The sequence below is a fragment of the Marmota flaviventris genome, chromosome 2 (genome assembly GCF_047511675.1).
Source record: "Marmota flaviventris isolate mMarFla1 chromosome 2, mMarFla1.hap1, whole genome shotgun sequence".
Taxonomy (NCBI): Eukaryota; Metazoa; Chordata; class Mammalia; order Rodentia; family Sciuridae; genus Marmota; species Marmota flaviventris.
The window spans coordinates 11714975-11852407 of record NC_092499.1 but is presented as its reverse complement, the minus strand read 5'-3'; the positions used below and the strand labels follow the sequence as shown (position 1 = coordinate 11852407).

General features: G+C 54.3%; 6 protein-coding genes and 2 long non-coding RNA genes across 20 annotated transcripts in view; 3 read left to right on the top strand and 5 right to left on the bottom strand.

The window, feature by feature from the left end:
• Nucleotides 1–28860, bottom strand: part of Asb2 (ankyrin repeat and SOCS box containing 2) — a 36102-nt gene extending 7242 nt beyond the window's left edge. Inside the window, exons 1-7 of one of the 3 annotated variants that reach the window (XM_027931699.3) lie at nucleotides 28569–28860; nucleotides 17264–17540; nucleotides 10543–10641; nucleotides 8454–8620; nucleotides 7631–7786; nucleotides 5765–6010; nucleotides 2113–2284 (exon numbers count right to left, since the gene is read on the bottom strand). In XM_027931699.3, the coding sequence (XP_027787500.3) occupies nucleotides 2113–2284; nucleotides 5765–6010; nucleotides 7631–7786; nucleotides 8454–8620; nucleotides 10543–10641; nucleotides 17264–17469 (1046 nt within the window). In that variant the 5' untranslated portion in view covers nucleotides 17470–17540; nucleotides 28569–28860. Of the gene's footprint in view, nucleotides 1–2112; nucleotides 2285–5764; nucleotides 6011–7630; nucleotides 7787–8453; nucleotides 8621–8969; nucleotides 9107–10542; nucleotides 10642–17263; nucleotides 17541–23279; nucleotides 23370–28568 lie in introns of those variants that run through there. The other 2 variants (XM_071607579.1, XM_071607580.1) reach the window with 2 other exon arrangements.
• A 3357-nt stretch (nucleotides 28861–32217) lies between these two features.
• Nucleotides 32218–43047, bottom strand: LOC139704663 (uncharacterized). Of its 5 annotated transcripts, XR_011706533.1 has the most exons (5): nucleotides 42650–43047; nucleotides 40375–42216; nucleotides 40141–40250; nucleotides 39479–39651; nucleotides 32218–33230 (listed from the first exon to the last, which is right to left on the bottom strand). It is a non-coding gene; the product is annotated as an uncharacterized lncRNA (long non-coding RNA). The 5 variants fall into 5 exon arrangements; XR_011706531.1 differs by having other exon boundaries at nucleotides 39479–40250; XR_011706534.1 differs by having other exon boundaries at nucleotides 32218–32933; nucleotides 39479–40250.
• A 6685-nt stretch (nucleotides 43048–49732) lies between these two features.
• Nucleotides 49733–59373, top strand: Ccdc197 (coiled-coil domain containing 197). The gene is made up of 7 exons (XM_071606273.1): nucleotides 49733–49827; nucleotides 50891–50973; nucleotides 52232–52410; nucleotides 53531–53659; nucleotides 54677–54793; nucleotides 57810–58100; nucleotides 59311–59373. The coding sequence occupies exons 1-7, from the start codon at nucleotides 49733–49735 to the stop codon at nucleotides 59371–59373; spliced, it is 957 nt and encodes a 318-aa protein (XP_071462374.1).
• Nucleotides 59374–65605: 6232 nt separating this feature from the next.
• Nucleotides 65606–66297, bottom strand: LOC114089703 (uncharacterized). The gene is made up of 2 exons (XR_011705691.1): nucleotides 66208–66297; nucleotides 65606–66129 (listed from the first exon to the last, which is right to left on the bottom strand). It is a non-coding gene; the product is annotated as an uncharacterized lncRNA (long non-coding RNA).
• A 4322-nt stretch (nucleotides 66298–70619) lies between these two features.
• Nucleotides 70620–88620, top strand: Otub2 (OTU deubiquitinase, ubiquitin aldehyde binding 2). The gene is made up of 6 exons (XM_027931691.3): nucleotides 70620–70808; nucleotides 79067–79162; nucleotides 80482–80600; nucleotides 84087–84171; nucleotides 84656–84850; nucleotides 85726–88620. The coding sequence occupies exons 1-6, from the start codon at nucleotides 70806–70808 to the stop codon at nucleotides 85930–85932; spliced, it is 705 nt and encodes a 234-aa protein (XP_027787492.3). The 5' UTR covers nucleotides 70620–70805; the 3' UTR covers nucleotides 85933–88620.
• A 1370-nt stretch (nucleotides 88621–89990) lies between these two features.
• Ddx24 (DEAD-box helicase 24) lies at nucleotides 89991–108583 on the bottom strand. The gene is made up of 9 exons (XM_027931524.3): nucleotides 108484–108583; nucleotides 106301–107026; nucleotides 99322–99840; nucleotides 98180–98333; nucleotides 97380–97895; nucleotides 96196–96271; nucleotides 93568–93756; nucleotides 91971–92100; nucleotides 89991–90533 (listed from the first exon to the last, which is right to left on the bottom strand). Exons 2-9 carry the CDS (start codon nucleotides 107019–107021, stop codon nucleotides 90265–90267), a joined length of 2574 nt encoding a protein of 857 aa, XP_027787325.3. The 5' UTR covers nucleotides 107022–107026; nucleotides 108484–108583; the 3' UTR covers nucleotides 89991–90264.
• A 109-nt stretch (nucleotides 108584–108692) lies between these two features.
• LOC114089654 (interferon alpha-inducible protein 27, mitochondrial-like) lies at nucleotides 108693–128161 on the top strand. 7 transcript variants are annotated; one of them, XM_071607576.1, is made up of 9 exons: nucleotides 108693–109370; nucleotides 114358–114454; nucleotides 115562–115703; nucleotides 118002–118566; nucleotides 123435–123591; nucleotides 125055–125159; nucleotides 125954–126040; nucleotides 126973–127002; nucleotides 127325–127798. In XM_071607576.1, exons 4-9 carry the CDS (start codon nucleotides 118549–118551, stop codon nucleotides 127618–127620), a joined length of 693 nt encoding a protein of 230 aa, XP_071463677.1. In that variant the 5' UTR covers nucleotides 108693–109370; nucleotides 114358–114454; nucleotides 115562–115703; nucleotides 118002–118548; the 3' UTR covers nucleotides 127621–127798. The 7 variants fall into 7 exon arrangements, with proteins under 7 accessions (XP_071463677.1, XP_071463679.1, XP_027787359.2 ...); XM_071607578.1 differs by lacking the exon at nucleotides 118002–118566 and having other exon boundaries at nucleotides 108696–109370; XM_071607577.1 differs by lacking the exons at nucleotides 108693–109370; nucleotides 114358–114454; nucleotides 115562–115703; nucleotides 118002–118566 and adding an exon at nucleotides 118608–121798 and having other exon boundaries at nucleotides 127325–127486; nucleotides 127705–128161.
• Nucleotides 128162–133481: 5320 nt separating this feature from the next.
• LOC114089651 (interferon alpha-inducible protein 27-like protein 2) lies at nucleotides 133482–135118 on the bottom strand. Its single transcript, XM_027931544.2, has 4 exons — nucleotides 135032–135118; nucleotides 134880–134909; nucleotides 134227–134388; nucleotides 133482–133695 (listed from the first exon to the last, which is right to left on the bottom strand). The coding sequence occupies exons 1-4, from the start codon at nucleotides 135036–135038 to the stop codon at nucleotides 133496–133498; spliced, it is 399 nt and encodes a 132-aa protein (XP_027787345.1). The 5' UTR covers nucleotides 135039–135118; the 3' UTR covers nucleotides 133482–133495.
• Nucleotides 135119–137433: the final 2315 nt, after the last annotated feature.

Sequence of the window (137433 nt, the reverse complement as noted above, 5' to 3'; positions counted from 1 at the left end):
AAGGAAACTGGGGGTCCCAGAAATAGGTGGCCCTGGGTGACCAACCAGCTCTGCCTCTCAGCAGTGGGCCATCCCAGCCATGTCACTTAACCTCCCTGAACCATGCTTATACAGAGGGGCACTTAATCATAATAATGGTGATGGTGGTGACAAGGCTGATGGCTTCAGCTACCTTTCCTTGAGCCCCTACGGCTGTGAATACTTCCCTCTCCCAATAACTGTGATCATCATATTGCTGAGCATTCCCTCTGACTGCTTTATACATCTACCTTGCTGAACCCTCAAATGACCCCGTGAGATAAGTATGAATTCTTCCTGACAACCCAGCAAGGCGGGGTGGCCATGCCCCGATTACAGGACACAATTTAATCATCTCTTCCACCAAGGCCCCTATCTAGGGGGGCAAAATGAGATCTCCCCCTCTGTGGGATGAGTGCACACACAGGTGGTGGGCTGGGCTGGGGCTCAGTGGTGGAGCACTTGCCTAGCACGTATGAGGCACTGGGTTCAGTTCTCAGCACCGCATTACAAATAAGTGAATAAAATAAAGGTTCATCAACATCTTTAAAAAGGAAGAAGAAGAAGTAGTGGCTGCCAGTATGCCGACAGTCCCAGCCCTCTGCACCCAATATGACAAGCTCTGGGTCACCAGGATATGTGGTCTGACCTTCGTCAGCATTTGCTGTCAGTGTGACAGGTGAACTTGACTTTCATGTGGGAAGCAGCTGCCCCACCGGTACAGCTGAGCTGCTCAGACAACCAGCCCCAGGTTTGTGTGTATGAAAGAAAGAATGTTTGAAAACAAGAGATCAGAGGGAAGCCTCAAATGCAAGTTTACATTTTCTACTGGCCATAAATGCAAAGATCCTGGTTCTCCCCACCCCCACCCCCTCACCAGCTGCAGAGTTAGCCAGGCAGCTTTAGAAACCCTGAAGTCCCAACCAAAGCCCAGATGGCTACACCAGAGCCTCTGAGAACGGGCTGGGGCATGGGGTTTGCAGAAACGCAGGGTCCCCTGAGCAGCTACGCCCGAGAATCGCCTCTGTCTGGGGGGATCTTGCGGGGTCTGCTCTTGTCTAACTCACACACTTTCTGTCTTTGGTGTTGCTCTCTGATTCCACAAGCTGTCTTTGCCAAACTAGAAGTGAAAACAGGAAAAAGTGCCCCTTGGAGGTGACTAAGACATTGGGGTCTTAAGGACTTCTGTCTCAGCCATGCCCGAATGTCACGCCCTCGTGTTCAGTGTGTGCTGAAGAGCAGGCGCATCTGGCGGACGGCCCCAGCCTCCTGGCCCCACTCCAGGTGGTGGTAGGGGGCAGGGAGTTTTGGCAGGTGGCTGGCTGTGGAATGCCTATGGAATGTCACACCAGATCCCCAAGCAGCCTATGGGAGGTGGCCGTGGAGAGGGCCTTTAACGCCACATGCCTGGGTGGAGTGAGAAGCCCGGGCTTGCTGGCCACGGCCCTGCCAGGTGGCAGAAGCTGCTGGGCACCCAGCTTTAACCCTTTGCTGGGCAGCCTTCAAAACATGGGTCGGTGTGCGGGGAAGGAGCAGGGCTCCGAGGTCAGCACCCTCCTGGCGTCTTTGCTTCTGTCTCTGGGGTGCCCATCCCCTTACTCCCGTGCCCCTCCGCCCAGTGAAGACGGCCGACACCCCTACACACAGCCTGTTCTCCTCTTCTCCCTGCCTAGAGGACCCGGGGTGTGGCCCAAAGCCCCTGGGCCCCGAGATGGGACTTCAGGTGGGAATTTTTTTGTCGTTGTAAACTGACCAGTACGATAAATGTTGGCTTTTAAAATAAATTCACAAAAGTTAACAATTCAATTAAAGAAAGACATTTAGCTATGAGAACACGTCTGAAGTCGAGGAGAAAGGCCATGCGGGACCTCAGCTGAGGACACGCTGGCCACGGAAGGTGCCTGGCCCGGTGGGATTGAGTCCCAGCCTGGCTGTGGCTCACCGTGGGGCAAGTGCGCTCTTATTGCCGTGGCCGCTGCACCAGGTGGCCGCTGCCTGCTTGCTAACAGTGGGGGCGTCCCTCCTGTGGGAAGGGTGCCCTCCCGCGGCCCTCCCCGTGGCCCTCTGGGGGTGAGCGGGGTTGGCCGGGCTGACCTGTAGTTGCCCTTCCTGGAGGCGATGTGCAGGGGCAGCAAGCCGTCCTTGTTGGTCTTGTTGGCGTCGGCGCCCTGGGACAGCAGGAAGGCCACCACGTCCTCGTGCTCGTTCTTGCAGGCCTCATACAGGGCCGAGGCGCTGTCGCTGGCCTGCGTGTTGATGTCAGCGCCTGGAGAGAGCGCAGGTCCGGAGTGATCAGGGCGGCCCCTGCTCGACGTGGCGGCCACGACCACGCGGAGAGGAGGGGTGGGCTCTGGACCCGGCTCCCCTGGGCAGCTCCCCAGCCGTCCGCCTGGTGGGCCCGGCCGAGCCGACTGTGCCTGAGGTGCCCTGACCGAGCACCTGGGTGCCGGGCACCGGTAGCAGCCGCGCCCTCCCTCTGAGTCCCCACGGGTGGGAGCTTGGCGCTGTCCCTGGTTTCCCACCCTGGGGGGAGCGCTAGCCCAGGGCAGCGAGGCAGTCTCCGCAGGCCACCTGGCTCCGACGTGCGGAGCTGAACTTGAAACTTGGTGGTCCGATGGCAGAGGCCACGCTCTTGACCCTCACTCCATCTGAGAGGCCCGGCTCTGCCCTGAGAGAGGCCTCACGATCCTGGCTGAGCAGAGCTTCTCAGAGAGGGGACCCTAATAACCATATGGCATTTGTTTTTATTTTTTATTTTTATTTTTTAAATTCTTTATTGTTGGCTGTTCAAAACATTACATAGTTCTTGATATATCATATTTCACACTTTGCTTCAAGTGGGTTATGAGCTCCCATTTTTACCCCGTATACAGATTGCAGAATCACATCAGTTACACATCCATTGATTTACATATTGCCATACTAGTGTCTGTTGTGTTCTGCTGCCTTTCCTATCCTCTACTATCCCCCCTCCCCTCCCCTCCCCTCCCCTCTTCTCTCTCTGCCCCCTCTACTGTCATTCATTTCTCCCCCTTGTATTATTTTTCCCTTTCCCCTCACTTCCTCTTGTATGTACTTTTGTATAACCCTGAGGGTCTCCTTCCATTTCCATGCAATTTCCCTTCTCTCTCCCTTTCCCTCCCACCTCTCATCCCTGTTTAATGTTAATCTTCTTCTCATGCTCTTCGACCCTACTCTGTTCTTAGTTACTCTCCTTATATCAAAGAAGACATTTGGCATTTGTTTTTTAGGGATTGGCTAGCTTCACTTAGCATAATCTGCTCTAATGCCATCCATTTCCCTGCAAATTCTATGATTTTGTCATTTTTTAATGCAGAGTAATACTCCATTGTGTATAAATGCCACATTTTTTTTATCCATTCGTCTATTGAAGGGCATCTAGGTTGGTTCCACAGTCTTGCTATTGTGAATTGAGCTGCTATGAACATTGATGTAGCAGTGTCCCTGTAGCATGCTCTTTTTAGGTCTTTAGGGAATAGACCGAGAAGGGGAATAGCTGGGTCAAATGGTGGCTCCATTCCCAGCTTTCCAAGAAATCTCCATACTGCTTTCCAAATTGGCTGCACCAATTTGCAGTCCCACCAGCAATGTACAAGTGTACCCTTTTCCCCACATCCTCGCCAGCACTTGTTGTTGTTTGACTTCATAATGGCTGCCAATCTAACTGGAGTGAGATGGTATCTTAGGGTGGTTTTGATTTGCATTTCTCTGACTGCTAGAGATGGTGAGCGTTTTTTCATGTACTTGTTGATTGACTGTATGTCCTCCTCTGAGAAGTGTCTGTTCAGGTCCTTGGCCCATTTGTTGATTGGGTTGTTTGTTCTCTTATTGTCTAATTTTTTTTATTTCTGGCATTTGTTTTTAATCTGCCAGAAATAAAGATAAGTGACTTTCTCTCTCCTCCTAAGAAGTCCCTGAGCCACGCCGACAGGAGGGACAGGGGCAATGGATTCAGCTCAACCTCCCACACCCTCTGCATCTCCTGGGGTGAGGGACAGAACGCCGTGTACATGATTTTTCTGATTTCTCGGCAAAAAGAGGATTTGTCAGTCTTTCCTTGTTCCGGAAGGAGATGGCCCTGCAAGAGCCTGACGAGTCCCTGAGGGCTGAGATCAAAGGCTGCGGGAACCGCAGCTGCCTTCCTGCACGGGCTGCTTATCTCAGGCTTTCTGGTGACTTTGTTTTCAACTATGTGGGGTCCTTCTCTGGTCCAGTGGAAAGAGGGAGGCTTTGGTGACAGACGAGGACCAGCTCACGTTTCTGTGTCATGGTTTCTGAGCCCCATGGCCGCAGGCAGCCCTTAGGAGCCTCAGTTTACCATCTGTGGACCAGAATATCAGTCCTACCTCTCTGGTCACCGCAGGAAGTGAGGCATTTTATGTAAGTGCGGCTCTTGGCACACAGGACCCGAGAAGGCGCCCATCAACGCCACCTGTCCAGGACAAGGGTCCTGAGCAGAGGCTGCCCTGCCCTCCCTGCCAAGGGAGAGGCCCCGGGCCCTCAAAGCCAGGCTCCCTGGAAGGCCTGCGCCCCGCCAGCCAGCCTCCTGCTCACACAGAAAAATATTTGGAATGAGACATGGACTCAGCCCACCAAGGGGACAGCCCCTGCCCGCTGTGTCCGCAGGACACCTGGGCAGATGTTTGCAGTTAGCGGGCTCGCCCTTCCCCGCCGAGCACCCTGCCCTCTGCCCGGCCTCCTGGCCTGGGCTTCAAGGACCCTGCCTGTGTCCCTTTGTTCTCACGCTGGTCTGTCCAGATCGTCCCTGGCTGCGGGGAGGTGGCTCGTGTCTGTTTTCCCAACTGCTCAGGCACGTGCTGAGGACAGGGACCTCCTCTGGACTCAGGCCGCCATGCTGTGGCAAGTCTAAGCGGAGGGTCAGATGGACACGGGTCAGAATCCAGGCTCTGACGGGGACCTGTTGTTTAACCCCTTCACGCCCCAGTCTCCTGCGTATTAGATGTGGACACTGCTGAGCTCCCAGGGCTCTCGGGAAGAAACCCAAGACCTAATCTTCCGCTGAGCAGAGTGTCTGGCACCCAGCAGGGGCGCAGCAAAGGACTCCAGGCCAGCCCCAGGGAATGCAGAACCTCTGGCCTCTGTGTCGACCTGGGGGGCAGAACCCTTCCCATGGAGAGGAGAAAGAACTGCCCTGGTCTCAGGGACTTCATAATGTAGGCAGAAATGCTTTAGTTTCTCCCATGAAGAGTTTTCTTAGGCAAAGAAGGCAGAGAACCTGGGTTCAAATCCCAGCTCTGCCACTAATTTGCTGTGTGACCTAAGAAAAAAAATCACTTTCCCATCCTGGTCCTTGGCTACATCTGCAAAGTAAAGAGGTGACCTCAGTGTTGTCTAAAGTTCTTTTCTGACCTCGAAGTGCGGCTACGTGGTGGAAAAAGGAGGGGGCGGGGTGTCAGGAGTCCAGGAATCCGGCTAGTTCTACAGCTAAGTCTGCTATTGACTATAGATAGGTCACCTCCCCTTTCTAGGCCACAGAGAAAAATGGGGATGTTGGGCTGGGGAGACGGCAGATGTCACCCCCACAGTGCCCGGGCCTAAATGCAGATATCACCAGTGGCCCCCGCAGGACTTGGACACGGCCTCGGAGTCCTTCTTAACACCGCCCTCCACAGAGACACCGTGGGTGACAAGCGGATGACACCTCCACTGTCCCCCGCCGGCTCGTCCCTGAGGTCCTTCCCAGCAGGGGCCCTTGGCCACTCACCGTGCTTGGCCAGGAACCTCAGGGCCTCCAGCTGCCCACTCTGCGCGGCCACGAACAAGGGGGTGATGCCGTAGGCGTTCTTGGCCTCCACCTTGGCGCCCCCGCCCACCAGGATCTCCATGACCTCCAGGTCGTTGCGGGACACCGACTCGTGCAGCGCCGTCCAGCCCCGGTTGCAGCGGTGGTTGGTGTCCGCCCTGTGCTGCACCAGGATCCGCACGGCCTCCGCGTTCTTGCGCTCGCAGGCTGTGCCCGGGGACAAGCAAGACGGTCAGGGGCCCTGGCAGGACCCGGCCAGGCGGCTCCGTCTGTCCGCTCACTCACTCACCGGCCAGTCACTCAACCAAGAGCCACTGGATCTGCCAAACCCCAGCCCCTGTGCCGAACCCAGGATGTGCAGTGAACAGGGGTACGGAGCCGGCGCTTAGGTCACGCAGACAGGAAGTGGCAGAATTAGAACCAGGCAGTCAGGTCTGGAATCTGTCCCCCTGAATATTTCAGGACGTCCCTCCCTCGTCGCCCCTTCCAGGGTCACCTGCTCCAGTCCTCCACATCACCGAGGCGAGGCGGACCTTTCCAGATGGGGAGTGGCTGTTCCTGCTCAAAGCCCGCCCTCAAAGCCTCCTACCTCTGAGGCCAGCTCCTCTCCTCAACCTGTTCCACCTGCCCCTTAAGCCACACCCGTCTTTGGACTCCAAATGCACCCCGGGGCTCTGGCCAGATTCTCACCATGGAGCCGTAGGTTCAAGCTGGGGTCACCCCGTGATTGTCCACATTGACCCCCCGGGGCCCCCCTGGGTCAGAGGTGGAGAGGGGCACAGGGGCTGCCGGTGCCGTGTCCAAGCAGGACCACGCTGCCCACCTCTCCAAGCCTCAGTGTCCTGCAGAGGGTCGAGGTTCCCTGGGAGGATGGGGGGGGGGCACTTGAGGCACTAGCAAGGGGCGTGGCCTATGGCAGGACGGGGCCAGGAAACTGCCTGGCTGGGAGCTCTGCCTGGGACAGCTGTGGAGCCCACCCGGGCCCCCCAGGCTCTAGGGCAGACACACCCACCGCAGGTCCTCGCCCACCCAGTTACCTGCCACCCAGTTCCTGCCACCCACAGAATGTCCCCAGTGTTGGGAACGAGCGCAGGGGAAGTCAGGGATCAGTACTCCTCAACGCACAGAGGCCTGTGGTTTTCAAGACGCCGCTGGCTGTGAGTGGGTCCCTGTGAGCTAGACACTCCAGAGTGCAGCACCTGCTGGCACCCAGCTCCCAGGTCCACCCCTCGCTCGCTGGCTGTGTGATCCTGGGCAACTTGCCTCACCACTCTGTGCCTTAGATCCTCATCTGCAAAGTGGGGGTGTGGCAGTGCCCCTCTTGAACATGGATGGACACGAGGGCTGGGGAAAGCAGAGCAGTGCCAGGCACACGGTGAGCCCTTGGCAAATGTCAGCTATTAAACTTCTGGGATTTTGACTCTGGGTGCTGCTAGGGCAGCCAGCGAATGTCCTCGGGTGATGATGGACTGAGCAAGCCCAGAGGGTTTATTTTCCTTGAACACACCTCCCCTGCCCTCCCCCGCCCTCCCCCACTGCCCTCCCCCACCCTCCCTCCTCTCCCTCCCCCTCCCCCCTCCCCTCCCCCCTCCCCCCTCCCCTGGGGGTCTTCATTGCCCCTGCTTGGGTTGTAGCCCTACCTGGGCCAGCGCACAGGCATGGCCCATGTCTTCTCAACTCTGAGACTCGAACGGCATAAACGATGCAGCCCAGAGAGGCCTGCCCCCGTCAGAGTGGCCACGGAGGGGCCGCGCCCTGGGGGAAGCAGGCTACTCCGTTGCCCACCCAGCTCCGGGGCTCTGCCTCAGAGAAGCCCGCCCGGCTCACCTTTGTAGAGCGGAGTCTCTCGGGACTTGTTGGAAATGTCAGGCTCGGCCCCGGCCTGGAGCAGCGAGAGGACGCAGTCCAAGTGTGACCTGCATGTGGCCAGGTACAGGGCCGTTTCCTCCTGCAGGGTGCGCTGGTCCAGGGCCCCCGGGTACGCTGGGGAGGGCAGACCAGGAGCTCATGAGAGGGAACCATCCCGGTCTCCTCCCCATTCCAAGGCCCAGCTGCATGGCCTCCTCTGAAATTTGCCAACCCCAGAAGACCTCTGTCTCGCCTATCTCAGGGCTGCTCCTGCTTCCTGGTGGTGCAGATGCAGCTCAGACGCCACCTCCTCCTGGAAGCCTTCCCTGGTTGAATGGCCCCCTCACCCCCAGCAGTGGGCCTGTCCTGCCTGTGCACTCCCACCGGCCATTACTGGAGACCCAGCTTCCCCTGCAGCGTTTCTGAGTGTGGTGGGCTTTCAGGGGTCTGGGCTGCTTGAGGGCAGAGGTGACTCCTGCCTGCAGGTGTCACCCCCTGTGAGTCTGGCTCTGAGGAAGATGGGGCTCGGAGAGGAGGCGAGAGTGGCCGAGGGTCGCACAGCTGGTGAGAGGCAGCCTTGGCAGAGCAGAGGCACAGCTGTGGGGTTTTATACCAAATCAGCCCCTGGAACATTCTGGAACAAGCTGGCAGCGGTCTGCCCCAAAGTCAGCCCTCCCTCATTCCTTTTCTAGGAATCAGGCTCCCGGGTCTTGGGAGCCCTGGTGGGCGGGCAGCCGGGGGTGACTTGGGGACTTCAGCCTGCCCCTGCCCCGCCCACCTCTGCCCCCCGGGAGCCCCTCACCTCGCTGCAGGACCTGCAGGCAGCCCAGCTGGCCGTAGTAGGCGGCCTCGTGCAGGGGAAGCCAGCCCTCCCCGTTGGGCTCCGCCAGGTTCTTCCCGTCCTTGATCATGGCCTCCAGGCCCTCCTTGTCACCCTCCTTGATGGCCTTCAGCACGGGGTCCACGGCCCTGAGAGAGCAGGAAGCAGCCAGGCCTCAGGTGCGGCCAGAGGCAGGGCCCAGTGAGGAGTCCCTCAGTCCTGGGTCCCAGCTGGTTCTGGGACAGGGCTGAGCCCCCTGCAGCCCAGTGCTACAGGAGACTCAGGGGACCTCTCACCCCTGTGCATTCTACGGCTGACGCTAGTTCACACCAAGGGCCTTCTACCAAGAGGATGCAGCAGAGCACCGGCCTGGGATATCCACCCCCACCCACACATCTAGCCACTGAGAAACTCAATACCCCCAGGATCAGCAAACTGGAAGTCCTCACGAGGCAAAACTGAGGACCACAGAGACTCCAGGGGTAACGGGAAGAGCACCTCTGCTTGGCTTTCTCAGGTCCCCCGTTCACTCATCCATTCATTCCCTGAGTGAGGACCACCACGGCTGAGACCCCCAGATCCTCTTCTGGGTCGGGTTCTGCATACATAGCCCCATTCCCCAGATGGAGCAGGTGAGGCCGGAGGCCAGCCTTGTGCCTAGGTGCCTTCCGCTTCGGATGGGCTCTGAGGGTCTCCAGCACCAGCTCTGCCCCCTCCCGGAGCTTCCTGCCGTGTGAGCTGCACTTCCTCCTGACTCTCAGCCTCTGCGTTATTAATAGCACGAGGGCACTGGCTGAGATAGAGACCCAGCAAGGACGGTGGGAAACTGACCAGATAAGTCCTGGAGTCCCCATCAACACTGTCACTGCCACCTGATGAGTCCACTTAGGCAAGGACAGAGCAGCCCCCCTTTGACCTCAGGAAAAGTCCCAGTTGGGTATGTGGCTCTGCTGAATTAAAAGGGATGGGGAGGGGGCCGGCTGGTCTCATGGGAGGGGGCGCAGCGAGCCCCCAGGACCTGCCGCCCAGCACTGGTCTCATGTGTCTCTCTACTTGCAGTCATGGACCTTGGAGCCCTCAGTGCCAGACATGGACGGCTCCTCGGTGAGCTCAGACAAGGTCCCTGCCCGAGTGGGGCAGCTGCTGGGGTGTCAGGTCACCAGAGACTAGCGAGCTGCACAGGACCCTAGAGGTCACCTTGACTTCGTCACTTTGACTTCTCCAACCCAGTCCTCCAGAGAGGGAGCCTCCGAGGGACAGCCCCTCTCTGGCAGTCACGCAGGAAGTAGCAATCTGCTGGAGAACGGAGCTGGGCTTCTCCTCCCCAAACTGCCAGACCCTCCCGGGGCACCGGGGGGCAGCGGGTGCCGGGTCTGGAGAGGCTGGGAAGGAGAGCGGGAGGCGCCGGCTGCCTCTTCCCCTCCCGGCAACACCACTGAGCACAGAAGTGCGGGTACCAGGGGCGGCGCCCCTCTTTTGCTTTGAGCGGCTTCTACCAGGGGGAGCAGGGGGAAGGAGACAAGCTCTCTCTCTCCTCCTGTGGCTCCAACGATTTCTGGGGTTTAGCACCTGGCACTCGGAGGAAGACAGCAAGGCAAAACGGAGGCTGCAGGTCTGGGTGCTTTGGATGTGCTCAGAGGACCCCAGAGGTGGCGGCGGAACGTGAGACAGAGTGACAAACAGAAGGTGCAGCTGGCTCCTGGGCTCCCCCTCCCTGCTCCTCTGGGACTCTGGGGTTCTGAGGCCATCTCCCCAGCCCCCTCTGGCTGGGGCCCCAGATTCAGAGCCCTACCGGCCCCTCCAGCACACACACCTCATTCTGGGGGCGTCTCCAAAGGATCCATCCCAAGCACAGTCAGGGGGCCAGTTCCTGCAGGACAGCAGCCTGCGGCCACCAAGCCCAGCTCAGAAGGAGCAGCTGGGGGCCACACCTAGGTGGGTTTGCCTGCAAGGTGCCCCATGGTGCCGTGTCTTCCTGGGGGCTTCAAACCTGCTCCCCTCCCCACCTTCCCTGACACCCCGGCTGGGGTGTGGGCGTGGCACTGGTCTGGGGCCGGGCAGGGGCACTTACGCCAGCTGGGAGGTCTTGAGGCTGTTGTATTTCTGCATGACCCCTTGGAACAAGCCCATGGGGGGCCGGGCCGGGGGGTTCTCGGGCGGCGCTGAGGACCTGGAGGGAGCAGAGCAGGAATGAAAGAGCGAAAAGTATTCTGCATAGGAGAAGCGGGTCATGGCCGGAGGCAGGACGGGACGGAGGGAGAGGCTGAGTGACAGACACAGGGCTCTGAACCAAAGCAGATGGCCGGGTCCTCTCTGTGTGCTGGACACAGCTGCTGTGTCTCTGGATTATTTTTGGCCCTTGGAGGAAGCCCTGGGAGATTTAAATGACCATATAAGACAACAATGAGGTTAACCTCACCCACTCCCGCCACCCCCTCCCCAGCCAACCAGCGGCAGATATGAAGCAAGGTGACGTTCTTCACCAGGAGGAGGTGACAAGTGGTCAGTGCAAGTCCTAGGTTGAAAGGGGCTCAGGGAGCAGGCCAGGCGGATCCCCATGGAGCTGGACAAGAGATTCACGGGCAAACAAGGGGGCAGGGAGCCCACGCTGAGAATCAGACCAGGTGTGCCCCTCACCCCGACCTTGTGGGCTCATCCGGCAAAGACCATGCCCAGGGTCAGGAGCTAGACGTCCAGAGGCTACAGGAGGAAGGTGCACACAGGGGAAGGTCATTGGGGCTGGGCCGGGAGGCAGATGAACAGGTTCAACCCCGGGCACCGTAGCCACAGAAGCTGGGACTGGATCATCTTCTCTGTGCCTTATTTCCCCTCTAATAAAGTAGCGCAAGAGTAACCCCTGTCTGGAGGACTGGCGAGGCCTGCCCTGGTGACCTGTGTGAAGCACAGGGGACGGGGCTCCCCTGGACAGCCATTCACTTGACCATTATGTCACCTCTCAGAGCCTCGGTTCCCCACCACACTGGGCTGTCACAAGGGCAGGAAGGAGGTGTGGCAGCCACTCCATGACCCGGGTTGGCCTGGGATTGTGAGAAGAGGGTAGGGGGTCCCTGATCACCCCTCCTGGGGGTCAGCCCTGACACCCTGGGTACCCAGCAGGGACACCTTCCTGTCTGAACACCTGGGGAAAGGGCTGTCTATGGGACTGGGGAGGACATCACTCCATGAATGGCTCCCCATGGGCCACAGTGATGGTGACCTCCGGAAGGGCCCATGCTCCCCGAGGCCAGGCCAGAACCTGCAGATTCCCTGGGCCTCGGAGCAGGGACAGGCCTTGGTGCCAGGGAGGCGGCCTGCTGGGGGTCTGCAGACCCTCCTCGTCCCGTCATTCCTCTACCTCCTCCTCTGCCTCCTCCCATCACTCCCACCCCCGCACAGGCTGGGCAGGACACATGCCGGGTTCACTCACTAACCCCAAAGGTGGGTACCGAGCGGCTGCTTCCACAGACAAGGGAGCCGAGGCTCTGAGAGTGTGGGTTACTGGCTGGGGTCACGCACAGCAGGTAGGTGGGCTCTAGGGCAGCCCCTCCTCCAAGCGCCTGCCCTTCCCTGCCTCCCCTCCCCCGCTCCGTGGCTGCACTGACAGGCCTGGGCTGTGAATGGGGCTCCACGGCTCTCTGTGCCTCAGTGGCAGAATGCAGGGTGGGGCTGAAGCGCCAGATGGAGGCTTCCTGTGCCCGCAGGACAGCAGAGAAGCTCGGTGTGTCACGCAAACCCAGAGCCACCATCCCAGGCCAGGACCTGCAAGTTCTGGCCTGGTCCTCCCCCCACAGGGCCCTGGGGCTGCTGGCCTGGAGTCGCCTGAACTTGCTGCAGACCTAGGCAGGTGACAGAGCCCTGACCCAGGCCACTTCTGCATTCAGCAGCCCTGTGGTCTTGACAAAGCCCTGGGCTCCCTGGGTGTGCTTTTGATTACTCAAATGTTCTCAGCAGGATGAGAAGCACTGATACAACCCTGCCTCGCTATCCTAACACTGGGACCTCTGTCTCCCTATAACAACAGCGAGGAGAGTGGCAGCAGCGGGGAGTTGGGGTGATGGAGGTTCTGCCTCACGGTCTCTGATGGAGGCAGAGGTGCCTTGTTCCCGTTCTGCAGACAGGAAACCATAAACTGAGTCCAATTCAACAACGGCTTCCCAGCTCTGGCTTGGTCCCAAGCCTTGTGCCTGGGCTAAGTAGACAGATCACTAAGTCACATCTTTCTGTGGATCCTCAAGACGATCAGAGGCCAGCGGGGTGGAGACCAGGACAGACACAGCCACAGCACCGCAGGAGGGATCAAGACCGGAAGGCTTGTTTGGGAAGTACTAAAACTGGGGTGCATGAGCTGGTTTGGGGGGCCAGGCAGGATGGCTACCCAGAGCCCACAGACCTGTGAATCTCAGACTGGATGGGAGTCCAGGCCCCCAGTCGAGTTTCGTGCTCTTTTGGGGCCAGGACGGGAGGCCCCGCTTCCCCCCCAGGGCAGGGGAATTCCCAGCAGAGCGAACCGCAGGCTGAGTCATCAAGGGTGAGAGGAGCCTGGCCCACCGGGCGGGATGTGGCTGCAGGTCGTGCCCTGGAAGAGGCCCAGGTGGGACCCTGTCTCCCTCCGACCCTGAGCAAGCAGCATGGCTGCAGTCTCCCTGCTGGGTCCCCATGTGCCCCTGGGTCTTTACCCTCCAGGCCTCGGGCAGGGACCACTCAGGTGCGGGGCAGACCCGGCCCATCGCTAGCACACAGCAAGGCAGTGGTTTGGCTGGAGTGGTTGGCGGCTGTGCACGTATCAGCCCAAGCAAGTTCCTGCTTCAGATTTTCCTCCTTTTTCTTAGAAATGTAGCCTTAAATAAAATGAAGAAGTTTAAAGACCGCAAAGACCCAGCTTCCTGGGCCCTCTGAGTGGTCTCTTCATGGACTTGCTTCCTGGAACGTGGACCCTGCTCACCCTGCATGTTGGGAGCGAGGTCGGCCTCTCCGGGAGCCCTGGCGACCCGAGTTTGACAAGTGACTCCTGCGCATGTTTCAAACCTTGTCCCGCCACACTGTGGTAGGGCAGAAGCCACCTGGGAAATGACTTTAAAAGGGAGCATCTATCTTGGGAGGGGGTGCTGACCCGACTTTCTTTTCTAGGATCCCAGAGACTCCGTTCCTATAATTATCACAAGATGATAACTACAGGCCTAAGAATCCTTATTGGCTTCAAGGTGCTTTTATTTCCAAAGAACATCCATTAGGTGTGTATAATGAGGCTAAGCACCGAGGACAAAAGGGTACAGTATCTGCTCGCTGTCTCCAAGAGGGTCACAGGTAGTTGGGGACACTCTCAGGAGACCTTCCCAGGGTGACAGGGGAGTTGGCCTCTGAAGCAGAGGCAGTGTGGGCTGGTGCCCCAGGTACTCACAGAGGAGGCAGGGGAAGGTCAAACCAAGCTGTCCCCATATTTGGTGCTCCTAAGAGTCCTGCACTGTACCTGGGGCTGTAGCTCAGCACTTGCCTCTGTGTGGGGCCCTGGGTTTGATGCCCAGCACCACGAAACAAATTAATAATAATAATAATAATAATAAATAAATAAAAGAAAAGAAAGGGGAAAAAAGAATACTGCAAGCATTCTTGAACAGGAAAAAATAGGTATCGCCATTTTAGGCATAAGTCCACTGGGGCTCAGAAAGCGGAAGCAGGACCTGAACCTCGAACTCAGTCCTCTCTCCACGGCCGCCTCCTCCCTTCCTTAATCCTCCATTCACTCGCTCTCAGACAGCTGCCTGGCACTTGCCATGGGTCAGGCCTGGGCTCATGGAGAAGGGGACGCGAGGTCCCTGCTCTGGAGGAGTCACATGGAAGAACCGACACTGTGCTTGTAGCCAGAGCCACTCAGGAAACCCCAGAGAGGGCGCGGGGGCGGGATCCACTTGACCTGGAGGTGTCCTGGGCAGGACTTGCTGAGGAGGTGACATTTCATCAGAGACCTGAAGGATGAGAGGGGCCCCTGAGGCCCTGGTGACATCCTCTTTCTGAACTTGCTCGGGACCACCTGACGGAGCCTGCCCTTCCGGGTGGAGGTGTGGGGGGCGCTCGGTCCTCCACCTCCGCCAGGCCGAGGGGGACTCCTGAGCACAGCGTGGGTGAATCACGTGTCTTCGGGGACCCTGAACCCTTGTGGGTGGGAGGCGGATGTGATGAGGCTGAGCCCCACTCCGGGGGCTGGGGAGGAAGCCGAATCGGCAGCACCTGGTGGAGCCAGAGCTCGGGGCCCGACCGGCTGCCTTTCAGCCCTGGCCTCTGCTGCGAGCGCGTCTTGTCCTCTGTTAAGTGGACACAGGGGTGCGCCCTTGCATGGGTTCTGGAGCAGCCAGTGCACGGGTGTGACCGGCCAGGCGTGCCCTGGGGTGCAGAGGAGTGGGGGGACTAAACACAGTACTACAAGGCTTTTCCTTCCCAGCCGACCCCGGCCCACCCTTCCAGGGTCAAGGGGGCAGAACTGACGTTCCCAGTCCCTGCAAGAGTGAGAAGATGGCTGGGGACGTGGCTCAGTGCATAGAGCACTTGCCTAGCACGTGGGAGGCCCAGTTCAACCCCCAGCACTGGGAGGAAAAGTGAGAAAACCCCACTAACCCTGCTCCACGCGCCACTTGGCCGGGATCTTAGATGACCTTGGATAGTGGTCTGGCCTCTGGGAGACTCTTTTCCCAGGAGGCTGGGCGAATGCCCCTGTGGGTCTCTGCTTCCTCACTCTTCCCATGGAAGACCCTCTCAGCACCCCCAGGACCCCCAGGAGGAGCCCCTGTGCTGGGGAGAAGGCGGCAGCTACCCTGGGGGACGTGTGGCTTCGTGCAGCTGAGGCTCTGGGCAGCAGGCCCTTCACTATCTGATCCCCTCCCGAGAAAGAGGAACCTGTGGGCTGACTTCAGCTGAACTGGCCAGAACAGGAACCAGGGGCCTCCTTGAACCCCGCCACGGTGAACCATGTCCTGGCCCCGGGTTTCTGTTCTCCGGTCAGGGCCCGCTGGTGGCCTGCTCCTAGCCTCCTGCAGCTCCCCAGAGGGCTGCACACCTTCCTCTCTAGAAGGGGCCCCTCCGCAGCAGCATCCTGGGCTTGGGCCCAGCCAGTCTGGGGGAGGGGGGCCAGCCTCGCCAGGGCCAGAGCTACGTGGGGAGCCCCGGGGAGTGTCTGGGGGGACAGGGCTGAGATAGACCTTCTCCACCGTAGCCCCTGTCACCTGGGACCTGACATTGGGCAAAGGCTCTTTGTTGCCGCTGCTGTTAGGAGAGAAGGCAGCAGAGGTTCTGAGAGGCAGAGTGACTTGCTCAGGGTCCCACAGGACTTGGCTGCTGGAGACAGGGAGCTTGGACCCTCCCATTAATGCCAGCGTGGCTGTCACAGCACCTCCTGTCCCCCACCACCCTCCTCCAGGTACACACTCGGACTTGACTTTGAGGAGAAAAATATTTTTACAGTGTATGTATTTCTTTTCTAAAAGCTTTTGAAGGTCACGTGCTGATTACCTCTCTGGCTCCTGCCTTCTACAAAGAGGGAGACGTGCACTGTCCAGTCAGCGGCCACTGGCTATGTGTGGCTAGTGAGCGCTGGACGCGCCACTGGCCTGAACTGAGAGGTGCCATGAGGATAAAACCACACACTGGATTTTTCAGGGGGAAAAAATAAAGTTTAGGTAAAAACCTCATTCATAATTTTTATATTAGTTACATGTGGGAATGATGGTATTCTAGACATAAAAAACATTAATTTTGCTTTTTTTATCTTTACTTTTTTAAAAAAAATATATACTAGGAATTGAACCCAGGGGTGCTTACTCACTAAGCCACATCCCCAGTTCATTTAAAAATTTTTATTTAGAGACAGGGTCTCACTAAGTTGCTTGGGGCTTCGCTAAGTGGCTGAGGCTGGCTTTGAACTCATGATCCTCCTGCCTCAGCTTCCCGAGCTGCTGGGATCACAGGCATGTGCCACTGCACCTGGCTCACTTTACTTTTTTAATAAAGCTGTTTGAATATTTAATGGCGCCTGTGGAGCGTGGTGGTGGCTCATGCAGCCCTTAGAAGGTGCAGAGCCAGGACGGTGAGCAGTGCCTAGACGGGGGAGCTGAGGAGGGGCAGCACGGCTCTGTGGGTGGACGTCCTGGGCTACCCGGATGGGCTTCCCAGGGGAGATGGCTGAGCAGCCTGAAGTGCCGGCCACACTGAGCACCGTGGTCCTGCCTCACTGGAGTGGGAAGCCCGGGGTACGGGGCACAGCCGGGGCGCTGCAGCCAGACAGTCCCGTCCCCACACCCCGCTCCTCCCTGTGTGACCTGGGCTACCCTGAGCTTCAGTTTCCTCATTGGCGAAATGGGACCGTGTCATGGGGATGGCCAGGAGGGTCCTTGGGAGGATTATCACCCGAGGCCGAGCTTGTGCGGCTGGACTTTGATCTCTGTAGGTTCTGCATTCCTTCAGATAAAAAAAGTATTTGGAAAGAAGTGTACCGAACACGCACCAGTTTTTTCCTGTCGTTACTCCCTGAACAATACAGTATGACAAAGATTTCCGCAGCCCTGACATTATTTGTGCAGACCTGGATATTCGTGGGGGTCCCGGAAACAGCCCCTCTAGGATACCTGGGGACAACTGCACAGCACACATTGCAGCACTTGGCACTGTAGAGCTCAATACTCTTAGATGACAGACGTAAATCATTAAGGCGTAAAAGCGTGCTGGAGAGCAGGGTGACTTGGTTTGGAATGAGCTGACAGAGGCCCGGGCGGGACCAGCTCCTTAGCCAGTGTCACCTCGCTTACCTGGTCCATGGGTAGAAATGGGCAGGCTGGTGGTTGGCACGCGAGGACACCGTGGCCTCGGCAGTGGCCGGGCCCCGTGTCTTGTCCGCCAGACTCTGCTCGATGGCCATCTGGACCAGCTCCTCCTCGCTCAGGCTGCCGTACAGGCTGTACTCCTCGTTGCCGATGGCCCGCTGTGGGCCAGGAGCGCTGATCTCCATCGCCATCCCCACCGCCAACCCTGGCCTCCAGAGGAGACACTCCACAGGGTGGGGGGGCTATGGCAAGTCCAGGAACCCTGCAAGGAGACCGAGGCCATCTTGTCACACAGGATCTTGCAAGATAGTTCGCCCCCAGGGAAGGCCAGGCTTTTCCCTGAAGATCACACGTTCATTTTCTATTCATTCACTAGCAATATGGTCTTCCAAAGCACCCTCCACCTACACGCTCGCCACCCTTCCGACTTCGACTCACCAGGTCACCCGTCCATCCACACCTCCATCCCTTCACTCACCACCCGTGCATTTCTCCACCCACCCACTTATATATCCGTCCATCCTTCATCCACCCATGTACCCAAGCATTAGCCATTGACCCACCTGTCTGTCGTCTGTCCGTCCGTCCGTCCATCCATCCATCCATCCTTCCTCCCTCCTGCTCATTCCCCTGTTCATCCACCCATTTACCCTTCTACCCTCCCATCCATCACCATTCACCTATCTATCCAAACTTCCAACCATCCACCATCCAGCCAGCCATCAATCCACCCACTCACCCCTCTCTCCATTATCCATCCTCTGTCTGTCCACCCACTCACCCATCTACCCACAGGCCTTCCCTCCGTCCACCCTGCCTATATCTATCGGGGCATCCATCCACCCGACCCGTTGCTTTTTCTTATTTCAGGCAGCCTATCTCAACATGGATGCACGCATAGATTGACTGAAAGGTCACGTGCTGTGCCACTTCTCTGTGCCAGGCACTCTTCTGGGGACGCAATACTGGATACACAACCATGACCCAGCAGACCGATCCCAGCCTCACAGAGCTCACCCAGCACGTGTACCCTCCTCCCTTCCAAGCACCCACGCCTCCTCTCCTGGCCTCCTGCACTCCTCCTCCCCGGGGAGGGCTGGGAGGGCCAGAGACGGATCAGACCCAGGCTGGCTGCTGCGGCTTTCCCGGCCTGGCTAAAATCAACCATTAAAAGGGTTTGCCGTGTTCGTTACAGGGACCCTCTTCTAGAACAAAAATACCTCAAAGAGATGGGAGCTGGTTGAATCAACTACTTTTAGGAAATGAAATAGAACCAGCTGAGCCTGATTTTGCCTCGACGGGCTGGCTTCCGTGTGACTGTGGGTCACGGTTCTTACCCTGGCCGAGCACTGGAGTCACATGAGGCCTTAAAAAGACACCCCAGATCCCGGGGCTGTGCTTGGACTCCATCAGCAAATATGCACGTCCCTCCCCTCAGCAGAGGCCCCCTCCCTTCAGCGTGGATATCAGTCTACGTCCACCTGGCTGGCTCTGCCCCTGAGGACACAACACGAGCCAGCAGGTGAGGAGAGCTCTGCCAGTGCCCTCTGTCACCATCACCAGGAGAAGGAGGAGACTCCCCTGGAGCTGCCGCCGGGGCCCCTGAGAGAACCTGCTGGGGGGCCTGAGTGCAACCTGCCCGGGGAGCCTGCCCAGCAGGGCCTGCCGCCTGCAGCGTCCCCAGGCCCCAGCTGCCCTGGATCCACAGCTGGCAGCGTGCCAACTCAGCTCCAAGAAAACGAGAAAATGCCAAGTGCCGGGGAGGACCCGGTACACGTCCTGGGAGGAGAGTAACATGGTAAAACCGCTTTGGAAAATGGATGGTGCTTGGACCACACACCCACCATGTCACCTGGATGTTCCCCTCCTGGTGGTACAGCCAAGTGCTCCCCAAAGACAAGGTCAGGAGTACTCACACAGCACTATTCACAATAGCCCCAGTGGAAAGGACCCACACGTCCGCCAGCCTTTGAATGGCTTTACACCTGGCGGTGCGCTCACGGGACGGACGGAGGGCACGCACCCGCGACGACAGAGAAACTCCCTCTACACACAAGGGTGGACCTCTCCACATCGGCCTAACATTGACCAGATAAGCCAGGTAAGAATGAAGGCACATGTGACCCCGTATATACAAGGCTCTGGGACAAGCACAACTACCTACAGCCATGGACGTCAGGAAAAATGGTTCTCCTTGGGAGGAGCTGAGTGGCAGGGACATTGGGAGACCCCAGGGACCAGGTACTGCACCTTCCTCCATCGGGGAGGTCACATGTGGTGTAGGTGGCTGTAGGACCCCTGAATGCGCGTGGTTTGTGCATTTCTGTGGACGTGCATCAGAAGCCCAGCCCAGCTACTTAAAAAGCAGACAGAACTAAAAAGCAGCTTGGGACCCGCCTCAGACCAAGTCAGAGTCCCCGAGCTGCCCAGGTGACTGGAACCACCTCTTGAAGAATGGCAGCCAGCAGGCAGAGGCAGAGGCAGGGGACACTGAGAGAAGGGGGCTGGAGTGGGGGACCCTCCCGGGGGAGGGCACTCACATGGACTCCTGCTGAGCCCCTTAGAGAATTCTTTTGATTTATCCTTGTCACAGCCTTAAGAGTGACAGTCCTCTGCTGTGGCCTGCCGGGCCCTGGCCTCCAGCCTCAGGCAGACCTCACAGAGACCCCCCTCTGCACAGCACAGTAGAGCTGAGCTTCCTTCCCTTCAAAATCTGGTCCCCGTGCCCCTCCACCCCCCCCTGCACCCCTGGCCTTCAGAACTGCCGGGCTCCTCACTTCTCCAGGCCGAGGCTGCGCCCCTCTTCTGGGAAGCCTACTAGAATCTTCTGCAAAGCAGACATTTTCTCCTTGTGAGCTTAAGTGTGGCTTGAGCCTGGACGCTCTTAAAGCCAGCACCTTAGGTGAGGAGCTTAAAGTCCATGATTCATCTCAGCAAAGGCCTCCACTACCAGAGGGTGTGGCAGAGCCCATCAATGGCCATTTCCCCTGAGAGCAGAACCTGGCTCTGTGCAGGTAGCAGTGTCCCCAGTCCCATGGATGAATCACGATTGTTCCAAGACAGTTGGGACAATCCCACCCTCTTGGTCAGTGACTCTTCTAGCAGCGGGATCGTAGCCTAGTTTTGTTCAAGGAGCTGTGCGGAAATTCTGCTGGGATGTTCCCAGGAAGGACTTTCTTCCCTAACAAAACAAGAGAGGTAGGGAAGAAAATGACTCCTAGGCCCAGTCCCTATATTTCACCTGGAGGACTTGATTCTTGGAGCAGTGGTAGCCTTCTTGTGACCACGAGTTTGACAGAGAATGATAAAATGAGTTTGACAGTCTTCTGGGTTCTTGACAGCTTCTGGGTTCTTCACAGTCATTGAGCTACGGAACCAATTCTGGGTATGCCCACCCCAGCCTATTTGTTAGATAAAGATTGAAAGTTCTGGAGGTTTAGCCAGTATTAGTTGAGTTTTCTGTTATGTGCTGTTGAAATCGTCTTAGCAGATGGTTCTTAGGCCTGACTGAGAGACTCTCAAGAGTTTTAGCCAAGGCTCTGGTCTCACCCCAGACCAATGAGCTCAGGCCTTGGGAACTGGAGCCAGGCCCAGCAGGGTTTGGGGTCTGTGGGGGTCTAGCCTGCGGCCGGGGCTGGGAGCCACTGCTCTAGGTCAACGTCAGGAGGCCGCTCTGCATCCCACATGGGGACAGCCAGGGGCAGCGAGACCTCAGAGTCACCTTATACCTGGTGCTTGGTCTTGATTAGTTTTTAAAGCGATTTCAGCAGCCGTTTTTGTTTATTGTGAAGAAGTCCAGGCTGGGAAGCGAGAGGCCGGGGTCAGCGTTTCCAATCGGCCACAAGCTCCCACTTCCTCTTTCAGGTCCCCGTTTTACCATCTGTCAAAAGGCAGGGTGGTCTGGAGCCTGCCCTCGGGCACTCCCACCCTGCGGCGCCACCTGTGCAGCCCGCGGGTCCCCCAGCCTCTGGCCTGGGCCTGGCCCCAGCCTCTTCCGGGCCTCTGTGAGGCCGAGGCCCCTGCAAGGTCTGAGGCGGCCAGATCTGCCTTCAGCGGGTGGGGACGGTGCTCGGCCCAGCAACAGGAAGACGCCCTGATCTCTCCAGAGCTGGGGTCTGCTTTTACCCACCCCCGGGGCAGGGCAGGGCCTTGGTCCAGGTGCCACTGAACTAAGCAGAAGTGTCAATGTCCAGTGCCACAGCATCGTGGGGTCCCATGCGAAGGTGTCCGTTAAAAGTGGAGGGCAAGAGCGAAGAACGCGGACCAAGAGTCAGGGACTGAGCTATGATCTCCATTCCAGTGCAAGGGTGCTGTGTGACCTTGGCTAACTCCCTGTCCCTCTCTGGGGCTCAGCTTTCCCATTGCAAAAAGAAGACTCCAGGCTACAAGTTTTCCAGGGCTCTTTGGTTCTAAGGTGACCTGTTCGACATGCCCTCCGCAAACCAGAGCTTAGCGTGGGACACGGGAACAGGGAAGCAGGTAAAGGTGGACGGATGGAGGGCTTGATACCAGCCACCCTAGGGCTACTTTCAATTCTGCTATTTGCTAGCTGCGTGACTTTGGGCAAGTCACCTCCCGGTTCCAGTCCCCTGGTTCGTGGAAGGAAGGTGAGCTGCTTCCACCGGCCGAGGGAGACATGCAGGAGCGAAGCAGTGTGTAGGTGGCTTGTCGGGGGAGCCGCGGTTAACGGGACCCACAGCCCCACCCCAGGCCCTGCAGCCTGGACCCACAGGCAGAGGTCTGCTGGGGAGGCTTGGGTACCCAGGACGGCTGCAGTGTGCACGCCACCTCTGCCCCTCTCCCAGCCATGTCCCTCAGCCTGTTTTCTGGTGGGACGTCTGGGGAATGACCTCCTCCCCCGAGGCTCTAACAACCGCGCACACCGGCCCCATCCAGGGAGCCCAGCCCCACGGCCAGGGCCAGGCCCGGCCAGAGCTGGAGGAGAGGAGGAAGGACCATCGTTCAGTGCGGGTTTCTAATCCCAGCCACAGCCCTGCCAGGGTCCTGCTTCTCCACCCATTTCACAGAGGCAGAAACCGAGACCCCCCCTTGGAAGAGCAGTGGCCGCGGAGGGCCCAGGAGCCGTTCTGACCACCTCATATGTTAATTCAAGGAACCCCATGGGAGCTATCCGCCCCCAGGGGAAGTGGGGGCCCTGCAGTCCACACTTGGGTGCTGCAAGAAGGTGACCGGAACTCCTGGAAGGACCGGCCAGCCCTGAGCACCCCCTGCTGGCCCCTGGCTTGGGGACAGCACTCACTGCGCGCCCGCTTGCCCTGGGAAAGGGCTATTTTAATCCCAATCTGCCTCCCAGGGGTTCCCCCGGGCCACTGGCCGGGACTCGGGGCTGGAAGGAGGCCAGCCTCAGCAGGGCCTTGGAAACCGAGCCGTGCAGCATCAAGAGCCGGGTAAACTGAGGCCGGGGGAGGGGCAAAGCACCACGGGGTCCATCACCAGGAGCCACCCTCTCCAGAGACAGGTGCCCGTTTCACAGATGGAGAAATGGACAGTCCAGGGCGCCTGCAGCTAGGGACCGGGGACCTGGACGACCCTGGAGCTGACTCCACACGCGGCTTCATGACCTGCCTGTGCAGCAGCTCCAGTGGCCCCAGGAGACGTCCTCAGGGTGTCCCTGGAAGGTGCCACCAGCCCGAGCTACAGAGGACCGTGAGGAGGAGCGTCCCCCCTGCCATAGCCCGGGCGCTCACACTCGCCACCCCTGCGACTCTGCCTCCCCTCGTGGTGACAGTTGCTGAGTCTTCATTTTGTACCAGAGGAGGCCGGAGGTGGCGACCTGCCCAAGGAGCCAGAGGCCAGGGCCTCAGCGGGAAGGGCCAGCGCCCCTGGGCCCAGGGTGGATCGGCCTCCTCAGAGGCGTGTGTCCAAGGGCTCCTCATGTCCTGCTGCTCTGGCTGCCGGCAGTGGGCCTGCCTCCCTCTAGGATCCAGAAACTTCTGAAGAGCAGGACTGCGTCACCTTTGTGTGTGACCCCAGGACCTACCCAAGTCCAGGTACACTGTGGGTGTTCAATAGCTGCTGGGTGGACCGTGAGTAAACCATGGAGTCGTGATGAGGATCACGCCTGCGGAGGCCACCCTTCACCTGGCAGGGTGGCCATGACCCTGTGGCCTGGTGCCCCACTGCCCAGAGTCCAGCCCTGCTCTGCCATCTACTGGCTGCATGAGGGACAGCAGGTCACCGACACCCTGCCTCGCTTTGCCCCCTGTGGAGACAATAGTAGCATCTGGCAGCTGTTTTCAGAGGAGATGAGCTCACAGTGTGAGCAGCATAACGCCCCTAATGGCCCCCAAGGTGCAGCGACTCTCTGCCCTGACCCCAGAAAGCAGGTGACAAGGGTCAACCCGTCCCTGCCCGGAGGCTGCACAGCCCATGGCAGCCTTCAGGGAGGCTGAGTGAGGGTGGGGTTCTCCCGGGCTCTCCTCACAGAAAACAAGCCGAGCTGGAGCCAGCTCCAAGGCCTTCCTTGGACAGCAGGGACCGTGTCTCCCAGGCCACAGGTCCCAAGGTCAGGCACAAGGTCAGGGATGGGGGAGCTGGGAAAGCACGCCACCTCCCTGGAGTCTGCCTCAGTACAGGCTGCACCTGTCCGAGGGTCCCCCTGCCCCCTCCGCCCTCCTGCGCTCAGGATCTGCTGCCCTGGAACTTTGGAAGGACCTGGTGCACCCCACGCCTCTCAATCCTGGGCCTGGATTTCTGCATGAGGCCACCACTTACAATGACAAGACGGGCCTCTCAGGGAGCCCGTGGTCCCTTAGCGGTACGGGGTACCTAAGTGTGCGGGGCCTCCAGTGAAGGCAGGGCCCAGGGTTCAGAGCCACTTGCCACCCTCAGAAATGGTAGCAGTGAGCGGGTTGCCGTGGCCTTCCCTGCTCACCGCACGATTCCGTGAGAAGGTGGTGTTGCCCCCATCCTGCAGATGGGAAGACGGAGGACACCCAGGGAGAAAGTGGCAGGGAGAGAGGGCGGTGTGCCTGACTTCCGGCTCTCATCTCAGGTAGCTAACCGCAGCTTTCAGCTGTTTTTGAAGATTTAAGTAAAGGCTGGAGTCAAATTGGAGAATGGATATATATATATATATATACACACACACACACACATATACGCTTAAAAGACTGAAGATGAATGGATATTATATACACACATGTATATACAGTGATTTATGCTCCTATGTATGTTTGCAGCTTGAGCCATCTACCATATAACATAATTCCTTATATAATATTTATTCAGTCCTCCTCTATGTTTGTGGGTTCCGTGTCCAGGCATTTAAACAACATGGATCAGGAATATCCAAGAAAAAGAATTGTTCCAACGACTCTGAACATGCACTGACTTTTTCCCTGTTATTATTCTGTGAGCAACACACATAACAACTATTCACGTAGCGTCCAGGTTGAATGCACCATCACGGGTCACCTGGAGACGGTGGGGGATGTCCGAGGATCCACAAGGACCTGGGCAGACACCCTGACGTCTCATACAGGAGACTTTTCCCCAGATTTGGATATCTGCCGGGGGGTCCTGAAACCAACGCCCCACAGATACCAAAGGATGAATATACACGATACACACCAGACATGCCATCTGCAGATCAGTTGCAGGATTTTCAGGGTCTCTCAAAAGTCACATGGCCCTAGCCAGAGGCAGTCCTGAGAGCTGGCTGCTTGGGCTACCTGGGGACACAGGAGGAGGAGGGGAATTGCCACGGCTGTCCTTGGCCCCAGTACCAGCCCTGTTCTGTTCAGTGCCCCGTCCTGCTGTCAAAACCCATCTTTCTAATCCACCAGCCCCAGACCAGAGGGGTCCTTCCAGTTGGGACTGTGGATGTAGACAGCCAGGTCCTGGGTCCCTTTGCTTTAACGCCTAAACAATAAAAAATACACTGGTACCTGTGGGTCCCTGGCAGGGTCCTAGCTGCTGCCTTGGGTGGAAGCCTTTGACCTCTCAGTACCCGGGAGCATCAGCTTCTCATGTGCAGATGGGGAGACGGAGGTGCAGAATGTAAGGGGCAGAGGGGCTCCGACTGCATCTGCTGGTCCCTCTTTTCATCTGACCCTCTGAACATGGCAAGGGGTTAGTCACTTGACCCTAAACCTCACCCCACAGGAGGTTTCTGCCCTGGTAGAGGACAGGGCCCCCCAGCCCTCAGCCCCCAGGAAGGGCTCCAGTCAAAGTCCCGGGTGGCCTTGGCAGGGGCCAGAGCTGACAGGCCTCTGTCCAGGGCCTCACCGCTGCTGAAGAACCTAACATGCCCTCCCAGTGGCCGATGGAAGACTCTTGCACGCTGGCTTTGGGTGCCAGGCCTTGGGGCTTCTGAAGGTGGGCCAGAGTCACCAGAGGACCCAGGACTCTGCTCAGGCTGCAGACCCCACCATGCCAGGCCCCTTTGTCCTTTGTATGGAGAGAAACTGAGGCACCGAGAGAGGGTGCACCCAGCCCGAGGTGGACCAGCCAGACCCAAACCTGTCCAAACCTGGCTCCGCTCCCACTCCAGCACGACCCAGGCCCCGCCCATTGTACAGAAGGGGAAACTGAGGCCAAGGCTCCAGCCGAATGGAGCGCCCTTGGCTTCCCCTTGCTCACCCAAAGCTGGGTGGCCCTCCGCGGAGTCTGGGACCCTGACAGAGAGCTAGGTGGCTTGTTTGTTTATTGGCCTGCCAGGAACCCAGGAAGCTGCCCAGAGAGAGAGAGCCAGAGGAGAGAGGGAATAAATAAAACCATGAGAAAGTCTCTTTTCTGTGTCCTGCACAGAGCCACAGCCTCAGGCGGTGCCCGGGAGCAGCATGTGGAAGACATGGGTGGCCGCCAAGTTTCCGTCCTGTTTCTCTGGGCCCACGCCGTTGAGCAACAGGCCCGCAGGTCACCTTCCTCTCAGCCTCCTGGGTGGAGGGGCCCTTCCCTGCCTCCTGGCCTTGAAGGGACTGGCCCTCGTCCCAGGCCCTTGTCCTCCCTGCAGCCAGACCCATCAGTGTGGCTCAGACACATTCAGTGCTGGACACAGCATTCCAGGCCCCTGACCCAGTTTCTGCCACGGCTCTAGGAATGCCAGGCTCTGCCAGCTATGCCAGCGGCCAGGGGTGGCAGAGATGGGTGGGCGGGGCTGGCCCGTCCACCTCTGAGCCTCCAATAACAACAGTGGCTGTGCCCACCCCTTCCAGCTCCGCAGCCCAAGTGCCCTGCCTGGCCTTGTTCTGTCCATGGGCAGCGCCAGGCTCTGGACCCTCTTCCCGGCCCCCTGGGTGGCAGGACACAGGGGCCTGGGAGCAGGTGGGAAGGCTCAGGTGAGGCAGGAGGGCCCTCCCAGCACCCCAGCGCAGGCCTGGCAGGGAATCTTCTAAGCTAGACCCCTCCCCAAACCTGAGGCCCCTTCCTGTCCTCTCCCCTCTCCCCTCTGGGTTTGGATCTTTCCTTCTCTTCTCCCTGCTTTCCCTCTCTCCTCTCTCCTCCTACCTTTCCTGTCCTGTGTTCCTTTCTTTAAAATAAAGCCCGAACAGGAACTCGGGTTAGGAATCCGGCGACTACTTCACCACCGGCTCCTCCAGCCTCCCTGTCCACCCCAAGCACGTGGACTCCGCTTATATTCCTGAGCACTGATTATTCCAGAAGATGGTGTCGAAGGGAGGGACCTAGAGACGCAGAGAACTCTGTGACAGCCGCCACCTCCAGGCAGCCTGGCCTTGGCAGCTCAAGTGGAAGGCCACTGGGCGGGCCCGGGGTATTTTTGTGCCTCCTTCTGGAAGGCTCTTTTAGGTCCTGCCTGTGCTCGATACTTGGGCACCTCATGATGCCGGGGCAGTGCCAGGGACATTTCAGCTGGGGGCACGAAGGTGCTGATTCCCACTGTCCCAGCCCCCAGAGAGGCCAGAGGAGGTGGTGACTTAGAAGGTAGGCCCTGGAGGCTCAGAGGCCAGAGTTCGAATCCTGCCTCCGATACCTTGTAGCTGTCCAGCCTCGGGCAAGACTCACCCTCTCATAACCTCTGTTTCCAAATCTGAAAAATGGGGGCAGCAATCATCTCTAGCTCCTGGCGACTTCGAGAAGAGTCAACGAGAGGATTCACCACAAGTGCCTGGGCCGCTGCCTGGTCGTCCTCTGGGCCCAGCGGCCCCTCCTGGCACCGCTGGCCTATTCCTCATTCTAACATCGCCGTGGGTGCATGATGGCGGCTCCCACCCCGTGCTGCCAGGAGGCCCCCCGCCCTGGCCTGTCTGTGCACAGAGGAAGCAGGTTGGGTGGCACTGAGGGGTCCCTGCAGCCCCTGGAGGAGGCCGCACAGCTCATCCCAGCTGGCTGGACCCCCTCGAATTCCCTGAAGCCTCCCCTCAAGAGAGGGGCTTTTCCTTCAGGGAGGGTCCCTCCTGCCCTGCCCAGGGCCTCAGCCAGCAGCCCCTGACATTACCTCCCCTCCCCTCCGTTGCTGCCTCCCACTCCTAGAGCCCGTCCACCCCCTGCCTTCCCCGGAGAGGCCTGGTCAGATCCACCCTCCTCTCCTCTGCTCAAACACTTCTAGAAGATGGTGTTGAGGGGAGAGACCTAGAGACGCAGAGAACTTCTAGAGCATGTTCCATCTGCCCGCTCGGCCTCCCTGCAGCGCCCCTCCCACCATCATCAGGCCACTGTCTAGTCTGCTTTGTCCCGGCTGCTCCCACACCTGGCCCCTCGCCCCACCCCATGACATCCCCCTGTCCTTCCGAAGGACGTCACCTCTTTAAACGTGCCCTCGTGCGTTCGTGGATGTGCACATGTAAGGAGTCTGCTCGCTTCCCTACCCCCAGCTGTGAACCCCACCTGGAGAACCCCCCTCCCTGTTTCCTCTCCTGAACCCCAAGAGGCTGCAGGTGGAGCCCACGGCACCTCGGTTACTCAGGACCCCAAACTCCTGCGCACGCACAAGCCCTCGGGGAGGCTGCGCTCACCAGAGTCCCCTGCGTGAAAGCATCTGTTTGTTCACCTAACCTGAGACCATTCCCAAAGACATTTGTCAGACACAGATATTGCCCGAGACCGGGGGACCCAACAGTAGCATCAGTGACAGCCCCTTTTGCATTCTAGTTCTAGACGGTCACAGCAGAGTGCCCAGCTAAGCAGGAGTCCTTCAGAAGAACGGATAAGTACATGCAAGTTGCCAGTTCTCTGTCCCCCAGACCCCAAATGAAAGTCCCCAAGGGGCCACAGGACTCCCGAGAACTGGAGCAGACAGAGCAACCAGAGGTCCCACTGCAGGACAGCTGGCAGGTCCCCACGGGCAGGGGAGGTGGGGCTGCGTTACCTGTTAGACCGGAACCAGGGACTCGCCCAGGGGCGGTGGACAGAGCTCTCCTGAGAGTGTGAGAATTTCAGAGCCCAGAGCTGTCCCTCTGCCCTGGCCCTGCGCTTTGGGCTGCTGTGCCAGGCAGCTGGGTGACGCGCTCCTTTGAAGCAGGGAGTTTATTTCGGGCCCACCGCATGACCACTGATGGCGAGCCAAGCTATACGGTGCTCCGAATCTCAGATTTCCTGTTCGAAGACGGCACAGAGGAAACTGCGGGGCCCCTTCCGATCCTCCGGGTGGATTAGAGCTGGACTCTCACTTGGGAGAGCATCTCGGAACGTGGGCCCTCACGTGATGTCACCAGTTGTGATCCTTGACATGGAGGCCATATATGGGTATGTTTCTGGAACTACCCAGGAGGGAGCGAGAGAGGAGAGAGATGCAGAGGGTGAGCCCCAGAGAAGCAGGGAAAGAGAAGGAGAGAGGGAATTGGGAAAGAGGCAAGAGCCAGGGAGAAGAGATGGCCTCCAGACTGTCCCAGCTACGGTGGCCCACAACACAGGGGACGGCCGGAGGGGCAGCTGAGGGAAGAGAAGGGGCTGAGGAGTCGGCACCGAAGGCCTCTGGGAAACGAAGGGTCAGTGCAGATGGCACAGCCTGGTGTTCGGAAACACAGGGTGTCCTGTTGCTGGACACTGTGGAGGGGGCAGGGGATAAAGGGTAGGACACTAACTAAGCAGTCACCACACATAAAATCATGTGGGCGAGCTCTGGGCACAGACTCACAGGCCACAAGGACCCCTCCCTCCAGGCCTGGGGGACACTGCCATCCCTGAGGCAGGGGGATGGCACACATGGCCACCCACCAAGCATCCAGGACGTGCCCAGGCACTGCCAGGCACTCACAGGGCCACAGGCAAGTCAGATCACAGGCCCCAGAGGTGGGGGCCTGGAGGTGCCATGGTCTCCTCCTCTGAGTGGAAAATGATTTCCGTTTCAAAGCCCCCTTCCTCTTGGAGGACATGGGATTTAGGACAACCATCAGACTCCTCCTCAACTCAAACTCAGGAAAGTTTGGGATGCCACGACCCTCACTTCCGATGTTCCACGAGGAGATAAATCTCAGATGCCAGGTGTCCAGGGCTGAGCCAAGGTTCGCCAAGGATGGGAGGGGCATCATCGGTGCCCGGGATGTCTCCCAGCTACTCCGGCACCTGCTGTGTTGTGTACCACCCTAGCTGGGACAGTCTGGAGGTCATCTCAAGCGCATCCTTCCAGACCACGTGCTGTGGCAGGGTGGGGAGGGGCTCCGTACTGTGTGCAGATTCTCCTGGGGCTAAGACCAAGACCAGCTTAGACTGGAGACATCTCTCTGCATCTTGCTGCTTCCTGGGGCTCCTTGCTGGAGGTGAAACACAATTTCCTCTGCTCACCGACTACCACCAACACCCTCTGCAGATTTGACCTGGGGAGGGTGGGCCTGGGTCACCTCCCAGGCCCCCGTTAGGCTGCCCCCTGCTTTGCCCTCTCAGTACAAACTTCTCATATCAAGAGAGCTGGAGAAACTCGGCCTTCGAACCTTCCTGTCTCACTCCTGAACTCAGCATTTGAAAATCAAGAACCCAGCCGGGCACAGTGGGGCACCCCTGAAATCCCACAGCTCAGGAGGCTGAGGCAGGAGGATCACAAGTTCAAGACCAGCCTCAGCAACTTATCGAGGCCCTGAGCAACTCAGCGAGACCCTGTCTCTAAATAAAACATAAAAAAGGGCTGGAGGTGTGGCTCAGTGGTTGAGTGCCCCTGAGTTCAATCTCTGGTAGAAAAAAGAAAGGAAGAAAGGAAGGGAGGGAGGGAGGGAGGAAGGAAGGGAAGGAGGGAGAAAATCAAGAATTCAAGTTGTGTGTGGAGAGTCTTGGGGACAGGAAACCCCAGGGGTGTACAGCAGGGCAGGGTTTGGCTGGGCTCACTGATCAAACTATGAACATTGTTCTGCTGCACTTGTGAAAAACCTCCAAGTAGGGGCTACCATTGCCCCATTTCACAGCTGGGGAAACTGAGGCTCAGAAGCAGCCTGTCAGTCCCACAATTGATTCATGACTGTTTGGCCCTTGAAATGCCTTAGGCCTCACGCAAAACCCTGTGCTTTCAGCCACAGCTCTGTGCGCCACGTAAAGGGCAGTGTAAATATTGGGGCAGCGTGGGAAAATTCCCTAGGGAAGAGGCTTCTGTGTTTCGGATCCCTTAGGAAAAGAACCTGCTGGGAGAACGCCCAACACACACGTATCCTGCAGACTGGCGGACAGCACTCCCTCTGCCCTCTGCCCTCTGCCCTCTGCCCCCTGCCCCCATACCAAGGAGTCTAGCATCACCGCTTCCCACTGCACACGCACCTGCTCAGGGTCCATGTGCATCTGGCTGGGGTTTCAGATGGGGCATCCCAAGCGTGAAGGGTCTCTCCAGGTGCGCATACTGGGATTAACCTTGCTGGGATCTTTCTCCTTCTCTCCCCATCGGAGACTCGGACTTCTGCTCTCAGGGCACAGGACTCATGCACGAGGCCCAGTGTCCAGAGGAGGACATCAAGTTTGTCACTGGGGCAGAGCTAAGGTCTGAGCCCCGAGCCCCGACCCCCAGCACCGTCTCCTTCACTGGGCCACACGAGAGCCGAGCCTTTCCACAGGAGGGACCGACCACAGGCCACTCAGAGATGTTCCAGGAGGTGGAGGGCCACCCTGGGCCCCTGCCCAGCACCACCCAGATCCAGGACCCCATGCTCACTCCCATCGTGAAGGGATATTGTGTTAATCAACAGCACAATGTCATAATAAATGGCTGTTTTATGCCACTGAGGACAGGGACATTGGACATATGCAGGAACCAGACCTTTCATCAAACGTTCGCTGAGAATCAGCTGTCACTCTTTCCCACACCGATCTCCTGAGGGGGTCACAGTGGGAGAGCCTGGGCTTCCTCAAATTTCCACTTGTCTTCATTTCCATGGAGAAAAAGATTCAATCTAGTTTGATTTGGGGATTTTTTTTTTTTTTTGGCCTGTTTATGGGAGAATGCAATCCTAAATCTTTTCCAAGTTCCTGAACTTCTCAGACCATAGGCTTAGCTTAGACTATGTCTCAGTTGTGATCTTTCCAACTGAAAGAGCTCTTGGCTGTTCTGGTGTCCAGAGCCCTCATTTCCCAGTTGAGGTCCAGAGAGGTGCTGTGCCTTCTCTCAGGCCACCCAGCAAATAAGGCACAAAATAACTCATACATTGAAAACTAGGCCAGTGGGAACCATGGTCCATAGAATCAGACGCCAGTCTCCTAAAATTCAAGCTCTCTCAGATAGAGGCAGGGACGGTCTCTGGGCACTGATTCAGTGGAGAAGGTGAACAGTACGGCCATAGAAAGAACTGTGCTAGGATCCAGGCCTGGCCATCGTGCTGCCCTGCTCTGTCCTCGAGCCTGTCACCTCCCTCTCTGAACTGCAGTTGTTCATCTCCAAAATGAGCAAGTCAGGCTCACTCGGTGAGGGCCAGCCGGGCGTACCTGTTAGAGTTGTACTAACCGGACCTGCGCCCGCGTCTACCCCAGAGACCCTGACCTAACTCATCCAGGCCCACACAGCACTGGTTTTTAATTTTTTTATTAAAAGCTTAACAGACCCCCAGTAGAGCTCAACACATCTTCACCAACTGGATACTCCAGCATCTGAATCAAAAAGAGAGTATTTCAATCACCCGGCAGCTGCCCTTTTGTCCCACCCCCGGGCTCGGCCACCCCTCTGGTCCCTGGGCGCTGTTGTTTTGAACTCATGTGGATGAATCCTGCGTCCTCTTTCATTCCACAGGACACAGGGACATTTGCCCGCGTGGGTCCACCTAGCTGTGGAGGGTTCGCTGTGATCTCTGCGTGGATGTCTCACTATGACTAGGTGACAATTTATCCACCTACTGCGCGTGGACTGGAGCCTCGGGAGACGATGAAGGGTGTGGCCGTGAACCTCTACCCCAGGGCCATCGCCGTTCCTGCGGCACACACCTGGGAGGGGAGCGCGGGGTCGGCCCTTAGCCCTGGGTTCCCTTTGGCGGTTCAGGAGGCCCGTGTGCCCGTTCGCCTCCAGTCAGCCAGGAACAGGAGGAGTTCCAGTTCCTCCACAGCCACACCACCTGGCCGTCCCTCTGTGGCACGTCCTCCATTCGGATGGACATCAATTTGCATGTCCATGATGACAAATTCGAGATGCCATCTCTGGAGCTTTTCCCGGGTCCCCAGCTTGGCGCGAGGTTCAGAGGTGGCGCTGGGGATAGTTCTCCAGGTCTGTGTGAAGTCAGGAAGGAGCCGAAGACGGAGAGACGCAGAGAGAAAAGCCATACAACTGCCCGGCCTGCAGAGGAGGAGGAAGGTGGCCCACCAAGGGGTCACCCACAGGACTCGGAAGGCCCCCGGGCAATCTCTCCTGGTCCTGAGTAGAACCCGCCTGCCCCGTTCTCCAGCCCCACAGAGCCTGACTTCTCTCTGGTGCTCACTCTTCACCCCTGCCCAATGACACGGATCGGTACCGCTTTACTGCCCGTCTCTCTCAAGCAGAATACTTCCTCCCTGGGCTCACTGCCTTCAGTCCGGCCTGGCACGTAGTAGGTGCTCAGTAAACCACGGTGGTGTGCTTGGGCTCACACAGCCCCTGTGTGGACAGAGTGGGAAAGGGACTTGCTGCTGTCTGTCAATCCCAGAGAGGCCTCTGGCCACACACACACACACCCAGAGTCCCCAGGCCTCTCCCTTCCAGACCTCTCTCCATGTTCATGTGTTTATTTTAATCTGAATGCCCATGAATAAAGGGGTGTGTGTGTGTGTGCACGCGCGCGCGCGCACATGTGTGCACATGCACTGGAGAGGCATCTTAGGAGACCCAACCCTAGGAGGGTCCAAGGGGAATGAAGACCCTGCACACTTTCCTGTGACAGTGCCATCGCTTCCGGGAAGGAGGGAAGGAAAGAGCACAAGAAGGAAGGGCAGCCGGATCCTGGGAGCTGGCCGCAGGTCAGTGCCGCACCCTGGGACGACTGACCCACTGATGGAACGCTATCCGATACCCTGGGCCCTGGCATCCTGGCTCCCGGCCTGGCTGCCTCTCCGTATCAGTTTATTTTGGTTTCAAATAGCTGAGGTGAAGAGGAGCCCTGGCCCTGGGCAGTACTTTGGAGGGGGAGGGTAGACAGAGTCCCCAAGCCCTGGGAAGAGGTAGGGGCAGCTGTGGGAGGACCCAGGTGAGCAGGGAGAAAGCTGGACTCCCCACCCACGAGGGTCAAAGTGCACCCTGACCCACACCCTCATGTGCACCCTGCACCCAGATGAGGGGGCACCCTAGGATGAGGTTTGTCACCCAGCAGTGGCTGGTAGGCACTGGCCCAAGGATGGGCCATGCAGCTGGCTCAGGGTGGCATTGGGGGTCTCCCCTCCTGTGCGTCCTGCTGTGCCTGGGTCCCCCAAGGCCTTCCTGAGCCGGGGCCATTCTCTGGAACACTGCACATATGTGCAAAGGGGGAGCCAGCGGGGTCTTGTAAGAATGTCCATCAGAATTAGCAGACCTGAGCCAGGTGCCGCCGCACACGCCTGTATTCCCAGGGACTGGGGCGGGGGGCTGAGGCCAGAGAATCCCAAGTTCAAGGCCGGCCTGGGCAACTTAGCAAGACCCTGTCTCCAGATAAAAAATTAAAAGGGCTGGCGATGTAGCCACGTGGCAAAGTGCCCCTGGGTTCCACCCCCAGTACCAACAGACAGATGGATGGACATCAATCGTGGTGTCAAGGGGGGGCGGGGCTGTTTTCAGCTGCCTGCACCTTCCTGAGCCATGACTGACACTTTAGATGCCAAGGGCCCAGCCTGGGACAGACGAGCAGCACAGGCAGCACAGGCAGAGCCTTGGCCTCAGCTGGCCTTGAAGCCCCCTGCTCCAAACCCACTCCCCCGTACACTCTCCCAAGTGTCCTCCACACGAGCCCCTGTCCCTGCCCATGGCATCCTTGGGACTGCCTGTGTGAGCTGCCACTTCCTCCCAGGAGGTGTGTCCAATGGGAAAAGGTCCAGGCCTGGTGGCCATGCTTGGCTAGCCCTGGGCAAATTGGCCACCCTTGCTGAAGAGGCCTGTCACATGCAATCCCAGCGCCCCCCGTGGGCCCTGGCGTCTGGGGATCCCTTGCTGTGTGACCCCAGCTGCCCCCCACCCTGTCTCTGGGTGTTTTCCCTTCCAATAGCTGAAGTGAGAGCTCCAGGGGTCGTAGGGGATTAAGCAGGATTCCAAACTGCCCGCGGGACCCCAGCGGCTTCTTCCTCCCCAGGCCACCTGCCGGAGGGAAAGGCGTCTCCCACAGGCCAGGACTCATGGGTGCTCAAGTAGCCCATGGGCTGTGGCTGGACTGTCCCAGAGGCTGCTGGCTCTGGTGGCCAGCCCGGTCACTTGGTCTCTCCAAGGCTGCGTCTTGCCTTCCCTGAATCACCTGGGGATCTTGGGAACGACATTAAACCCCAAGTGGCCACAGGCCCCAGTTAACTGCTGGAAACAGGTTTTCCATAAACATAAACATGTTCAGAGCCGAGCTGGGAGCATCCTGTTGCCCTTCAACTGGACAGAAAGGCCCAACAAGGCCAGAATGGGGTAGGCCCAGCCTCGTGCGTTCCCTGGGGACTGGTCACTGCAGGCTGGGCCTACATCTCCCGCTGGATGTGACAGCACCTGGCCCCTGGGCAGAGCTGGACCAGCCTCCTCCAGCCCGAGCTGCAGCTGGGGGAGGGGAAGGAAGGGGCAGGCCCAGTCCAGCCTCTCTGGAGCCAGCGCCAGACACACAGCTGCTACCCCTCTGGTACCTCTGTGGGGGCAGCCAGCAAAGGGTCCCTGCTGTCAGCCTTTCACCCTGGGCCTTGCTCCTCGGGGAATCCTAAGTGGCCAGCGACGTAGCGTTACAGAGGGTCAGCCAGACCTGGCCATCCAAGGAAGGCCGAAACTCTATCCACCAAGGGAGACCGGGCTCTGGGTGGGAGGCGGGGCTGAGAACACGGGGTGGAGGGCCGGGCGAGGTCCTGAGGGAGGCCTGACTCTGTCACCTTGACATGGGAGGGACAGGCAGAGCACTCACTTACCAGCACCCCTCCTGGGGTCTGGGCACTTGCCAGGCCATCCAGAGAGGGAGGCGTTATATGCTGATGTTAGGGACAGGAACGGAGGCCCACCTGGCCCTGCCCAGTCTCAGTGACAGTGAGACCCAGCCACAAGGCCTGTGTCCCATGGAGAACCGAGGGAGTGGGCGGTGAAGAGCTGGGCGGTCTCACAGCCCATGAGCAGCCCTCTTGCTGAGGAAGGGGAAACCTTCCTTGAGTCTGGAGGGGGCAGAGCTGTGGGGCCTGGCAGGAGCCATGGCTCTGGCCCTGTGCAGGGCTGTCGCTGCCTCTCGGTGCCTCCCATGCAGATGGGCTGGGTGGAGGGCCATGGCACGTCCCCAGGGGCCTCTTTACCTTCCTGGTGCCCTGTCCTGTCACTCTGGGGCAGTTCCCCCACTCCTCCTACAGGAACTCCACAGGTGGCCGGCAGGGGAACCTCTCACCGGGGTTAGAGCAACCCAGGAGCAGCGCAGTGACCCCCTTGAAGGTTGGGGGTTCTTCTTTAGACTGGAAAGGGGGAAGCTGGGGGCCTCATCGGCTGCACCTGTGCTCCATGGTGCCTGTGGCCACCCTGGCCTCACTCCGGAGGAACAGAGGGTGGGCATCCAGCTGCTGGCAGGATGGCCGATGCATGAATCCGTTTTACAGAAAAGTATTAAACGTCAGATCAAATCCCTTATTCTCTGAGTTCTCCGCCTCGTCCCAGTGTGTTTGCTGATGCACATGTGTGAGCTGCTGGATCATGACGTATGTGCACGTGTGTGTTCTGAAAACTGACAGCTACACACGCAAGGGACACCTGACATGATGGAAAGCACTTGGGCCTGACCCGTGTGCTGGTCTTGGCCCTTCTGGAAAGTTCCATGTGACCTGGGCCAACTTTTCCCCTCTCTGGATCCCTGAGAAGTGGAGGAAAGACCGCACTATGGCGCTGTTACGAGCGCTACACTCTGAACTCAGCGCCTCTGAACCTGCTGTCCCCAGAGCCTGGCTCTCTGAGAGCACAATGCCAGTTGGGAACCAGTGGGAATTCTAATCTGCCTGCCTAAGTATTCCAAATGCAGAAATTTAAAAATGGGATAATTATTTTGGAAGACTCTGTGAATCTTGGGACTCGAGCTCCGTGGCAGATGGTTTCGCAATAACTGCCCACTGCGCAGGTCCAATGGGCACGCGCGCCTGTGGCTGCGCTGGGTGCAGGGGCACACTCGTGCACACACTCGGCCTGGAGCAGGTGCCAGTGAGACCTGCCCCCCAGGAAGCTCGGGGACCCTGGCGCGCGCTGCCACCGGGTGAGGAGGGCGAGGGCTTGAGGCGGTCAGGCCTTCGTCCACTCCTGCTGCCCTGGGAAATGGGGGCTCTGCCCCTCGGACGTGTTTGCAGGTTCCCATGTCTATCGTGGGCCAGGTCCTTCTTTCTTCTCCTCCCTTACTTCCCCGTTCTCTCGTTGCCACGGAAGTCGGCCATCCCCGACAAACTGCACCGTCATAGTTCCTGGCCTGGCCCCGGAGAGCGTGTGACCCAGGCACCCAGGCCCAGCGCCCACAACTGCCAGGCATGCCCTGAGGGTGGCTGCCCTCCATCTGCCAGGCCCTGCCAGCCTGGACTCCTGGGACAAGGCTGACTGGGCTGACGCATGGCCTGCCCTGGGCCCTCCTGGCCGGCCAGCTGGCCTCTCAGACTTTGCCCTGCCCTCAGGACCTCTGTCCCTATATTTAGTGTCACTCTTGGCCCAACAGGATCGAGTGTCTGTTGTGCCACACGTCCTGGGATAATCTCCAGGCCCCGATGCCCAGTGGCCTGGTTTCTGACCCAGGGGTCTGTGGGGCCCGAGGGTTGCTGCTTCCAGAGAGGGAATGGCCGGTCTTACGGAAATAAAAACAGGCGCCCGTTGATCACATCCCCCAGTCTTCTTTGTGGGGTCTCCGGGGTCAGCCCCAAACACCTCCCGCAGCCTGATTTCTCAGTCCCGCCTCCACCTGTGCCCCACCTGATGCCGAGGGGCCCTTTTGGCCCTGGCAGGTCCAGAGAGCAGTTGGTGTGGGGCTGTGGGTGCAGGGCTTGGCTCCATCTTCCTGCCACCCCTGGGAGCTGCTGGGTGGCTGCCCCATCCTTCCGTGCCCAACTTCTCACCCACAGGAGAGGAGTCACGGCCGCAGCACCCTTCTCCAGGGGCGTGGGGCGGGTGGGGGTGGGGTGGGACTGAAATGAGGCGACACACTGAGCAGGTTCAGGGCAGAGGTTGCTCCAGGCAAGTGCCCAATAAATGTAACTATTATCATCTTTATCCTCAAGGCGCAAATTATACGCCATAACCCAACCAAGAGCCAGAGGCCAACACGTGGGGCGGGTGGCCCTGCCCAGGGGAGGCAGCCGGGCAGAGGAAGAGGGAGCAGGGGGGGCAGGGAGGAGGGGTGGGGGAGGGGAGCCAGTGCAGGGGGCAAGGGGACCGTGGGGTCCTGGAGGAAGGATGGGGTGAGGATGTGAGGGAGAGGGAGGTCGCGGGGGAGGGATGGAGGATCCGCAGGAGTTAGAGGAGGCGCGGAGTGAGCATTGGGAGGTCTCAAAGCTGCCAGGCTGCCTTTGTCCAGGGCACAAGTGGGTGCATGCAGGTCCAGGGCACAGCACAAGTCCAGGCCTACGGGGACTCCCCCAGAGCTAGATGTGGCTGGAGTGCAGGGGGCAGGGTAGGGCAAAGTGGGGTCAGCCCTGTGTCAGGGCACTCGGCCACCGTCACCAAGGGTTGGATTGCATCCTATGAGAGGCAAGGGGCAGCGTCTAAGCAGCTCAGAATTCCTGACCTCTCCTCTCTCATTTCTGCAGCTCAGAGCAAGGGGTCTTAGTGGGTGGGGTCAGAGCAGGGACCTGAGCCTTGGGAGGGAGCTCATGGGTGGGACAAGCCTGTGGAGACAGCTCCTGGGGCAGGGGGCTTGGGTGGGGGATGTCCAACCCTGGAAGTTGGTAGAAATCTTGGGAGAGGTTTTGGATGAAGGACCCCAAAACCCGATGAGCCATGGAGCAAGACCGTGAGGGCGGAGGGCCCCGTGGACACCTGGCTGCACCTGCTGGGCCTTGACTCTCCTCTTGCTCGGCAGAGGCAGCTGGAGAAGCTGGGGCCTGCGTGTGGCATCTGGGCCTCTGACCTGCCCTCCCCGTCTGTTTCTGACCTGGCAGGGAAAGTCCTCCAAGTCTCATCAAGGGGACAGAGCCCAAGGAGGATTAAGACCTGGTTCCCTTTTCAGACCACACTGGCCACCCAGGTGCTGCCAGACCCAGGCTCCACCCTCTGTGCCCAGCTGGTGGCATAGGGTGTTGCCTGGGCTTCCTTGTTCCCAGGACGCCCCGAGGCCCTGCCTCTTGCCATCTTCATTGGATAAGGCTTGCGCCTGGGTCCAGACAATGGGAGGCTCCAGTGGACAGGACGGGGACAGGACCAGGTGTTTCTTGCTCTAGCTTCTCTGTCTCGGGCCACAGTTCTGACAGGCTCCTCCATGGCTGCAGCCCCAGCTGGGCAGCTTCTCACCAGTCCCCAGGGTCACCACTCCCTCTCCCTGCCTCCTCTCTTGGTGCCCTTGACCCTGTCCCTTCAATAACTTCTCTTTGGTCAACCTTTCTCGTGAGCCTGGCGTGACTTACCTAAGGATCATCAGATCAAATATAGAAATGTCTAGTTAGATTCAAATTTCCAATGAATGACAAATACTATCTGTAGTATAAGTGTGTCCCAGATACTACGTGGGATATACTTACACTACATGATTGCTTGCTGCTTACCTGGAGTCCACACCTTGGCTTTCTTTCGTCTCTCAGGGCTCCCGGCTGATACCTCATCATGCCTCTCAGCCACCCCCGACCACAGGAATAGCTGGGTTTGGAAATCTCACACAGAGACAGAGTGGGGACTGCTTCTTTCTTAGCTGAGTCCTCCCTGCAGCAGGAACCGTGGTCTAAAGAAGAGGAGGGGAGGAGATTGACTAAGACATTCCCTAGCTTCCTGATATCAGCCCCAGATGCCCCCAGGCCCATAGACAGGTCCTGGCCATTGGCAGTGGCATGGCAGAGGTGTGAGGGGGTTGGGATGCAGGACAAGGGCATCTAGAGAGGGAATTAGAAAGATGTGGGGCCTTTATCTGTACTGCAAACTGGCTTTGGAGTCAGGTTGAATTCCCTTTCGGTCTCCTCCTAGCCATGTGACTCTGGGCCTCAGTTTCCTCATCCATAAAATGGGGATAATGATTCTTGTAGGCAGCCAGTCTGCAGTGAGATTAAAGGGCCTGTGTGCTCAGGACACTCAGACAGTGAGAACAGGAAGCACCAAGACCCCGCCTCTCGCCCTCTGCCTTGCTAAGGCTTGCTGCTGTGACAAATGAACCCCAAGACTCAAACAGCGGGGTTTCCTTCCTCTTGGAACATCTGCATGTGGCCAGGATCTTCACCAGCAAATGCTTCTCCTCCCTTCGGTGATTTGGGCCCAGGCTGCCTCTATGGGCAGCTCGGCCAGGTCAGAAGTGTGTCTCCCCGGGTTGTAGCTTTCGTCTGTGTTAAGCTGGAAGAGGAAAGAGGATGGAGAATGGGTTGTGGGACTTTCCACCACCTGGGCCTGCAAGAGGTGAAGTCACTAATGCTCACATCCTGCCAGCCAGAAGGCAGGCAGTGGGGCCACTTCTCACCAGGCAGCCTGGGAGAGGTTTTCTAGATGTGCTCCCAGGAAGAAGGGTCAACGGGTTTGGTGGCCACCAGCAGACTCAGCCACCTCCACTCCCCAGGAACTAACACTGCTAACAGCACCCGAAGGAAAGAGCCCCAGGAGGACAGTCCTGGTAGTCCTCCTGTGAGGTCACGAAGGTGAAATATAGGCCGTTCATGGTGAAGGTTCCCTAGAAACAGGTCCTGAGACGAGGATTTGAGTTCTGATTGTGTGTTTAAGAAGAGATCTGTATCAGTATGTTTTCCATTGCTATAACAAAACACCCAAGGCTGAGTGATTTATAAAGAAAAAAGTCCAACCCTGGAAGTTGGTAGAAATCTTTGTAGGCTGAAAGTCCAAGCCTGGGAAGCCCATAGGTTGGCTTCTGATGAGGGCCCCTTTGGGTCACATCACGGCCGATGGCATCATGGCTGGTAAGCATGCAAGAGGGAGAGATGGCATGACATGACAGAAAGCCAGAGAGAGATTCAAGGGCCAGGCTTGCCATTTACCACAATTCACTCTCCGCAGAACTAACTGGGTCCCACGAGAACTGTGTCAATCCCTTCCTAAGAGCAGCACCCGGGACCTCACCACTCCCACCTCTTGGCTTCCACCACCTCAGTACAGCCGCACTGAGGACCAAGCCTCCACCACTTAGGGGACAAGTCACACCCAAACCATAACAGGACCCCACAGAACATAGCAAAGGAGCAGAGGAGTGAGATGGGAGCGGAGCCGGCTGATGGGAGCCGGCCCACAGCGCCCAGCCAGGCCTCTGACTTGCCCCTTGAGGGAGTCCGGAGCTGGGCGTTGAGCTCCCTCTGGGCCCGGCCCCCGTGGCCTCTATACCGGACAGAGGAGGCTCAGGCAAGGTGATTAAGGACTGCAGTGGAAGCCTGGGCGGTGTGCCCAGTGGTCATGCTGAGGGCACATGAAGGGGACTCCGGTATCTGCGACGCTCATCACATGCAGTGGACACCTGATTCCCTCTCGACTGGTCCCATGAAGGTCAAGGCCAGCATTAACTCCCAACCTGTGGTGGTGTCCGTCACCTGCACCCCTGTCCCATGACTCGCAGCAGCAAGGTCACAGAGCTGAGAGGCCACCGTCTGGCCAGGGGTGGGGCAGGCACGGACCTGCGTGGAGCTGCTGCTGTCCTGTCGAGACCTTGGTTCCCTTCGCCCCGCCGTCCAGTCTCTGTTCACCGCTGAACAGGTGGCTTTGCGCTGCCCGTCCTGAGGTGACGGCCTGCACCCCGAGGCTCACAGCTGGACCACCAGAAAGGGACAGCCCCAGCTGGGGTCATCCCTACTTTGCAGAAACCAACGGGATTGAGGCCTGTAAAGGCCAAGAGGAGGACCCCCAGCCCCGTCCCCAGGGTGACTTCAGATGCTTTGAAAGAATCGACCAAGCACCAAACCCTGTGCCTGGTGCCCGATCCCTGGGTCAGAGGTGCCCACAGGTTTCCGCCGGGAAGATGGGTGCGTTCATTCTCCCTCCTGCTGAGACTCTGCAGGCAAGGACACAGGTCAGGGCTGCTCCAGAATCTGCAGGGCCAGGCGCACAGAAAGTGCAGGCCCTGACTCGGAAACGACGGCGAGTTTCAAGATGTGACGGCGGAGGCTTAACCAGGGGCCTCTGCGCGCAGGGCCCTGTGCGTCTGCGGGTCAATGAGGTCTTGCTGCAGAGGCTTGATCAAGGGCCCTGCTCAGGAAAAGAGGGCAGCAAGGTCAGAAGCACAGCCTTTCAATGGCGCCCGTCCTGGGGGAGGCCAGGCCCGTCCTCCAGAGTCATCGAGAAGGTTGGCAGCTGCTGCGGGTCCCTGGGGGGTAGAATAGGTTGCTCTCAAAAGGGCCAGCCAGTCCCTTGACCTTGGCTGAGTCCCAGAACCCTGCTCCCAGGTCAGAGGCATTGGTGGCCTGGGCCCAGGACGAGAGGCACAGGCTGGATAAGAATAGCAGGCACAGGGTGGCACACAGGGACATGCCATACCTTCCTGAAACCTGCCAGGGCTGGAGCAAACCACCACCCAGGGTACCAGTTGCTGGGTCCCGCTCCCCCCAGGGTGAATGCTGCTCTGAGGGCGGGGCGGGGGGGGGGTCCTGTCATGCAGCTCTCGTACCCAGCATGCTCTGCTGGGCAGGTGGGTGGCCCTCCTCCTGCCCCACATCCCTCAGGAGAATCCCTCAGGGTTTCCACCAAGTGTGTTCCCTTGGCCGGAGCTGGGACAGGTCAAGTGGTGGCTTGAAACTCACCTTGACCTTGCTTCTCATGCAACTGGTCCCGAGAGCCCCCAGGATCTAGCCCGAGTCCTTCCTGTGTCTCCTGGGGTCTTTCCTGGACCCACTCAGATGTGCTGGGGTCAGGAATCTGGGAGGGCTCGACTGGGTTCTCTTTGGGCCTCACAAGGCCAGAGTCAAGGCCTAGGCTGTGCCCTGGAGGCTCTGGGGAGAATCCACTTTCCTACGTCCCCAGTGGGTTGCCAGCTCAGCTTCTTGTGGCCGTGGGACCGGGGTCCCGTTCTCTTGCTGACTGTTGGCTGGGGACCGGTCTCAATTCTAATGGCTTCTTTGGACTTTGCCCATGACCCTGGCATTTCAGCACAGAGAAGGATGCACTCTGTTCCCAGCGAGTCCCGCCCCCCTCTTCGGATTCCTCATCCGCATCTTCTGCCACCAGCAGAGGAAACGCTCTGCCTTTAAAGGGCCCGGCCCAGGGATCATCTCAAGGCCCACTGACTCGTGACCTCGAGTCCCTCTGCAAAATCCCTGATGCCGTGGAGGAGACCATACTCCAGGGGAGACCGCGCACGTTGTCACAGCCCCAGGGACCTTGGGGGAAATCACAGGGCATCCTGGATCCTGGTTCCCTCCCTCCCCCCGTAGCTCCTGCTCTCTCTCCTCACTGACATCCCCAGCTGCTGCCAGCATTTTTAAGAACATCAGGATCCCTAAAAAATGATATGAAAAAAGGGCCAAGTCCAGGCCACCCAGGAAACTGACAGGAGACACCCCAGCTGGAGACTTTCAGCACCCCCACCCCCGGGTTTGGGACCTCTCCCTCCAATCCCGGTGGATGGAGACCACCCAGGGTCAGGTATGCCTGAGGGAGGTTTTGGAAAGGGCCAAGACGCCCTCTTGTGGGCTGTGAGGGGACAGCTCCGATGGACAGGGGTGAAGCGGGGGTGGGTGACCCAGACAGAACTGGCCCGTTTCCCTGCTTAGCTGGAAAGCATGCAAGAGAGGCCTGGCCTTAACCACAAATGGCTGTGGACCAAATAATGGTCACAAAAGCTGGAATGCAGAATAACAGTAATAATAGCAACTGGTGTTAAGTGCTTTGTGTATATTGACTAATTTAATATCTACCACAGCACTAGAGGTAGCCATGACAGTAGCCCCCCCTCCCCAATTTTCTGCAGTTTCTCTTCCACGGTTTCAGTTACTTGTGACCACTGAGGTCCAAAAACAATAAATGGAAAATTCCAGAAATAGATATTTCACACGTTTTTAATTGCATGTCATTCTTTTGAGTAGCATGATGAAATCTTCTGCTATCCCACTCCATCTAGCCTGGGACACCAATCATCCCTTTATTCAGTGTATCCATGCTGTGTATGCTACCCTCCTGTTGGTCACTTAGTAGCTGTCTCCTCTTATCAGATTGGCCATTGTGGTATCACAATGCTCGTGTTCAGGTACTGCTTCTCTTACTTACTAGTGACCCCAAAGCAGGAGTAGTGATGCTGGTGCTTTTACTACAGTACATTTCTATAATTGTTCCATTTTATTATTATCGACTGGGTCTAATTTACAAATCAACCTTTATCATAGGGTGTGTATGCCTAGGAGAAAACGCCGTCTACGTAGTTCTCAGTACTATCACAGTTGCAGGCATCCGCAGGTGCCTTGGAATGCCTCCTCCAGGGATAAGGGGGACCCCCTGTGTTGTTAACCTCGTTTTACAGAGGAAGAAACAGGCTCAGTGAGGTGAAGACTCAGGTGAGGTCAGACGGTTCATGATGAAAGAGAGATGACGGACTTGCCCTTTGTGATCATTTCGTGCCAAAGTTCACAGCTCTGTCAGTGCCGTGATTTGGATCTGGAATGCTCTCCAAAGGCTCCTGTGCGTGGCACTCCTGGGGGGTGGCGGGACCCTTAGGAGTCCTAAAGTCCCCTGCCTACTGGGGGGTCCTCGGGCCTTGAGGGCTTGTGGGACCCCAGTCTCTTCTTTTTTCTCTCTTTCTCATCCTGATCTTGAGGGAAGCGGCTTTGCTCGGCATGTGCAGCTGCCCCGTCCAGAGGCCTAAAAGCCACAGGTCATGGGTGGGTATGTCCACACCTGAGAGCCAGATCAGCCCTCCCTCTTCACCAGTTGACCACCTCGCTATTTGCTATCGTTATGGAGAAAGGACGCAATCAACCTCTGTCCCAACCTTAGTGGCTCTAATGAACTGAGACTCCCCACATGGGGAAGCAGTGGGGCTGGAACTACGGGGGGGACACTACGGGGGACAGATCTGGACTCAGCCCAGGGGAAGGCCGACGCCCCATGGTCAGATTGGCCTAGGGCAGGAGGACACCGTGGAAGGGGCACGTTGCCTGTCACGGGATCTGTGCAGGCGAAGATGCCGCTCTCACTTCTGAGATCCTGGAGTGACACAACCGTCCCGAGCCTCTTGTCCGGGTTCTCACTAGGTTCTCGTGCTCCATCTTACGAGGGCGTCCCCAGCACCCAGGTGAGCACACCGAGACTAAGACATTTGTGACTGTCCCCACACCCAAGTGAGCACACCTAGACTCGAAGACATTTGTGACTCATGACGCCTACCCTCGTTGGTGGGGGAGTCGAGACCCAAACCCAAAGCCATGTCTCTCCAGACCTCTGCTGGTGACCATGCATCGATTGAGTGCCTGCTGTGTGCACTGCTATCCTAGACACCGGGACTCTAGCAGGACCCATCTGTCCCCGTCCTTGCTCTCATGGAGGTCACATTCCAGCTGGGAGGGAGATGACTCAGAGTGCCGAGGGGTGACCGTAATTGGTCAGGGAGCCACTCTGAGGAGGCGACTTCTGAGCAGAGATCTAGAAGGCAAGAGGGAGAGGGCACTGTAAGAGCCGGGAGCCTGGCAAGGTGGACAGAGTGAACCATGGGTGCAAAGGCCCTGTGGTAGGGAAAGGCGACAGAAAAGCCAACGTGAGAGGGATGGCCACGGCGGGGCCCCATCAGCGGGAATTTGACTTCATTGGTGATTTAACGCAGTGGCCACCAGCCCCAGTGACACGCGGGCTGCACCTCCAGGCACCTTGTTGTTAAACTGTTAGGAGCCTGAAGTCAACCACAGTGGGAGAATTCCCGCCATGGAAACTGGCCAGGGCCACAAGAACAGCTTTCCCCCTGGACAGCCCGTTGCTGAGCAGTCACCTGCAGGTCACTGGTTTTCTGCAGGGAAAGGGGGAGGTTGGATTTTCTGAGAAGTGCTCCCCCTGGTGGCCGGCTGGAGAACGGCCTGCAGGGGCCTGAAGCCGCAGGCGCAGGGAGGCAGTGGCTCGGTGCAGGTTGGGGAGACCGCGGCCAGGCCGGTCAGCGGAGGGAGGAGGAGGGACTCTAGAGGTCTTGGAGGCAGAATCAATGGCCTTGCAGGGACAACTTGCGTCCCAGGTTCAGAGCAGGAAGGTGACGTGGCTTGAACCCAGTCGGCCAGGCCTGACTCCCCTGTCCCCCCAGACCTCGAGTTAAGGCTCTGGGACAGGAGGAAACAGGGATGTCCCCGGCTGCCCCTGACCTGGCCCCTGAGGTCAGAGTGCCTGGCCCTCCTCTGTCCTCTGGAGGGTGGTTCCTCTCAGGTGCTGCCGGGAGGGGACTGAGACCCTGGACACTGGAAAGCCCAGCCCCCGGTGGACCGCGACCCGGGGTCTGACTTCTCTCCCACGGAGGTCGGGTCTCAGGAGAGCTGGGCCAGGGATGGCCTGGAGTATCCCAGGACCTGCTGGTGACTCCCCAGCCCAGAACCTTCCCGGGGCAGGGTAAGGATGAGCCGGGGGCAGCAGGACTGGGCCCTGGGCTGCTGCCGGATCTGCCTTCTCATGTGCCAAGGACGGAGGGAAGGGCCAGGTGGACCGCGGAGATTCTCCCTCAGTGAGCAGGGCAGGAGGCCAGAAATGCCTGTCTCGGAAACTTCAGGTGGAATCAGCAGACCAAGTTTGTTTCCTCACCCTCTCTCTACTCTGCCTTTGAGCAACCTGAGGCTCAGAGAGGCTGTGTGCTTTTCCTCAGGTCACACAGCTGGTCTCCCATTGACTCCACAGCTGCAGCCTCACTCTGCATCCTGAGCATCCCTTGGGCGGGAGACAGGCTGGCTTTGTCCCTCTTGGGAACATTTGGGGCTGCTTTGAGGATGAGGTTGGAATTCTGGGCAGGGAAGCTGGATCTGGTCCCTTCTCTGGCTGCACCTAATGATCCAGGCCCTGAGGGTTCAGGCCTTTGGAAAGGTGGGTTTCACTGGTTCTACTGCCGTTGACGGGCAGCTCTGCCCCAGGGCACAGAGGCTGAGCAGAGGTCAGAGACCTGGGCCGTCCCCAGCTGTGTGTCCTCAGCAGGTAGCCGAAGCCTGTCCGTGGGAGAGAGAGAGAAGCAAGCGGGGCCGTGCAGGTGTCCCTGGGGCAGCTCGGAGGGCCTGGGAGGAGCGGGCCAGAGTGGGATACCCAGGCCCGGACTTCCTGGGCCCCGAGTGTGCTCGCGTGGGTCTGTGCGCTGAAGAGCCACGTTCCGTTTTCTCCTCTGCTATCCCGTCTTGCAATTCTTATGATCCTTAATGACAGCCTGGCGTTTTCACTGTGCACCGGGTCCCCCAGGTGATGTGGCGAACAGCCTCCCAGCTCTATATCCTGCCCGATAGGACCCTGTTGATCCATTTCCAAGTCCTAGCAACTCAACTTCCCGAATGGTCTGGATCTCGACTCCCTGGAAGGACGACTCAGCTATTTCCCAACAGTGAGACCTTGGGCAAGTTATTCAACCTCTCTGCGTCTCAGTTTCCCCTTTTGTGAAATATCATCTTCGACCTTGTGAGTGGGTCCTGAGGATTAAATTAACCCTCCACAAAAAGTGCGTGGAACCTGGTGTGCCCAGACGCCACCCTTGCTGCTGGTCCCCTCCACTCCTGCCCTCTGAGTCAGGGAGCATGCTCAAACGCACCGTGTGACCAGGACACTCCCTCTGAGAGCTGCCCGCTGCTCTCTGGTGAAGTGCAAAGCCCCAGCCTGGCTCCCGGGGCTTCCCTGGTCCCCTAACCCTAACCCTTGGTCCCCGGAGCAGCAGCCAGGTGCAGGCCCCAGGGTGGGGCTGTCAGTCAAGCCCAGGGCAGGGCGGCGGCCCAGGCTCAGCCAATGAACCCAGAGAGGACACCATCCTCCCCACCTCCCGCCCTCCTGCCATCTGTTTCTTCTCTGTGACAGTGACCTGTCACACTGCTGCCTGCCAGAAGCTCCTCCAGCCTCAGCCCAAGTCCCCTGCCTGTGGCCTGGTGGCCTCGCAGGCCCTTCTGTGCCCTTGAGCCTCTGCCCTGCGGTCCCAGCTGGCAGACGCCCTCCCACCGGCTTCTCCTTGTCCTGGAGAGTCACCTCAGGGCTGGCTCCGGCTCCCTGCTCTCAGCTGCGCCCAGCGCTCCTCAGCGCAGCCCTGGGGCCTCTGCCCTCTACCCCGGGTTCCCCTCACAGGGACTTGTCCCCTCCCTCATCTGACCCAAGACCAGAGCCTGGGACCTCCGCTGCCGCGCTCAGTGGGCTCCACACGCCCTGGTTTCTAGGACGGGGGGCGGGGGCGGGGGCTCCCTTAGGGCCTGCTCATGGGCACAGCCTGGCAGGGGCGGGGTCCATTCCCCACTGACGGGGGGTTGAGGGAGTGAGGAGAGGGGGTGGGGGAGCAGCCCAGAATCCCAGTGAGCTGGTCCCCTCTGCCCCCCATTAACTGTGGTCATCCACCCCGGTGCCAACGCCTGCTTGGCTCCAGCCACAGACCCGCTCCCCCCAGCCCTGGCTCTCCTGCAGCCCTGGCCGCTCTGCCCTTCCCCAAGGCCCCGCGTCCCCTCTGTCCTCCCTGAGCTCCCCCCTTTCCGCCCTGAGCAGTGGCCCCCACAGAGCCGGCCAGGTCAGCCTGGCCAGCTAGCAGGGCAGGTGCAGGGCAGGATGTCAGAAGGGGCACCAGGCCCAGTGCCCCCAGTGACCCTGGCCCAACTGCTGCAGGGGTACAGGCTGACCCATGGGCAGGGGAGGGTCCAAGGCCTGAGTCCTTCTGCCTGGTGCCCGCACTGGGCCAGGCTTGGCCCCGGGTCCTGGGGAGCTAAGCCTGCAGGGCTTACTGGGGACGGGCCCAGCATCAGTCACCAAAGTCAGGCAGAAGGGGACGGGAGGGATTTGGGCAGGCACAAGGTCATCAGGACCTCCGCCTTGACTCCAGGTGACCAGCTTGAAGCAGAGGCCCAAGAGTCCCATGGGGTGGCCGATGCCTCTTGTCCCCTTCTCCATGGAACTGGACCAGGAGGGCAGGGCGGGGGCAGGGGCCACAGGACATGGTGACCCTGGTTCTGCACACACAGGTCTGTCCCGAGGACAGAGCCAGCATTGTGATGTCACAGCTGGCTGTGGCTCTGAGCTTGGGAGAGCGGGAGAGTCAGCTGGGCCCCGCTCCTCCTGCTGCTCAGGAAGCCGTGTCCAGTGCCAGGCGGTGGACAGGTTGCCCAGCCCTGCCCCCGCTCTCTGACTCCCGGGCACTCGGCTGGGAACCCTTGGTGCTGCCGTGCGGAGTCCCTGCTAGCCGCCCTCGCCCCCTTGGGCTGCAGCTCGTTGGAGGTGTCCCTCTCAGCCCCAGCCCAGCTCTCCAGCAGGCACACATGAGTGGTGCCCAGTGGGTGGGCGGGCGGTGGGCACGGAGCTGTCATGAGGGCCCTCTGAGCCAGCCCTGCTCTCAGCCCAACCTCTTTCCCAGATGCTGCTGGAAGTCAGCCCCTCTTGGAAGATCTGGGGCTGATGGGGCCCTACCAGTTGTGAGGTGGCCGGGGTGATAATGCCACTGCAGGGCGGCACTCTCAGTCCTATATCCCAAAGGCCCTGGACTTCAGATTCAATGAGCCCAGAGTCCAAACCTAGTTCTGCTGTGTGACCTGGAGTGGGTCCCAGCCCTCTCTGAGCCTCGCTTCCTTCCCTGTGTAGCGGGATTGCTAACCGGCTGCAGAGGACTGTCGGGAGCATGAGGAGGAAGCCACTGCTGTGACCGTTCTGACCCGCGACCCCTCCTCCATCCCGCGTGGCCTGGGGTGCTGAGGGGCAATTCTGGTGCCATGGACACAGCCCAAGGAGCTGACCCAAGCGATCCTGGTGACAAGGACGGGGACCTGCAGGTGCTGCTGCAGGAGCTCTGCCAGCTGCAGGCCAAGTACGTGTGGTCCCAGGGCCTGCTGTGCCCTGCCTTGGCCCCAGCCCCAGCGCCAGCCACAGTGAGCCCAGGGACCAGGACGTGCAGAACTGCCCCATAGAGGCCGGGCCAGGGAAGGGACGGGGGCAGGCAGCAAAGCCTTGAAATCGACCCAGCTGTGGCAGGAGAGGTGGGAGGCGTGGCCACCACCCCTGGATGACCTCAGATCCTGGCCAGTCCCTGCCCTCCGGGGCTGAGTGACCTCCTCATGAAGGAGGGGCTGCAGGTGGCCATCCCAGTGCACCTGTCAGCTTGACCCCCAGGAAGTCCATCTGCGAGGTGGAGCCGGTCCTGAGTGGAGACCCTGGTCCTCGCCCTCCACTTGGGCCTTAAGTGGAGGCTGCTCTAACAGCCCGAGTAGATGGGAAGGGACGGGCCCCAGGAAGGGCGAGGGCGGGGGCGCGGGGCACGAGGTACTGAGACAGACAACTCCCCCTGCATGCCCCAGAGAGGTAGAGGGGCTTGCCTGGGTCCCTGGGGGTCACTCCGAGAAGCCACTACAGCCCCTGTTTGCAGAGGCAGACTGGGGCTGGCCCGGCCCTGCCCTCTGCCCTCCAGCGCTGACCTTGACGGGGCCCAGGTAGGCCACCTACTGGACGCTGCTTGCTTAGAGTTCCTCCAAGAGTCAGCACAGGGGCAGACTGGGGCCACCTCCCTGCCACGTGGTCCTGGCCCGCTGTGGGGTTCTCTCCACCATTGCCCGTGGAGAACCCAGGCCCAGGGAGGTGGCGCACCTGGCCAGGGTGGGGGGGTCTGCCTCCTGGATGGGCCGTGGCCACCACCTCCCGGAGGGGTCTGTAGACCACACCAGACAGAGGCGGCTGCCCACCCCCACCCCGCACCCCGCGCCTGTCTGGGACCCAGTTTGCTCAGCAGTAAGACGGGATGAGAGGCCCGTGGCGGACTGATGGGCAGGAAGTGGCCAGCTCAGCACAGGGCCCAGCAGGAACCCACAGAGGTGGCCCTGGTAAGGGGCCATGCAGGACCGGGGTCCCACGCCACGTCCTTGCCGCTGGCCCCACAGGCAGAGGAAGCTGAAGAGAGCCGTGCAGAGGCACAAGGTGTTTGAGGACTACCTGATGAAGGTCCTCCAGAAAATCCCCAAAGGTACGGCGCCTCCTGGGGCCTCCAGGGCTGGGGCCGCGCCGGGCGGCTCTTCTGCTGACCGGGAAGCGCGAAGGCCACCACCGTGGCTGAGAAGGGCCGAGTCCCCCTCCTGGTCCCTGCCCGGGCCCCAGCTCGCCCCTGGCTCTCAGGCTAATGGAAACAGCTCTAGTGACGGTGACCAAATAGACTGATTCCTCCACGCGAGGAGCCCAGGGCCGCGTTCCACGCCCAGCCACGTGAGCCACGGGGACAACCACCGCGGGTCTCTGCGCATCCGCAGGCCCGGCCCACCCCAGGTGCAGACCATGCACAAATCACACCCAGCCCAACGCCCCGCCTTGCCCTGGCTCCTGAGCAACAGGCCACAGCTCACGGACCCTCGCGTCCCTCAGGCATTACTCAGATTTCAAGGCCACATGGGACCTGCGGGTTCTAGGTGAAGGCAACGTCATCTCACATAAGGGACTTGAGCAGCCTCAGATTTTGGTGACCACGGGGGTCCTAGAACCAGTGCCCCTGGGATACTGATGGACAGCGGTATTTTGTCTGTCTGTGGCATTTTGGTTTTGCTATTGTGGACTAAGAGTGGGTGTTTGAAGGGGATATGGCATTATTTTGTCTTATCATAATTTGTTCCAGGGTCCACTGTTATAAGTGCTGGAAGTTCATTAGAAAAGGAGAGACAAAAACTTTAATTATTTATTATTTTAATATTATCAAAAATAAAAAATAATGATCAACATTGATTAAGTATTTACTCTGTGGTAAGCTCTTTAGCAAATCTTTATTACACCTCCTTCCCAGCCTTGGGCTACTGTGCTACCCAGGTTCAGAGAGGGTAAGGAACTTGCCCAAGATCACACAGCCAGGAAGTGGTGGGCTAGGTGCAGCCTCTGATCCATCTGTCTTCACAGCCGCTGTGCTCAGGGCCATATTAAAGGTACTGGCCAGGGCTGTGGGAGCCCTAACCCCGCCTGAGGGTCAGAAAAGGCTTCACAGAGGAGACCACCTCTCTCGGGGCTCAGATGAACTCAGCAAAGAGCATGTACGGGGCTGGGCTGCAGCCCCGGGGCACAGTGGCAGGTTTGGGGCTGATGGGTCCATGCAGGAGCTGGCAGGGCTGCTGGGGGGGTGGCTGGGGCAGGGCCTCGGGTGCCAAGCCAAGGGTGGGTGTGGGGCTGCTCAACTCGGGGCTCAGCAGCAGACACCCCACCCACCTGGTCAGCGCCCGCCCCTGCCACCCTCCCTGTCCCCACAGAGAGCAGCCTTCGGGAGGAGCCGGAGTCGGCCCTGGTGGAGGCCATGGTGCGGCACTACGGGCGGCTCCTCACGGCCAGCCAGGAGGCCCGCAAGTGCCTGGACACTTTCTCCCAGATGAACCAGGCCCTCCTCCAGAGCCTGGAGTTCCTGGAGGAGGGCCACAGGACCCTGGTGCCGGTAAGTGCTACCTGGAGCCGGTCACCTCGGCCCAGAGCGGCTGGGGACCCATTTCCTGTCCACCCCAGGGGACCTGGGGTCTCCTCCCTCCCTGTCACTCTGCCTGTGCTTCAAGGGCCTTCCGAGGGGTAGGAAATCCAAGAGCTCTGGAGTCAGACAGACTGGGCTTCCCATCCCAGGCCACCCCTGACCAGCTGCAGGGTTTGTGTCCTGTCTGAGCCTCAGTCTCCCTGTCTGTCAAATGGGGCCGACACACCCTCTCGTGAGACACCAAACACAAACTGTGTCACATGAAGTGCTCTTGCTGGAGGGGGCACACGTCCGTGGGGGAGCCCACCCAGCAAAGGCAGGGCGTCATGGAGCCTACACTGCCATCGCCACGTGAGGAAGTGTGACCAGTTGCTTGGTTTGTCCCAGAGGGCCACTGTGGGATGTCTGGAGCGTCTCTGCCCCCTAGTGGCAGTGCTGCAAAAGTACGCCTCTTGGAAGTTTCTTTTCCTTTGAGGGTGGGATCCAGCAGGTGCTGGACACTGGGAGAAGCACCTAAATGAGCTTCGTCTCATTGAAACCTCCCTCCAGCACCTGCAGGAGAAGGGGCTGTTATTCCTGGGAGATTTGAGAGGAGATCAAGCAAGGCTCGGTTGAATGCTGTCCTCACCCACGAGGTGGAATCCTGTTCCCTGTGTCCTTCCCTGTGACCTCTAATAGCTCAGAACACTGCGTGGAACAGCCCTCATCTAACCACTCATATTTGGGGAAGGGGCTGAAGTCTCGCCTTCAGTCGCAGCCGCACTGTTCTCGTTTTTGAAGCAAAAGGAAAGGCCAGAAAGTGAGGCTGTGTCTGCCCCGCGTCTCCCCCTCGCAGCCCAGAGTCTGGCTGGGCCAGGGCCGGGGCCAGCTGGGTCCCGGTGCCGCTCAGCAGGTCAAGGCCGGAGCACGCAGCCTGCCGGCTCTGGCTCGGGTGAGGGACACCAGGCCCGGGCAGGCCCTTCCCGCGTCTCCCGGGCCTCGAGCAGCGCCAGCCACTCAGACCACGGTGGGCAGGGAGCTTCTCGGGGTGGCCCAGGCAGATGCCCCCAAGAGTCTGCTGCCCCACGATGACCCAGGCCTCTCACCACAGAGCCTCAAGATCCAGCTGTGTCAGCTGCAGAAGAAGTGTCACAGCACGCAGTGGCAGAGGCTGAAACACAGCATCAGCTACCAGAAAGACATGGGCGTGGACCCACATCCACACAACCGGAAATACAGTGTGAGTCCTGTCTGCTGGCCGGGGGGTGGGACCCCTGCCTCCTCAACCAACCATCCCCCCAGCACAGACAGACAGACAGACACAGACACGGAGACACCGAGAAACAAGGACATACAGACCGGCACACAGACAGACGCACACACAGACATACAGAGACAAGTACAGACACACAAAGACACACAGAGACTTACACACACACACACACACACACACACACACACCACTGTCTCTCCTCAGCTAAGATGGGGAGACAGACAGTTAAGGACCAAGCTCTGTGGAGAAGCAGGGCTGGGCCCGCTGGCCTGTCCCGGGCCTGGGATTGTGCCAGGCGCGTATTCAAACCTTATGTGATTTTTTGGGCCAATAATGGTATTTTAAGTGAGTTACTGTGCAACGTTGTAGGTCACCTGGTGTCTCTCTGGCCATGGCCTGGCTGTGCTGAGCGCAGGGCCAAAGTCCTGACCAGGTGCCAAGTGTCCAGCTCTGCTCCGCCCCTTGCTGGCCTCAGGGACGTGGCTAGCTCCCCCCAGAGCCCCGGGTCCTCACCGTAGCCAGAGCCAACAGCCTGCACCCTTCCAGCCTCAGGGACTGCTGAGAGGTCAGCTGGGGCCCAGGCTCGGGGCTGAGCACTGTGCGGGCTCCCTCCCATGGCGGGACACGGTCACTGAGTGAGTGCGGGACTTCTTGGCCCCGTGGACTGTGCCTATGGGACCTGGGTGGGCAAGATCTGCGGGCCGGCTGTGGCGGCAGCTGGACTGGACAGTCGTGGAGTCCTGGCCGCAGCACCTGACCGTGTTGCTGGAGGTTCAGGTTCCTCTAGGCCCACTCGCAGCCCCCTGCCCCGGGGGGAGTCGCGCAGATGTCTCCTCTGAGAGGAGGACCTGGGCTCTGTGGGGAGAGGCTCTTCCAAGCCCCGGGAGCAGAATACAAGCAGGCGGAGGGGGCTCCAGGCTCCTGCGTGAGCTGGGGCAGGGGCGGGCAGCTGGTGGGGCCTGAGCCTCGGTCCTCCTCCTGCAGGGCGAGCTGCTGGACTACCTGCAACTGACCGTGGACAACATGGCCCAGCAGTGCAGCCGCGCGGCCCACAGAGTGCCCGAGAGCCTGGGCCTCTTCTCCAAGCTCGACTGGATTAAGGTGAGGCCAGGGGCTGGCCACTGCCCCCCACCCCCTGCAGGCCCCCGTCCTGGGCCTTCACCCATGGCCCCCACCAGCCCTCCCTCACGGCTACGTGGTCCCGGTGCTTAGGACCCAAGGCCCCCGAGTCTGTCAATGAACTTGAGCCCCATCAGGTGACGGGGTCAGGGTGGGTGCACAGGGGAACTCCTGTCGGGCCTGATCTTTATGTGCAGCCCCCTGGACATCACCACCACCACCACACACACACACACACACACACACACACACTCACACTCACACAGCATACACACAATGCAGACACGAATGTTGCTCTTTGCACACCAACAATACTCGTGAAACACAGACACACCTGAACACTCGCACACACACAGACCCAGGTAGGGTCACACAATTACACACACGAGTGCACCAGAAGGAAGCGTTCTAGGGAGTGAGGGGCCTTCTGCGCTGGATCTTCAGGTGAAACCTCAGTGCTGAGCCAAGTTCAGCCAAGTTCATCTGGTCCCTCTCGTGGTTGCTCCCGCAGGGACCAAATGAAGTAGATGCTTCAGTGTCTGCAGCACACTCAGAATCACACGCCCTCACAGGGGCGAGCTCCAGAACACATTTGTCTCCCCAGAAGATGCACTTGACATCTGGCTGCTTTTCCTCAGCCCCGCGTTCTTGAGGTTCAGCCACATTGTAGCCCGCATCGACTCCTTCGTCATTGTTTATGGCTGGGTAGTACCCCACTGTGTGGATAAGGCACATCTGTTCTTCTCCATTCATTACTTGATGGATGTTTGGGCTGTTCCCACTTTGGGCTGGTGAACTTGCTGCTCTGAACATCAGCAAACAGGTTTTTATTCGGACTTGTTTTCAGTGCTCTCGGGCACCTGGGTACATGCCCAGGAGTGGCATTGCCGTCATAGCTCTATTTCCATTTTGAGGAACTGCCGAAGTGTTTGAACAACCCAGGATCGATGCCCGGGGGTCCCGATGTCTCCACCCCTCTGCCAACCTAGGCACTGGCTGTGTCATTGAGCCGTCCTGGTGGGTGTGGAGCAAGTGGAATCTCACCTTGGTACCTTGGTTTCTGTTTGCATTTTCCTGATGATGTCAGGCATTTTTTTTTTTTATGTGCTTATCGGCTGTGAGTCTCTTGTTCTTTGGAGAAATATTTATTGAAATTCTTTGCCTGTTAAAAAATATAGCTATTCATCTTTTTGTAGCTGGGTTGTAAGAATTCCTTATATACTCTGGATGCAGGTCCTTTAGCAAACAAGGGATTTGAAAACCTCTCCCGTCCTGGGAGGGTCTTCTGCCTTTCTAATGGTGTTCTTGGAAGCACAGATTTTTTTAAATGTTGATGATCCAGTGTTTTCACTTTGGTGGTTTGTTTGCTGGTGCTTTGTGGGTCGTGTCTAAGAAACCAGTCCTCGGCCAAGGCCCCGAGATTCACACCTATTTCTGGTGTGTGGCCGTCTTGCTCTCCTGATTTTGACCCGTGTGGGGCGGGGCTCCAACTCCAACCTTGCAGGAAGCTGGCCACTTGTTCTGATGCCATTTTTTCTTTTTTTTTAAAAAAACAATTCTTTCCCCCATTGAATTGTCTTGTAACTCCGTCAGAGATCAGTCGACTGTGAACAGGAAGTCTGCTTCTGGACGCTCAGCTCTGTTCCATGGATTTACATGTCTCTCCTCTTCTTTTTGGAGGGGAGGGGGGTATGGATTGAACTCAGGGCCACTCGACCACGGAGCTACACCCCAGCCCTATTTTGTTTTATTTAGAGACAGGGTCTCACTGAGTTGCTTAGAGCCTCACAGTTGCTGAGGCTGCCTCTGAACTCGCGATCCTCCTGCCTCAGCCTCCAGAGCCCCTGGGATCACAGACATGTGTCACTGCACCTGGCCTAACGTCTCTTCTTTTGTCTGCACCACTTGTCCTGATGCTGTGGCTCTGTAGTGATCGGGGGCGGGGGGGGGGGGTATGTTGGGGGTCACCCAGGGCCTGGCACACACTGGGCAAGACTCCACCCCGAGTGGCACCAGCCCTTGGGTAAGTGCTGGAGTTGGAAGCATGGGCGCTCGGCTTCGTTCTCTGCCAAGGTGGTTGGGCTCAGCCGGGCCCCAGTGGCTCAGTCCCCAGTGCAAGTCTGATGCCCAGGGTGGGGGATGGGCACCAAGGCTCAGTGGCACATGGGGACCCTCCCCCTCCTGTCCGTCCTCTTCTGCTCTGGCTCCTTCCTGCATCCAGACTTGCATTGGAGGCCGGCTCAGGGAGACGCCCCGTCCCAGGATTCCTAGCTCAGGGCACTTATGGGCAGAGCTCTTCTCTGGGGTCCCCTGTCAGCAGCAGCCAGCAAGAGTCCCCTCGAGAGGGACTTGTCACAGGAGTCTTTCAGGCCAATTCAAGGCTGCCATGAGACTCGACTTGGGGCACATCCAGCTGGTCTGTCTGGCTGGCAGCCCCAGGCTGTGACTCCCTCACGTGCTGTAGGAACGTCTCTGCTGAGTAAGGGCACGTTCATCTAAGTAGCCACAGCGTATTCACTCAATTTTCTCCCCAAGAAAACAGAAGAAATGACAAGGTAATGTCAGGGGGTCCCCAGGGCCCTCCCCATAGCAATCACATCAGGCTTCGGGGTCAATCTGTCAGTCCTCAGCCAACACTAATGAAGTCACCCAGATGTGCTCAGCATTGACAGGTTTGGAGGTGGGGACAGAGAAAGACTCACCTGGTCCTTCAGAGAGGGAGAGGGCACCGTCTAGTGGGAGCCTAGAGGGAGCAATGAGAAGGGGCAGGTGGCCGTATTCAGGAAGTCATCTGCCCCTCCTAGGCTGTGCAACTTCAGCAAGTCACACGACCTCTCTAAGCCTCGGTTTGCTCATTTTCCCAGAGGCACTGCACCCCGTCCTTTTGAGAGTTGTGGGAGACGCAGGCCAGCCTCGGACAGGACAGTGTTCTGGTCCCTGGGAAGTGGTGTCCAGGGGCCAGAGCCCTGTTGGGTGAGAGACTGATGTCCCTTTGCAGGAATTCATGTTGGACAAAATGGAGATGGTGAGGACGAACTCACTGCTCACAGAACCCAGAGAGTGCTGGGCAGCGGACAGTGCCAAGGACCCGGCGCCCGGGAGCTTCCCCAAGCCCTGCAGGAGCTTTCCAAAGAAGCAGGATCCGCCCCCCAGCACCCCCCGGACCCCCGTTCTCGGTGCCCAGGCCTCCGAGTGCTCCAGCCCTCACCCAGGGCCCACAGCATCAGGACCAGTCCTGTACCCACCTCGCCTCTTTTCTCACCACCGCCAGCCCACGGGGCAGGGGAGAGTGGGGGCAGAGGGGGTGGGCAGGGTCCTGGGGCCAGCTGGGGAAGGGTGGCAGGGATGGAGTCGGGGCCTGCCTGGGTCAAGCAGAGAAGAGGAAGAGGGTGGTGGCAGCCAAGCAGGGGTCCCGGGTGGCAGCCGCACACCCAGGAACCCAGGCTGCGTTTCTCACTGTCACTAGAGAACCTGGCTCCAGACCCGCACCATGAGGTGGCTCCTGAGACCGAGCTCCCGATGCCCACTTGCTATGGCCAGCTCTGAGTCCCAACAAATCTGGAAAGCACCACCGGCCATGGGACAGGCAGGAGGCAACAGGATCCCTGACGCGGTGCTGAGTCTGCAGAGGGCCTTCCACGCCCCCCTGAGGGTCAGGGTGGAGGCTGCTCTCAGGGGCACCTGGCAGGGCAGGCCTCTCTCTGGCCTGTAAAAGCCTAGGGAGTCCCCGACCTGGCCCCCTGCAGCCCGACGTTCTCAGGTCAAGCTTGGAGAAGGTCCGTCTAAGTGGACACTGGCTTGGCTTCCTCCTGCTGTCGCCAGGGCAAAACCATGCAGCAACCCCCACGGCCCTGAAATGACCTCTGGGGCCATGCCAATGAGGTCAAGCCAATTTATTGTTCCTACGTCGTTTATTCAGCTGAAGGTTAGGGTTAGGGGCAGATGATCTGTAAACCAGGGAGCTTAGAACAGGTGCTGACGCTTGGTCAGTGGAGCTGGGTCCACGCTCTTCCAGGTCCCGAGGGAGGCACGGGTGGGGAACCTTGAGCAGGTCTTGGCCCTGAATTCATTAGGAGGCTAAGCACCGTGTAGTTGGCGGAGCCCGGGCAGGTCTTGAAAGTGGTTTGAAAAGAGAAACAAGGCTGGGTACAGTGGCTGTGCCTGTCACCCCAGTGACTTGGGAGGCCGAGGCAGGAGGATTGCAAGTTTAAAGCCAGCCCCAGCAACTCAGAGAGACCCTCTCTCAAAATAAAAACTTTTGAGAAAAAAGGTCTGTGGTGAGGCGCTTCCATGCGGGGACGAGGTCGGAGCCCCTCGGTTCCCTTTCTCCCCTGCTCTTTCCAAAGAGACCTAAGGGGTGCGTCCCACTAAGCTTCCAGTGTGGATAGCTGGGCTGAGGCCAGACTTGCAATGCACATCCCTTGCAAGTCCTGCAGTGATGTCCCTGCTGTGGGTCCCCAGAGCACAGCTTGAGAACCTCTGCTCTAGACCTGCCCCAGGATCTGCCCCAGCAGGGCCACCGATACCGCTGCCTGGACTTTGGATTTCCACCTGTGTCCTGAGGGGAGGGCCACCTGCTGGTCTGGCCTCCTGGGAGGGACTGGAGAACAGTGTCCCCTAGGCCCATCTCTGGCTCTGTGGCTGTGCCTGTGGGGCTCTGTGGACGGCTGGTTGTCCTGTCTGTCCCCTTTCATCTGCCTGCTGTGCATTTGCTGGTCCGGTTCCCACGTTTTGTCACACTGCCGAGGGATGACAGGACATGTCCTGGGTTGTGGTGGCCGGGATATCAGTCTGTGCCCTCAGCTGGCTCTCTGAGGAGCCCCTGCCTCTCCTGGGCCACGGAATTGACAGGTGGCACAGGGCACCTAGTGGGGCTGCTGTCGGGGGCTGCGGGGGACTCGACCCAGGCCTCGCTGTCCTACGTGTGTAGAAGCCAGCACTCTGGCCCGGGTCCCTGCCGAAGGCACTTTATTCAAGGTTGACGGGAGACAGGAGGTGCGCTTGAATCTGACCCCTGAGTGGTCAGTAAAGAGGGAATTTACGTGGCCCTGGGGAAAGGGGAAAGAGGGCAGCCTGGTGTGACCCGGGGTCTTGGCAGAAGTCAGCGCAACGTCCAGGGGGGGACTGGCAGCTGCTTTGAAGTTGGGGAGCTTCGGTCTCTCCATTACTGACCAGGGTGAGGGTTGGACGTGGCTGGCTTCTGACCCGGTCCCTAGTCCCCGAGGCCTGTTCTCATCCTTGAGGTTGCACTTGTCCTCGTCCTTGGGTTCTGCGCCTGCGTCCTGAAGACCAGCTTGAACAGCCTGGGGGCCAGGGAGTTGCCCTTTAAGAGGCGGGATTCACCGGCCTGTGCCAGAGTGCTGGGGCTGGCCCTTCTGGGTTGTCACACTGTCCAGGGATAAGAAAGTTCTCTCTGCCCTGCCCCCGCCCCTTTAAAGCTCCCCCCTGCAGTGTGATGTCCCTTAGGAAGTCCATCCCACCTGACCCCACAGCTGGGCCCTGGGACCCCAGGACACACCAGGCCTGGGGAGAGGACAATTTCTGAGGACCAGACCTGCTGACCAATTCCAGCTTTGAGCAACTTGGAGCCTGAGGACCTTCCCCTCCACGCTGGAGGAGGGGGGTGATGTCAAAGGTGGGCCTAGGAAACCGGCTCTCGGGGGAGGGTCCATCTGTGTCCTTTTCCCATCCCGTACACTGGAGTCTACTCCAGTCCCTTTGGGTGTGGTTGAACACTCTTTAATGTGACACTTGCCGAAAATGGAGGTGCCCGGGGCTGAATTCTCAGAGATTCTACATCTATGTCGGGGGCCTAGAAGTCAGGAATTTTAGGAAGCTCCCGGGTGGTTCCGGTGCCAACGGCTCTCAGATCCCAGAGTGAGGAACACTGGGTATTTCAACATTAAAGGGGAATTTTGGTCCATATTTTGTGGTCATCGTCGGGAAGGACTTGGAAACATGAGATCAGCATGAGTGACACAGACAGCCGGATCTCATGAAGACTGGAACAGCATCAAAATATCCAGATACCTGAAAACAATGAACCGGGGAAATGTTTGGTATTTACTGAGCTCTTACAGATGAAAACAAAACCATTGCCAATCTTTCATAGGCAAATCACAAAATAAATAAAAGTGTTCTCCAAACATGAAAAATGTTTCAACCATATAGTTTTTGCCCATCAAAAAAAAATCAAGCTAATATTCAAATGCTTGTAAAATAGGCTCTCTGATACTGTAGTCCTATTTGCATAAACTCTCTGGAAAGTCATTTGATAAGAGGTCCAAAGGGTTCATGTCCCTTGCTCTATGATTCTAGCTCAAGAACTGAAGTTAATAAAGCCAGAGCTATTTGGTTCCAAATGAAAGACCAATTCAACTTGGCTTAGGATAAAAGATGATTCATGGAGCTGTCAGAGTAAAAGACCAGAGAGTCTAGCTTGAAGCACAGCTTCATCCGGGAGCGCCTGTCAACGGAGTCCTCTCTGGCGTCCGGCTTCATCCTCAGGCTCAGCATGGACAAGCTGGCCCCCAGCAGCCTCGGCCCTGCAAGCTCTGAAGGCAGAGTCAGGGGAAAGGAGAAATAGTCTCTTTCCACATGCTCCTGAGCAAGTCCCAGGATTCACCGTGATTGGGTCATCATGTCCCCCTTTCCACAAATGACTCATTGGCCAGGTCTAGTCTACAGGTCCATTCCTGAACTAACCTCTCTGACTGGGGTCCAATTTTTGAGCTTTGGGGAGATGGAACATCTTCCATGGCTAGCAGCCATTCCCCTGGGGCCAGTGGTGTGTGCCACGTGAGCCCCATGGACTGAGCGAAAGGGAAGGGGCTCCCCCAAAGGGAAATCAGGACACTGTCATCAGAGGGAGACAGGACCAGGTGCCGGGCAAGCAGACACAGATATGCTCGGGACAGAGGTGACTACGGTTCTCTACCAAGATGTCCATCACACCATTGTGTATAGCAGCCCAAACAGGAAAATGCAATGATACACCCCAGAGGGAAAGCCCTGGAAATTATGATACAACTTTATGATTCTGCAGCCATCACATGTTCCCAAAGCTGTTTAAGGAAAACTCTCTCTAGGGCATAAAAATAAGTGGGAAAAAGGAAGGAAGAACATAAGCCAAATTTAGTAAAAAAATATATGTATAAAAGTGTAGGGCCGGGCACGGTGGCACACACCTGTAATCCCAGCGGCTCGGGAGGCTGAGGCAGGAGGATCCCGAGTTCAAAGCCAGCCTCAGCAAAAGCGAGGCCCTAAGCAACTCAGTGAGACCCTGTCTCTAAATAAAATACAAAATAGGGCTGGGGATGTGGCTCAGTGGTCGAGTGCCCCTGAGTTCAATCCCTAGTATCCGCCCACCCCCACAAAAAAGAGTAGAAAGAAACACTCTTGGTATCCTCAGGGAATTCGTTTCAGAACCCCCAAAGATACCCTAATCAAAGGGTGTTCAAGTTCTTTATATAAAATGGTGTAGTATTTCCATATAACCTGCTCACATCTTCTTGTATCCTTTAAATCATCTCTAGATGGCTCATGAGAATGTAAATGCTATGGGGGCAGTTATTGTATTGTTTAGAGAATATGACAGGAAAAAAAGTCTGTGCATGTCCAGACAGATGCATGTTTCTCTCAAACATTCTCAATTGGCAGTTGCTCCGAATCTGCAGGTGCACAGAGCCAGGTGTACACCAGAGGGTTGCTTCTGAGAGAGAGGATCCTGGCCCTATGAGGCAGTAGCAAATACGAGACTCACCCATTGTGGCAGGTTGAATAATTGTTCCCAAGTTGTCACCCTGGGGTCACATACACCCATCCTTGAGCCAGCGCCCCCTGGTGGACAGAGTATGCATTTCCACCTCTTGACTTTGAGTTGGCCATGTGACTTGCTTTGGCCAATAAGATGCAAGTGGATTATGACATTAGCCAAAGTTTAAAACATGACTGTGCAGGGCAGCTCACTACCGGTGAGCTTGACTGGTGAGAATGTTCCCTGGTTTCAGGAGGATGAAGGCCACCTGGAACAGACACAGAGTCAACCTGTAACACGGATTCACCTGAATAATCCAGTCATCAGTCAACCCACAGGCCCATCAGAGAGAAATAAATGGTTATGAGTATAAGCCAGTGAAAGATTGGGGCTGTTTGTCACACAGCAATAACTGTCTGATACACCCACATACTCATTCACATTCCATGTCTCTCCAAACTAAGAGTCACCTCACACGGGGAGCCAGTCCACCTGATGGAATGGTGTACCCCAGAAAGCTGGGGTACTTAGAAGTAGGGAAAGACTCTGCCACGGGTGATAGCAGTTAGCTCTATATCAGAGGATTCTGGTTTTCTATTTTCTTCTGTATAATTCTTTTTCTTTTGTATGTTTTCCAAAGTTTCCATGTTTAACTTTTATAAAATACATTTTGTTTTGAAAATTGGAAACCAACTGTTCTTGCATCTCACTGACCCTAAGCTGGGTGTCCCCAAGATCAGGGCTCATTGTCAGGTCTTTCACCCACACGACTGTCTTCAGGGCTCTTGGAACCTGCACATTTTCTTTCCTCAAAGTGCATCTATCACCTCTGGTGCCCCCTCCACCGGCCCCTGCTCTCTGAGTAGGTCCTCCCTGCTCTCTAGCCTTGAAACTTGGTGTCCTATTCTGATTCTGCTCCCCAGGTAAGGAGGCTAGCAGACTGTTTCCAGGAAACATCTGGAAGAGGCTTCCTTACCACGGCCAGCTGGGGAGGGGCCAGGCACCCCAACCTTCACCCCTGCCCCTCACACAGGGCTCCATGTCCTGTCCCGTCCTGCCCTGGGTCAGGAAGGGCGGGGTCCCTTGGAGGTTTGTGTCCTGAGGCTGCAGGTGCCAGCCTGGCCCATGGCGCTCCGGGGGAACTTCTCCACATCCTCACACCTGTGGGTTCCTCTGCCTGCCTCTGCCTCCCGGGGCTCTCACCCTCATGGGCAGCTGTTGGGCTTTCCACAGACACGGTCACGTGTGAAGTGCTGAACCCACAGAGTGCAAGAGTGGGCACCCGGGGCCCCTGCTGTTGGGCACCGTGGAAGGGGCAGACACTGGGGGAGGAAGGTGGCTTCCTGTGCCTGGCTGGAGCTGGATGGGTGTGGAAGGGGTGTGGTGAATGGGGCTCCCGATGGCCCCCACTGTGAGAGCTTCCAGATAAGGTGCCCGAGTGCTGCTGGCACGTGCCTCCCGGGGCCATCCCCATGCTCCTGAGCAGAGGCATCGTACTCCTGCCTCCCTTTTATGGGTGTCACGCACTGGAGTGCATCGGGTTCCAACATGAACATCCCTAGTGCGCATGAGAACAAGGAGGCTCAGGGAGCTGCGGCCTGGCCAAGGGCTCGTGGGACAGGCCCCAGGGCTCCTTTTACAGTGGGGGCTCTCGGCCACTGCAGGCTGAAGGACTGTAGTGGAGTCTGGGTGGCGTCCCTGGGTGGAGCGAGGGAGGCGTGTGCTCCTGAAGGCCCTGCTGCTCAGTGTGGCGGAGGACCTGCATCTGGGCACCTCCTGGGAGCCTGGGAGAGGCAGCCCGAGCCTTCTCACAAGTGTCCTGGTGGCAGCGCCTGGTGGAGCCCGAAGGCGTGGCTCTCCTTGGCGGAGCTGAGCCTGGCATCGCCCTCCAGGGAGGGAGGGACCTGGGGACGGCAGGCCACGTGGAGGGCTGGGGCAGCTCTCTGCTTCTGAGCTCCCCTGCAGGGCTGGGGATGCCAGCCGCTTGTCACTGCCCGCTGCCTGCCGCCACTCCTGAGCTCATGCTGCAGGACCCGGGGGAGTGGCGGGGGCAGGTACCCTACCACGTGTGCTTCTGAGCAGCCCCCTTCCGCCCTGGTGTCCTCCTCTGTTCTCTCTTCAAGCCTCACCTCCTCCGCCATGAAGCACTCCAAGCAGAGCTCTCCCCTGGCCCCAGCCCCTCCCCAAGGCGCCCTCCCTAGAGTACTGCGTGCTCAGTCTCCACTGCGTCACCCAGACTCTTCGCCCCTTCCCTCGAGGAGTTCTCAGGAAGAAAGGCTCCGTCCTACCACACACAGCACCCACCCAGCGGGCAAACTGGCACAGAACATCCCTCCGTGAATGTGTCAGATGAACACAGGCACAGAGTAAATGGTGAATGCACGAATGAAAGTCTTAAGCAAAGAAATTAATATCTAAGTGAAAATTTAAGGACTGTGTAGGAGCCCAAAGTGAGGGATATTTGGTGGGGTACAGAGGAACCTTGGCTAGCACTCAGGGTCAGCCATGTGCCGTGCACAGGTGCCGATGAACGCCTGGGGCCACGGCAGGCGGGCAGCCAGGGAGGCTCCTGTGTCATCGCACACTGTGGGCGGACTTGCCCAGGGCGTAGCAGAACCAGTGTGCTTCAGGCAGGGATCTGGGCACAGCTTAGCTGGGTCCCCTGGCTCAGGGTCCTCCATGAGTGTCTATCAAGCTGCTGGCCAGAGCTGTGGTCTCCCCTGGAGGCTCAGCGGGGGATCTGGAGGAAGCCAGGCCTGAAGCTCATGGGCGAGGCTGTGGGGAGCTGAGGTTCTCACAGGCTGGTGATCGAGGGCCTCCAGAGGGTCACCCGGATCTGCTCACTTCATGAGAAGGTGAGAGAACAAGGGGACCGAGCAAGCCAGGCCACAGGCTTTTGGGAACCTAATCTTGGCAATGACATTCGTCACCGTGGTTGTGTGGCCAATGGAAGGCAGCCCCGCTGCGAGGGAGAGCCTCACAGGAGGGTCCTTTCCCCGCAGGTTTTGTGGAGCCAAGAACAGGTCTGAAGTCCAGCATCAAGAGCAAAGTTTTATTCTGTGGCCAAAGAAGGGGGCAGCAGGAGCCTGGCTCGGGGACCAACCTCCCCACCCCCAGGGGAGGCAGAGCCAGATACGGGCTGCAGAGCTTGGCAGGAGGGGTGGCACCAGGTTTTCAGGAAGGGGGTGCAGTTTCGGCGTCCAGGCACCACCTGGTGTCTTTCCCTGTCTGGTCCTTCCTGGCCGCGACCATGGCCATGGTCAACGGTCCTGGCCCCGCTGGGTGTCATTGGGCATGGAGATTAGATGATAAGGAGGCTCGGGTCTGTCAGAGGCCCTGGGCAGCCATCTTGCACCCTGCTGGTTTCAGCTGGTTCCTGCAGGAGAACCTCCTGGCGGCCTGCTCTTGAGGAACAGCATGGTCAGCGGGGCAGGCCGACCGCGGAGACAGGCTGTGCCCTGCTCTGGCGGCAGCTGTGCGCTGTTGATCAGAGGTGAGTGGCTTGGTCCATTCCATCCTCAAGGGAGTGTTACTCAAGGGCTCAGGAGAGCGGGGAGGGTCCCTGGGGACAAAAGGCAACAGGACTTTGTGTCCCCGCCACAGGGGAGCCAAGACAGGACCCCGGAAACCTGCCACTGACCTCAGCTTTCCAGAGACCACGCCAAGGCTCCTCCCACTGTGGGAGCCAGGGGCATCTGTCACCTCGCCCAGGAGGCCACTCAGCACGCAGCCCTTGCTCTCTGAACTCAGAGCCCAGGCCCCGAGCTCACAGCCGGGCAGTCCTCTGGGAACCTGGCCCGTCACTGTCCTTCTGGGGCTGTGGGCCCTGTTTCCGCAGCAGAGGAACCCACAGCTGGGTGGGGCTAACTGCTTGGGCAACTGTTTCTCCTCCAGGATGCTTGCCTCACTTCTGAAAGGCCAGAAAGCTGTTTGTGCCGCCCGCTCTCGGGGCGCAGGAAGCCTCGTTCCTTTGGTGGACTCGGCCTGCGTGCCCATCTCCCTGGGAAGAAGCCAGTCTCCCTCCCTCGGGGGCTCCCTCTCCCTCCTCCCCCTCATGGTGATTGTGGGGTCTCGGCAACTCCTTCAGTGCAGAAAAAGGGCATGGCATGACCTGTCCTGGGACCGATGGCCACGCTCCTTGTTGAGCCACCCGGTGTCCTCAAGGGCAGGACGGGGGTCTCTGCCAGGCCAGGGCCCAACAGTACAGGCAGCTCACGCCTTTCCTCTGATGATGCAGTGGGTGACAGGTGGCTGGGGGGGTCTCCTGTTCCGCCCCAGGAGACGCCTCTCTTCTGACACACTCCTTCTACCCTGCCGTATTCCAGAAACTTCTCCCTTTCAGCTAGCTCAACCTCCCCATTCTCTGATCCCATTTTTCTTCTTGGGAAGATCTTTTCCCGACTTGCCCCTGGGGGTGGGAGCTAGGGCACCCACTGAGTCCAGGGCCCCATGGTCCTGCTCCCTGGGGCTGGGGCCAGGGGAGGCCAGGCCGGCCACTCCAGCTCTTCTTTCTGATCTCCCAGCAGGGGAGACCCAACAGTCCCGGCTCATGGCTAGGGGGTGTCAGCGCTGACCTGTGGCCATGGAAACTCCAAACCACGCAGGGCCTGTACTTCACAAGGGGCGAAGTGCTTTGCCTCAGGGGTTCCTGGTTCCCAGGCAGAGCACGAGGAGCCTGCAGCTGCTGGGCAGAGCAAGCAGTAAGTGCTCGAAATGGCACCAGGTGAAGAGCCCAGGAGGGGCCTGCGCTGCCTGGCTCCCCCAGTGCGGGGTGGCCGCCTGAGCCTCCCCTGCAGCAGCTCCGCCTCGTTACCTGGGGGAGGGCGGGCGACCCCCACTTTCAGGCGCAGACACAGCCTCGAGGAGCTCCCTCCTGCCACTTGTGCATCTACACCTTCTAATGTCACAGGGCAGCTCTCAGGCCTCAGCGTTCCCTGTCCCCTCAGGCTTGGTCACAGGGGTGAGCAAGAGTCAGGCCCCAAGCCTCTACCAAGCAAAGCCACATTTACTGGGCACTTACTGGATACCAAGTACAGGGTCAGGATCAGGGCACCCCACTTTACAGACGCGGAAACAAGGCTCAGAGGTGTGACTCATCCAGGCGGTGATGCCAAGGCAACTTGGCACACGTTTGGTGCCACTGCCCACCCTCATCGTCACCATGTCTGCTGTCCCCTCCAAATCACAGTGTCAAGGAGTCAGCACTCAGAGGACAAGAATCTCCACGGTGTGGAGTGGGGGATTCATGGCTGCTGGCCAGTCTGGGAAAGCTTCCTGGGGGAGGAGGCAGACGGTGAAGGAAGGTGGGATTTCAGAAGCAGAGTCTGTGAGACGGGCGTTCGGGAGGGCCAGGTGCTGAGCGGTGGGAAGGCACGGGGAAGGCTGTGGGCACTGGACGCCATCCTCCGAAGCTCCCTGAGGAGTGGGGAAGTCAGGAGGAGAACAGGAACGGTGCGCTGGGGCCACGTGGGGAGTGAGGGGTCCGACCTGGGAGATGCCTGCATATGGCTGGCCTAGGAGGTCAGACCGTGTGTCCCAGACACGGGGACAGCAGAGCCCAGCCCAGGGGGGCCCAGCCAGGTGCCAGGTCCTCTGCTGGAGGACGAGACACCCCAGGCCTCGCTCTCCCCAGGACTGGTGAAGCCACGGCCTCTGTCCCCCACTGGGCACCTGGATGCTGGGCAGCAGGGGTGCTGGGAGAGGGGAGTCGATTCATGGGTCACCCCAGGCAGGACCCATGGACCCTCCCAGGGCAGCCCCAGAGCCTGCTCATATTCTCAACTCTGAGCCACCCTGAAGACAGACTGGAGGCTTGGTCAACCTTTCTCCCTTCTAATCAGCCCTTCACCAAGCTCAGGAAGAAGCCTGAGTAGTCAGAGTCGGGAGAGATGACGCTATTCTTTGTTCATTTGAGCTTCAACGGAAGAAAGATTCCATTTCACATACATTGGGATTCAGGGCATTTTGTTTGAAGTCCTCACTACTATTAAACTTTTTATAACCACCCAGATTGTCCCACCTGCTCATTGAACGAGAAACAAGAAGCCCAGAGAGGACCTGGGAGTTGCCTGAGGACACACAGCATGGAGGGCAGAACCTAGAGCCAGGGTCCCAGTGTTCCTTGTGGACTCCAGTCCATGCTCCCTCCACACACCATGAGGAGCCTGGGGCTGCGGGGCTGGGGGGCGGGGGGAGTGGGCCTGGGGCTCAGGTATTCATGCAGCTCGTTCAAGGGGGCAAACTGAGGTGACTCATGGTCTCACCCATACCCCAAAGCACACCCCATGAAGCCACTCCTGGCTCAGTCATTCCTCCAAGGGGGGAGGAGGGAGGCCTCACACATCCTGAATTGAGCAATGGAGGAGGAGTCAGAAGTCCAGGGGTCCAGCCTTACCTACCCAGCAGCTCTGCAGCTCTGGGCTGCTCCTGTCACTTCCCTGGCTGTAAAAAAACAAAACAAAACAAAACAAAATACCAGCCTGTGGTCCCAGCTACGAGGGCCGACGCAGGAGGATGGCTTGAGCCCAGGAGTTCAAGGCCAGCCTGGACAATGTAGTGAGACCCATCTCAAAGCAAAACACAAAGTCAGAAACTTTCCAAAAAGCAAATAAGCGCATGGGAGTATGCACATCTCCTACCACCACGCATATGGCTCCGGTAGAGCGAATTCAGAACCAGCTCTGGAGTCGGACACCTGGGACTAAATGAAAATTGCTTGCATGCGGTGTAGATTTGGGCAAATAACTTAATCTCTCTGTGCTTCATGTCTTCATGTGTAAAATAGGGATAGTAAAAACAGGACCTACCCCCATGAACTAAGAAAATCAAGTAAGATAATATGTCTTCAGAGTTTGGGACGCTGCCCAACAGGGAGTGCTCTGTGTCACCTGCAAACAGCTGCTATTGCTGCTGCTCCTTCAGCTTCTATTGACCCCATGGTCCCTACCCACTGTATGATACCCCATTGAAGACAGGTGTTGGTCTGCCCAGAAGCCCAGCCTGGGGCCTGGGGCACAGGGTAAGGGTGGGGAGGAGAATAGTCTCCTGGAAGTACTAGTACAGATGCCCCCACCTTATGATGGGGTTACACCTGAAATCAAGACGATGATAAGCCAGATGTGTGTTCAACACACCTGCCATCCACACACACCCCATTTAGCCACCCGGCACTCGGCAGAGCCTCCCTTATTTCCCCTTCTGATCACGGTGGACCGGGAGCTGCCCAGTATCCTAAAGCAGTATCAGATGAATATTCCAAGCCCAGAAAAGATCAAAATTCAAAACTCCAAGGATCATTTCTACCAAATGTGATCGCTTTCACACCATGGCAAAGTAGAACCAAGTTGGCACCTGTACTCGTAAAATGGGTGTGTGCCCTGGGGTATGCATGCCGGAGTACCCCCACCCCCACCACCAGCACAGTAGCTCCTCCAGGGGTCAAGTGAATGAATCTTCAAATGACAAATGCTCCTCGTTTGAGGCCCAGTAATAATGAGCTTGCCAATGTGAGTCACCCACACCTGGTTCATCGTCTGTTCCTCCTACACACCCCTACAATTCCAGAGCCACAGCGTCAACCATGCTGAAAATTCAGCCATTCAACAAACATCAATTGGGTGCATGGCAACCTACTGACTCATGAGCCGGAAGGGGGTAAAATATTAGTGGCTAGACAGGGGTGGCAGGTGTCTTGACCTTATTGGACACATATTTCTTAAGTGCTTGTCTAGTCTCATCTTGAGCAAACTATACTTATGAGACCTTGTTTATGAATTAATGAGGGCCAGCTAATATTTCAGGAGACTGCAGTTTGCTATTTTAGTTAAAAGCCCTTCAGGCTTGACAAATGAGGACCTAGTCTTCTTTGGGTTGGGCTAACTCTTAGGCTAGTTAAAAATCTTTCTGTATCTTTAAAAAGGGGAGGCATCCTGTCAAATGGGCCCTGAAACATAGGCTGAAGGCGCGTGAAGTCCCACCCACTTTCTGTGACGCCTTATGTCCCGGCTTCTGATTGCTCACTTCCGACGTCAATCGCAGGGCGTGTGTCTTGCTGGGACACAGTGGCGGTCTAACCTTTGCTTTGCGGAGCGGTCGGGTGTATTCTCCGCACGCCCCCCACGCCCTCGAGGCCCCCGCCGCCCGACCCAACGGTGGAGCCGACCAACGCCTCCCGCGGCACCCTCCCGCACCGCATCGCTCCTCGCTGGGGCGGGACGTGGCCCGACGGCGCCGGTCACTATGGTCAGTGTTCAGGGGGGAAACGGGAAAGGGTGCGGGGGCGGGGTCGCCGCCTCCAGAGCGCATGTGCACTCGCGAGACTGGGGTCGGCGCGAGGGTCATTCTCCAGCGCTGTCCCCGCGGCGTTCCCACCCCCGGGAATACTAAATCGGAACGGGTACTGGGGTCCCGGTACGCGTCCCGCTGTTCCCTAGGGATGCCCAGCAGAAGGGCCCCAGCTGGGCCGAGGTCCCCGGGCTGGCACATCGGCCCCAGGTGGCCCATGAAGTCGCGAGGTAGGCGCCCCGACAGGAGCAGGGGTGGTGTGTGGAGTGGGGATGGGGGCGGGCTCCAGGGCTATGTTTGTCCCCTCTTTGTTAAGTAGCCCTCCCGCCCGAGGCTCACAGCCCCACCCACCGAGGGCTCGGCCATCAAAACCCACTCCTCTCCTGCCGCTCTGCCTCTGCCCCAGGAATGGACTTAGGGCTGACACGGGTGGCCAGGTCCAGGTGCTTGTCCCTGTGGGTGGCTGGACTTTCGCTCAGATGTCAACAGGTCTTTGTAATTAGGAGAGGCTGCCTCAAGTTGGGAGGCATGAGTTAGGGGAAAGCCGACTAGAAGAACCCCTGAGCAGAGTCCTGTCTGCACAGAAAGAGCCCCAGGAGAGGCCAGACCAGGGCTTGAGCATGTGGGGACACAGGCCAGGCAGGAGGGGCTGCTTTCCCACTGGGATGGGACTTGGGTGGAAGCTTCTGGGCTCCTGGTCCCGTGCTCTTGGTGTAACCCAGCAGCACAACTTCCAGGTGGCCATGGGACTGGGCATTTTGGCCACCCAGAGCACCTCAGCCCTGCGCAGGGGCTGGGGGCCGGGTCGGGGAGCTCACCTCCACCCCTTGGGAAGCCAGAGGCTTGGGCCAGGAGCTTTGCATATCCCTGACTGGGCACTGCTGAGAGGGCTCCAGGAAGGGAAGCCTGGGCAGCCCTGGACTCAGCTGCCGCCTTTCTGCAGAAGCGAGTCCTGGAAACAGGTGTGCACGAGGTGCCGGGTCCTTTGTGCTCGGCCTCCTTCTTCCCATGTTGGGCGGAAAGCAGGTCACCTCTGTAGGAAGCTGCGGGGCTGGGGCGGGGGCCAAAACCTGCTCATGGCCAGGCGTGCTCTGAGGGTGTGTGGGCAGCCAGGGCACCTGAGCCCGGCTCTCCCAGACTCGCTGGCCTCATGCTGGGCGTGGCTGGGGGCCTCTGGGGCATCCGGAAGCACCAATTTCCTGCTTCTTCCTGGTGCCCAAGAGTTTCCCTGCTGGTCCTGGAAGGTGGCTCAGGTGTTTTTGCATTACCCACCAGGGACTGGCAGGAGCTGAGGTGATGGCTGGGCCACCTGGCAGCTGGAGGCTGGCATGCCCTCTGGCCACCACAGGGTAGCAGAGTACACAGGGGCAGTAGGGGCCGGGCCTCAAGTTCTGACCTTTTTGCTGTGCAGACTCCTCTCCCATCTGCTCCGGACTCAGGGGACCAGAAGTTAGAGGGCAGCTGGGGACCTGAGCACCTAGGCCTGACCCTTACCCTTGGGGGTGAGGGTGCCTTGGAGGGGATGAAGTGCCTAATCCCACAGGACGCCTGCCTGGGAGTCACGGTGGTGGCAGTGTTTAGGAACAGTACTGGAGGCTGTTCAGGTTTGCTCTCTTTTGTTCTCCTGGCATTTTATTGAGCACCTACTCTGTGCCAGGCACCATGTTGGGCCCTGAGCTAGGTGGTGGGTTTACAGTGTTTGAGCCTGGTGGGGGTGGTGGTTAAAAGAGAATGTCCTTAGAAAAGATAGCTTCTTTGCTTTTTGCTTTCCAGGCCAAAGTCACTGGGCGAAGCCTGAGGCAAGGTCCTGGGTAGAAGCCATGAAGCCTCTTGGCAGGACGGGGGCTGCCACTGGCAGGGTCTGCAAATAGCGAGGGGTCTCGTGCTCCCTGAGGGTGCATTTTGTTCCTGATAAGTGAGGGGATGTTGGATGTGAACAGTGAGCCCAAAGGTCTCTCTGTGCGCCATCTCTGGGCGGGTGCTAGGCAGGAGTGAGAGAGACAAGAGCTGGTCCTCTTGGAGCTCGCTGCCCGTAGGCCAGGTGGGCTGGACCCAGGCAGTCCTGAGCCAGTGACATGGCTGAGAGGGGGCTTTGCGGGCACAGCGAGAGGTCAGTGCACTCTGGGAGAGTTGGGAAAAGCTTCACCGAGGAGGTCTTTTGAGTGGGGCGTTGGAGGATGCGTAGGAGTGTTTAGGAAGCGTCTGGTCCAGGCAGGGGCTGAGGGGTGCGCAGCCTCTGTAGGCCAGGGACCGGACGGGGAGCAAGGCCAGGAGGGAGTGGAAACCTGCTGGGGCCAGGCCGGCTGTGGAGGGCCTCCTGCTGTGCCGTGGAGCCTCCCTATTGCAGCGGGACCAGAGCATTTTTGACAAGTAAGAGGTGGTTGGTGTGGGTGGTCTCTGCAGTGAGTGGACGCAGGTGGCAGGGGCCAGTCCACGACCCGCTGGCCCGGTTCGCTCTATGCCTTAGTTTGCTGGGCTGCTGTAACACAGCGCCACACACTGGGTGTGCAGAACAATGGCGATTCCTCTCTCAGTTCCGGAGGCTGGAAGTCCCAGATCAAGTGTGTGCAGGGCCACACTCCCTCTGAGGACACTAGGGAGGCGTCTGTGCCAGGAGCCTCCCTGAGCTCCTGGTGGTTCCTTGGCTGTGGCAACCAAACCCCGTCTCCACATTCCTGTGCGGGCGTTTCTGGGTCCACATTTCCCCTTTTCACAAGGTCACCAGTCATAGGATGAGGGACCCACCCCACTCCAGTGTGACCTCATCTTAACATCACAGCTTCAAGGACCCTGTTCCCAAGTTAGGTTGCATTCGGGGGTCTGGGAGCTGGGACTTCAGCATAGCAATTCTGGGGGCACAACCAACTCATTTGGGTTGTCACAGTGTGTCGGATGCTGGGGATCCGGCAGTGACAGGTGGAGTCCCAATGGTCATTATGTGAAAGATTTTAAATCTCAAGGTTAAAGAGTGATCTTCTGTTTTAGTTAGCTTTGGCATCATCCCGACCAAAAGACCTGGTGGGAACAACTTAGAGAGGAGAAGTTTATTTGGGGCTTACAGTTCCGGAGGTCTCAGTCCACAGATGGTCCAGTCGTTGGTCTGTGCCCAAGGGGAGGCAGCACATCATGGGGGAGGGCCCAGGGGAGGAGAGCTGCTTGCTCCTGGCAGTTGGAAACAGAGAGAGAGAGAAGGGGCTGCAGGACAGATGCACCTTTCCAGGGTGTCCCCCCCCCAGTGACCCACCTCCTCCAGCCACAGCCCACCTGCCTGTGGTTACCACCCAATAATCCACTCAAGCCAGGATGGACCAATTAGGTTCTAGCTCTCAAAATAAAATCATTGTACCTCTGACTGTTCCGACATTGTTAGCAGGAACTTCTGGGGGACACCTCATATCCAAACTGCATCGTCGTGCTCGACTCCATGTCCTGCCTCCTGGACACACGGAGGCAGGAGTTGGGCCCCCAAGGCCTTGGGCAGCCATACCCTGTAGCTTTGCTGGGCTTAGACGGTGCTGCCCTCATGGAATTGGCAGTCTGTCTAGAACACAGCTGAACAAGTAAGCCCACCTATCAGATCATGCCCTGAGAAAGTAAAGCAAGATAAGGCAATAGGGGTGTGGAGAGGAGCTTCAGTCAGGTGCTCTGGGAAGGCCTCTCTAGACGTGTAAAGAGCAGAGGAGCATTCTAGGCCAAGGGAGCAGCATGTGCAAAGGCCATAAGGTAGAAATGAGTGTTTCCCATTGGAGAACAACAAAAAAGCCATCATGGCTGGAGGTTAGGGAGAGCAAGGTGAGCAAGGACCAAATGTGTCCAGAGCTGGGAGTTCATGGTCAGTTCAGGCCTTTCCTAAGTGAGGAAGCCATTGATGCTGTAGCAGAATATCATAGACTAGGTAATTATAATGGACAGGAAGCCACCTCTTCATACTTGATAGTGGCTTGGGAGGGGACATCTAAACCACAGCATTCTTCCCCCACACCCCCACACCCCATGTCCTCACATATAGAATACATTCATTCTGTCCCAGCATCCCCAGAAATATCCATGCATTCCAATCCCAACTCAGAAGACTCAAGTACAGAGTCCTGGGTGGGGCAGGTCCCTGCTGTGATCCTGTGGGTCACACAGGTGATGTGCATCCAGCACAGTGCCCGGTCAGGCTCGGGACGGACACGCCATTCCAAGAGGGAGAACGGAGGGGTAGCCAGTCCTGGTATGTTCTACACCCAGCAGCGTCGTCCTCTGCTCTGCAGGGTCAGCCCCATGTGGACAGGGCCAGGGCCCACAGCTGTGGCCACTGGAGCCACCCAGCCACACCCAGGCGAGGGCTCCACTGGACTGTGGGCTGCAGACGCCGTGCCCAGCTGTCCCTCCGGCTCCTAGCTCCTAGTTGCCTCCAAGGTCTTGAAATGCCTCAGGTCTTCTTTGTCCCACTGTCTCTGTGAATGGCACCTGGTCCTGCCAGCCATCCACACTGATCTCATCTAAAAGGGCGGCTTGGCCGAGTCCTACATTTGCTGTCCTGTGGGGACATTTCATGCTCTGCTGGCCAGGTGCAGGGTTTCCACTTCTTTAGTTATGAACTCCACCGTGGGTTGTTCGCCCTCGCGTCTCACCACCTGCCACCGCAGCCCTGGCCTCACTGCCTGGGGGCTCCTTCCTCCAGGCCCCTTCATCATGGCCCCACCTTCCACAGGGCGCTCGGGCGCGGACACAGGCGGCGGGTTCCTTGGCGCTTTATGGTGAGGATGGCCTTGCCACCCTGCTCCTCGGCACCCTCTGAGACCTCACGAGCATGGCCTACATGTCCAGGGGTCCACCGGTGTCCTGGTCATGGCCACTTAAGTAGTCTCGGAGAACCAGACTTGCCTGTGGCTCTCCTCTCCTGAGCCTCAGGAACGGCCCTCGGTGCTGCGTTCACCATCACAGAAGTGGTCCCCCGCATGCACTGTCCCAGCCGTGACCTTTCTCCAGTTCCAAGGCCACCTCCATATTTTCAGGTGTGTGTCACAGCGACAGGCCACTCCTGGTTCTGACTTTGCGTCTTGGTCCGGTTGTGCTGCTGTGACAGAGTGTCACAGCCCACGTGACTGTAATGACAGGGATTTATTTGGTGAGTGTCTGGAAGCCAGGATGTCCTGCTCGGGCGCGGGCAGCAGGCCGGGTCCTGCTGTGTGTGGACGTGGTGGAGGAGTCCCGGGGCGGAAGGGCTGGAGAGATCAAGCGGGGCATGAGTCCACTCATGGGGCAAGAGCCCTGCCTTTTAATACTGTCACAGTGGCAGTTAGAGTGCCACATGAGCCTGGGATGGGACAGACACTCTAGGATTCCCCGTCCATTAGCAGCTCTCACTGGCTGTGTGGGGACCATGTCGGGGTGAGCTGGAGGTCGGTGGGGACCGTGTCGGGGTGACCTAGAGGTCTCTGGGGACCGTGTCGGAGTGAGCCAGAGGTTGCGACATGGTCCCCACACGCCCGCGGGTGAGGCCTGGCAGGAGATAGACTCAGAGTCCGTTGGGAGGATGTTCGTGAGCCCAGGCAGCACTTGAGGGGGCAGCACCCAGCTCAGGGCTCTGCAGAGCCAGCCAGCGCTGACCTGGGCCGGGCCCAGCTGCAGGCCTAACAGAACTTCTTAGCCAAGCAACAGAGGAGGAGCATGTTGTGTGACGTCTGCGTCCTGCCCCTCAGAACCCAGGGACATGTTGCCCTGGCGAGAGGAAGTCACAGATGAGATTGAATTAAGGAGATGACACCAAGTCATCCAGGGGGTGCAGTGATGTCACAAGGGTCCTTACAAGAATAAAGAGGGCAGGGGACTTGGAGTCGGTAGACGTGATGGTGGAAGGAGGTGCCAGAGCCATGCATAGAAGGAGTGGCGCACTGGGACAGGCAGCTTCCAGGAGCTGGGAGCAGCAGAGCGGGAGAGTCCCCGGGCCTGGCAGAAGCCACTCTCCTCCCGTCTTACCTGCAGCCCAGTGAGACACACTTTAGACTCCTGACCTCCAACTGCAAGAGAAGAAAATTGTGTTGTTTTAAGTCACCAGGTTTGTCCTTGTTTGTTGTAGCAGCAACAGGAAACTCAGGCTGATTGTTGTCCTTACACCTGAGGCTTCCAAACACTCGATCGTCACCTCATCAATGAAAGCTTTGAGGACTCGGTGCATACCTGTGTCATATATCATGTCCCCAATGAGACGTTTGCAAGGGGCATTTCCTTCTAGTGCCTGGAGCAGCCCATGGCAGAGACCCCAGCCCCAGGCAGGCAGGGCCAGGACCTCCAGAACTGACCTGGACCCTCTAAGAGGGGATGGTGCCCCAGTTCTGAACCCTGTCTTGCTGGCAGGTGAGGCTGGAGTCTCCAGCCTCTTCTGGGATGTGGCTTGAGGTCAGGCTGTGAGGCCAGCTGTGGCTGCTGGAGGCAGGGCCTGGTTAAGGAGGCTGACTCAGCCCAGGGCCAGCCAGCCCTGTCCCTGCAGCCCAGGGGGAAGATGGGCTGGCCAGGAGCTGGGGGTGTGATGGTGGGGGTGGCACAGGCATGGCGGGGAGCCCGACCTCAGGTAGCCCTCAGGTGCATGCAGACAGGGATGTGGGGGAGGGGCGGCTGCCGGCAGAGGTGTGAGCCAGAGGCCTGGCTGGAGATGCTAAAGACTGTTTCCAAGCCCAGGTGCTGTCCTCCTGACTTAATTAATCAGCATCTATTTGCAAACCAGCAATTAAAGATCTGAAATCCTTTGATGTGGCCTGATGAGGTCTGGCAGAGTATAGAATGGAAACTTCTAGAAATGAACTCAGGATTCCTCTCCCCCACCCAGACCCTGTTTGGGAAGACTTTCTCTTGCTCTCTGGGGTGACAGCTTCTCCCTGATCCTCTGGGGAGCTGCCAACCCCCCAAGTCTGGGGGAGGGGAGAAGAGGGACACGTGCGGGTTCCAGGGGAGCCCAGGCTGGCTCCGCAGGGTGGCTTTTATTTGTTCCCTCGACAGACTCCTTATCCCTCCCTGTGCCAGGCCCCAGTCCCAGTGCCTATTCCCTGGTCTGATGCTGGGTGTAGGAATTGGGGCCAGAGAAGGTCGTTCTCAGAAGTTTGGAGTCTGTCCCTGTGGGGACAGGAGCAGCCCTAGGTGTCACCAAGGCCCCACTCTTGCCCTGGCCGTGCAGCTTTGGCAGGCTAGTCATCACGACCCCAGAAGGCTTCTCCCAGCGGCGTCAGTTTGTGACATCAGAGGCACTTCGGGGTGTGCCCATTACTGAGTCAGCCATGAGGCCGACAGGACACTTGCATGTGGTCAGAGGCCCAAAGTGAGAGACAAGCCGAGCGACAGCTAGGTGTCAGGGTCGGGGGCACAACTGGTGGGGTACTGGGTTTCCATTACAGAAATACGGTGCACCGCCTTCCAGCTGGGTACCCTGTGTGACACTGGCCTCCCTGGGTTGCCGGAGCGCTCACTTTGACCCAGGAAGTGTGAGCGGCCTGAGTAACACTTCCCCTTGCCGTGTTTTCATGGTGACGTGAGGGTGGATCTGGGGCAGGTTGGAGGCAGGAGTGGAGGCCCGAGGCCTTGGGAAGCTGGCAGAGCAGATTCTCCCGTGGTTTCCCTGGCCCTGGGAAAAGGCCCTTCCCCGCCCGCTGAGTTCTCAGCCCTGGAGAGACCTGGCTCTGGGAAGCCAGTCCATCTTGACTGGACTTGACCTTGACTTAGCTGGGCTGCAGCGTGAGCTTTGCCGGAGGCCGTGTGGGGAGATGTCTGCTGCATGACCCCAGATCTCCAGATCCTTCTGGCACCTCTCGACCTCCCCCTGCTGCCAGCGGGGGCCTCCTCATCACGGGCTTTTCCCTAGATATGAGCCTGGCCGGGTGGAGGGGCCTGGGTGCTCTCACCTGTGTGTGTGACAGTGGCCTTGGCAGGGGCTGGATGTACAGGAATGTTTGAGCGAATGTCCAGGCAGGATGGAGGCGCAGGTTGGAGGTTTTATGTTTTACAAAATGGGTCAGTCTGCGGGTCACAAGTGACTTTCCTCAGAACCAGAGATACCTCTTCACCATGCTGATCCCGACCATCCCTGTCCTGGCACTGTGACAGTCCGGGTGGGCATCTAGGATGCTGGCCACGTGCCCAGGCTGGAAGCTCAGAGGCCATCCACCAGGTAATGGCCGGGTGACCCCGTCGGGTGCTTTTGAAATCATCACAGCAGTTCTACCTTCCCTGTCTTTCAGAGTGAAACATCTTTCAACCTAATATCAGAAAAATGTGACATTCTATCAATTCTTCGGGATCATCCTGAAAATAGGATCTATCAGAGGAAAATTCAGGTGAGGAGGGGACAGGGAGGCTGGGGGTGGTCCTAGATGGAATGGACTGGAGTCAGGGGTCAAGAAGGTGCTGCTTTGAAGTCTAAGAGTCTAGTTTGGGTTCCTGGGCCGATTAAAACACTCCAGATTATTCAGCAAGTAATCTATGCCTTGTTTTGTTGTTTGTTTGTTTGTTTTTTTTAAAGACATTGTTTTAAAAGCTGAGCACTATCCCAGGTGCTCAGTTCGCTCACTAAGCTTCATCACTGCTGAGGGCAGGGACTGTGCATCCCCACTTCACAGCTGGAGAAGCCAGGGCACCGTCAGAGCCTGCTCCTGAGCGGCCGAGTTGGAATTTGGACTGGGCAGCCTGATTTCCTGGGTCGTATTCAAAACCAGTGCACCAGGGGACCTCTCAGGAAAAGGAGCCTCCTGGGGGCTGTGAGGCTCCCTCTGGGGACAAGGACAGGGAGGAGCAAGGCCCCTCATCTTGGGCAGATTCCTCCACTCCTCTCACCAGGGTGGAGTGGGCTTGCTCCAGCACTGACAGGAAGTGCTGCCCACCCCCCAACCCTTCTTCTAGTTCTGTAGACCCAAGCTGCTAAGGGCTCCCTCATGGGGTAGGTGTCCTTCAGCAGCTCAGGGTGGTGGCAGTGGGTGGCTAAAGATCCACAGGCCTCCCCAGGGTGCACTGCCCGGGGCAGGAGCCAGGCACTTCCTGCCACCCCACCAGCCTTCTCAGGTGGCCCATGCTCTGAGCCTCTCATCGTTATGATGGGACCTGGGGTTCCTGACCCCTTGAAAACCACGCTTTGCTGGCAGAACCCTGACTGCGGCCCCATGGGATAGGAAAGGGGATCCAGGCCACTCGCAGCCAGGAGCAGAGTCCCATGGAGTGGCATGGCCTTCCTCTGTCCTGCAAGGAATGTCTGCAGGACTGTCCACATGGCCGTGTGCATCGAGGAGGCCCCTCCTCCCACCTGCAGCACCAGTGCCCACCGGCAGCTCCGCTGACCCCCTGGCCCACGCCTGTCTGCTGACACGAGCCACCCCCCACCTCCCGGAAGCTCTCTCTGATTGCTGCAGTTGGTGTGGATGTCCCTGCCCCAAGTCACCCCTCCTGTCACCATCACTCAGCTACCTGTCACCTCCCCTACTGCAGGCTGCCTGGGGATAGGCTAGGGTCCTCCATGCCTGACACTCAGGCCACGTCAGTGTATTTGTGCATTTGTGAATGAGCGCAGGTGGGCAGCAGGGAGCGAGTAAGTGTTACCTAGGAGGAAAGTCACTGTCACATGTTACTGCAAATGTCCTCATGTCCTTCTCTCCCGGGACCACAGGAACTCAGCAAAAGATTCACTGCAATCCGCAAGACCAAAGGGGATGGGAACTGCTTCTACCGGGCCTTGGGCTATGCCTACCTGGAGTCTCTGCTAGGCAAGAGCAGAGAGATCCTCAAGTGAGTGGGTCGTGGGGTGGTGTGTCCCTGGGTTCTCTGTGCTGGGTCGGCCCTGGCTGTCCTGGAGGGCAGCACAGGTGGCGAGTTGTTGGCGCTGGGGAGCCTGCTGCCCTCTGTGGTAGAGGCGAGGGCTGCCCAGAGCTCAGTGACCTTCCAGGAGCTTGGCAGCCCTGTGCATGCACCCCTGCACGTCTGGGTCAAGCCAGGCAAGTCACATTGGCTGGGTACTTGGTGACCTAGGCCAACAAGAGAGGAACACAGAAGAGGACGCTTACCCTGGTGTTCTGAACCACCCTGCTGGCCTGGCCCCAGTGAGTGTGACCAGGTATTCAGCTGGCCGGGTGCCTCCAAAGCTAATGCCGCAGAGGTCCTGACCTCTCCAGCCTTAGTGTCCCCATTTGGGAAGGAGGACAGTATAGTGCACTTCAGAGCTGCCATGAGCATTCAGCAGGGTGATGCTAGCCAAGCCTGTGCCAGCTCCACACGCGCTGTTCCCCTCACCCCTGTTCCTGCCGGGATGCCGGCCCTCAGCTTGTCAGTCATCATCTGAGGTACCACATGCAGACCCAGCTCCAGCCTGGGGATAGAGTTGTGAGAAAGAGACAAAAATCCCTGCCTCGTTGGGCTTGTGCCCTGTGGGAGAAGATGGAATTATGTGGGTGCCATGTTTGGTGTGCCTGGTGGCGAGGAGTGTCTTGGGGAAGAATCAGGCCCAGGGTGGCTGAGGAGCCAGGGCTGGGTGCAATGCAGAGCAGAGTTGGGGGCAGGGCACACAAGGCTTCTTGGACCTTTCTAGGGGTTGTGGCCTTCAGCTGAATGTTCTGGAGGCCACCTAGAGACTGAGCAGAGTGGGGACCTGACCTGCTGGCTCTTTGTTCAGGTGGAGGCATGGTGGGGACACAGCCCAGGAGGCATGGCTGGGGAGGGATCCAGAACAGAGATGGTGGTGTGAGGAGCATAGGGAAGGGCCGTGGAGGGAAGTGTCAATTCTAGTTTTCTGAGAAGGTGGTGTCTACAGGTTCATGCAGGACTTGAGTGTGGCCCGTGGGTGGAGACAGGGTCCAGTCGCCTCCCCGTGCTAGCCTGGAGTAGCCATTGCTGCAAAGGGCAGGCAGGGAATTGTGGAGCTCCATTTTGGTGATGCTAAGTCTGAAACATCTGGGAGCCATCGAGTGCGAGTCTCCCCAGGTACTGGGGTGTTAGGAGACCAGTATTCCGGGAACAGGCCCTGCGCCCAGTGGCCACCAGCATTTTCTTTCATAAACAAATATGGGATCAAGTCACTCCCTGTTGGAAATATATCCAGGCCTCCAGGAACCCAGGAAACCCTCCCTTGAGGCTCCCCAACCCCTTACTGCCACCTGCGTTCAGGCAAAGGGTCCATCAGGATGATGGAGCTTGCACCTGTCACACTGCCAGACATGGGCTCTGGCCCGACTCTGACCGTCCTGTCCATAGTGCCCCAGGAAGGCTGCATGTCTGCTCTGTAATTCCCTCTCCCCAGGGAGTGGTGGCCTGCTGTTGTCGTGGGGCATTAAGTGGCCGGCTCCTGTGAGTACTTAGACCCTGACGCGTGCACCGTGTCAGCTCTTTTGTCATGCTGTTGGCCCATGGCGCAGAGACCCCCACACGGATGGGGAGCTAACCCGAGGGTTTGCCCCACTCAGCGAGGCCTGCGGGTCACTCATCTCCACGTACCCCAGGCCTGGCAGAGAGGAGCCCACAGTCTTGGTGAGGAGTGAATGAGGCAGGGGCTCAGGGGTGGGTGGCCCAGGGGCAGAGGGGAGAAGGAGTGGGGGGCAGGGATCCAGGAGCAGAGCTCTGTGCTCTGGCCTTGCCGGGGACAAAATGTGTGGACCCAGAGAGCTGCAGCGGCCTCCTGGAGCGCTGCCAGTGTCCAGGCCACAGCTGGGGACAGGCAGGGGCCACCATGAGGCTGCTGCAGGTCAGACCCTCAAGTTCCCCTGGGACCTGACTGGAGGGGGTGCTGGTGGGCAGAGCAACAGCAGCCACAGCAGTAGAAAGTCCTGTCCTCACGCAGCCCTGCAGCGGAGGTCTGTAGGTGCCCATGTGTGTGCAGACGGGGCCTGAGGCCACAGCTTGATGGAGTTGGGGAGCTGTGGGCAGAATCCAGCTCTGTGTCTGTGCCCTCCCCTGCGGCACCTCCTGGTCAAATCAGGGTCTCAGGTGTGTGCGGCCCGGAAGTGACCAGGACGCCTTTGGCAGGAACGCCCACTCCTGTTTTAGCTCCCCCACCCCGAGGCTCTCCAGGCCTTGCCCAGCTCGAAGCTTCTCCAGCAGTGGCAGGCTCTTGTGACGCCTTCTGCTTCCCAGGTCCTTGTCAGCTTTCCCAGGGGACAGGCAGCTGGGCTGGAGAACTGAGCATGGCAAGGGGCCACGTGTGCCCCTCACTCGGTCCCTGCGTGGCACGCAGCCCTTCCCCCACAGCCTGCGGTTCCTTGGTTCTGCTTGTCCTTGTCCCTGCTGTCAGCTCTGTGTGTCTTGGAGCCAGGGGTCAGGCAGGGGCTCCTTGTTCTGCCCCCGCCAGCATCATGGCAGGTGCCAGGCAGGCTCAGTGTGAGAGGCTCCGCAAAGGAGCAGAACTCAGAGCAAGACCATGGACGGTGACCGGTGACGGGGTCCTGGCAAGGGTTTAATAGCTGTAGGGTGGGGGTGGGGCGGGGCCCCATCCGTGGAGTTGGCCGATTTCTGTGGTGTAAATACCAGCAAAGAGTTGGGAAGAAACCAAGGTACCACACACGGTAGTCCCTACGGTGTGCCCACCAGACACAGTAGGCCTGTGACCTCATGAGTATAGGTGACACCAGATAATTAGAGAATGATGACCTTTGAGTATTTGTCCTCTTTGTTTTTTAGTATGTGGTGTTTCATCGTAAGTTTATACCGTTTGGATTTTAATAATGACCATGTGAACACCTGGCTGCAAACTCAGCCCTCTCGAGTGGGTGTACACCAGCTCTGGCAGCCCCTCAGGCGTGTCCTGCAGAGGGTCGCAGGGGCTTCAGGAGGAACGTGCCAGTGGGGAATGGCAGTGGGGGCCCGTGGCTTGCTGTTGGGTTGCCTGTGAGGTGCCAAGGGACATACGTGTGGGGGTCTGTGTGCTATGGGCAGAGCAGGAGCATTCCATGAGAGAAGCGTGTTGGTCACTCCAGAGATCCCCATGGAGGGGGCGGGGCAAGTGCAGGTTGCATGGAAGTGAGAAGGTGGGGCCACAGGGACAAGGAGGAGGACAGCAGGCCTCTGAGAGAGGGGGACGAGTCCCTCACCTCCTCCACTGCAGCACGGTAGATGACTCCCGGGTGGTCACGTGGGGACAGGAGATGGTCAGTGTGGAGTGCTTGGAGAGGTGGACAGGTGCTCTTCCTGTACCCCCTCGGTGTGTGTGGGGTTGGCATGGGCTGAGCAGTGGTCATTCATGGTGGCACCCTGTGTTCTCCCGTAATCACCCAGTCTACTGGCCTTCAGGTTCAAAGAGCGTGTCCTACAGACTCCAAGTGACCTTCTGGCTGCCGGCTTTGAGGAGCACAAGTTCCGAAACTTCTTCAATGCTGTGAGTTCACCAGGGCCACACTGCAGGGGAGCCAGGGCCCTCCACACTGTGGAGCGGGCAGGAGTGCCCTGCTGAGCCCTGGGCCTGCAGCTCTGCACCTGCAGCTCTGCACCTGGGACCTCTGTCTCCTCCCATCTGGGCCTAGGGAGGTTCAGGATTGCTCCTGCTGGTGGCATGTGTGGGCACAGGGGGCCTAGTGCCCTGCCCTCCTTGCTGTCCCCATCTACTAGTAAAGGGGCAGCTTCCAGGACTCCTAGCCCTGTGCCACGCTGAATGTGAGGTGGAGGAACCCTGCCCATGTGGTGGAGGGGCCTGTGCCTGTCCCTTGCAGCGCCTCTGGTCTGACACACTGACCCCATTGCTTGGCCTTGGCAGACTCTAAGAATGCTGTCCTACCACGGCCCGAGAATCTCAAAGTGAACCCGTAGGGAGCCCCTGGGTGGGTTCTGCTGGGTCTCCCCTGCTGACGGCCAGCGGGGTGCAGTTTTACAGTGTGGTGGAGCTGGTGGAGAGGGACGGCTCCGTGTCCAGCCTGCTCAAGGTGTTCAACGACCAGAGCTCTTCCGACCACATCGTGCAGTTCTTGCGCCTGCTCACATCAGCCTTCATCAAGAACCGAGCCGACTTCTTCCGGCACTTCATCGATGAGGAAATGGACATCAAGGACTTCTGCACTCATGTAGGTCCCCAGGGTCTCAGGCCTTGGGGACACAGCCCCGCCCCTGGGCTCTGCACTTGTCCATCTGTTGCAAACTTTAGCACCACTGTCCCTGGCCAGGGGATGGTGGGCGTCAGGTCTACACTTGCAATTCAAATTGCGCTGGGTTCGCAGCAGCACTCAGGCCTCCTGGAGCTGCCTGATCCAGGTGACTTAGGGCAAGTCACTTTCCCACCCTGGGCATTTTCCCCTGGAAAACCAGGGCTTTGGACCAGCCTGTTTACAAAATCTCAGAGTCACCTTGGCCCCCAGATATGTTTTTGGTTAACGGTGTATTTTTCTGAAGGAGGGGCCAGTATTTAACAATTGGGTAATTTTTATATGAATATCTGGATGTCTCTAAAAAATCAGAAGATCAAGCCCGAGGCCCTAACTCTTCATGGCAACAGCAGTAGGCCCTAAGTAGCAGCTGGCCTCTCTGTGGGACACATCTGCCACCTCTACTGCCTTTTTCCATGGCCTCGTCAGCATCCAGACTCAGATACTCACCCACCCACCCTCTGGCCTGTCTCCCTGAGCACTTTGGCCTGGAAGCCTTTGATGACAGGGTCCTTTCATCCCTGAATCTTTGATGACAACCTGAAAAGTTCCAGCCCCCTTTTCAGATTCCTCATTTGGAATTCCGCATCTGCAGCTCCAGTGATCTCCCACTGAGTCGCTTTCTCTAGAGCCTCAGCCTCCTCTGCAGTGAGGTCAGCTCCTACCTCACGCATGGTTGTGAGATCCTGTCCCAGCACAGAGGCTGTAACCGTGGCCCAGAGAGCCAAGGCTGAACCCACCCGTCCTCTACAGGGCCTCCCTCTTAAGCTGGTTTGTTTTTCATTTTGGCTTTGCAGGAAGTGGAGCCCATGGCCATGGAATGTGACCACATCCAGATCACAGCCCTGTCCCAGGCGCTGAACATCGCCCTGCAAGTGGAATATGTGGACGAGATGGACACCGCCCTGAACCACCACGTGTTCCCCGAGGCCGCCGTCCCTTCCGTGTACCTGCTCTATAAAACATCCCACTACAACATCCTCTATGCAGCTGATAAACATTGATTAACTTTAGGCCACGCAGTGGAACCTTCACCTCACGGGACTGCACTCTAAATGGAACATGCCGGCTTTTCAGTTTTTTAAGCGATTTGGACTCTAACTAGAACATGTACAGCCTTTTGGGCAGAGCCATGGGAATGAGGCCTGCCCACTATGGATGGTGGTAACTTCGTGTATTTTTTGTATTTATTTTATGAAGGATCAAATACCTTCTAACTCTGGGCCAGAAAGCTAGGATCCCTGGCTCCGCATGCCAGCCAGTAACCGTGAGACCCTGTGTGGGTCACCTGCCCTCTTTGGACCTGTTTGTTCATCTGGAGGAGGTTCCTGCCAGTGTGGACATTCTGTTGTGTAAAAACGAGGAACTCGTGTTTCTCCTTGCCAGGTCCAGGAGGCAAACCTCAAGTCAGCTATTGACTTGGTGATTGACCTGAAGCTGTCAAGGTCAGTCCAGTCTTGTCAGGCTGGGCTTGCTGGATGGCTGACTGAAGGTGAGGGCTTCCTTGTGGTTCCTTCCATTCATGATGGGCCTGTTTTCCCACCCTTCACTTACAGAGAGACTTTTATACCAAAGTCCAGCAAAGGGCCTTTAGCCTTCAGAATGAAACTCAGGTTGTTGGAGTCCCTCTACCTCTCAGGGGAGAACAGCCTGGCTTTTAAAGACTAGATGAAGTCTAGGGTCTGCACCCAAATCTGTGTGTACATGGCTGGGACTAGGAAGCCGCAAGTGTCCTGCCAGCCCCAGTAAGTCCTAGATTACATCAAGGAAGGGGAGCTTGCAGCTGTGGACTCCAGATGAACAGTCATTTTGCAAGGCAGTCTTTGGCTCCTTCCTCCCACCCGTTTTCTTTATGGCCTGACCAGGGGTTGGTGGGAGAGAACAGAAGAGCAGCTGTGGACGCTGGCAGGAGATTTCCTTGGTGAAGATGGCCTGGCAGCCCTGGCTAGCAGCTTCTTCACTCGTCCACCTGGACATGCCCCCCACTTAGGAAGCTCCTCGCCCTGCTGCCCCAGGACCCCTATGAGTCCCCCCCCCAGACTGGCAGGCAACGCCCCAGCAGTGGAGCATAATGACACTGGCTGGTTTGTGGTGCTGCCAACCACCTGTTTGCTGCAGGATTACAGGGAGACAGAGGGTGTAGAATCACCTTCTGGGGTCCCTATTTAATCGAAGGCCATTTTCTCACAGGTTTCATTGTGCAGGGATTTGTTAGAATCTATTGGTGCTACTGAGGGAGTCTGCTGACAGTCTACGCAGGACTGGGCAGCAGACTCCTAAGTCTTGACACAATCGTCACATTTGTATCACTCTTGCCTTGATGAAAGCCAGCAGCATTCTCAGAGTTGGGGTGCTTTAGTTCCAAGTGGGCCCTGGTTCCCACTGTCCTTCATTGGCATTTGGACTCACGGGCTCAAGCTAAGTGATTATGTCCCTCTTTCACAGGATGCCACCTGACTGTCATCTCTATATTTGTTGTAACCCACCCTGCTCTGGGTAGGACAAGTACCCAAGACAAGTACTACAAGACTCGGTGTATCTTCTGGTATCATCTGCCAGACAAGATCCCAGGGTGTCCTTTTCCACACTGAAGGGCATGAACACACGATGCTGGCTAATACCCAGGCCGCTCCAGGGGGTTGTGAGATGGGTCCTGGGCACTCCAGCTGAGCTCTTAAGCACAGCAGAAGCCAGCCGTAGCTACCAATTCACTGCTTTTGTGGCTGTGATATTCTGTGTGGCTCACCTGACCTTGGTTTCCAGGCCAAGGTCAGGTGAGCTGCACAGAGCTGCACTGGGCCCTTTTCTAGGAGAGAATCAGCCAGTTAGGATCAGGATGCCCACAGTCTGGCAGAAGCAGGTCATGTCATCTCCGTGGTCGTATCCTCTGGTTTTCTCCTTTTACATAAACTCACCGGCCAAATTCAAACCACCTGCCCTCATTGCCTCCACATCTTCCCTCAGACCTTTGTCTCAGGGAAAGAACTGGGGAGGAAGAGGCGTGGCAAGACTCAGGAAGCCATGTGGTCACCTGGTTTGTCTGAATGGTGTCAGGTTGGCACCCCCACTTCCTGGGTGACCTGCTGTCCCCACAGAGCCGCCTCTTTCCAGACCAAATGCTGGAAGGAAGTTGCTTTTAGGGTGTGAATTACAACTGCATGTGTATGCTTTTTTTCCAGAGGAAATAATTGAAGGGAACTATTTAGCAACAGGAGGAGCAGTGTGCGTGCTTTGGGCTGGTTTCCCATTTTAAGCACAAATGAAAGGGCTCTAAAACCTGACACCTGGGTTCAAATCCCAGCTGTGCCTCTCATCACTTGTGTTGTTTGATCAAGTCTCTTCACCTCTCTGAGCTCATCCTCACATTTGCAAGAGAGACAGCAGGTATCACAGTGGTGAAATCACGTATATGAAAACATGTCACACCTGACCTGTCGGTGCTCTACCCATGGGACACAGGGAGCAGAGCACTGCTAGATGGGGAAACCTGCCACCTTGGTAGTGACTGTGGCTTCCCCAACAGTAGGAACATCAGGGGAACCATCAGACAAGTCTAAGCCAACACGCTGCCACCATGAGCAGTAGTGGGAGGCAGGGGCTGTGGCCCAGTGAATGCTCAGAGGTCATACCCTGCTGCTTCCCTGGGCAGCCAGTGAAAAGTTTCCTAACATTAAAATGTTTTCCATAAACAACTTTTGTCCCAGCTTCTTTATTTTGAGTACCTGGCATGTCCCCAAGGGCTATACCACCCTGCTACAGGGCTCTGTATTGGAGTGAACTATGCAGGAGGAATGTTCCTTATTTAATGGGTGGTCCAGGACACTCGGGAGGCTCTGCCCACATGATCTCTCCCAAACCTCTCCACACCAGCTGAGAGAACAGCCTGGAAAGCTGGCTCTCTCAAGAATCTATGTCTGGCCTATGACAATGGCCTTAGGCCTCCCATGGCCCAGGTGCTCCTCAGGCACCTTAAACCTGCTTATTGACCCCACTGTGTCTGCCTCATTTGGAGAGTGGAGTTCCCCTGCTCTCTGACACATGTCAGGAGATGACCTCCCACAAAGGGGCGCTTTCTCCTCCTGCTCAGGTCACCAGTTGACACTGGGAGCCAGGAAGGTGTATTCCCTGGTGACACTGCTGTTTCCCAAGAAAAAAGGAGTTTTCTGAACCTGCCCTGTGTCCAGAGGGCAGATGCTCTCCGGTTCTAATCCCACTTGGCTATTGTGTGGCCCTGAGCGTAGCCTCAGATTCCTCACTTAAGCTTTGCCTTGGCCTTAAGGAAGACTGAACTGATAATCAAAATAGATAAAAAGCATCTAATAACAGCTGGCACTTAGTTGACAGTGCTACCTGAATCTGTTCAGGCATAAGGCCAAGTGTCCTGTCATTTATCCAGAGGGGCTCAGGGAATCCTGCTGCCATCCTCCCAAACTTTCAAGGCTGAGGGAGGCCAGGGTCCTCTTGTGTACCCTCTTCAAACCCATAGGGCCCCGTGGACCAAGCAGGTGTGCTCTGCGTGAACATCCAGATGAGCTGTGCAGAGATCTGTGCTCCTCCTATGTTGTGGCAGCTATGGGTGCTCCCGTAGGGAATGACCCTGGGCAAAGCTGGGACAGCACCAGGACATTCGTTCCCTCAGCACAAATTTACACCAGGTCTGATGCAAGCCTCAAGGGCCCAGTCACCCTGGACCTCAGCCCAGGGAATGCTACAGCAGGTGCTCTGAGGAGGGACCAGGGCACTGAAGTGCACTGCAGGGAGAGCACTGCTGCTCCTGGAGGACACAGCAGGGTGGAGAGTGCACAGGCATCCAGGTTGAGGGGAAAGCTGTTTTGGCCAGCAGGGAATGGCCCAGAGCTAGGTGGCTGGTAGGGTGCCGCTATGGCCAAGGGCAGGAATATGTGCTGAGGTCTCAGAGCAATGTGCTCCAGTGACCAGCTGCCAAGGCCTACGATACGGTTCCCACCCTCTCCAGGAACTAGCACTGTGCTGACCCAGGGGAACCACTGAGTTAATTAGGAAACTGCACACCCCATTTCCTGGCTACAAATATAAGAAGACATTCTGTCTCTGACCATTGTTTTTAATTCAGGAAATCAAAGAAGCCTGTGACACATAAGAAGCCTGTATACATTGGAATACAGAACAACAAGCTGCTATGCAGGATTTACTCCAAAACAATGTAAACCTGCCTGAGACCCCTCCTGCTATGGGGAAAGAGCAGGAAATTTTCCTAATGGGTTGAAACTGAGTGAAGCACAAGGGTGGGAAGAAGCTTTTTGCATACAACCAGAGAACAGACACCATGTGCAGACACCAACACTGACCAGGGGCAGTTACTCTGCACTTGTACTTGGCTGCGGCAGTCCTTGCTGCTGCTCTTTTGGCCTCTTCTTCTTCTTCTTCTGTTTGGAGAGGCAGCTCAGTGCTGACTCGCCAGTCCTTGGGGCAGCTGTGAGCTGGGGCAGTCTGCCAGACTGAGTGGGATACTTGGTTTTCAGGTCCTCTTTGAACAATGGCTGGGAGAGCAGGTGACGAAGCTCCTTCTTCAAGACTTTCATCTGCTTTTGTCGCCTACGCTCTTCTTGGTGGTCAGCTTTTCCTCCTGGAGGGAACACAAACAAGCTCATATTTACTAGGATGCACAGAAGCATGTTTCCTTCAATGGATAATACAATAAAAAATGTAAACCTTCCAGAATCTTTTAGGAAGGCAAGTTAGCTTGATGGGATCTGTGAATAGCGTGGACTTCTGTTTAGGAGGAATACACAGGACCACCCTGTCCTTTATTCCTTATAAAACCCTTCTAAGAAAGAAATCATCTTCATTTTACAGAAAAGGCTGCTTGGATTTAGAGGGGTCACTTGCCTACGGAAACAGAGCTAGCTGGCAAACAGACCAGAATGCAAGACTCCAGCGGCAGATGGGCTTCCTTCCTGCCTCCACTTACTGCCCATCTGGGGCCTGGCAACATGACTGGTACCACCAATCCCTCAGGAGTCAGTGAATATTTCTCTGCAGCCTGGCCCTCCTGCACCTCACCCAGTGCTGGGACTGCATGTGCAGAGGTGGACCTAGCCAAAGGACTCTATCCCTGTCATGTCCTCAGGAGGGAAGGCCAGGGCCTCCACACCTTCACCTAAACCCCAGGCCTGAGCTACAAGAACTTGCTTGTTGTCATCACAACCAATGCTTTGGTTCCTGGCTTCCATGAAAGGACAGCAGTAAGCTTGTTTCTGAAGCTGCGGCCTCTGACACTAGGATGCCATCAACTCAGCTCAGCTGCATCCTTGATGGGATGGAAGGAACCTTGGTGCCATCAATTCTAGATGCGGTTCTGCTTCTGAGACTCTGAAGTTTTCCTAAGCAGGGACTGTGCAGACCCACAGTCTGAATCCATATAGAGGGGGCTCAGGCACTGCTGGTGGGGAAGCTGTTTCACAACACAAATCCCCTCTTTCTGTGAGCCTCTAGTAATTCTGATTTATTCATGCCATCAATCTTGTGGACAAGATCAAAGGAGATGGTGACACAGAAATGCTTTGTCAGTGTGGAAGATAGGTATAGTAGTAATCATAATGATAAATATAACTTAAGAAGTATCATAGACTTTGTTTGCCAGGCTCTGTTATACACACTTTATACTCCTTAATCAATCTTCAATCCTATGAAGTAGTTTATTACCTCCATTTTATAGATGAGGAAAGTAAGATACAGCAGAGAGGCTTGACTGGTCACATAGTCAGTTAAGGGAATGGGCTGGCAGCAAACATGGGCTGCCTGATGAGAGGGCCTGATCCCTGCACTATGCATGTCCAATGCAGGACGCAGGCAGTTAGAGCTCCAGACAGGTGAGACAGGAACAGACAGGCCAAGGACATCCAGTTCATCTGGGATTAGGGACCACCAGCAAAGGAGGAAAGGGCTCTGCTGATTCTGACAGGGCTCACAGCAGTATAGATGGTTCTGACAAGGCAAAAGCTGAGGGATAAAAGGAAAAGCTGAATCCTTCCTTAACTCCCATCCAGCCCAAAGGACTTACCTTTATACATCTCTTCTTCCAGTTCAATCTCCAGGGCAGCTGCTGCCTGCTCAATCCAAGAGTTGTGCAGACAAGCCTGGAAGTTCCGGTACTCGGCTTTCTCAATCTGTCGAGCTAGACGGATTCGCTCCTGGGGGAAAAGAACACAGTATTCATTTGATGGGAGTTCAGGTCTGTGGGAAGCAAAGTCTCACTGAAATTGTATTTCCAGCGGGCACAGTGGCACAGGCCTATAACCCCAGTGGTTTGGGAGGCTGAAGCAGGAGGATCATGAGTTCAAAGCCAAACTCAGCAAAAGAGGTGCTAAGAAACTCAGTGAGACCCTGTCTTTAAATAAAATAAAAAATAGGGCTGGGGATGTGGCTCAGCGGTCGAGTTCCTGAGTTCAATCCCAGGCACAATCCACCTACCCCTCAAAAGTTCCTGAGATAAGTGGTCAGAGAGATGCAGCTCAGCTCCTACTGAAGTGCATCTGCTTGGGTTCCTGATAAACCTGATAAAAGCCCAGAGGGCAATCACTATACACACATGCACATATCCAATCACAGGCCTCAGCTCTCCCAAGGATAAACCCTAAATGTCTCCTTGGAAGTCCAGCCCAACCCAACTGCCAACCTACAGGTAGGGGGAGAGGCCACAGCTAGTTCTACAACTCTCCTCATAATTTTGGGGTTAGACTACAGTGACAAGAATCTTTCCCCGTCCTCCCCAAATGGGAGAGATCATGTAATGCAGGAGTCAAGAACCATGAAAAGCAAGGGTGGCTTTCAGTCCTCCTTATAAGGAATTCTCTTTGAATTCTACCTTTCCATCATCCCCCACCTTTCCCCACAGAGCTAATATTCCTTTGGAGCCAGAGTAGACACCAGTCCTTGAACCATTCAATGCCTTTGGTCCCTCAGTAGCCACATACCAACTAACACCACAGTGCTCCATTGGTACCTGAACTTTAGCACGGACAGGCCTGCTCACAGGCTGGTGAACTCCTGGGGAGAACCCACTTTGCTTTGGTCCCTGACACACTGTGGTCCACAGTAAGCATCACTCACAAATGTGTGCCACTGAGTTAGCATGAACTTCCAAGGCAGGATTTACTGGCTTCTGTTTCAGGGATGTACCAAAATCTTTTTCTTTTTTTTTTTTTAATTTATTTTTTTTAGTTTTCGGCGGACACAACATCTTTGTTTGTATGTGGTGCTGAGGATCGAGCCTGGACCGCACGCATGCCAGGCGAGCGCACTACCACTTAAGCCACATAACCAGCCCCCCAAAATCTTTAGTATCTACTTCAATGAGACACATTTAACTTGCTGCTCACAGCCCTCTGATAGGAAACCCATTTGGCCAAGCCCACTGCACTCTCTAGTAGAGATGGAGGTGTGACCTGGGACCAGAGTGAAAAAAATGGATGAGGGAGAATATACCTCATACCTTTGGTCACTCCCCTTTTCTCCCTTTTCACAGATTCCCCCATTCAGCTGTGTGCAGGACATAACCTTGGTTTCCAAGAGTAAGGATGCTGGAATCTCAGGTAAGGTGCTCTGTGAGGAGTAGAGGGTTCCCTCTTAGCACTGGGGTTTGAATTTTTTTCTTTTACCTTGACTACATCCATGTATTTTGTCTGCACAGGGAACAGTGGAATGTCCTCATCTTTCTTAAGGGTTTTGTAAATCTTCTTAAAGTTGATCACATCCTCAGGCCCAATCAGCATCAGGCTTAGGCCTTCACTTGTGGCTCGAGCAGTTCGTCCGCTTCGATGGATATAAATCTCTGAGGTGCGAGGGACCTGCCAAGCAGGAACTGGGGTCAGCACCTGGTGCCAAATACTGTTCTTCCCCTCATGGCCAGATCCCCAAACCAAACCCTCCTCCAAGCCAGCCAGGTAGGTAGAAATCTTTCTAGCATCACGAACCTTCTCCCTTAGGCCCACATTCAAACTGTCCCTAGGATTAGCCCATTCATTGTGCATGCTTTGCTCTACCATGCCCCCTACCCTGGCTCAGGTCCTTCTGCCTACTCAGGTAGACCATGACAGTCCCTTCTTATTTGATCTCTAGTCCTCCATACTCCTACTGCTCCTGCCTTGGACTGAGCTGACAGTGTCATCTTCTTGAGTCTCATCTCTGATCATAATCTCTTCCAGCTAAAGAAACTCCACAGGTTCTTCGTTAACTTTGCACAGGTGACTGACTGATGGTACTAACACCAACATTTATTGAGTAGCTGCATTGTGCCAGAAAATTCTAAGCACTTTGCATGTATTATCCCATTTATTCCTTATAATAACAATATGAAATACTTTATGATTATCCACATTTTATAGACCAGGAATCTAACCCAGAGAGATCAAAACAACCCCCCCTTGGTCACCTAAGTGGTGGAGTCGGGATTTATTATGAAGCAGCTCAGCAGTAAAGACCATGCTCTTAGGCTACACTGCCTCTATTCCAACATATACCGGATGTTTACCCATGATAATGTGGCATGGTGCTGACACCCCTCTCTCCCCCAGCCTCAAGGCAAACACCATTAATGAAACACAGAGTCTTCTCCACTGGGCCCAGATTGCATTTCAGTATTGTTTTCAATACAAAATTCTAGAATGATCTGCTCCTAATGGCTCTAGAAATAAGATCTATTTGCCATTCTTCACTTACAGGATAAAAGTCCTTCAGTGACCTGCCCCCAGTGCATTTCCTTCCATCCTCAGCAACTACTCAAGTACTCCTCTCTAAACATATCCCTCTTTAAACTCTAGCCCAATGTCCTCTGAACTAAATGCCACGCACCTCTGGAAAGCACTTTCCCATCTCCCAAACTAGAAATTACCTCTTTTCTAATACCTTTTGCCTTAAATCACAGTGATGGCCATCTACTCGTTCTGCTAGACTTGACACCTCCTAAGAACTGATGCTGTATTAGGTTCACCTTGGTATTTCCCACAAAGACTAACCCATAGCCCCTTCCCCAAACAGAAGCAGAGATTTGCTAAACTGAAACTAGTACCCTAAAATATTTTTATAAGAGCAAAGAAGAATTAAAAGAGGAAAAATAATAATAAAGATATCATAATAACTACCACTTATCGAGTACTTACACTATAGGTGCTTCATCAGCAGCTCGATTCAGTTCTCATAACCACCCTCTCTGGCAGGCAGCATTATTAGTTCCATTTTACAATGATTCTGCAACAGGAGTACTATAATAATATGCCCAAGCCAGTCAACTATGAGGCATGAGTGTGGAGAATGCAAACCTGGCAGTTGGCTTTGGAACACATACTCCTAGCCACAACTACAAGCTTACACTAATATCTCTGCTACTACCAACATATGCTAACATTTAGTAAGTGCTTCTGATGTGACAGGTGGTTTCCTAAACTCTTTCCATGAATTACCTTATTTTACCTTAATGAGAATCCTACAAATTAGATACTACAATAATTGTCATTTAACAAAAAAGAAAACTGAGGAACGGAGAGATTAAATATCTTGTTCAGGGTTACAAAGATGGGATTTAAGCCAAAGGAGATCTTAACTACAATACTTTCACACTTTTCTACATCAGGGTAACCATTCGATATGCTGACATGTTTGAACATGGTTTGTCTCTACTAAAACTCAAGTTGTGTCTTAATTCCTCAGTTCAGCAGTGTTAGAAGTGAGGCCTAGTGGGAAGTGTTTGGGTGGAGGTTTCATGAACAAATTAATGCCATCTCAAGGGAACGAGTTCTTGCTTGCAAGGGACTAAAATGTGTTGTTACAAAGCATGGTTGTCTCTATTCTGTTTTCCCTTTGCAGATGCTGCCTGCTTATTACACCTTTCCACCTTGAGGCTCCCAAACAGAAGCTGAACAGATACTGGACTTTCTATTTCTAGCCTCCAGAACCATGGGCCAAGACAAGCTGCTTTTCTTTGTAAATTACCCAGTCTGAAGTATTCTATAATAGCAACAGAAAACTTAACTTATATATTTTCCATTGCATGGAAAACACTAAGATTCTAACTTGATGATATTAAGTAGCTTGGAGGGAAGGGCTCTTTGACATTGGACTACAACTTCTGAGACTGAATCTTATCAGTGACATCAGTGGTTTTTAGATGCTAGTGGTTATTACCTGTTGTGGAGGCCTCAGAACAATAATTTCTCCTCCTTCCTCCAAACTTTGCTTTAAATTCCCCATTCAATGTAGGAAGATGCTTTCAAACCCCCAGATATCCCTACCTGGTAATGAATGACATGCTGGACTTTAGGAATATCCAGACCCCGGGCTGCCACATCTGTTGCCAAGAGAACGCAGCTGTGGTGGAGATGGAAAGCACATTTATAACTAAAAGCAATCATTATTTAAATTCCCACTATCTGCTGAGCACTCCATAATCCTTACAACCACCCTACAAGATAATACTATTGTCTCCTTTTACATGTAAAGAAACTGAAGCTCAGAAAAATTAGCTTCCCAAGGTACAGACAGGTCTATTCAGGTGCATAGGCCAGGATCCAAATCTGGATCCCACTGACCCGACTAACATGCTACACTCTGTGATGACATAAGGCCCCCCGGTTCCTCCAGAGAAGTGAATGAGGCAAATGACAAACGACATGTGCCCTAGGGTCTGACAGACTTGTCTGATACCCAGTTCTATACTTCTAGGCTGAAAAAACTTGGGTAAGTGGATCAGCTTTTCTATATCTCATTTTTTTTTTCATTTATAAAATGAAAATAGTGACAATGAAAACAAATGACAGCTGGACTAGCAATTATTAAAGATAATATTTAGTATGCACATACTATATGCCAGAAACTGTTCCAAACATTTTACATGAACAAATTTTCAACCACCTTATCCTTATAACAACCCTGAGGTACTTTCTATTATTATCCTAATAATGAGAAAATGAAGCATAGAGAAGTTAAAAAACTCGACCATATACAAGTAAAGGAGCCAAGATTTGATCCCAGGTATTCTGATTGCAAAGTCTCTGCTCTTGGCAGAATTTATTCTGCTGATTCTCAAGGATGTTAAGATAAGTAAAACAATGGGGAGATGCATCTAAAGTGCCAGCACAAGACTATGTCTGTGTGTTCAATAAGAGTAGGTTATCACCTACTCTTTGAAAGTTTCTGTAAGACATTAATAGCAACCAAATACTAAATGAGGGTGACCTTGCCAATGCTGTGCGGGACTGAGCGACAAAACAAACTACCTTCTATAGATAAAGACTTTATGACAGAAAGTAGCTTCCACTGTTCTCCCTACCAGCCTGGCCCTCTGGCCCAGTCTCTGGAAACAGGCTTTTATTTTTTGGTGGTGCTAGGGATTGAACCCAGAGCCTTATGCATGCGAGGCAAGCACTCTACCAACTAAGCTATATCCCCAGCCCATGGAGACAGGCTCTTGACTTACTCTTCCAGACGGGCAAACTGCTCCAGATTTCTGAGCCTCTGTTTTTGGTGCATGCAGGCGTGCAGGGTGAGTGGCATGATATCCAGGACTTTGAGGAGCCCAGAGAGCCGTTTGATACAGGAGATGCTGTTGGCGAACACTAAGCTGCGACCTGGATACTGCATCAGGAAGTAGTACAGATACAAGTCTTTCTCGTCCGTCTCACAATGGATCTTGGTCTCCGTCAGTGTCTCAACTGTACCCTCATTCCTTGTGAGGTCAATGACTTTTGGCTTGCCCCTCATGCCAATCTTCTGCATGAGGAGGTCAAGTTTGGCAGTTTTGTCCATTTTCTTTATGTGCTTCTTATGAAGGATTCGAGTTGGAGCTTGATGTACCAGTGTCAGTGTGGCAGAAAAAACAAGTGTCTGTCTCTTTGGATTATACTGGGAATCATTAAGCATCTCCAGCAGCTGTGAGAGCTCAGCAAAATGACCTTTCTCAACCATTCGGTCAGCCTCATCCACTACCAGGCACCTGTAGATCCAGAAAGAGCCACATCACTGGTTGGTGGTGGGTCACAGAAATCATACAGCAGTACTCTACTCCTACCCCAACCACACACACACTCACACATGCAGGCACCCCACCGTCACTACCAGGGCCTCCCTTTGCATGCTTGGCTCTCTAAAGGCCTAGGCCTGGCTGGTACTATCCTGTGGCATTCTTTTGACAGGGAGAAGGCATTGCACATAGCATCATGTCACCTCAGGCTCACTTCAGAGTGGGTAAAGTAGAAAGGAAGAGGTACCATTTCTCACCTGAGCTGCCGAAGGTTGCTCAAATGAGGGTGCCTTTCTTTAACTAGCTCCCACAGCCGACCTGGAGTGGCCACCACAATCTCAGGATGGCGGTTCAGCATTCGCTGCTGTTTCTGTGTGGACATGCCACCAACCAAAATAGCAGTTTTAATTCCTATAGGACAGAAAACATAGGGATGCTATTATTCAGTCTGGCTGCTTATTCTTTTACATGGCTAATATAGCACCCCCAGAATGGCCCAGTCACCAGAACTGCCCCCCACTTCCAGAAGTGCTAAAAGATAGTACTGGCCTGAGTGCTGAACCTACTCCTAAAGGAATTATCCAAGTATTCTGTGACCTGGGCCTGCCTACTTCTCCAATCTCATTTTTTTCTACTTCCTCCCTCCAATCACAACAGAAGGTCTGGATTTGAACCCAGTCAAGCTCTGGGAAACATGAGCAGTGCTGCACTACAATGCTGGGAAAGATGTTACCTGCAGCTCTGACATACCTTCTGAAAACCCTTCCCATTCCCCTCATTAGCATTAATGTGAAGTTCCTCTAATGCCTAGTGCGCTGTTTTTCTCTCTAATGGAGGACTTCTCACAGTATTCAACAAACGAATGAACAGAGGATAATGCAGATAAAGTGTGAATAACGACAACTTGATAACCAAATTTCCATTGTAAATCTCCTTCCTCAAAGGAGCCCCCTGAGAAAATTAAGGTCTTACTCTAAGGCATGGGTCACCAAACTTTGGGAGGGGGGGAGTCATTAGCAACCTCACTGGCCAGATGGTCTGTCATAACTAACTCTACTCCGCTCTGTCTTTATAGTACAAAAGCAGCCACAAACCATATGTAACCCCTGGTGCAGTTATGTTCCAATAAAACTTTACTTACTATAGCAAGCTGTGTTGCTAACCCCTGACCTAAGCATCCATTATATCCAACATATTAACTGTTTTCCTATGTATCTAGAATGACTTAAGCTATGTAGTACTGTTGGGAGGACTGAGAAAATGTCACTCAATTAATTTTCTTTAGGGCTTAATTCCAGGAGAAAGGTTTCTCCTAGCTGACAAGAACGGCAGCTTATTCATCTTCATCCCTGGCATGTGGATTTGCTCAGGAAACATATTAAATGAAACTAAACCTCACCTGTAAACTTGGCCACAGCATCAATATGTTGTTTGACTTGGACGGCCAGCTCTCGAGTAGGAGTCAGAACCAGGCCAAGCAGAGGACGCTTTGGATGTGATTTACAGGGAGCAATTTTGCTATCTACCAACTCCTGTTTTAACTTTCCAGTCTGCTCTTCATCAAGCTTTTCCTCTTTGTCCTCATTCTGTTTGGGGACAGGCTTATCTGTGATCAGGGAAGAAGGGCCTTCACCAGCATCATCATCACAGAATGGTGCCTGGTCAGAGACTGAGGCACTGATCTTGCCTCCGACCTCAGTTCCAGCCTCAGGGAGCAGAGCTTCACTCTCAATTACTGTCTCATCAGGCAACATTCCAGACCCAGTAGTGGCCTCACTTGGTGATCCAGTCTCAGTTCCAGCTGAAGTCTCTCCAAGTGGCACTCCAGTGTTACTTGGGATGGGTGAAGGTTTCCTCTTATGCCACTGCAACACTGCATGAATCATTGGGATGGCAAAGGCAAGAGTTTTCCCACTTCCTTAGAAGTAAAACAAAATAAGAAAATAGTCATCAACTTAAATGCTGTTGCTTGCATTCATATAACCCTTATTTAACTTAACAATGGTCCTAAAGTACAAAAGTAGTAATGCAGGGAATTCAGATATGCCAAAGGAAAACTATAAAAGTGCTTCCTTGGGGCTGGGGATGTGGCTCAAGCGGTAGCGCGCTTGCCAAGCATGCGTGCGGCCCGGGTTCAATCCTCAGCACCACATGCAAAAAACAAAGATGTTGTGTCTGCCGAGAACTAAAAAAAAAAGTGCTTCCTTTCATTGAAAAGGTGAAAGTTCTCAACTTAGTTAAAGGGGGAGAAAAAAATGAGGCTGTTAAGATCCACAGTAAGAAGAAATCTATTCATGAAATTGTGAAAGAGAAAGAAATCCATGTTATTTTGCTGCTGTACTTCAAACTATAAAAATTATGGCCCCAATGCATAGTAAGTACTTACTTAAGATGAAAAAGGCATTAAATCCGTTAAGTATATATGTACAGGAAAAAGCACTATATGGGTAGGTTCGGTATTACGTGCAGTTTCAGGCATCAATGGGGGAATCTCAGAAAGTTTAACTCAGGAAAAGCTGCACTGAAGAGCTATAGAGGGCAAAGTACTGGGATAGGGGGAGGTGATAGGGCACAAAGCATCCATATACCTCTCTGGCACACCTTCTATGAATTCACCAGCCTAGAAACTCCAAAAATACTGTCGTAGGGTTTTTATGGTATTTCTATTATGTAGGCATGACTGATAAAATCAATGGCCATTGGTGACTGAACTCAAGTCTTCAGCCCTTCTTTCCTCCCTGGTGGCCAGGAGGAAGAGAGTGAAAGTTCCAGCCCTCTGATCACTTGGTTGGTTATTCTGACAATCAGCTCCCATCCTGAAGTTATCTAAGGACTCCAGCTGCCAAGTCATCTTATTAACATACAAAGATACTCATTGGTCCAGAGACTGTAAGGGTCTTACAAGGTCTAATAGGAGGAATGGAGGACCAAGATCAAATACTGGAAAAGATGCAAGTTACAAAGGTTTTACAAACTCTGTACCAGGAACTGGGTACAGAGAGGAAATATATGTTCACAGATACCATCTTTTTTTAAAATATTTTTTTTAGTTACAGATGGACACAATACCTTTATTTCACTCATTCATCTTTATGTGGTGTTGAGGATTGAACCTAGTGCCTCACCCATGCTAGGCAAGCACTCCACCAACTAAGCCATAACCCCAGCCTCACAGATCCCATCTTATTTCCTTAATCATTTCATTAACTATAATTTTTTATGTTTTTTTAGAGGTTGCTTTGGGATTCACAGTATATATATTTTATCTATTAGTTTACCACCAAGTGAAGCAGTACTTCACATAGTATGGGATTAGCACCTGGAGTGGGGACAATCATATTGGACTGAGTCATTAAACCTAGAGTAATGACATAAACTCCAGGTAGACAGCATGAGAATTTAACTGAATTGTAGGGGCATCCCACTGATAGATCTGAAGAATAGGATGTCAGTGTGGCAAGAACCCACACAACATGGGATGTCACAAGTGTTCTGTAGGTATAAACAGATCTTTTTTTTTTTTAATTTTTTTCTTAGTTATTGAAGGACCTTTATTTACTTATTTGTATATGGTGCTGAGAATCGAACCCAGTGCCTCACACATGCTAGGCAAGCACTCTACCACTGAGCTACAACCCCAGTCCCCAAAACAGATCTTAATACAGGTTAAACATCCCTAATTCAAAAACCTTAATTTCAAAATGCTTCAACATCGAAATATTCTGAGTGCCAACATGACACCATAAGTAGAAAACTGCACACCTGACCTCATGTGACAGGTGGAAATCAAAAAACAAGTGCACTAAAACTTTGAATAAGATCACTTCCAGGTTATGTGTTAAGGTATATATGAAATATAAATGAATTTCATGTTTAGACTTGAATTCCATTCCCAAGTTATCTCATTATGTAGACACATTTTTTTTTTTAATCCAAAATCTAAAGCAATTCCAGTCTCAACCATTTCAGATAATACTCAATTGTGGTGTCACAAAAAAAAAAAAAAAAAAAACCCCAATCCCTCATAGGTGAAAAAGGAATAAGGAACAAAGAATAATTGTGACAAATAGAAAATACCAAAACAACACATTTAAACTCAACTATTTTCAATAATCACACTAAATATAAATGATTTCAATAATTCAATTAAATAGCAGAAATTGTTAGATTAAAAAAGATAAAATTATATGCCAACTCCAAGAAACCCATATTAAATAAAGTTTTTCAAAAATACAAGTATGGAAAAAAGACACACCATAGTATCATTAATCAAGGAATAGCTATATTTATACCAAAGCAGATTTTAGAGCAAAAATTATTATCAGGGATAAAGAAAAGGAACCAATTCACTTAGAGAATATATGATAATGTTTTAATCCATAAAACATTATGCCCCTAAAAATATGATTCAAATACATGAAACAAAAAATCTAATAAAACTGCAAGTAGAAAATTATCACAAAGAAAATTACGTATCTTTAGTGTTTAGAAAATTGAATTTGTAGTTAATAACTATCCTACAAAGAAAAGTATAGGCTACCCAAATTAATTTTAACAAATATTCAAGAATGAAAAAAAAATTCTAAAAAGCTCTCAGATAACTGCATAGGATATACTTCAAAAGTCATTCTGAGGCTAGTATTACTGAATTTCCAAAACCAGACAAAAACATTACAAGAAAACTACAGATAAATATCCCAGAAAAATAAATCTAAAAATTCTCAGCAGAATTTTAGCAAATCAATTTCAATAATATATAAACAGAATATATTGTGACCAGTTCAGTTTATCCCAGGAATATGTTTAGTTTCACTTTTGGTATGTGTGTGTGGGGGAAATTACCATTTATAATAACATCAACATGAAATATTTAAGGGTAAATCTAACAACAAACATGCAAAATCTACACAATGAAAACAAAAAATTGCTGAGAAAATTTGAAATGGAGGCATATACCACTTTCATGGGTTGGAAGAGTCAATATTAAGATGACATTTGTCTTCTTAAATTCGTTCTATAATCAATGTAATCCCAATCCAAATATCACCCTGCTTTTTTAATAAACTTATTCTAAAATTCATATGGGAATGCAAAGGCCTAAAATAACCAACAGTACTTTTAAGAAGGACTAAGCTTAAAATCACAAAAACCTGATTTAAAACTTATAGCTACTACAAGCAAGTTAATGAGATAGTACTGATGGATACAGACAAGTAGATCAATGATTTTCAACAAATATGCCAATTCAGTGGGAAGAATAGTCTCTCAATAAATGGTGCTAGAATAATTAAATATCCATAGGTAAAAAAACAAAAATAATTTTGATCACTACCATACATTAGAGTTAAGTCAATAAGAATCACAGACTGAAACATAAGGCTTAAAACAAAAAACTTAAAAGCTAAGACTTAAAGAAGAGTGACACTTCTAGAGGAAAACAGGAAAAAATTCTTTGTGATCTTGACTCAGGCAAAGAGTTATTAGATAAAACACCATCCACAGAAGAAAAAGTTGATAATTTGAACTCCATCAAAGTAAAAAAAAAAGGTTTTTTTTCCTATCTTATTTTTTTTGCAGTGCTAGGGATTAAACAAAGGGCCTTGAAAGATTACATAAGCACTCTACCACTAAGCCCCATTCCCAGCCCCAAAGACCTTCTGTTCTTCAAAAAACACTGCTAAAAAAAATGAAAAGACAAGCCATATACTAGGGGAAAAAAATTTCGAGTCACATATCCAATAAAGGATATGTACTTAGAAAGCATAATGAACTCTCAAATAAAGAGACATCAGCAAAGTAGGTGGTATGGATGACAAACACATGCAAAGATGCTCAAAATCATTCATCACTAGGGAAATGCAAATTAAAACCACAAGGAAATAACACTAAAATTTTAGAAGTCTAAAATAAAATTAAAGATTGACCATACCAAATTATTCGCAAGAAATGGACCAACTTGAACTCCAGTACCTGGTGGGTATATAAAATAGTATAATCATTTTGGAAAACTCCTAAAAAGTTACATTTACCAGAAAACCTGGCCATTTCACACCCAGGTATTTGCCCAATGGAAATCCTAAGAGTATATCCAGACAAAGACTGTTATACCGATTGTTTACTTCTAATAACGAAAAATTTGAAAAGCACGTAAATGTTCTATGGTTAAATCAGGTTCTATTCATTCATCAGAATATTGCTCAATAAAAAGAAATGAACAAACCATTGATATTTGCAATACCATGGCTTAATCTCAAATTATGCTGAGTAAAAAACAGCCAGATGTTATTTGCAGGTGAATGGATGGCGCTGGAGAGGATGGTTAGATGAAGTTGGCCAGTCCCAGGGGTACAAATGCGTTTTCTCTGATGTAGGGAGTCTGATTCATGGTGGGGTAGGTAGGGGGAGCATGGGAGGAATGGAGAAACTCTGGATGGGGCAGGGCAGGGAGGTGCAGGGGGTTGGAAATGACTGTGGAGTGTGATGAACATCATTATCCAAAGTACATGTATGAGAACACAAATTGTTGTGAATGTACTTTGTATACAACCGAAGATATGGAAAAATGTGCTCTATGTGTATAGTGTGATTTGTGATGCAGTCTGCTGACATCCTGTTCTATGGACCTCCTCACTGGGCGAGAGAGAGCCCACGATATAAAATTCCAGAAAACACAAATGAATTTACAGTGATAGAAAGCCTATGGGTGATCAGGTATGGCGGCACACTCTTGTAAACCCAGCAATTGAGGCAGAGGATCACAAATTTCTGAGACCAGTCTCCACAACTTAGCGAGGCACTAAGAAACTTAGTGAAATCTTGTCTCAAAATAAGAAATAAAATGGGCTGGGGATATGGCTGAGTTATAGAACACCTCTGGGTTTAATCCCTAGTACCAAAACAAAACAAGTAGGTGGGAGGGAGAGGGAGGGCTATCAGGGAGGAAAGGACTTACAAAGGAACTCACAGTATCCTTTGGGAGTAAGAATGTATTCATTACTGCATGGTCAGCAGTCTGTCCACAGCCCCAATCAAAATGCATGGCCTATCCCAAGTCTTTTTGAGTCTTAGACTTGCATATGCATAGCATTGTATGGGAAAGTTGTGTTATGGAACCAAATGTCAGGTTCTGGTCATAGCGGCTGACAACAAAGACTTTGCCTTTGCCTTCTAGAGACCCAGTTCCAGGACTGTGCACATAGCAAAGCAGTACAGCAAAGTGTTTAACAACATAAAGGCCTACCTTAGAATACAAACATTACCACCCTTTCAGTTTTAGGGACATCATCTATCTTCTGTGAAGCTGTTTCCTCACTTATGAAATGGTAATAATGTCATCTACCTCAGGGTGGTTATGGGAACTGAGTTCATCAAAATAAAGCACTTGACATAGTTCAGGACACATTTTAAATGCCCAGTAAATGTCCTAAGTTGTTATTATTACCTCCATTTCCCTTTTCATGGAGTTTCTTTGCTCTTCAAATTATGACTTTCACTTAGGACCATATCCCTAGTTTTCTTGGCCACTATTTCAAAAACCCAAGGCACAACATGTCTAGATAGTCTAGTTTTTGGTGGCTACTGTACAATATTGTACGTATGTATTATTAGAATGTATGTATTGTTAGAATTAATTTTCACCTTTTACTAACTTTAAAAAAATGTCTCCCAGGAATTTAAAATTATATATGTAGTTTGTATTATCTATATTTCTACCAGATACTGCTAGTCTAGCTGGACCAATAGTTCGAAGCTGTACAAACGCCTCCCCAGATGGTAATCTAATATACTCCAGTCAATAGGTCATTGTTTCCCAAAATCTTAGCCCAAGGGATTAGGAAATTTAAGTCTCTTCACACCTACGAAATATACCCAGTATCTATCCACCACACTCAAATCAATGACAAGAAACTCACCAACTCCCAAAGCAGCCCTTTCTATATTTGGATAAGTCTTGAGAACAAGATGATACTTCCTTAACCTCATGAACATCTACTTACCCCCCCAGTAGGCCAATTTTAGCCTTACATTAGTCCTTTGAGCTATTCAGAAAGGCTCAAGAACAGAAAAAAACCACCATTTGCAGGTCATTTACAAAGAACTGTGTAAAATTTACTATAGCATTTAATCTTCACAGCAATGTAAGAATTACTGCTGTTTTCTCCATTATAATGGGGCCTTCAGGGCTTAGAAAAATAAAGCTAGGATATCAAAATCAGGAAAAGGCAGATTTTAACCAGACCTGGCTGACTTCTCAACTACTTCATTCTATACTGCTTTTGTTGGTTACGCTCTCAACATCCCCCTCTCCCTAGTTCTCCCACCTGGCAGCTACAAACTCAATCTAGATGCAATCCTGTTCTGGCCAGAGCTGTCCTTACCTGTCTCAGCAGCCCCGAGGATGTCCAGTCTGTCACGGATGGCAGGTACCAAAGTCAAAGCTTGGATTGGTGTGGGTGCAGAAAAGCCTAGAAAGCTGAGTGCTCGGAGAACTGGTTTGGGCACAAACAGGTCCTTCCAAGCTGAAACATCTGCCTTCTGGTCATGTACCTCAGGCATCCATGTCTTTGCTTTTTTTGGTACCTTGGGGGCAGTGCTCTGCGAAGGCTCTAATCTTTTTTTCCCTTTGTTTTTCTTCTTTTTTGGAACAGTATGTTCTGGGCTTTCTGATGCTATCTCCCCTACCTCTGAATCAGGACAAATAGTGTCATCTCCCTGAGGCTCTGGCTCAGCATCTTCGACTTCAAAGTCTTTCTGGGTAGTAATGATTTCTTCAGTAATTGGTACCACAACTTTACTCTTCTTCAATTTGATCTTTTTCTTTGGAGAACTAGACTCTCCTTCCTCTTCTTCTGAACCAGCTTGTACCTTTCTCTTCTTGAGCTTCTCCTTTGAGAAGAGATTGGAGGGATTCTTGACAGCAGAGACCAATCGATAATCTGTCAGTTCCTCGAAGCATACCAAATCATCCATCTGTCCATCTGCAAACATGTTTGGGTCAATCTTCACCTGCTTCCATTTCCCCAAAACTTTGATGCCTTTGGTCTGAAATTTGCCACGGCTTGGTGGCTTTGGCCTTGATTTTGTCTCCTTCAACTTCATGGTTGCTAAAAAGGAGAGAAATGTTCCTTTAGGTTGGTGACTGAAAAGCATGGGGTTCTAAAGCAACAAATAATTTCTGGGCAATCTATCAAGTACCAGGCCCTGCAAAGAACTAAGAATACAAAGATGGCTATAACAAAGATGCTCCAGCCAAGAAAAGATGCTCCAAGCTAGAGAAAGAAATACACCCACAGCACAGGTGGCTTGGCCTGGAACAGGAGACACAGGAACTGGAGCAAAGGCATATGAGGTAAACCTGGTTTGAATTCCAGACCCAAAATTTAATGCGTGCCTGACCCTGCGCAGGGCTGCTTATTGTCTCCTGAACCTTAGTGTTTTCTTTTTTTTTTTAATATTTATTTTTTGGTGTAGATGGACACAACACAATGCATTTTATTTTTATGTGGTGCTGATAATCGAATCCAGGTCCTGCCTGTCCTAGGCGAGCACTCTACCGCTGAGCCACAACCCCAGCCCAACCTTAGTGTTTTCATCTATAAAAAAGGGAAAGGGACCTGATAATATCTAAGTTTTGTGTTTTACGCAAATAACTGAAATTATATAAAGCATGGAGAATGGGGCTTGGTTGATTCCTAAGCCATTTGGAAGACAGAATAAAAATCTGAGTTTTTGTCTGGGGGTTGGGGTGTGCTTTATTAAAAAGTGCACCGAGGGGCTGGGGCGCGGCTCAAGCGGTAGTGCGCTCGCCTGGCATGCGCGCGGCGCTGGGTTCCATCCTCAGCACCACATACAAATATAGATGTTGTGTCCGCCGAAAACTAAAAAATAAATATTAAAAAAAAATTCTCTCTCTCTTAAAAAAAAAAAAAAAAAAAAAAGTGCACCGAGCTTCCTCCTTCAACCAAGAAGGCAAATGCCTGTTCCGTCCCTCTGGCTTTTACCAAACGGGTTAAAACCCACCCAGCTTTTTCGTCACGTTAAGTGACTTAACGTCCAGGCGCAATTTCTTCGGGTGGCACTCGGCCCATGCCTCTACCTAACGCGTCAAAGTTAACAGATCCTGCGCAATACGGACCCACCCCCGACAGCCCTGGGTCTGGGACGTGTCAACCTCCGGGAGCCTCAGTGTCCCCGTCCGCGGGATGGGGCCACGCACGTCCCGCACTTAACAAGCGAAGGTGACGCACATCAAAAACCGCCGTCGAAGGGAGGCCGGTCGATGCCGGCTGAGACCGCGGTGGGCAGGGGGCGGGGACTGTCACTAGGACGGGGTCGAGGTGGCGGCAGAGACCTGCACGGAAGCTCCCCCGCGCGGCCCGCGCTCTCGCCCCTGTAGCTTATTCACAACCGAGGCCACGGGGCAGAAGCCCGAAGAACGGGGGCTGGGCGCGAGGACCGCGTGCTGCGCGCTCGGCGGCCTCCCTCTGAACCCAGCCGCCCGCCGAGGTCCGCGCCAGGAGCCCCGGGTCCGCCCCGGCCGGGTTTCTGCTCGGGTACTCACTGCGTGGGGAAAGCGGGGACCGGGCCGCAGCTCCCTCACGCGCGGGTCAGCAGCCTCAGAAGCCACCACAGCAGTGCCTCAGCTGCAGCGTCGACCGCAGTTCCGGGGCGGAGCTTCCACTCACGCGTGCGCGCTGCCGCAGGAAGTTCCGCCTCCACGCCAACTCCGCGACCTGACAGGCTGCTGCGCGGCTTCAGCCCTAGGAGCTTGGAGAGCGAGGCGGAGCGTGTCCCCAGCCTCACGCCGGGAAGCTCTTCTGTGGCGTAGGGCTCGGCGCAGGCCAAAGGTTCGTGCGCTCCATTCCTGGCGGCGGTTCGCCGGCGCAGCCCGGAACGCAAGCGTTCTTGCGGGAGTTGTCCACCTGTTGGGTACCCACTGTGTGCCTGAAGCTTTGCACACCGTTTGTCATTTAACCGCTGAAGGTACGGTCTCCTCCAGGGTTTTGTGCCTTGCCCGTTGCACCCGGATCGTTAAGGTCGATCTGCTCGACTCAAAACACAGGCTTTAACCGCCAAGCGGGCTGGCTCCTTTGTTGTAATGCAGAGAAGTTGGCTTCACAGTGAGTCGTGACCTTTACCTCGTGGCTGTCCCGGGGCCACCTGAAACTCCCTTCGCATACCTCGTGTCTGATGATGCTGGGAATCACGACAGGACATTCGCGGGAAATTGGCCCAGCTTCGGTCCGTTGTGCACTCGCCCCTCTCCATCATGGAGCCACCGTGGCTCAGGGCTTCACCCTTGTCTTGGGGGGCTTGCCATTTGTATCTCCAAGATTTGAGGTAGCATAGAGCCTGTCTGTAACTGGTGCCCGAAGAAGTCTGACAAGAGACTGGAGCTGCCCCTGTTGGCGGGGCGAGGAGAAAGGGCTGCAAGTCCCTGAGTGGCAGGTAAGTTGTGGGGTTGTCTTTCTGGAACCTTACCTAACAGGGCTGTTTGCTGGGGAAAGGAACCCCAACAGAGGGGCTGGAAGTAGACCCCTGTGGTGGAAATTGGGAGCATCTTTCTGAGTCAGGATGCTACCCTGTGTCAGGATTCTCCAGAGAAAGAGAACCCGCAGGACTGTGTGTGTGTGTGTGTGTGTGTGTGTGTACATACATTTAAAAGAAATCGGTTTAATTTTTTTTTTAATAAGAAAGAGGGAGATTCCAGCAAAAGCAAAAGAAGAACAAAGATCGTATTATAACAGTGGAAACAGATGTTTTTTTCTCTTCTTAGTATTTTATTTTCTAAGGAAATAAAAATGTGTGATAATTTAATAGACAAAGAAGCAGGGCTTTTTTCAGTTGGTAAAAGTAATCAAAATCAAGACAAGTAAGGAATGAGTCCATGAACCCCAGGGACCCAAGCAGAAGCCTCCAAAATCATTGGTTGCTGTGGGTGTACTTAACAATGTGTAGGTATGTCTTCAAAAACAAAACAGAAGAATATATGTGGATCATGTGGTTATCATCAAGAGTGCACCTGAAACAGTTGGAGATGGTGAGCTCATAAAACTCCCCAGTAAGAAGGTGACATGTCAAGTGGGGGAGAGCTCCTGGGGAGGGCTGAGGGTCTAGAATCAGATTACCTGGATCTTGATCTAAACTCTGTAACATGAGCTGTGTGGCTTTGGCAAATTATTTAATCTGGCATCTGTTTCTTCATTTGTAAAATGAGAACAGTACTGTTATGGGGATGCTTCAGAAAACACTCTTAGTCCAAATTCAGATCATTGAGAGCTTTATTTACCTGGCCAGGACTGTCACCCACCCATAGAGACTGAAGCTCTGTGGGAGAACAGCAACTTCCTGGCCTGTATCCTGGGAATTTCAAGATGAAAACCACAATTCAGGGGCTTTCCTTAGTGTCATGCAAGTAAGCCAATCACAGAAATTAAAACAATAGTTAGTGGGACCTGGGAGCTCTAAGCAGGGCTGGAATTTTCCAGTTAGCAATCAAGGACAGAAGTAGAGAAAAGGCAATCAGCTTTGCAAGTCAGTTAACCACATTTCCAGGTTCAAGCAGGTGCGAGACAGCAGTATCCTGACTTTGAACAGGGGTCGGCCAGGGATAGAATCTATTTCAAATTCATGTATACCCACAAGTGCACTCAAACCCAGGATGTAACTCTCCATGATCACCACTGCGTCCTGAGTAAGGTATAATTTGTGGAGTACAAAGTACAGAAAAACAGTTTTTATAGCTTTCATTTCAGTTTCTCAGAAACAGCTCTTGTAACAGTTTTTATTTTTAAAGAAGGCAGCAAAATGGAGTCTTAGGCCTGTCTGTGACAGCTCTTGCTTTGTAATTGTCTTATCTCACTTATCATATCTATAATCTATATTTTTTACTAATCTGTAACCTATACTTACACTCTTACTGATTTTGATTAGTTTACACCACAACAGTACCAGTAACTCTCAGAGTTGTGAGGATTAAGTGGGATAATCCATGTAAAGTGCTCCCTGTGGGACCTGGTGCATGGTGAGGCCAGGTCAGCCTTAAAACTATTCCTGTTATTTTCATCATGCACTTTCTTCTAAGCATTTTTTTATAATACACATCAAAATACAAAAAAAGTTTGGGGAAAACAGTTCAGTCAAGTGCCCCACAGTGTTATTTCAACCTTTTGCTGTTATCAATAACACCATGATAACTATTCATGTGCATATGGTTTTTGCACATCTCTGATTCTTTTTTTTACAACGAATGTGAAGATGAACAATTTCTGGTCAAATGAACTTATACTGCATGTTATTAAATTGCTGACCAGAAAGTCCATGTCCACCCTACCCAGCAGGGAAAGAGAATTTGTCTAATCCTTTCCAAGTCTGCAAATGCTGGTATTTTCAGGTTTTTGCTTTCTGAGCAGATAATAAGGACATACTCATTTTCATTCCATCCCTGCCATGAACCATGGAGGAATAAAAGATAATGACAACAAATTGTTCTGCAGGTGGCCTGGACTGTGCCAGCTGACTTCCCTGTGCAGGAATGTGAAGGTGGAGGGGAAACAGGAACTGTAATTCTGCTTTTGCTGCAAGCATAATAGTAGGGACTTAATTGAGTCCCTATTTGATCCTTCCTTCCTTCCTTCCTTCCTTCCACCCAGGGGCATTCTGCCACTGAGTCACATCCCCAACCCTTTCTATTTATTTCGAGACAGGGTCTCACCAAGTTACCCAGTCTGTCCTCAAACTTGAAATCCTTCTACCTCAGCCTCCCAAGTCTCCAGGATTACAAGCGTGTACCACTGTTGGTACACTGGTGTTGGTTTTCTGGGTGTTGGTTTTCTGCAGAAGTGGAGTTCCAGGACCCAGTTCTTATCCTATTGGACATTTTACTGCCATAGATGACACTTGCAGTTCATCCTCTCTCAGCCTTTTCTGTAATATATATCATTGTGTGGTGTGTGATTTGAGTTATAGATATTAGTAGTTAAGATTGGAATGGAATGAAAGAACTTGGGGATTGCCAGTGTCATGACACTAGGTGAATCTGAGAGGACTCTGAATTAAAGCTGATGGAATTGATGTATCTTGTGAATTTATTGTTAGTCAATAAATTCTGATATTGTGGAAAGACACAAATTTGTCCAGTCTATGTTATTTTCTTGTGATATATAGGAAAGGCGAATTCAGTTCAAGGTCATGCTTTGCATATTCAAAAAATGGCAGATGGGAATGCCTTCCTCTAAGGAGAATTTAACATTATAAAGAACAAAGTTTACTCTGAGGTCATCTAAAAGGAAAGAGTCTGAAGGACTCTTTTTGATTAGCTCCTTGTAAGATTCTCAGGAGGCTCTTACCTGAGACAAAAACAGAAAACAACTTGAGTGAGTGAGTTTTAACACTGGTTAGCAATGGTTCTTCCCCACATTCCCCAGGCACAGGTGATTGTCCCAAAAGCACCTGCTTAGCAGCTGGGGATCACGGTAGCACCAGTTCATGCTGACTCCCTGGTTATTGTTACAGCACTAGAGATTCATGCTGCATGAAATAAGCCAGTCCCCAAAAAGTCAAAGATCAAATGTTTTCGTCGGTATGTGGAAGCTACACAAAAATAAGGGGAGAGATGATTCATAAAAAAAGAGGGGAAAAAAGGGAGAAGGAATTTCATTGAAATAGAGAAAAGATTAGTAGACAAGGAGATTGAGGAGAAGGAAGGAGGGACAGGAAAAGGGAAGAACAGTGGAACAGCCAAACTTTGGTACGTGCACCTTGATATGGCAGAGGAGTCCCCACATCAGGTGTATCTACAGAACAATGATTTTTTTTTTTTTTTTTTTTAGTTTTCGGTGGACGCAACATCTTTTGTTTGTATGTGGTGCTGAGGATTGAACCCGGGCCGCACACATGCCAGGCGAGCGCGCTACCGCTTGAGCCACATCCCCAGCCCCAGAACAATAATTTAAAAAACAAAATAAACTGTAAATGGATTGAAGAAGATGGAAGGGAGTGGGTGCTGGTGTTAGAAATATCAGGGTGCCGCAAGAATTCAGACACGCACTAAGTAAGTTACTCGGCAAGGCAAATTTTACTTCTGCAGAAGGTAGTGCTATCAAAACATCTGGCAAACTAGTACACTGGGCAGGAAGTGTGCCCAGGGCTTCATCCCTGAGGTGGCACTGCCCCTTGCTCTGATAGGAGGAGTTGGAGTTACAGTCCAAGTGATTGACTAATTTAAAAGAGGGGAGGGCAAGGGGAAGGGTTGTAGTTATGATCAGATGATTTCCTACACTGCAGGCATTATGAGGACAAAGGGAGATATATTGGGGGCCTCAAAATAGCTACATTTCAACCACATGGTTTAGATGACAGCAAACACATTTTTTTTGTTACGTATGAGGAAACTCAGACTATCGGTTTAACTTTGACAGAAAAGAGAATGTGAATCTTACACTGGGGACTGAATTGGAGCGAGTTGTGTTCCACGCTTCTGTGATTGTGTCAGACTATATCCTGGTGTTGTAGATAATAAAAAGCAAATTTTAAAATTAAAGCAGTTTAACATAAAGGTCTTAACTTGCTTTATTTGAAATTCTAGATCAGGCAATACTTCATTTCATACAATAGGACCCTCCCCAATCTGGCCACAGTGGCACCCTGACCCTGTCACTTCGTCACTGGTAATGAGCCTTGCCCAGGAAAATCACCACAGTGACTAGTCTCCCGTTTCCCGTTCCTTCGAGCTTCAGCATACACAGTATCTCTTGCCCTCGACACGCCCACTCCAGCCCAATTCTCCCAAACTGCAGTTGCCCTCCAACACAGCCCACTCCAGGCCAATTCTCCGAAACTGAAGTTGCCCACCGTCTGGACCTTTGCTTTGACAACTATGTGGAGCTGGTTCATTAAAATCCTCCACTGACCCCCTACAGTGACCTTTGACCCACTGCGTTCGTCTCTGCCTGTGCTCTTGGCAGGGAATCCTGTAGCCCTCACTGGGCTCTAGCTGAGGGGCTGCTCTATATTCTGTATATGTGTACGTACATCGTTGTATGAAGAGTGGTGTGTGACTTGAGTGTTATATATATTAGAAATTAAGCTTGGAATGAATTAAAAGGACTTGTGATTGCCCAGCGGATGACTATTAGGTGACCCATGGGTATTTGGTGAAATCACTACTACTATAAGTGGTTTGCTTGCAAATTTATTGTTATTCAATAAATTCTGACATTGTGGAAAGATACATTGAATTTGGCCTGTGTTAGTGGCTTAGCTTACCCACAGCCATTGAGCCCATCCTTTGCAAGGCAAGTTTAATTGGCACTAATCCTTGATTAATTTATCTATAGTGGGATGACAGTATCCCCATTGACCTTTGGGTATGGACTTCATTCAGGCAGGGCTGTTTAGCCTGCCTCCAGCTGCAGAGACTGTTCTGTGTTCTCAGGGTGGACAGGAGCCTGGGAAATGGATAAGGAGAAGGAGCAACGGAACCCTGAGTACCTTTCTGCGTCCACCCAGGGCCACAATCACCGTGATCAGAGGTGAGTGTCTGCTGGGAAGGGGCTCCAGCCTACCCTCACCCTGAGCCTTTGGGAGCAGCTGACCTGGTCCCAGCCTGGGCTTCCCTTAAGACCTAAGACCTGCTTGGGTGAGGGTTGGATGGGCAAGGGACAGAGATGGAACGTTAGAGAATAGGACCACAGAGACAGGGACCCTAGAAAAGTTACTAACTTTAAAATCTGAACTGTACATATTTGGATGCATCCTGGAAATGGCTCACAAACCGCAATAGGACACAGGACGTGTCACCAGAACTGAAAGTTCTGCTACTTGCTGATCCACTAAAGCTCAGGAGACAGGTTGATGGAGGAAAACAGGTTTAGTAGATTGAGCTAGGGAGTGCTGGCCTGAGAATAGATAACAATTTTGGTTTTCCGGAACTTTTCTGGCGCCTGCTCAGGCTGGGCTGGGGGTTCCTTGGTTTCATTCTCAGCAGGAGGAAACTCAGTTGCAGACAGACAGTTCATCAGGACACTGGGAAGCCTGGGGCTTTCAGTGTTAAAGGGCTGTGTTCTGTGCTCACCATCAGAGGGCACTCCCGTGTTACACTGTTTCTGGGAAAGACTCTAAGCCTTGGGTGCTTCTGCACTGCCACCAAGATGTCAGCTGGAGCCACAGAAAATGGGGAAAGAGTACTGCTGAGTCCCTTCTGCAGAAATCTCAGTCAGATAGAAAGTTCCTGGAAGGAGGTTCCAGAGGGTGAAGTGGCCCAGGGCTTGAGGTGAGGGTAGAAGCTGTGGCCCAGGGGCACAGAGGGTCTGGGTTCTGGCCTGGAGCTGCCCCTAACTTGCACTGTGTCCACGTGAACGTCTTCCCTCCTGGGCTCCAGCCTCCCACTCTGATTTGAGGGGGCCTGCCAGCTCTCTGTTGGTGGCTGGGTCTCATCCTGTCTCCCACTTGGGTTCACCCCTGGGCATGCCTTTCACCTGTCAGCATAGCTGCCCCTAAGACCCCTCCCCCAGTGAGAGCTCCAGGGGGCTTCTGGAAGTGAAGGATACAGTGGGTCCCTCGGCTTCATATCCTTCTGGGGCCCATGGGGCCTCTGACCACAGCTGCCCGCTCTGTATGCTCTTCTTCATCTTTTTTAGGGGAGGATGAGATGTCCCAGTCATCTAGTGTGGCCAAGGCCTCCACTGGTTCTGTCCCTGTGGGGGCCCCAGGACCAGCTGGACCAGGGTCTGATCCCCCACATGCCTACCCAAGGATGGAGATAGGAATTTCTCCCACCTGGTAGGTATCAGAATCCACGCCGATCCTCAGCCTCCCCAACCTCCCCCTCAGCTCAGCTTCTCTGTTGTGTTAGAGCACGCTGCCCTGATGGTCTCCTCCACGCTCACTCGGCCAGAGACCACAGTGTGGGAGTCCTCTGGTCTCTGGGCCTGGGTTAATTTGTTTCTAAATGTAAGGGTAGGCTTAGGCCACTCAGATGTCTCCCAGCACCAAGTCCCATCCAATTGGGTGGCACAGAAGCCCTTTACACTGGCCTTACGTGCTTTACAAAGGCCTGGCAGCTGGCCAGTACGGGCTGAGGCCTGCTTCCTGGACCTCTTGGCCCAGCCCATGGCCTGTGAGCTTCAGTCTTGCTGGCTCAGAGCCTGGTCCATGGTGTCCTCCTCCCAGCACCTGTGTTGAGCCTTCCCCTGGGAGCAAGGCAGCAGAGGCACACTCCTATTTTTTTAATTGTGATAAAATACAAGTAAAATAAAATTTGCCATATTAACAGATTTTAAGTGTATACTTCAATAGTGTGTACTTAAGTACATACACACTCTTATGCAACCATCACCACCATCCATCTCTGGAATTCTTCTGTTGCAAAACTAAAACACAGTTAAACACTCTGCATTTCTTACTCACCCTGGCCCCGGGCAGTCACTTCAGGAATTGGACTACTCTCCTACCTCATAGACGTGGAAGGTGTGTGCCCTTATTTCACTCAGCATAATATCTTCAGGGCCCATCCATGGTGTAGTAGGTGTCAGAATCTCTTTCCCAGCAGGAAAACGGAGGAGAGTGGCGTCTCTCATTTTGTTGCTGGATCCCAGACCAGAGACTCTCCTGGGGTCCCAATGAACGGGATTCCGTCACCTTTCCACATGAGAAGTCTGTTAGGTAGCAGTTAAGGCATGAGCGGGAGGTGAGAATTCTGAGAAGATACTCAGTACAAAGCCTATCAGTTAATTGACAGTCCTGTCTCAGTGGTAGTGGAAGGCCTGGCAAGACAGCTATTTCAGGACCCTTGCCTGATCTCAGCCCCATAGATGAATCTTCTTACAACTGGAGAAAAACAGATAAGTCCAGGGGAGGACAAAGATAGGTTTGCTTAGCAGGGCCTAGTTGCTAAGACACCTTAAGCATGACCCTGCACAAAAATACAACCAGAGATTTCCAGGCTAGGAAAGAGGGGTGATCATCACTGATGATTGTGGGCCCCCTCACCATGAATTTGGCCAAACCAGTTCCAATTAGGACCTGTCAGCCAGGAAGGATGACCAAGAGTTGCCCTTTGATTGTTAGCTAGAGTAGTCCGTCCGACCAGAGCCCACAGGTGATACTTGGGTGAGACCTAACAATCTCCCTCCACCCCATTAAAAGCTGGGATGTAAGTGGGAGAGGGCCCACCTCTCTCCCTGTGGGTGCTCCCCCCACCCCACCCCACCCCTGCTTCTTTTTCTTCTAGTAAACATTGCTATACTTTTGCTAAGCCTAGTGTCTTGCCTGAAATCCTCTCGTGTGAAGACACTGTTAAGGTATGACTCCAAAATCCCAAATAAAACTCTAGGTCTTTTTGAAGTAAAGAAAAGGATTTCTTCTGGCCAGGGCCAAGAGAGCAGACAATAGGTGTGCTTCTGCCACCCTACATGTGCATTAAGCCATCTACAGGGAGCGAGGGTTGCTAACTGCCGAGGGAAATTCTATTAAAAATAAAAAGGAAACATTGGCTCTACTTGAGGCAATTTGATTACCTAAGCAGGAGGCTGTCGTCGCTACCCAGGTCACCAAAAAGGAGACTCTCTGGTCATCAAGGGCAATAATTTTGCCAATGAGACAGCTCAACAAGAGGCCCTGGACTCCAAACCAGAACCAGTCACCATGTTACCTTTGGCCTTGTATCCCCAAACCAGCCTTCCTTCCCTCCCACATTATCTGCCAGAAGAAAAAGAGAAGGTTAAAGAAAAGGGGGAACAAAATCAGAAGCTGGTGGGTCCTCCTGACTCCAGACCATGGTACCCTGAGCTTTGGGAAGAACATTAATATTGGATTTATGTGCAACAACTCCTTGGGGGAAGAATCAACTGGCTGAATTTCTAAGACATATTGTATCCCAGGGCTAAAACAACGTCCCAGGACATCTCTGGGCAATGTCCAGCCTGCCAACAGGTAAATGCCCAACAAGAAAGGTGGACCCATTCTGGGGTCCGCAATCGAGGAGACCACTGGGAGATCACTGGGAGATTGGCTTCACCGAGGTAAGACCTCCCTCCAGTAGTTATACGTTTCTCTTTATTTTTGTGGATATTTTCTCAGGTTGGCCAGAAGTGTATCCAACAAAATTTCTTCTTAATAAAGTCCCACCAGGCTGTGAACTGCCTGTCACCAGAAGGTCAGCTGTCAGGCCGGCATTCACTGCAGCGACTGGAAATTTCATTGCGCTGACCAGCCTCAAAGTTCTGCACAGGTTGAGCACGTGAACCAGACCCTCGAGTACCCTCAGTAGATTTACATTAGAGACAGTGCTGGGTGGCCAGTGCCTTTGCCTGTTGCTCTTTTGCGTGCCCAATGCACCCCTTAATCTTTGAGATTATATATGGGAGACCAACCCTTCTACTTCCCTGGGTTTCTGATATTCATTTGGCTAAAATCAGCCACCAGTCTCTTGTTAACTACCTTAAGTCTCTCTAACAGATACAAGAAAAGGCTTATAGACTCTTCCTTCAGGAGAACCAACCCAGAAAGTCCACTGGTTTCCAACACCCATTTCAGCCAGGAGGCAACGGCCCCACCTGCTTGAGACACCTGAAGGCTTTACAGTCAGTCTGCTTGATTTGCCCCTAGGCTTCACATCCAACCCAAAATGGAGAGAGTAAATAAGGTACCTCTACACATGAAGCTTCATGCGTCTCTTCATGGCTGGGCTCCAATTGGTCACCACCGGGAATCCAAACCCAACAAAATAGCGCTCCCTTAAAGCCTGTGTCAAGGTGATTAGTTCTGCTCACTGTGCCGAGTTTCCCCTCAAGAGTGCTTGAGCCCAAATGACTTCGGTTTCTGTTGTGACCGAGGCTCCAGCCTTCCAAGCCCCTTCTATGATTTGGCAGCTGCCATTGGATGGCTTTCAGCCTCAGTCAAAGGAACATGGTCAAGTTGGCCTTCCTGAGCTCACCTGGTCAAGCATAGCCTTGTAGTCGTGGAGGGGCTCAAGTGGGTTGTCTTCTAGTATCAGCCAGGTGGGGTTAAGGGCCCTTGTGGGGGCAAAGGTGAGTTGAGGGTGGTAGTGCAACAAACTCTGATATTGAATAATACGACTATTAGTCATCCATCTACCTAGTGCACCGTTTAGGAGGGTCTCTACAAAGTGTGGTCGCCACTCTGAGGGATTGTCCCAAAGTTAACTTATTGGCCTCTCTGACCATAAGGGCAGTGGCCATTATGATACATAAACAGGAAGCCCATCTGGATGCTACCAGGTCCAATCTTTTAGATAGATAGGCTATTGTCCTTTTTCAGGGTCAAAGATCTTGTGTGAGAGGCCCTTTGGCAACCCTTGGACTTTTTGCCACAAGCAGGTTGAAGGACTCAATAGCAGCGGGCAGAGTCAGAGCAAGGACCTTGACCAGGGCTTGGTGGCTTTGAAGGCCTGCGGTTCCTTCTTAGTCCATTTTAAAGGGCTAGTTCCTGTGGTGGCTTAAACAAAGACCTTGCTAGTTCTGTAAAGGAGACAATCCAAAGCCTGCAGTAACTGCCATTCCTAGAAGTTCACAGATTTGTTTCTCTGTAATAGGGCTATGGAGAGAAAAAAATCAGATTTATAGTTCACGTATTTTCTGGTGCCTTTGAGTCAAAGTGGGAAAATGTCCTGAAAGCATCTTGCAGCTTTTCAAGGAATAAGCTTCGAGCTTTGTTGGGGCCTTGGAGTACCTCAGTAGTTCTAGACAATTTAATGGGCTTTTTAGTAGCCCCTTTTAGTCCCCCTAACAAATGCCGGTGATAGGCGTCCAAATGAACATTCTTTGCCCCAGAGTTAGGGTCCTAATCAGGATGGATGTCAGGAAGGGCCTCCTCTAACAATTGTTGTCCCTTGGCTTTGGTGCAACTGGCCACTGAAAGGATGGCTCTCTTGGCCTCCACCCTGAGGCAGTCCTGCTCATCAAAAGTGACAAGAGCCAGCAAGAGCTGCTGGCAGTCGTCGCAAGCAGACCTGTGCATGCAGAAAGTGGCATCGAGGAGAGAAATGAGGGCCTGTGGGCGTGCAGAGAAAGGAGGATTTTGATTTTTCCAATTATATATCTGAAGTTGTCAAGGGGACATACACAAAGACAGTGGTTCCATCCCTTCCTGAGGGTAGCTGCCGGAGGAGCAACATGGGAAAAGTTGGGGTTGGGGGAGGAGTCGCACCCTGGAAATCAGCAGCAAGGGAGCCGAGAAGAGAGATGGGGAAGACACCACCACTTCCGTCAAGTGTTTATCTCCCCGTGAGGATGGGGGAAGTTATGTGCCCTTCTGGTGATGAAAGAACAGACCCAGGGGACCTTGGGGAAGACACAGATGAACGAGAAGGAATGTGGGGCCCATGAGGAGCATAGGGAGGTGGCAACATTCCATCCTCATCTGAAGGGGGAAGAAGAGAGGCAGAAGGGTGCCAAGAAGACTCTTAGTTCTTGTCTGTTACGACCCTGGAAACCTCTGATATCCTGAAGAGCCAGGACTTTGGCTGATCTAGGTGCATCCTTGAGGCATTTTTGTAAACATTTTGGAGGATTAAGAACCAAATCTAGTCATTGGTCTGTATATGGGAACTGGTCAGGATGGCCAGGCCTGCCAGTTACCACATTCCAGACCTTTTGGACTATGAGGGCTTCCAGAGAGCCCTCAGATGGCCATCCAACATTGAAAGAGGGCCGTTCTACCTCACACAGAATTTGGAGGTGCCCTGGTGTCACAGGCACCCCATAGTCAATGTGAAGCCCTGATGAGAAGTTTTTCAACATGTAGTTCAAAAGGGTCAAAAGACAAGACTGATTAGATCCCATGATAAGGCCAAAAGTTAGAACAACAGGCAGAAATGGGAAGAAACTGGTAGGCAAAAGTCAAATTAGATAGTTGGTGGATCCAGGGGCAGTGAGTTGGGAAAGAAGAAGGTTTTCTCGCTGGGGCAACAATGAAGGAGCAATGTTAGGTGGTCAGGCAAGCATGTAACTACAGTTATCCTCAGAAAACAGACTCTCCTCCATCCCAGTCCCAGATCGTCACCACAGTCTATGTAGCGGAGCACCTGGGTTCAAAACTGGCATCTCGACAGGTATCCAGTTTATTTGAGACACAAGGCCTCACAATCCACCCAGCTGAAACACCTCTAAGGCTTGACAGTCAATCTGGTTGATTCTCCTCTAGGTTGACATTCAACCCAAAATGGAGAGAACAAACGAGGTACCTCCAAACACACGCAGTTTTCTTAGTCTTCCTTCAAGGCCAGGCTTAAGTCAGTCACCACATAGGATCCAAACGGGACAAAACAGAGAGCTCCCACAACTAGAGGGGAAGGTGCCCCTTTCTGTGGGGTGGGGGGTCCCGATGGGCTGAGAGGCACAGCCTGGACCCCAGAGGATATCTCTCTGGGGCTTCCCAATATTTAGGCACTATTCCAAAATCCCAATCTTTTTGAAGTAAAGACAAAGGATTTATTCTAGCCAGAGCCTAGGGAGCAGAAAGCAGACAGTTCTGAAGCCTAAGACACTGAACGTGGGTTACGAGGCCAACATTGGTAGGCAAAGAAGACTCTTAGTTCTTCTTAAAAACACAAAGAAGGGGGACAGGAGAGGCAAGTACAATTATAACACACATTTCATAAAGTGTCACCAAGTTCTCAGAATTGGCACCTCCCGTACCCACTCAGGAAGTAAGCTAGCACCAGCTCCATAGTGTCAGGGTGCAAGTGGGTGGGGGTGTCAGCTTCTATGCAAGTGGACTCTTATAGGAGGGGGAGCCAATTTTGCGCAGGGTGAGATGTCTGAGCAGAATAAGGTCAGCCTGACCTAACTTCCAAATTAGCCCATACAACATTAACAGCTGAGAATATGATGCAGACTCTGGGAAGATTATCTCAGGTATGAGTTGATCTCCATTATCAAAAGTGATATAAAGCAGGTCGAGTTAGCACACGCCTGTAATCCCAACAGTTTAAGAGGCTGAGGCAGGAGGATTGCAAGTTCAAAGCCAGCCTCAGCAATGTAGCAAGGCCCTGTCTCTAAATAAACTATAAAAAAGGGATGGGAATGTGGCTCAATGGTTAAACGCCCCTGGGTTCAATCCCTAGTACAAAAAAATAAAAATTAAATTAAAAAATAAATAAAGGGAAAGGAAAAATTAATTTGATTATAGTTTAGCCAAAACTGGGAAGACAGCTAAACTCCCTTCCCCCTTTCACAGAAACTTTATGATTAATAGAAACAAAAATCAGGAAATATGGCAGAGCCAGGTTAGGCCAGCCAGAGATCAGTTGTAATTCTGGTTTTATTGGCTCCTATCTGGGGCTTTTTGGTTTCCATCATCCACCTAAGGAAGCCAGCATTTCATGGTTGCCAGATTTCACTTTGGCCTCCTTAGTTTCTGTTTCCTAGGAAAATGAAACCTAGCTCCTTGGCCGCCCAAGCACTGGGCGTGCCCTGCAGCCAGTTGGGGGGGGCTTCATCAGTGTTGGGGCTGGACAAAGAACACATGCTCTAGATAAATACTGGGGTCCATTCCACACTCTGAGGACTTCCATTCACCAGGTAAGGCAGGGAGGGTGGAAGGGACTGCCTCTTGCTGTGGCCCCCAACTTCAGGTGGGCAGTGCCCAGTGTGCACCCACTCTCCCACAGATCCTTTCTTTCATCCGGGTAGCTGTGATTGGAATAGAGGAAGGGGATCAGAGGGAGGGAAGAGAGAAGGGAAAACGAGGGAATGAAATTACCCAATTATGCTCTGTGCATGTATGAATATATCCCACGAATCCCACCATTATGTAGGTCACAGTATCAACTTAAAATGAGAAAAAAATAAGGCATCAGATTTTTTAAAAAGTTAGGTATTGGGAGAGAAGGGACTTGAGCCCCCACCTGCCCCTGACTTCTCTCAAGCCTCCAGGGTGGGTGGAGGTGAAGTGGGCTCAGGGGAGAGGTAAGTGTCTGGAGGGAAAGCATCAGTCACGATGTGCTTGTGAACTAGAAGTACCTGCCCCTGGCTGGCTCTTGCTTTGCCAAGGCCTGGGGCATATAGCTTACCCTCTCTGGGCTGCACCCTGTTTTCCCATCCCTAAGATGGGGACAGAAGCCCAAGTTTCTCATGTTAGTGAGATCACAGAGCAGCAGGCACCCACAGTACCTTGGCTGCTGTTCATACCTTAACGGTGTGACTAGTTCTGATTTCCCAATTTTGGTGCTTTTAAAATTGCTCCATGGAGATTTAAAGGAATCCCAGAAGTGGCTAAGTGGGTGCTGGGCTTTTCTCGAGGAAGAAAACAGCTGCTGGAGGAAAGACAATACCCTGCGGCTCTCCCCTAGCCCCTACCATGGGTCTTTTGGTAACCTTGATGCCCACATTCCTCCTTCCCTCACCCAAGCCCCCTTCCAGGTCCACTGTCCCCACCAGCTCACAGCAGACCTCTCTACCCATCCCAGAGCCCCTCAGATTTTTCAGGACAGTAGGCTGGAAGCCAGTTCTGGGGGTTCCATTTCTCCACCAAAGTTCTACCCTTTGGTAGGTTTGGTCCAATAGAAGCTTTCTGCTCGGCAGCATGGCCCTTACGTCTGCAAGCATGCTGGCCTCCTCCCTGGCCACCCAGTTAACATCAGCAGTGACCATGGCTGAAGCTGGCGGGGCAGCCTGTGGCACCCTCCTGGCTGGCCTTTCGTCACAAGGTAAGTATTCTTGGAAGGGGCAGGTGCTGGGGGACGAGAGGACTGCTAAGGAGGATGCAGAGTCCTGCCCTTGAGTGTCCTTGTCCTCCCAGCACATCTATATGTCCCCCCTGGCATCCTCTCAGAGAAGGGCCTGAGGGAGGCAAGACCCTGGCTGTAGGCCTAGGAGTCCAGTTCCCCAAGGGCTAGACCTAGGCGCTTCCTGCATCTCCTTCTCTCTCCAGATGTGAGCCTCCTCATGTCCATGTCTATAGCTAGGGGTCGTGGGAATCTCTAGCTAGGTCCCCCTCCCTAAGTTTCCTTTGTCAAGGAGCCCCCTCTGGCGAGCCTTCCCTAGTAGTTTGTCCTACTGGATCTGATTTTGAGCATTGATCATAACAAACTTCTTCACTTCAGGCCCTCTTTCTTCGTGTGTGTGTGTGCGTGTGTGTTAGTGGAGATTGAATCTAGGGCTCCTCTTTGGTTTATTTATTTATTCCCATCATTTATGTTTCTTTTCAACTCCATTTACCTCCCCCAAAGTCAACCTTTCTCACATGTTTAATGTGTGCCTCCCTACCCATCTCAGCCTGTGTGTGTGTGTGTGTGTGTGTGTGTGTGTGAGTTTTCATGTTGCAGAAGAGACCTGCCCATGGAGCCAGAGTGGCCATTGTCTTGTGATTCCACAGGAAGAATTTGAAACCGGATGCACAAAGAACAGACAGCAGTGTATTAGAAATGTGCGGGATTGTGGGCAGTGCAGTGCTATGTAGGCCAACTCTGGAGAGACAGGTGGCTCTTCCAGAGTCTAGGGTCTTAGGATTTATCCTTTAGTCCTTGCCCTGTTCTCTCAAGGCCCCCGTCAGTGCTTTATTACCCCTCATTAATGTGCAGCAAATTTTCTTTGTGAAGGTTGCAATGACCTAGTCCCAGGGGTGGGTGCTGTTGGATGCTGACACAGTAGTTCCCTTAAGGAGTTATAATTGACTCTGGCTGGGAGGTTTTACATGCCAATTTCCATTTTTCCAGATGTCTGTTTAGATAAGGTAATCCCCAGTCCTGTCACCTATGCACTCTCTTTGATGTGTGTGTGATGTCCTCCCTGTAAGCTCCCTGCTTCACTGTCCCTCCCCAACCTCGTTTGTGCCAAGTGGCCAGCCAAGAGTCCACATGGGTTGTTGCAGACTAGTGGTGGTTTTCATTAACGTGTGTGAGTTACACACAGGACAGTGTGTTGTGTATGTCGTGCTACTGGATTATTTTTTTCTTATGAGAACTCTTCCTTGAGATCCATCAGTGTCCTTAGGGGAGCTTCTGTCTGTTGCCAAGGGTTTCTCTGGGGTGCCTCCACTGCCTGTGACCTTTCTGTCTCCCTGGGTGGACACCCAGGGCTTCTTCCAACTCCACCAGCACAAACAGCATGGATGGGTGGGGGTGGAGCCTCTGATACCTTCCCTGACCTCTGACCCCCTGCTCTTCCCCAGGGGCCATGCTGGTATCCCAGGCTTCCCTGGCCCCTGTGGCATCTACTGTTGGCTCCTTCCTGTCGGGGTTCTCTGCTGTCACCTCGGCTGCTGCTCCAATTGGAGGTAACTGGCTCTGAGTAACAGATACCACTTGTTGGGCTCCCAGTTCTGCGTGGCGAAGGTCAGGGCCTGGAGCACACCGGCATTCCTTTCGCCATCAGAAATGCAGTCGAATCCTCAGCTCATGGTGAAGAGATTCATAAGATTAAAATAACAAGATTGGTTAAATTTTATTAGTGTTTTTACATTTAGTTGCTAAGTCTAGCACTTGACATTTGCCAATTCATTTAATTCTTCTAACCACCCCAGAGAAGTTAATATTGTGCCTTATTTACCAAGGGACAACCATGGGCATTTGGTCCCACAATTATGCACAAAGACTGAGTCCTGAAACTGACAATGTGTTGATGGGGGTGGGGGCTGGGGAGCCTGCAAGCTGCAACTGCTTTGTTCTTGCCCGGCTCATGGGGCAGTGTGAGCTTAGATCTTAACTATGGCAGAACGTATTGAAAACAACCAACTGGCTTGCTAGTACTAAGAAAACATATTTCCCAGTGACAAAACAGGATGTTCTCATAAAATGCCAGGAAACATACTCCTAAAGGACTTATTTTTCTCCTTAATCAGGGTCATTATTAGTCTAGCATGAGGAGTTATGCTGTCCTTGGCTTTGGCTAATACACAGGAACTCCGCGTTAGGATTCTTCAGGGTTGCACTCTTCATGACTTCAGGAGACTGGGCCCCAACACTGGATGGACATTCGGGGCTTCTTCCAACTCCACCAGCACAAACAGCATGGATGGGGGATAGAGCTTCTGATACCTTCCCTGACCTCTGACCCTCTTCTCTTCCCCAGGGGCTGTCCTGGCCCCTGTGGCCTCTGCCGTTGGACCTCTGCTGGGGGCACTGAATGTGGGCTCTGTGGCTGCTGCCCCAATTGGAGGTAACTGGCTGAGTAACAGATGCTACTTGTTGGGCTCCCAGTGCAGCGCAGAGAGGGTGATGAGAAGGTCAGGGCCTGGAGCACACCAGCATTCCTTTCTGCGTCAGAAATGCAGACAGATTGTCAGCTCATGGTGAAGGGATTCGTAAGACTTAAATAACAAGATCAGTTAAATTAATTATTAAGTTTTTTTTGGCTTAGCACTTGATATTTGTCAATTCATTTAATTCTACTAACAGCCCCAGAGAAGTTAATACTGTGCCTTATTTACCAAGGAACATTTACCATTGTCCCTGTGCCCTGGGCAGGGAGGAAGGGTGGGAGGATGTTTTCAGAGCTTGGGACAGGAAGTAGAACAAAAGTTTGGAGATATTCCAACAGCAGAGGGTGGGGTGGGGTTTGGGAGGAACCCTCAGGCAGGCCAGGTTCCGCACACACCAGGGGAAAGGCCAGCCACCCACACCCGTGACCTCTGGTTGAGACCAGCAGGCAGGCCATGAGATGGACAGCCTTCCATGTAAGGAGCCCAGTGTGCCAAGCTGCCTGCTGGCTGGGCGTCACCTTCCCTGCCTGCCAATAAGTTGAGCAGCAAATGCCTTTCAACCTGGTTCCTGGGTCCAGAGGATGCCCCTGGTCACTCAGGGCTTGACCTTCACATGCCTGTTGCCCAAACCAGGGAGAACCAGGACCCTAAACCCCTGTTCCCAGATCCTCTTGACCAGGGTGGGTAAACACATTCAGGACAGGTCCTTGATCTCTGAACTAAGACTCCCCAGCAATCACACCTTCTGCAAAGTCCTGCTTCTCTGAGAAAAGCAGGGAGGGGCAGGCAGGGGCCATTCCTTCCTGGGCGGCAGCTCCCTACAGTGGGTCTTTGGCAGGAAGAGGGAGGCACGACGTGTGAGCCTCACAGCATGTTCTTTCCCTTCTAGTCAAGGCTGCTGCAGTCGTGACTGGTGGAGGTAAGCCTGCAGGAAGGGGGTTCCAGCCCCGCTTCCCCCAAACCCAGGGTGCAGTCAGAGATGCCAGGGCTCCTCAGCAGGGCCTGAGGCCTGGGCAACCCATAGCAGTCCCCTCTGGGAGTGCAGCCCCCTGTCCTGGTGGCCCCCAGTCCTTCCCCCACGTTCCCTGCCTCACTGCCCTGGGCTCATCACTGCTATCCTTGCCTGTGGTCTCTCCCAAGCTCAGAGCCCAGTTACAGACTCCGTGAGGCCTCGGGATGGGCCCAGGGAGCAGGGAGTCCTTCCCCTGGATCCACCCCCATGCATCTCCTCTCCCCTACAGTCCTGACCGTGGGTGCCGTGCCCGTGGTTCTGGGTGCCATTGGCTTCACTGGGACAGGAATCGCTGCCTCCTCACTGGCGGCCAAGATGATGTCCATAGCTGCCATTGCCAACGGGGGCGGAGTCTCCGCGGGCAGCCTGGTGGCTACTCTGCAGTCAGTGGGTAGGTGTTCGGCAGGGCTTGCTGGGGAGGGGACGGAGGAACACAGGAGCCACCAAGGACCCAGCCCAGATCTCACCCGTGGCCCTCGGCCGCAGTCCTGCCTCACCCTCCTCTTCTCTCTCAGGTTTCTCTGAGGGTGGGGGGTGGGGGGAGCCCTGGCTAGAGCTGCTGGCTTAGGGCCAGGTCACTTGGAGCATCTCCTCCCACTTGGGGCTCAGCCTTCCTCTACGCGGAGCAAGGCAGTTCCCGCGGATCCACCACTGGAGTCCCTCCTGGGCCACTGCCGGCAGCGCCTCTCCCCTAGACCAAGATGCTGGGGTTCAGGAAACAGAGGGTCTGCTGTGGGGTGCCCCGCCTCGGGCCCTCATGAGGAGCATCCCTGGCCCTGCACTTTTGTCCTTCAGAGCTGCCTTGGCCCTCCCCCCTCTGCTCGCCCTCTGCTTTTTCCCAGGAGCAGCTGGACTGTCCTGGTCGTCCAAAATGGCCCTGGGCTCTGCTGGGTCTGCCATTATGGCCCGCATAGTGGGTTTGTAATAGTTCCTGCTACTCCCATAGAGAAGAGGACCCCAGGAAGAGGTGGTACTGCCCCTCAGCCTGACCCGGGAGGGGCCAGTCCTGGAGGGTCAGCACCAAGGACATACATTTCTTGAGAATAAAGCTTGTTGTTGCAACCCACCCGAGCCTCGCCTCCTGCTTCCAAGATGGGTGGGAAGGGCCAGGCAGGGGCTCTCTCCCACCATGTGTGGGTGTGTGCTGAGCAGGAATGAAGTAAGTGTGAAGACAGGAGCTGTCCCCTGCCCTGCTACTGACAGTGTGTGTCACTCTGGGCGGTCACTCCTCCTGTGCCTCAGTTTGTCCTTCTCTAAATGGGGAGTTGAACCAAACGACCTCCCACATCCCAGCCTGGGTGGGTGTTTGGCTCGGGTTCTGCCAGGAGCCACTTCCCTCAAAGCCAGATCCTACTGTCCTTGCACTTGCCACCTCCTTGGTGTCTGGTGGCCATTTCCCTAGTAGCCTGGGCTGTTTTCCTTTTCCACACTCTTCCACCATGATGTTCTGCCTTACCTCAAGCCCCAAGGAACGGGGCTGGCCATCTATGGGCTGAGACTTCTGAAACTATGAGCCCTAAATAAACTTCTCCTCCTCTAAAATTGTTCTTGTCAGGTCTTTTGGGCATGGGGGTGGAAAAATCTGACTAGAACAGACATGCTCAGAGGGGGACAGAATCAACTCTCTGGGTGTGCAGCTTCAGGGAGTGGAAGGCTAGCTTTGCCCTGTGTCCTCTCCCTTGGGCTCTGTTGCGGGGCCAGTGAGCCTTCTACACCCAGGAGAGGACAGCAGCACGTCAAGGGAGGTCCACAGCAGGGCCACGGGGGTCTGGTCTCCAGGAGATAGATCACTACCCCGCTCCCAGACTTTGGAGGATGTGGTAGCAGAGAAAGCAACTTCTCTTGTGCAGTCCAGCAGGGTGTCTCTCAGTGCAAACAAACACATCCTGAAGAACACCAAGGAACCTTCTGACTCCGAGCAATAAGAGAATGAACCCAACAAAAAAAAAAATGGTTGCTTTGACCTTTCCTCCCTCTCAAAAGAGCACTAAAATACCTGTCAGGGATTAAAGAAGCCATGGCCTATAAGGAGAAAGAGAAGGAAAGAGGAGATGACAGTAACAAAATTTTAGGAGCCAGAAATGACCTGGACAAGGGGTCCTACTTAGCAGCACCATGAAAGCAGAATCTTAGTTGTTGGTAAAGACAGGAGAACTCGCCCCACAGGACCCCGCGCAGCTCAGCCACTGGAGTGGCCCAGGCCTCTGGAGTTGAGCACAAAGGTAGGCTGACAGCAAGAGGGCTGGTGGCCAGGCTGTTTAAGAAGCAGTCAGACCCCAAGGGTTCCTCCCCACAGATCACTGAGGCTGGTATCTTTGGAGAGGTTGGTCTCTGGACCAGAGAGTACCAGGCACCATGGAGAGCAGGAGCTTCATACTGAAAGGTGAAAGCTTCCAAATAAGTGTGAAGACCCTCACTCTTCATCAATGCTCCTGGGATGTGGGCAGCAAATTGGACTTTGTCCTGCCAGAAGCAGGACTCGGTCACCCTTGACACGATTTCCAGTCCTCCACCCACCGCATGTTCCTCTCGAGATGGTCCATCCAGGTCTTTGTCTTATATAACCGCCTCCTGGTGACCACCTCCCTACAGGGTGGCTGGACACACCTGCCTGGTCACCCCACTGGCCATCGTCCTTGTGTGGACTGCACAGAATTGCCACAGGGACCAACTCTCCGTCAGTGGGACCTCCCAGAACTCTCGCCTGCTCGTTCTAGCCCCCCCAGCTAGGACTCCCAGGGGAAACCTGCTTGGCAATGCCCTGGTCCCCAAAAAAGACACTGGCCCAAGGGGCTTTTGCCTCTTCCTCCCACCTACCGGCTGAGCGTACAGGTGCCGGGTGGCTCCCTGGTCCCATGGCCCTGTGAGGCATGCTGCCCTCTCCATCTGGACCTGTGAGCAACCGGCTGCTTCTGTCACTTGTGGGCTGTGTCGAGCTGCCTCCTCCATCTCACACCCGACCTCACCCCCAACTCTAACTCTCCTCCTGCCAGGGCTCTGCGGAAGAGGGGCCGTCTTGGAGTAAGTGACATGGTCAGACAGGAGCCACAAGGACATGTGCCAGCATGAACAAGTCTCCTGTAAAGGGGACACCTGGTCGTGGTTTGCATACTTAGACATATAGCTGTCCCCTTGGATAAAGAAGTATCCCATGAGCTGGGCATGGTGGCACATGCCTGTAATCCCAGTGCTTCCAGAGGCAGGAGGATGATGAGTTCAATGCCAGCCTCAGCAACTTAGCAAGGCCCTGTCTCTAAATACAATATTAGAAAAAGTGGCTCAGTGGTTAAGCATCCCTGGGTTCAATCCCCAGTACCAAAAAAGAAGTATCCCATGAAAAGTTCATAGTGAACACCACTGACCAACCCCTGGAGTTCCATCAGGGAAGGTCTAGAGTTTACGGCCACTCTCCAGAGAGCGAGAGCTCAAGACCTAATTAAAAGAGGCAGGACAACAATAGGAACAACAGCAGGGGCAGGCCTTCGAGGACTCTCCCAGGGAATCTCACCAGCTCTGGAAAACCAAGGCTCCCATGCTTACACCCAGTAAGGGGGTGGCCCTGTGACGGCTCAGACAGATCACAGAGCTGTCCCTGGACTGACAGAGCATCCTGTGGCAGAGCCTGATATCAACATTCCAGGAGGTTCCACAGAAAGGGAAGCAGTTGTGAGCCCCACCCCTCTGAAGCCCTCAGGGTCCCAACAGCAGACATTGCCTCTGCTGCTGTTGGAGCTGGCATCTTGCCATACGCTGAAAATGATCTTCTTGTGGGTGGATCCTCCTTGAAGAAAAGAAGGCCAGTAACATACCACGCCTGGAAATGCTCCTTTCTGTCCCAAGAACCCAGACAAGTTAAGGGAACAAGAAGAGCAGTCCTGGACGGGAATGTCTAGATAAATCTGTATCTTGAAGGACAGAGAGTCCTTTTGTCACATATATTGCAACAGGGCAAACCTCTCTGAGAACTGCTTTTTTGCATACATGCCAGGACAGCTGCTCTTCTGAATGCTGGTCCGAAGAGGATTTCAGGAACAGTTCAATGTTGTGCTCAGTCCCATGCGATTGTGGGAGGCCCTGAGCAGTGGGAGGGATCTGTCTTAGACTGAGACCTGGGGACAAAGATTTGAGTGCAAGTTGTTTATTTGGGACGTGACCCCAGGAAGCACCAATTGGGGGAAAATGGAAGTGAGACAGGGACAGGAAGGTAGCCACAGAACGTCCACTAGTGGATGAGTGTGTACCGTGGGCAGCTGGGGCTCCATCCCACTGTGCACTCCTGGTTGTCCCATCCAAGGGGAGTTTATCCTCTAGCTCCCATCCATCATTGGTCCAGGGATATTCTTGAGGGGCCAACACCCCGACACTTGCAGCCTGCCTTGGGGCCTGCAGGGAGGGCCCTGGGGCAAGGAGTCAAGAGGGCTGGGTATAGAGAGCGGAAGCACGTGGGCGCAGAAGTAGGTCAGGATGGAGGTCATCCAGTCTAGACCCACATCCCTCCAAGACCTGCATATCCCAGGCTGCCTGGATGTCCCCCTTCACTGACAGTCTTGTAGGTATTTGCCACCCACCATGTTGCCATGGAAACATCTAATTACTTATTTTCTCCTACACTCCCTCCTAGCAGCTGGGACCTGGTTCCCTGGCACACCTCACTCTCTGCCAGACTTCCATGTACCTTTAGATGACCACCCATTTGTCCTTCCTCCAGGAAGTCCCTCCAGCTGTCCCCCACAGGAAGAGATCCCTTTCTTCTCTGGACTCCCTGCTGTGACCAAAAACCATCTGTTATGTTTGGGAGACAAGGTGTCCCTCAATAGCTCATGTAATAGACAATAATGATTAGAAGAGCTGTGACCTAATCAGTGAATTAAGCCATTGGATGATTTAACCATTGGAATGAATTCCTGGATGCTAACTGTAGGCAGACAGGGCATGGCTGGAGGATGTACGTCACTGGGGGCGTGCCCTTGGGGAAATATGCGTTGTCCCTGGCTCATTGTGCTCCCCCACTCTCTCTCTGCTTTCTGACCACCATTAGCAGAGCAGCACCTCCCCCATGCCCTTCCACCGTGGTGTTCTACTTCATCTTGAGCCCAGAGCAATGGAGTCACCCGACCATACACTGCATCTCTGAAACCATAAACCTGAAACGAATGTTTCCCCTAAGTTGTTGCTGAAGGTATTTTGGTCATAATGACAAAAACCTGACTAACAGGCCATCACTGCACTGAACAGGTGTCCTGTGTCACACTCATTCATATGAGTGCCAGTTCCTCCTGATATCAGACTCCATGGGTCAGTGTGGACCCCTCCTGTCCACTGCAGTATCTCTTGCGTGGACAACGACTGCAAGGTCTGGGTGAGGGCATGGTCAGGGTTCCAGAGTGTCATGCGTGAATTCCAGTCTCCTTTTCTATTTTCGGGATACTGAGGTTTCTGTTTTTGATTCAGTCTCCCTCGCCTGAGGTACCAGTGCCCAACTTTAACACTCAGCACACTGTATTTCCCTAGCAGTTTGCTTGTTGACCTCTGGACCAGGACTGAGGACAGGCCAGAAAAAGAGACTGTCTTGCTCTTCCTGGGTGTCTAGTGCCTTTCATGAGGAAGGGCTGAGGGCACTGGGGTCAGTGGTTCATTGTGTGTTCCAGCTATTATGGTCTGGATCTGAAATATTCCCCCAGAGGCATATGTATTGAAGGCTTGGTCCCCAGTGCTGCAAAGTTCAATGTTCTGGAGGAGTGACCAGATCGGGAGGGTTCTCACCTCATCAGTGGATTCATCCATTGATGGATTCCTAATTTGATGGCATATTAATGGGAGGTGGTGGAAACTCTAGGAGGCGGGGTGTCATTGAAGGGAGTGTGCCATCAGAGGGTGTGCACTGGGGGGCTATGTTATATCCCATCCCCTTCCCCTCTCACTCTGTCCACTTCCTGGCTGCCAGGGGAGCAGCTTTCCTCCACCACAGCCTCCCTGCCATGATGATTCTGCCTTGGAGCCAACCACGGACTAAATACCACCGAAACCCTGAGCCCAAATCATTCTTTCCTCCTCTGTTTCCATCAGTTGTTTTGTCTCAGAAGCACAAAACTGACTGGCCCACTACACATCATCTCTGCCTGCCAACAGGAATGTCTGTCCCCCCACACTGAATAAGGGGTAAACTTAGGCCCACAGAAGTCCCTCAAACAGCTCTGGACCATTCAGTTCATCCCTTGCAAGGCTGGGACCAACCAAAGTCTTCCATCTGTTGACACTGTGCTGGAGCAACCTGCCCCCTCCCTTTGCCCTCTGTGACAAAGCTGGCTAGGAGAACCAGGGGGACTTGACCCCCCCAGCTCACAGCTCCCCAGACAGAGCCACGAGGAACAGAGATGGGCGACACATTAGCAATGGATCTTTATTTCTCAGCATCCTCTGATCTGAGTGGGGGTTTTGGAGGTTCAACTTGGGGTACATTTTCTCTTGGCTGGTCCTCTTCAGCATTGGGCTCATCTGGGGGGGAAGTGGTAGTCTTTTTTGAACCTCCCAACCAGGCTCCAAAAGCAGACCCAACGGAGCCCAGGAGGATGTTAGATGAGGTGGAGAGCCCAGCTGCCCCTGGGGAGAGACAGAGGGTGAGCACAGGGTAATGGCCAAGCCTGAGGTCCAGAGAGCCCCTGGATCCCTCCTCTACTTCCTGAGTCACCCAGGGCTCTGCTTTGACAGAGAACTCTGGAGGTAGCTGAGAGACGACAGGATGAATCCATGGGAACTGAGAGACAGAGGAGAGGGGTCACCATCCACACACAGACCAGAAAGCTGCAGATTCACCACTTTACACAGGCCACCAAGTCCCAGAGAAGGGAGGATACCACCCAAGGCCACCCAGGGGTCAGATTTGGGGAGAGCTGAACCCAGAGCCTAGGCAACCTAGGTACAACCTCTTGTATCTTGGGCCAAACTTTCGTTTTCTCCCTAACGAGCACCTCTACACTTCCACCGGAATGTCACTCAGAAGGAACCAGAGGTGGGGACAGTGAGGACAGAAGAACTGCAGGGAGCCAGAAGAGGCAAGAGAGGAGCCCGGGGAGAGGACCCCCCCTGGGGCAAGGCTTCTGGTGTGGAACCTCACCTGGCTTTAGTCCTTACCCACTGACTGCAGTGTCGCCACCAGGCTGCCCGCCGAGACTCCACCCCCATTGGCGATGGCTGCAGCCGACATCATCTTGGCAGCTAGAGAAGAGGCTGCGATTCCTGCCCCGGTGAAGCCCATTACGTTGAGCACCACGGGCACACAGCCCACGGCCAGCGCTGTGCGGGAGAGGCGCAGGGTCGGGTGGGGCCGGGGGAGGGACCCCTTAGGAATTCCTCACAGTTTCTGGGGACGGTCTGCTCTGGGCATTTGGGAGAGGACGGCTTGGAGGGGGGCCCAAGGTAAAGGAGTTGGAGTAGCGTGGGGCCAAGAGGGGGCGACGAGGTCGCAGGAGGATCAGGAGTAGCCTGGTCTTGTCTTAACCTGCTGTGTGACGCTGCTATGTCGCTGTCCTTCACTGTGTGCCATCACCACTGTAGATTTTAGCAGCAATCGTCCTCACCTTCCCCATGTCCCCGTGTGCCCATGATTGGTAAGGACTAAAGGAGACCCTGGGTAACTTTTCCCCCTGGAGTACTGCAAGTGCGCCCTCCTGGCCCCGCGCTTCGCCTAGGAAGCTCCAGGAATGGCCGGTGGGCGCCTGGGAGCCCCCTGAACCCTGCCGCGCCGCGTCTCCAGTCTCCCAGCTGCGCGGGGTCAGGAAACAAACCTCCTCCGATTGCAGCTGCAGCCGCCTGTTCTAAAGAGAGGGGCGGGAGAGCGAGTTAGCCAGGTGATTGACAAGCGAGGCAACCCGGCGGCTCCCCGGGCTTCGAGGGCCAGGGTCGGGGTGGGGCCTGTCCTTGGCCCAGGGAGACTCACTCAGCATGACGAGGCCGTCCCGGTCCCAGCTCCGCTCAGGAAATGACAAGGCTCTTGGAGGGTTGCTTCCTCGGGAACCAATCGGGACAAGGCCCGCCCTCGCAGCCCCGCACCCTGAGCTAAGCGCTGGACCCCGCGCTCCGCCCACCTGCTCGCCCGCCCCTGGCCCGCCGCCTCGCCCGCTGCAGGTGCATCCTACCGGGCGGGGGTGGGGGTGGGGGGTTGGTCCGTGCTCAGGATCTACCAAAGAGAAAAGAACTCCCAAGCCCCGAAAACTGTAGCAGGTGGCGCTGCTTCCCAGTTTAACCTCCCTCCTCCCCGTATTGGAATCAGTATTCGCTGCAAAAACCAAACAAAATAAAATCGAAAACTTTAAAAAGACAAACAAAATAACTTGCAAATTGCTCTTGTATCTAATTGGTCATTTAGATTTTCTCAGGCTGCTTAGTGTTTTTCCACAAGATATTTGAAAGTCAAGTTCATTGAGGTCTAATTTGCACAAAATAAACGTCATCCCTTTAAGCACACCTCTGTGACTTTGGACAACGTCGTACAGTGCTGGAACCACCAGCTGGTACATAGACTATTTTATTTATCCATCACCCCCTTCTTGCGTGCTCTTTGGTATCATCCCCAACCCCCACTGACCTGTGTGCAGTCTCTCACATTTGCCTTCTCAGAACTCAACATGATATTCAATTGTCATCAAATATTCTGTCCTGAGGATTTTCTACAGTTCAACGCATTGTCCTCCCTTCCAAAAGATCCAAATTCCTCCTAATTTTGCTCTTAGAAGTTATCTTGCTAACATAATGAGGCACCAATATTTTCTGATAATATATCCCCAGAGGTAGAACTGCTGGGTCAGAAAAGGTATTTCAAGCCCGGCGGGGTAGCCCACGCCTGTAATCCCAGTGGCTTGAGGGGCTGAGGCAGGAAGATGCAAAGTTCAAAGCCAGCCTCAGCAATTTAGGCCCTAAGCAACTCAGTGAGATCCTGCCTCAAAATAAAACATAACAAAAAGAGGCTGAGGATGTGGCTCAGTTGTTAAGCGCCCTGGGTTCAATCCCTGGTCAAAAGAAAAAAAAAAGTACTTAATACCAATAAATTGCTCTCCAAAGTCAGTGTATTAGTTTACATTCTCTCAGAAGTATTTGAGCAGATCTATATTTTTCTTTGTGTGTGTGTGTGTGTCTTCATACATGTATTTTGGATAATACTGTCCATCACATCCCACCATCATTGCTAACCCTGCCCTCTCCCTTTCCCTCCCACCCCTCTGCCCTATCTAGAGTTTGTCTATTTCTCCCATGCTCCCCCTCCCTACCCCACTATGAATCAACCACCTTATATCAGAGAAAACATTTGGCATTTGGTTTTTTGGGATTGGCTAACTTCACTTAGCATCATCGTCTCTAACTCCCGCCATTTACCTGCAAATGCCATGATTTTATTCTCTTTTATTGCTGAGTAATATTCCATTGTGTATATATGCTACCTTTTTAATCCATTCATCTACTGAAGGGCATCTAGGTTGGTTCCACAGTTCAGCTATTTTGAATTGTGCTTCTATGAACATTAATATGGCTGTGTCCCTGTAGTATGCTGTTTTTAAGTCCTTTGGGTATAGACCAAGGAGAGGGATAACTGAGTCAAATGGTGGTTCCATTCCCAATTTTCCAAGAAATCTCCACACTGCTTTCCATATTGGCTGCACCAATTTGAAGTCCCACCAGCAGTGTATGAGTGTACCTTTTCCCCCCACATCCTCGCCAACACTTGTTGTATCTTTCTATCCCTCATCAGCAATGAGCTTTGTCATTTGAAGAAGTCTTTGTTGACTGGGTGAGCTCAAGGATGGAGCATTTGTGGAGCAGGCTCGAGGCCCTGGGTTTCATTCCCAGCACTGGGGGGAAAAGTGATCTTAGTTGTTTTAATAGATTAAAAAATGGTGACTTGTTTTAATTAACATTTCTTTTTTTACTGTTGAGGGAAGCTAAACCATTAAACCATTTTTAAGTTTTGGGGGCTTATGCAGTCCTTATTTTGTGAATTATCTACTTATATTCTTGGGCTTTTTTTCTATTGAAGTATCTTCCTAATCAATATGTAAGAATTAATCATTACCTGTGTGACATCAGGTGCTGCAGTGAAAGAATTCATTGCTCATATCCACGTAAGATTGAACTGAAGACAATGAAGTATTCGACTGAAAATCATTGATGCCTTTTTAAAAATTTCAATGATTTGAAAGAAGGGCTTAAGAAATATATCTATATATTTACAGATTTGCACCCAATTCCCAGGAATCTGACAACTGCTCATACAGACTGAGTGACATGAGTGACACCATGATTGACACTGCTACCAGAAACTTAATTTTCTGAGATGTTGAATAACTG

Excerpts from the sequence above, each read along its gene's own strand:
- Ccdc197 (XM_071606273.1), top strand. The coding sequence starts at position 49,733 with ATGGACACAGCCCAAGGAGCTGACCCAAGCGATCCTGGTGACAAGGAC. Across the intron at positions 50,974-52,231 it reads CCTCCAGAAAATCCCCAAAG|AGAGCAGCCTTCGGGAGGAG; the intron begins GTACGGCGCCTC and ends CTGTCCCCACAG. Across the intron at positions 53,660-54,676 it reads CACACAACCGGAAATACAGT|GGCGAGCTGCTGGACTACCT; the intron begins GTGAGTCCTGTC and ends CTCCTCCTGCAG.
- Otub2 (XM_027931691.3), top strand. Across the intron at positions 79,163-80,481 it reads TCTATCAGAGGAAAATTCAG|GAACTCAGCAAAAGATTCAC; the intron begins GTGAGGAGGGGA and ends CCGGGACCACAG. Across the intron at positions 84,851-85,725 it reads TCAAGGACTTCTGCACTCAT|GAAGTGGAGCCCATGGCCAT; the intron begins GTAGGTCCCCAG and ends TTGGCTTTGCAG.
- Ddx24 (XM_027931524.3), bottom strand. The coding sequence starts at position 107,021 with ATGAAGTTGAAGGAGACAAAATCAAGGCCAAAGCCACCAAGCCGTGGC. Across the intron at positions 98,334-99,321 it reads TGCTGTGGCCAAGTTTACAG|GAATTAAAACTGCTATTTTG; the intron begins GTGAGGTTTAGT and ends TCTGTCCTATAG. Across the intron at positions 97,896-98,179 it reads AGCAACCTTCGGCAGCTCAG|GTGCCTGGTAGTGGATGAGG; the intron begins GTGAGAAATGGT and ends CTGGATCTACAG.
- LOC114089654 (XM_027931557.3), top strand. The coding sequence starts at position 121,769 with ATGATGCAGACTCTGGGAAGATTATCTCAG. Across the intron at positions 121,799-123,434 it reads CTCTGGGAAGATTATCTCAG|GTTTGGTCCAATAGAAGCTT; the intron begins GTATGAGTTGAT and ends ACCCTTTGGTAG. Across the intron at positions 127,003-127,324 it reads TGCAGTCGTGACTGGTGGAG|TCCTGACCGTGGGTGCCGTG; the intron begins GTAAGCCTGCAG and ends TCTCCCCTACAG.
- LOC114089651 (XM_027931544.2), bottom strand. Across the intron at positions 134,389-134,879 it reads TGCAGCTGCAATCGGAGGAG|CGCTGGCCGTGGGCTGTGTG; the intron begins GTTTGTTTCCTG and ends TCTCCCGCACAG. Across the intron at positions 133,696-134,226 it reads GGCGACACTGCAGTCAGTGG|GGGCAGCTGGGCTCTCCACC; the intron begins GTAAGGACTAAA and ends GTCTCTCCCCAG.